The following is a 144,179-nucleotide window of genomic DNA, read 5'->3' as shown; positions in this document are numbered from 1 at the left end:
ATATTCCATAGTATAAGCGACTAGTGATAAATGTGTCCCAGTTACTGGTCACAATACAGGTCACACGAAATGAAAAACAATAGCAACATTCCAAACGAGAAACGTATTGCCCCCGGGTGTAAAGTGCATTGTTAGTGTTATCTTCTTAACATAGAAGCGACATTTAAAGAAACCCCTTGCGTATATATGCACTGGGCAAAGGTCAGATCACAGATCATGATACCTCAACTTTTCAATACTTCACAGGTTCATTGCGGTTTTTAGCAAGAAAAAGACAGCTAGCACGTGCTATGACGCTACTTATGACTTATGGGGTAGCGTCATCATTTTATGTAATATAGCTATTTCGCAAAATGATAACGTCATCAATTTCGACGCACGCTCCACAGGATATCGATGACGACACGTTGACTTTGTTTCACAACAACTTACAACTTGTGACTGTATGGTATATAAATTAATAAACAGAGGTCTGTTCCATAAGATTCTATTTTGTTCGTATATGTGACAAGGAAATCCAACGCACTACCATTTCCTGGTTTTTTTTCTTTCTTTTATTCTGAACCGGTAAACCCACGCTTTTCACCAGTGTGAGATATCATCGTACATCTTAAGGTTGAGACGGGGAATTCCCTTTAGTCTAGACAATGCTATGACGTCAATGTATAAATCATTGACGTCACATAAACAATTCAATCGCGCCAACGATTCGAAACATCGGGACAACAAAGCACAAACGAGGACTTAATAAAGACAGCTGGGTAAGAGAAAATTAATCTTTTATTAGTGAGATTAATAGGATGTTTCCCTAGCTGGACGGTAGGACAGAGAAATCTCTACCTGAGGAGGAGATTCATGACTGTCTAACCTGAGGATTTACCTAGAGTTAGACTGCCAGGAATCTCATCCGAGGGTAGAGAATTTTTTTTATATTCTGCATGTATTCTTCTTTCAAGAGTAGATAAGAAAATATATTATAAAACATGCGTGTGTATATGTTCAGCCAAGTTTTCATTTACTCATGAAGCAATGGTAACACTGTACTGAAGGTTGTTAAAAATAGTTATCGCGACACATTTCAAGGATGGACAATGCACGCATGCATCGGTAAATCGTCACACCTCTACTGGTTACGGTGACGATCGTGGTATATTGCCAAATATTTGAACAAATTCTGATAAGTTTGAGTTCAAATTTGATTTTTTTTTTACCTCCTATTAACATTATCAATACAATTCAACAAGCAAACGACAAATCCCCGTCCCCGTTTTTAACAAAAAGTGCATGTTCAAGATAAAGGAGGCATCACCGTTCTGCCATCTTGGATCCAAGTTCTTTAGCAAGCAAACCACCCTAACCAGTTCAGTTCGCCTGGTATGGCGCGCTCCATTACGAGTACGGCAGATTCGTACCGGAACGTACGGTAAGTGTTGAGACGGGAGATTCTCGTGTCACGACAGTGATATGACGTCACAGTAACAATTCAATGATGCCACATGAACAAATAAATCACGACAACGATGTGAAGTATTAGGACAACAAAAACACATGCAATTACTTAATAAAACCATCAGGGTAAGAGAATCATAATCATTCATTTCCTTGTTAGTGAGATAGGGTGATCTCAACCCTCAGGAAAAGATTATTGAGTTACAAACACTCGGCTAGCCTCGCGTTTGTCAACTTAACCATTTTTCCTTTTGGGTTGAGATCCACCTATCTCACCGCCAATTCACAATCATGACGACGTCATATTCATTTACTTTATAAGGAATAACTGCAAAGGGAGGTAATATTATAGAATCAAATGATTTGTAAATGAAACTATTAGAGAAAGATTTATGATATTTTGACAAGAGAAAAAGAATATAATACCCGTATATATGGGAGATCAATTCATCTCAATCTCAGGCCGATATCAACCTTGCGGCTTCGCTTCAAATAAGGTTTTGTAACAAAATGTCTGCCGATGACTGAGATTAATTGATATCTTGAACACATACAGGTAACATATTCTATTTATCACATGTTCTCACACAAACATAATTCATCTTATCTCCGTGTGCGCGTCGCACATGGCGGCGAAGGGATTTTTAACTGGATTTTCAAAAGAGATATTTTTCAGTTTATGATAAAAGCAAATAAGAGAGTTTGCATCCGGGTGTTCGTGCCGAACAATCTGTTGGAGATTAATGATTTCGTACGGGGACCAAAATTTTGTAATCACCACAGAGTCCTTCACAAATTTCATATCAACACTATAACAATCTGTAATAACTATTCCAGTGAAATTGGTATGTGTCTCAAAATATCATTGACACTGAGCAGACTGTACACTAAACTTAACCCATAAACCGTACAACAACCTTAACAATCCATAAACCGTACATTAACAATCCATAAACCGTACAACAACCTTAACAATCCATAAACCGTACATTAACAATCCATAAACCGTACATTAACAATCCATAAACCGTACATTAACAATCCATAAACCGTACAACAACCTTAACAATCCATAAACCGTACATTAACAATCCATAAACCGTACAACAACCTTAACAATCCATAAACCGTACATTAACAATCCATAAACCGTACAACAACCTTAACAATCCATAAACCGTACATTAACAATCCATAAACCGTACAACAACCTTAACAATCCATAAACCGTACATTAACAATCCATAAACCGTACAACAACCTTAACAATCCATAAACCGTACATTAACAATCCATAAACCGTACAACAACCTTAACAATCCATAAACCGTACATTAACAATCCATAAACCGTACAACAACCTTAACAATCCATAAACCGTACATTAACAATCCATAAACCGTACAACAACCTTAACAATCCATAAACCGTACATTAACAATCCATAAACCGTACAACAACCTTAACAATCCATAAACCGTACATTAACAATCCATAAACCGTACAACAACCTTAACAATCTATAAACCGTACATTAACAATCCATAAACCGTACAACAACCTTAACAATCCATAAACCGTACATTAACAATCCATAAACCGTACAACAACCTTAACAATCTATAAACTGTACAACCTTAACAATCATCAAACTCTACCATAGCCTTGGTAAAATGTAAAGTAACCTTGAACATTCATGAATTATACAAAGACACGTATAGGTGTGTCTGATACATCCAGACCATAGAGACAAGTATAGATGTGTCTGAAACACCTAGACACTACAGACACGTAAAAATGTGTCTGATACATCCAGACCCTTAAGTCATGTATAGATGTGATTCACATAACTAAACACTAAAGACATGTACACACGTGTCTAACAGAAATAGACACTACACATTAGCTCACTCGTCACCTATATAGACACTATATTTATCTATACTTTTGTCTCATGGCTGACACACTTAGAAATGTCGCTAGGCAAACAGGTACACATGTGTCTTACACAGCAAGACATGTTAAGATGTGTCTGACGGACGGAACAAGAGGACGAGGAAATACGTCATTATGCATCATATTAATTGGTGTTAAAAGTAAACAATCTAATAAGGATTTGTTAACAACAACGACACTGCTCTTCAATAGCAATTTCCGTTTTTAACGCCCGACATTAGCGACACGTATATATGTGTTTTACACACATAGGCACCACAGATTAGTATACTTATAAATCACACACTTAGACACATGAGACATCTATACATATATCTTGTCACTGACACACGTAGACGTAATAATTGTCGCTAGGTGAACTTGTGTTTAACAGGGCTAGACACATGAGACATCTATACCTTTGTCTTATCACTGACACACGTAGACGCAAGAATTGTCGCTAGGGGAACTTGTGTTTAACAAGGCTTGACACTAAAGACAGGTTAAGATGTAATGACACACATAGACACTAGGGACATGTATAGATGTGTCTCACACACGTAGACACTAGAGACATGTATAGATGTGTCTCACACATAGACTCTAGAGACATACATAGATGTGTCCCACTCATAGACACTAGAGACATGTATAGATGTGTCTCACTCATAGACACTAGAGACATGTATAGATGTGTCTCACCTAGACACTAGATACACGTATAGATGTGTCTCACACATAGACACTAGAGACTAGTATACCAATAGATATATATATATATGACTCACAAATATATACCTTCATATCTCTTCACACAGGCACACATACCTCATTAACCCAGACACGTTAGAGGCATGTACACCAGTGTCCTAAACACTATGCATGCCCAGAAATAATTACAGTTCATTCGTGCAGGAATTCCACTGCTAAGGACGACTGGTCAAGAGGCCAACTCTCCGGCCATTGTTGTCACCTCCAGTACAAGAGTGGTCAATCGAGGTAACACGCTGTCGTACCACGTGAGCCGTGTGGTATTTATAGCTCAACTGACCACTGACCACAGCTCGGGGTCAATAATGCAAACAAAAAAAGGTGAAAGAAAAGCAAGTCAATCAAGAAAAGAAGTAGCGAGACAACCGGACACTGACCGATACTACAACCATTGGGTCATTATCTACATTGGAGATAGTAGTGTTGTACAGACAAAGTATTTCGCGTATTTCAAACGGGATGGGTAGATATATAGGCATTTTAGAAACTGTAAAATATATTTACTTGTAATTTTCTCATAAACTCGAGAAATGTCGAGAACCACGTATGTTAGAATCAAAATATGAACTTACTAGATAGACAATAACGAGATGAGGTAAAGACGAAGACAGGGCGATGTGACGTTGTAAAGAGGAAACTTAGAAGGAACGGACGGAGCAAGAGGACAAGGAAATGGGGACCAAAATACGTCATTATGCATCATATCATCAATAGCAACTTCCGTTTTTAACTCCCGAAATCCGGGGTAATTTCCGGACCCAGACGGGATCAAATTGGATACGGTTATAGACAGATGTGGGCTCCTGTGTGAGAGTTAAAACATATTTCAAGTATATTGAAATTACAGATTAATACTGAAGTGTGTATATCATTGTCAGGTTAATTTGTATGGTCAAATAAGGCGTATAGATATATTCTTATTTCGTGAATATGGACAGCGAGGAATTGCTGTTTGTCCTAATTATGATAAGCGCTGTAAGAGAGGTCCTTGCTGTAAATCCTTCATAGACGATCTATCACTCATTGGATATTGATTTTACAGGTCGATCAAGTACATCGGGCTTTTGTTAGTGGAAACATAGCGATTCGATAATTCTCGTCTTTGAAGTTATAACTCTGGTGTCCAGATAGTGTTACATTTCGATGAATAATGTAGTTGAACGATAGATGTGATTTGGCGATTTATTTTTTTTATAAGCGTAATGTCAAATCATGTCCTGTATTCACAATATTGATTAATTGATCATCACCTTAAGCCTTTACAAGAATATCACTGAGCTGATGTCATCGAAATGTTTTACACGATGGACCGGAATATACAGAGCTTCGTGAAACACAGAGGTCAGTACGTTCAGCATCAAAGCAGATTCCTGTATCCAGGTGGCATAATCAGAGTTATTGCATGATGACGTCATATAAAACCGGAAGTGCTCTTCGAATGAGAATTTAGAAAATACGACGCCACATGGGGTTTTTTTTTTCATTCATCTTACTTACGGACGGCCAGTGTGTCTGCTAAGTATGCAGGCACAGAGAGCTGGAGCCGAACATGAAACAGTGAACAATACATACTACATCTGATGATAATATGCAACACAGAATACATTAAGTTAATTGATATACAATACAGTACAATTTCTATACGTTTATTAGCGTCAGATCACTGGTGCGTCAATAAACTTAACCTGTGATGTTCGACATTCATTTTTAATACAACGATTCGACTGACTGGCTCTCCCAGTATGTTGTTGGTGTTACACGGTGCATCAGAATAGTATTTCCCTATGGACTAACTAAAAAGGAACGTTACATTGGCTGATTATCTAAATCGACACAAAGCGACACAATAAGACCAGATTTGATTGCACATTTTTAATGGAACTGCCGCTACTACATTAAGTACGATAAACATCTCGGCTAGTCAGGACTGGAACAAGCCGTCTGTTAGAACCGCACGACAGATTCCTATAAAACTCGTTTGAAATAATTAAGGAATGGTACATGTCAATGCTTGAAGCACAGCTGGCATTTTCTAAAAATCCATTATCAATGCCTTCGAAGGCACGACAGGGAATTTGGAAAATCTCCATAGCAACATGTCATCTGCCATGAATTTCAACAACAAATAGTTACCTCGAGAATACTCTATCTAACATTCGATTTCGCTTGCAAGTTTAATTTTTGCCAGTTAAAAATGCAGTATTCGTAAATCCGATGTGTCGTGAGATGTACTTTTTTCTATCAACAATCTGCAATTTTACAAAGCTGTTGTAAGAATTTAATTGGGCAGACGGGATAATTGCGATTTGTCTTTATTTGTGAGATGCGTCCACGACATGCAGAATATGCAGTGCCCGATCGATAGTATGTTTTAATGAGTTACAGAATATCGGATAGTGTTTTATTGATTCTCGTCACACAATGTAGTCGTCTCCTTAAAATCACACCGCCATCATACCTGACGCATCTGGCTCACTGACACGCATAGTTTTTACCCTTGTTAACCTCATCCGTGAAAATCACTCAAGTGATCTCGCACCTATTTCACAAACAAATCTCATAAATGCAATGGAAATGATCACGTGCTCTCGTTTGTTACCATCTTGATTTGATTATATCGTAATTACCAAGTACCAAATCCACGCCTTGAGCTTTCCTATGGGTCTTAAATCCAACTCCTTATCCAATTTTAAAGTCGGTCTGTCTCTCCAACGGTTGATGTAAGATTTATGACGTCTTGTCTGGATCTGCTAAGTTGGTTAAGTCCGTCTAAATCTCGTCTACGTCCTGGCTTTGAACCGAAAACATAGAAATTGCAATAGGCGGAAAGTTGTATAAGGAACTATGATGGCAATGACACAGAATAGATCTGTTGGATGCCACAATGCGTTTCAAATCGAGAAAAACGACGTTTTTCTAATTTTCTGAAAGTAACATTATGCAAGTCATAACAACAGGAAATTTCGTATAGGATAAAAATAAGTAAAGGGAATATGGCAGGTCCTGATCAAAGAAGATGATATTCGGTACGTCTTCAATGCGCCTCAATTTCTGTTCAATTTTGAAAGGAGATTTGATATGAACAACGTATGTTATACTATGAACACTCAAGTACGACAATACCTAGTCAACTGTTTACACGGAGCAAATGACTTCATTGAATCTTGTCTCTGCATCAGAGAGACTGTAACGGAGGGACACACCCAACAACACAGTGTCGCTACTGTAGTGGTACAAAACGTTATTGAATCTTGCAACTATAATAGAGAAATGTATATATCAAAACACTGAGAATGACTGATCTTTCGGAAAGATGTCTATCACCCAGCTGTAACAAATGTGTAAATGACGCCATCAAATGTCGCAACTATAATGGAGAGACACCTGGTGTCGCGGCTGCAAGAAAGATGCTCCGAGTGGCGGTTTGTAATGGCAAGACACCGAGTGTCGCTACTGTAATGAAGAGACACCTGGTGTCGCGGCTGCAAGAGAGATGCTCCGAATGGCGGTTTGTAATGGCAAACCACCGAGTGTCGCTACTGTAATGGAGTGACACCTGATGTCGCGGCTGCAAGAGAGATGCTCCGAGTGGCGGTTTGTAATGGCAAGACATCGAGTGTCGCTACTGTAATGGAGAGAAACCTGGTGCGGCAGCAGTAATGGAGATAAACCATGAGTCGCAGCTGTAATGGTCTCAACTATACTGGAGAAACACGGAGTGACACGGCTGTAACGAAGATGATACACCGAATGTGAAGGTCTCCCGGAGAGACAGCGAGTGTCGCGACTGTAACGAAGAGACAGAGAGTGTTACGACTGTAACGGAGAGACAGGGAGTGTCGCGACTACTACGAAGAGACAGGGAGTGTCGCAACTGTAACGGAGAGACAGGGAGTGTCGCGAATACTACGAAGAGACAGGGAGTGTCGCAACTGTAACGGAGAGACAGGGAGTGTCGCGACTACTACGAAGAGACAGGGAGTGTCGCAACTGTAACGGAGAGACAGGGAGTGTCGCGACTACTACGAAGAGACAGGGAGTGTCGCGACTACTACGAAGAGACAGGGAGTGTCGCAACAGTAACGGAGAGACAGGGAGTGTCGCGACTACTACGAAGAGACAGGGAGTGTCGCGACTACTACAAAGAGACAGGGAGTGTCGCGACTGTAACGGAGAGACAGGGAGTGTCGCGACTACTACGAAGAGACAGGGAGTGTCGCGACTGTAACGGAGAGACAGCGAGTGTCGCGACTGTAACGGAAAACAGTTAGTGTCGCGACTGTAACGGAGAGACAGGGAGTGTTACAACCGTAACGAAAAGACAGCGAGTGTCGCAACTGTAACGGAGAGACAGGGAGTGTCGCGACTACTACGAAGAGACAGCGAGTGTCGCGACTGTAACGGAGAGACAGGGAGTGTTACAACCGTAACGAAAAGACAGCGAGTGTCGCAACTGTAACGGAGAGACAGGGAGTGTCGCGACTACTACGAAGAGACAGGGAGTGTCGCGACTACTACGAAGAGACAGCGAGTGTCGCGACTGTAACGGAGAGACAGGGGGTGTTACAACCGTAACGAAAAGACAGCGAGTGTCGCAACTGTAACGGAGAGACAGGGAGTGTCGCGACTACTACGAAGAGACAGCGAGTGTCGCGACTGTAACGGAGAGACAGCGAGTGTCACGTCAGTAACAGAGAGACAGCGATTGTCGCGACTGTAACGGAGAGACAGCGAGTGTCGCGACTGTAACGGAGAGACAGCGAGTGTCGCAACTGTAACGGAGAGACAGGGAGTGTCGCGACTACTACGAAGAGACAGCGAGTGTCGCGACTGTAACGGAGAGACAGGGGGTGTTACAACCGTAACGAAAAGACAGCGAGTGTCGCAACTGTAACGGAGAGACAGGGAGTGTCGCGACTACTACGAAGAGACAGCGAGTGTCGCGACTGTAACGGAGAGACAGCGAGTGTCACGTCAGTAACAGAGAGACAGCGATTGTCGCGACTGTAACGGAGAGACAGCGAGTGTCGCGACTGTAACGGAGAGACAGCGAGTGTCGCAACTGTAACGGAGAGACAGGGAGTGTCGCGACTACTACGAAGAGACAGCGAGTGTCGCGACTGTAACGGAGAGACAGCGAGTGTCACGTCAGTAACAGAGAGACAGCGATTGTCGCGACTGTAACGGAGAGACAGAGAGTGTCGCGACTGTAACGGAGAGACAGCGAGTGTCGCGACTGTAACGGAGAAACAACGAGTGCTGCGGCTGTAACGGAAAAACAGTTAGTGTCGCGACTGTAACGGAGAGACAGCGAGTGTCGCGACTGTAACGAAGAGACAGCGAGTGTCGCGACTGTAACGGAGAGACAGAGAGTGTCGCGACTGTAACGGAGAGACAGCGAGTGTCACGTCAGTAACAGAGAGACAGCGATTGTCGCGACTGTAACGGAGAGACAGCGAGTGTCGCGACTGTAACGAAGAGACAACGAGTGTCGCAACTGTAACAGACAGACAACGAGTGTCGCGACTGTAACGGAAAGACAGCGAGTGTCGCGATTGTAACGAAGAGACAACTAGTGTCGCGAGTGTAACGAAAAGTCAGAGAGTGTCACGACTGTAACGGAGAGACAGCGAGTGCTGCGGCTGTAACGGAAAACAGTTAGTGTCGCGACTGTAACGGAGAGACAGCGAGTGTCGCGACTGTAACGGAGAGACAGCGAGTGTCGCGACTGTAACGGAGAGACAGCGAGTGTCGCGACTGTAACGGAGAAACAACGAGTGCTGCGGCTGTAACGGAAAAACAGTTAGTGTCGCGACTGTAACGGAGAGACAGCGAGTGTCGCGACTGTAACGGAGAAACAACGAGTGCTGCGGCTGTAACGGAAAAACAGTTAGTGTCGCGACTGTAACGGAGAGACAGCGAGTGTCGCGACTGTAACGAAGAGACAGCGAGTGTCGCGACTGTAACGGAGAGACAGAGAGTGTCGCGACTGTAACGGAAAACAGTTAGTGTCGCGACTGTAACGGAGAGACAGCGAGTGTCGCGACTGTAACGGAGAAACAACGAGTGCTGCGGCTGTAACGGAAAAACAGTTAGTGTCGCGACTGTAACGGAGAGACAGCGAGTGTCGCGACTGTAACGAAGAGACAGCGAGTGTCGCGACTGTAACGGAGAGACAGAGAGTGTCGCGACTGTAACGAAGAGACAGCGAGTGTCGCGACTGTAACGGAGAGACAGAGAGTGTCGCGACTGTGGTAAATGTATTATATTAAGGGAAGGAAACTTCGTAACGGCATACCGCAATGCTGTCACAGGGGAGACATTTTCAAGTATTCAGGTTGAAGTAAGAAAAAACGTTTCAGTGCAATAAACACATTATTGATGATGTTAAAGCCAGATGCTCGCAGGATGATGAAGCAGCTACGTGTGACGTTAGACCTCCAGGAATACTCTTCGCCGGAAAATCGCTCTGTTATTTAACAAAATCTCAAAATGTGTCTGAAGTATGTTTGAATTATCTGTAAGGTGTATGAAAATAGTGGGTAATAAAACGATACAAACCCTACTGCCGTCGATTCTAAACCACAATCATATTTACCTCACTATAACTAAGTCGTAGTTTATTTTAAGAAGGAGAAGTAAAATTTGAAGTGGAATTTTTGATACCAAAGAAACGAAATTTAACAGCTTTAGACGTGTCACCTATCGTTTAACTTATGGGAATGGCTACAGTGAAGTGTTTAGACAAACCCGTAATTAATATACACCCGTGTAAAGTTATTATGCTGACCAGATCAGTCCTACCGTTACCAGACGCGTGTGCACGCTATAGGCGCTAAACCGAAGGTAATTTTATTACATAATAATATTAATAGAATAAATCCATCGTTTGATTTTTGATATGCATATGATTGTTTGCATTTTAAAAGATAAACATATCACTTACATCGCAAAAAATACATCGCGTGACCGAGCATACGTGCCTGGAAGATAATATTTTTTTTATCTGATAAAATGGTTAAAAACCAACGCTGAAAACGCGCCTGACAACGCCGGACGACACACAGCAATAACAAAGGCACTGTTTCCTTAATTACCATAGAGCATATAACTGGTTGTTTGGTGGAGTTTTACTGGGGACTAGACTTAACGTTAATAAGAGAAGGACATCATATTACTCACTTCAGGACACAGAACTAAATGTTACTTTTAGGAGGACACGAATATATGTTAATTAGGGAAGGACGGGGCTTCATGTTACTTAGAGGGGCACTGAATTTAATGTTTAGAGGAGGACAGGAATACATGTCAATTAGGGAAGGACGGGGCTTCATGTTACTTAGAGGGGCACGGAACTAAATGTATAGAGGAGGACATGAATACATGTTAATTAGGGAAGGACAGGGCTTAATGTTACTTAGAGAGGACGGAACTTAATGTATAGAGGAGGACAGGAATACATGTTAATTAGGGAAGGAAAGGGCTTAATGTTACTTAGAGGGGCACGGAACTTAATGTATAGAGGAGGACAGGAATACATGTTAATTAGGGAAGGAAAGGGCTTAATGTTACTTAGAGGGGCACGGAACTTAATGTATAGAGGAGGACATGAATACATGTTAATTAGGGAGGGACGGGGCTTAATGTTACTTAGAGGGGCACGGAACTTAATGTATAGAGGAGGACAGGAATACATGTTAATTACATGTTAATTAATGTATAGGGAGGACAGGAATACATGTTAATTAGGCTTAATGTTACTTAGAGGGGCACGGAACTTAATGTATAGAGGAGGACAGGAATACATGTTAATTAGGGAAGGAAAGGGCTTAATGTTACTTAGAGGGGCACGGAACTTAATGTATAGAGGAGGACATGAATACATGTTAATTAGGGAGGGACGGGGCTTAATGTTACTTAGAGGGGCACGGAACTTAATGTATAGAGGAGGACAGGAATACATGTTAATTAGGGAAGGACAGGGCTTAATGTTACTTAGAGGGGCACGGAACTTAATGTATAGAGGAGGACATGAATACATGTCAATTAGGGAGGGACGGGGCTTAATGCTACTTAGAGGGGCACGGAACTTAATGTATAGAGGAGGACATGAATACATGTTAATTGGGGAAGGACGGGGCTTAATGTTACGTAGAGGGGCACGGAACTTAATGTATAGAGAAGGACAGGAATACATGTTAATTAGGGAGGGACGGGGCTTAATGTTACTTAGAGGGGCACGGAACTTAATGTATAGAGGAGGACAGGAATACATGTTAATTAGGGAAGGAAAGGGCTTAATGTTACTTAGAGGGGCACGGAACTTAATGTATAGAGGAGGACATGAATACATGTTAATTAGGGAAGGACAGGGCTTAATGTTACTTAGAGGGACAGAACTTAATCTATAGAGGAGGACAGGAATACATGTTAATTAGGGAGGGACGGGGCTTAATGTTACTTAGAGGGGCACGGAACTTAATGTATAGAGGAGGGCATGAATACATGTTAATTAGGGAAGGACAGAACTTAATGTACAGAGGTGACATCTAGAGTTGTTGAGACTACAGCTGACTTCATAATATATATCCTCTCTGGAATTTGTGTCCTTGAAATGTTTATTGTGAATGAATGATGCCCTCGGTATGAAAATAGGACATGAGGTTGTACCCTCCCGTGAATAGTATCAAATAGATCGCGATGTTGTTCCCTCTCGTGAAAAGTATCAAATAGAACGCGAGGTTGTACCCTCCCGTGAATAATATAAAATATAACGCCAGATTGTACCCTCCCGTGAATAGTATCAAACAGAACGCGAGGTTGTATCCTCCCGTGAATAGTATCAAATATAATGCGAGGCTGTATCCTCTCGTGAAAAGTATCAAACAGAACGCCAGATTGTACCCTCCCGTGAATAGTATCGAATAGAACGCGAGGTTGTATCCTCTCGTGAATAGTATCGGCAGTAACTGATATATGTTCATGTTGTGGATTCATGGAACCCATACAGAATGAGACACCAGGAGTCCTATCAGACAAGAGGATCACGATCCTGGACACCATTAGTGGTTGGGGAGGGGTTCATTGAACCATGGTCAGACACAGGACACGCATGATTAACTAACCTAACACGTAACGTGGTATTTTTATTTCTACTCAATAGTGTATAAGGAAACAACAGCCCCATTTACTGTCATCATTTACTTTTTAATATTGTTCAGTGACAAGAAATGAGACAAATTTAGGCTTAGAGCGGTCATGACTTAAAATGTTACATACAAATGTCCGTTTATACAATATTTTCTTAAAATACACCCATTTGACAAAAAGATTTTCATTCGTTTTCATTTGCTATGTGGTTTATGATTTTGTTTGCAATAGGCTAAATAAACGATTATTAGACTTAACATAAATTCACATATCAAATGGAAATTCATTAAGATTCTATAACAATGCAACAAAATTTCTCTCTCTTTTTTTTTTTTTTTTTTTGAAAACTTGTTCTTGGATTAATTATTGAGGCCAAGAAGAAAAATGAATCTCAATAAATTTGTATAGTTTATGGCTTGGTTACTGAATTATAAAACTGACCATGCGCAGGGGACGGGAATGTCCATGTGCCAGCAGGTGTCGCTTCGAGACAAAGATAACAGTGTTAAGCATTGATTGCAGGAAGTTACAGGCGTCCATTACACCACTTCAATTGATTTCGCTGAAATCAATAAAATAATGGTCTTAATTATAAGATTATTATTATCTTAGTCGCCAAATGCCGGCTACATCAAACGGGTAATAGGATGGTCCCTGGTCAAATATTGTATATAATAATGATTTAAATGTCGATCTCGTGCCATCTCTCGAATCAAACCAGAAAGTTCACAACAGCGAGAACATTCAGGATGATCACTGTTGATTAATTGACCGTATGCGAGGGCATCTTGAGAAGGTAATACTACAACAATAACATTTACGAAAACGAATTCAAAAGTATAATTTCTTTATAGCTTTAATGACGAAACAGATGAACGTAGTATACTTATAGAGCAAAAAACATAATGATGATAAAAATAACCTCACACTGACGGCCTCTATCCTGACAACAGCGTAAAGTCATGTTTAACCCTAACGGTCACTACCCTGACAACAGCGTCAAGTAATGTTTAACCCTAACGGTCACTACCCTGGCAACAGCGTCAAGTCATGTTTAACCCTAACGGTCACTACCCTGACAACAGCGTCAAGTCATGTTTAACCCTAACGGTCACTACCCTGACAACAGCATCAAGTCATGTTTAACCTTAACGGTTACTACCCTGACAACAGCATCAAGTCAGGTTTAACCCTAACGGTCACTACCCTGACAACAGCATCAAGACATGTTTAACCCTAACGGTCACTACCCTGACAACAGCGTCAAGTCATGTTTAACCCTAACGGTCACTACACTGGGAACCACGTCATGTCATGTTTAACCCTAACGGCTTATACCCAGGGAACAGTAACATGTCATGTTTAACCCTAATGGCCACTACCTCTGGAACAGCGTCATGTCGTTTTAAACCCTAACGGGCACTACCCCGGAAACAGCATCATGTCATGTTTAACCCTAATGGCCTCTACCATGGGAACAGCGTCATGTCATGTTAATCGCTAACGACCACTACCTAGGGAACAGCGTCAAGTCATGTTTATTCCTAACAGCCACTACCTTGGGAACAGTGACATGTCATGTTTAACTCTAACGATCACTACCCCGGGAACAGCGTCATGTCATGTTTAACCTTAACGGCCACTACCCTGGGAACAGCGTCAAGTCAGCATCCCTAAGTCATGTTTAACCCTAGCCACTACCCTAGGCCACTACCCCCTGGAACAGCAACAGCGTCATGTCATGTTTTACCTTTGTCTGATGCATGGTTAAATGAACAAACAAGGTGGACTGGTCCACTTAAAACTTTCACAGGCGCAGATAATATATATTAAAGTATAAGTAATTAAACATGATTTCGACGTATAGACATTTACTGATCAATGTTAGAAAGAAATTCAAACTACAGATCAGACCTGACCAAAATTGGGGATCAGACAACGGGGCCGACCAAGGTATGCTACATTGACTTAACTAGACCAGACCATAATCTATCGTATGGTGCCTGTAAGTAGGAAGTTGTTTCTGGTAATTCCTGTGTAAGAAAGTTGAAGATATGGAACGCTAAATTGAGAACAATTCCAGGAACAATTCACTGAAATAAGGAAGTAAAATCAAGCCTCCGCGAAGTTTCTAGACTGCAGTGTTGCCATTTCTTTGTGTACGTCTTAGACCGGTACAAATAAATAGAATATTGGAGATGGGTGGAAACAACATACACAGAGCTTAACTATTTACAGGTAAGAATTGGCAATGGAAACCACAAAACGAGATCCAGGCCGTGAGAGGGTTATCAGTGTCAGCATGTACTGACACGCAGATTTATTCTACAGTAAACCCACGAAATGTTAGCATGTAGCTATGGTTAAAATTGTGTGGTTACTTCAAACAAAACGTGCAGTTTGAAGTATGAATAAGGTATACATATTGTAAACAGGTTAACTTATGTACAAGGAGAGAAGCACATGTGTATTTTATGTTATCAAAGACGTCCAATGTTATGTAACAATTTTCTACAAGTTAGAACTAGTAACACAAGTATTATTTTACAAACACTGAACTCCTCTAAACCTTTATACTGACGGTAGTGCTGTAAATATGAAGACATGTCGGCTAATACTTAATAAGCTGATGTATTTTCGAGACATGGAAATGAGGTATTAAAACGCCCCCTCACTTCTCAAGAAACGCTACAAATTTTCCACGTATTGTGCAGGAACTTGATGACACACTTTCCTGAATGATATATTCTTGAGGAAGCGATCCGCTCGCTTAACACATACCATTAAGTTTGCCGTGTGTTTTCGGTAAATGTTGTGACTTCTCTATGAAAATCCAACACAGAATTCCAACCTTTCTCTAATGTCCATGTTATTTTCAAGAAGACAACTCATATTCGGCCAGTGAATAATAAACAGGATTATTTTCAATATGCGCGTGTATGATAAAAATGGAGAAGCTGTTGTCATGACGATAAAAATACAAATCCTAAACCTTGGATACATTTTACATTGCAACTGTTATGTTTATCTTTGCGACGTCGCAGTAAAGCAGCGGTAGAAAAACAACACCCACACAATCTTTCTAACACAGTAAACAACAACATATTTACTTTCAGAAGCGGAGAAGACGACCTTCAACTTTCATGATGACGTCACTTTGATATTTCGAATTTGAAACTAATTTTATTGACATTTGAGTGCACAAACAACAACACTGAAACACAGCTACACAAGACGGGAGTTGACAATATGAATCAACCATGAAAATACGTTCCCTTTTTAAATGAGTTTGATTTGCTGAAAGGTAAAAAAACAATAACCTGTTACAGAGAGTATATATATTTCTGGTAGGTATGCGCCATTGCGATACGAGACCTTTATGGGCAGATATGACTATATACAGATATATCCATATATGGACGTAGCGTACAACCGTCCGGTTAATTCATTAACAGTTTCTTTGGGCCGTTCGGCCGTCGACCAATAAAATACCTCCTATTTCCCTCAGCCACCTGCCAACACGCCTACTAGTCCACCTACACTGTACACGTGTATATACAACTATATTACACATAAACTCACCGCCGACTTAACCTGTTCCCTTATGTAACCTTCGTGAATAGCGTTGAACCATTATTATGTATATCAGTAATTCAATGTCGCAACAGAGTACAAGAACCTGTGTTGTTGACACTGTGTGTAGCACAGTTCGGGGCGAGTGTTTATGGCCTAGTTTAGGGGAGCTGGGAATGTGTATCGATTGCGGCTGCACCGCAGTTCATCCCCAGCACGCGTTACGTCTAGACTAGGTGGTGTTGCGTCACCAGGCAGCGAGCACGCTCCAGCCGCAGGTCAACTCCACCAGCAACTTCTTCGCATTGATCTAACCAACAACGCAATGAAATCTGAATCCTTATTTTAAAAATCATGCTGCATGATAGTAATGACCCCATTGAAGCAGGATAAATGATGGAACTAATTCATTTCATAGCAAGTAATTAATCTGAGAAGACCTTGAACTCAACTCCATTAAACTTACGCTTACTGAACAAGGCAATGCATATATCAACTAATTTCAGCATTGAACGTTAATGTAATATACGTTATTCTTCTCCCTCTCCCTCAAATAGAATGATACACTGTAAGGCCTTGGTACCTTGTCTTACCGCTACTTTCAACGTCTCCATCACAACACAGGATTCCAGCACGTCCTGGAAGTATTTACGGAAGCAAGACCAATACTTCTTCAACATACCTCAATAATTTCAACACCAACGCTTAAAATCGTTACAGACATTACTTAAAAGACGGGTTGCCATAGTTACCATACAGAAAATTCCGAAATACAGTGGTTCTTTACTGTTGGTAACACTGCTGTTGGATGAAGGCCGTTGCTTCTGTAAATGGATAAAGAAGAGCTAAGAAAACGACAATTTAGTGTTACGTAAACACCGCAATGTATGGTTAAACCTTATAATAAGGTGAGCTTTGTGTTACTGAATACATACACAGCCCCTATTTCTATAAACAAGAATCCATTAGGACCAAAACCCTGAATTTAACACACGTACGCATTTATATAGACTTAACACTCTCAGGTTCATTTTCTCAATTGTGCTATCTATTGTGTCTTACATATCTGTTTGGTATTGCTTATTACGAATTTATCACTATGGAAACCAAGCAATTATCATTTTAAGTGTGACTTGACCTTGGTGAACGACCTATGTCTAGTCATCTCGTTACAACACCAACACCCCCCACCCCCACTCCCTTTAACACAGAAGGCCATGTCACACGCGGAGAACCATGAAAAAAGTACAAATAAGCGTTACAAAGGCGTTAGCATCCTCTGCTTCATGGACGACACTCACCATGTAAATTTTGGTCAGTATAATTAAGCACTGTCACGTTCTCAAATAAAAACACCAAACATATAGCACAATAAAAAGTGATTTCCCAGGTGATGTTCTTGTATCTACTTACTTCTCTATAAACCATGTGTTCCGGCTTTGAGTTCACGACTCTAATTTAGGTTAGAACGAAGTGTCAATGAAAACATGAACGTACAGCCGAACGAAATTAGCGTAACCTCGAGGTCAACCCCAAAATAACAGCCGGGGGGGGGGGGGGGCTGAGCGAGTCTCTAAAATGCATTTTACTATCACAGGAGTCTTAAGTATACACTAAGGATATCTACGGACGTGCATCTAAGTACTGACGTAAAAGACAGTTATCTAAACGGACAGATGTGTATCGTCAATTTCTTACGTCACACATAATGAGTATGTGGTTTATGTGACTGGTGAAGCGACATCTAGTGGCAAAGCTCGGTAACCTACCAAGGACACGCGGTCACGGAAATGGAGGCCACAAGTCTGGCAGGCAGATGGCCATGTCTTACATCACACAATATAAATATACATGTATCAGTGGTTTATCACACCTGATATTTATTTATGGGCAAACACCTAATATTGTAGACTATGGAAGTAATGACTTAACATTCAACGTTACTAGAAATGATAAAGCATGTTTACCGTCATACGAACAGCAGCGAATCAATATGATATATCACCGTGGGGAACCTGTACAGGTACGTCACTGTATGTACTGTCATTCAAGCTAAAACAGGCCCATGAATTCCACGATACGATGAGCTTTGATATCGTTTTCCCTCCGGTAGTTGGTTCGATTGTAGATTGAAAAAGATCGGACGACCCAATGTCTCAATTCACAGTAAGAATTAAAGTCGGTATCTTCCCGTATTTTAATCTAGATAAAACACATAGAATGCGGCTCAGAAGAGCATTGTGGAGGTTTTCTCACACGATGTAGACGGAACCAATCTAGCACTCTACTGTTAACAGATATCCCAATATTCTTCTGTTTTGTGATGATATCAGTCCCTTACCTTGCTCACAGTAGGAACCATATTTCCAGTAGCAGACAATTACCTTTCTGGAATTTATTGTTTTTACATAGTTTCATTGATTTTGAGTTAGAATTAGGGTTGGAGTCCTTGGTGTTCTCATGACCTTGTCTTATGACACGTGACTATACAGTTTCAAGATACAAGAAATATACATACCAATTGTACAACAGTAGGAAGTTGAACACGTTAGTGTGAATTTGATATTTTCAAATATTGAGCCCTTTGTGTGAACTTATGTCAGACAGTGCCAGTGTCAAGGCTCACTCAACCCCAGGATCATGTTGGAACAACATAAAGCTACCAGTAGGTCAAATGTTGTAATATATTTAATTAAATACTGAGACTACGGTCTGAACATTGCACATCAAATGAAATCGATAATGTGTCTCGTGTTCCAGTAGAACAGCAAATACAACGTCTGTTTCAGAATATTACTGATCACCGTCAAACATACAACAAACCAAGTAATTACCACTTTAATAAACTCCTTTGTCATTAATTTATAACTCTGCACATAAAATACAGAAATTAATTTCCTGATTCAGACTGGAGGCCGTGTGTAATATTGTTTTAACTCCTTGATGGCATGCAAGGTGCTTAATATGCTTGTTCTTTAATATGCTTGTGCCGTTCGATGCTCTTTAACATTATTGTTACACATTGTTTATGCACTGGTCATGAGTTAGTTAACTATATTCTGTATCTGTACATCGGTAGAGTACAAGGTTATTAGAATCGTTCAAGATTCCCCAACAAGCATAGGAAATGTATTGATCATTGTCAGGACCACACTTCAGACATGACACGATTAAGTATCAAACAAGTGTTTCCTGGGGTATTGTCTGGCCAAAAGGTAGGAAGACAAGCTTTGAAATGAGAAAAAAACACTTGCTGGTAAGCAACAACACGGGCAGATGCATCACTTTACACAGCAAGGACGGCTTGTATGGAAGAAACACCTTGTAAAGATATATTATAAAGGAAGCATGAAATATCGCAGAGAAACATCGCTTTGTAGGGATGTATCACTTCGCAGGGAAGTACCGCTTTGGAGGGAAGTATCACTTTGCAGGGAAGTACCGCTTTGTAGGAAGCATCATATTGTAGGGAAGCATCACTTTGTAGGGAAGCACCACTTTGTAGGAAGCATCATATTGTAGGGAAGTATCACTTTGTAAGGAAGCATCACTTTGTAGGGAAGCACCACTTTGTAGGAAGCACAATTTTGTAGGAAGTATCACTTTGTAGGGAAGCACCACTTTGTAGGAAGCATGACTTTGTAGGAAGCACAATTTTGTAGGAAGTATCACTTTGTAGGAAGCACCATTTTGCAGGAGGCACCACTTTGTAGGGAAGCTCCGTGTTGTAGGGAAGTATCACTTTGTAGGAAGCATCACTTTGTAGGAAGTATCACTTTGTAGGAAGCACCATTTTGCAGGAGGCACCACTTTGTAGGGAAACTGTGTTGTAGGGAAGTATCACTTTGTATGAAGCACCACTTTGTAGGAAGCAACTTTTTATGAAGCATCACTTTGTAGGATGCACCACTTTGTAGGAAGCATCACTTTGTGGGAAGCGCCACTTTGTAGGAAGCATCACCTTGCTGTGATATATCATGTTATAAGGAAACATCACGTTGTACAAAATGTAGCAATATAGGGAACATCTTGTATGGTAGCGTTAAGATAGAAGATAAAGAAGCATCACATTAGAAGGAGTGGAAGCAAAAATTTGTAGGGGAACATCAAATTGTAGGGAAGTGTCAACTTGAGAAAATGCCATGTAGGGCGGCATCACCCTGTGGGGAGACAACGTCTTGTAGGGCGGCATCACCCTGTGGGAAGACGAAGCATTGTAGGGGCGGCATCACCCTATGGGGAGACAACGCCTTGTAGGGCGGCATCACCATGTAGGGCGGCATCACCCTGTGGGGAGACAACGCCCTGTAGGGCGGCATCACCCTGTGGGGAGACAACGCCTTGTAGGGCGGCATCACCCTGTGGGGAGACGACGCATTGTAGGGCGGCATCAATCTATGGGGAGACAACGCCTTGTAGGGCGGCATCGCCTTGTGAGGAGACAACGCCTTGTAGGGCGGCATCACCCTGTGGAGCGACAACGCCATGTAGGGCAGCGTCATCTTGTTGGGAAACAACATCCTGTAGGAAAGCATCACCTTGTTGGCAGACAACACTTCATAGGGCGGCATCACTTTGTGAGGAGACAACACTTTATAGGGCGTCACCGCCTTGTGAGGACTTTAACACTTTGAGGGAAACAACGCCTTGTAGGGCGGCATTACCCTTTGGGGAGACAACGCTTTGTAGGGAGGCGTCATCCTGTGGGGCGACAAAGCCTTGTAGTGCGGCATCATCTTGTTGGGAAACAACATTCTGTAGGAAAGCATCACATTGTGTGCAGACAACACTTTATAGGGCGGCATCACCTTGTGAGGAGATAGCAATTTGTAGGACTGTATCATCTTGAGAGAAACAACACCTTGTAGGAAAGCATCACATTTTAGAGAAAACTATTGCATTCCAAGGCTGGAATGTACAATCTGTGAGACAGAATGGGCTATCTCTTGAAAATCTCGATAAACACATGCAAACTATATGTGGACTGGCGAGATTAGCAAATCATTAAAAATTGGTTAGCACATGTATATTTCCCTGCAAGATACAAACTTTGATTGACTAACGTACTCCTAGGTCCTATCAAATATAGACTGAGTTTTTAATGTGAGAAATCCATTGTAATAGCTCAACGTGATAAGAAATAACAACACCTAGAAAAGCGATGCAGATGAATGCAGTTCTTGCGCTTATTTTATTTCCAGAAACTGAAAAAAGGTACATTTATTTTTACATATAATTTATATATATTCCGTCATTCATCATTTTTGAAACAGAACAAAACAGATGAATTTAACGCTAACGTTATAAAACATCGTATGTGAATAGATTCTGCAGATATTCAGCCCAATTATACAGTCTCAGAAAACTAAGAAACGGAATAAGGAATAATATAGACCACGAATGCCCACGTTCAGACGAATGTGTTATGACGTAACGATTGCGCTAGTTCCAGACATTCTATAGAGGCTGCAAGGCCAAACCCAATCTTGTCTCAGTCGCGTCATTCCGAGATGTCGGGAGACGCAAGCCTGGAAATCGATTTCCCGGAATTCCAATGCTGAGTTCTTTTCGAGTGTCGGCTCGTCTCCCGGCGTCTTCGCTACACGTGTAACGTAACGCGAGTCCCGAGTGCATTACAACACTCAGTAACTTTGTCGTCTATAAATAGACAGAGCTCGAGCATATGTACGTGTGTAGGCACAGCAGGTGGCATTTAGAATGTAGCAACCTAGAGAAAATTGCAAAAAGCAATTATAGTCTTGACACAAAACATTTATGCGTAAAAAACGGAATTTTATTCGCGTGTATTTTCATTAACATGGTAGCTAATAACCATTCAACCATTTCATTAAAGTGCTACATGACAGCTGGAATATTGCTCGTGCATGTTTTTGATAACTGTATTTAATGACCATGAATGATACATGTATTAATATGTACTTTTTTAGATATTCCGTTACTAATTTTAATAACATTCTTATCCTCCGGATTCAAATGCAAGTTATGTGCACAGTTATTTACATAATATATGCGAACTCAGCACAAGGTGTCATCTTGGAATGACAGTGCCACAATACACAGACAGATCCCCGTGTGCTCGCACACCTCCGAATTCTCGTTTAAAACACATTGTCGTTAATTGTAATAAAGCATTATTTATCATTGTTGCTATCATTTCATGTATATTACACAATTTCATATCACCAAACAATTTTGCTTGTTGACAATGTGCTCGAACATTCACTTTCCAGAGACGGAAGCAAGGTCTTGCAAGTGATTGTGACGCTACTCTGACGTCACAGTGTGACGTATTACTCACGTGTCTAGGAGTCTAGTGGTCGTCGCAGGTCACCAGTCTTACTAGTGACAATAACCTAATGACAAAATAGCAAAGCGCATACTGATATGTTAAATATGCATCTCGTTTTACCGTCTTCGTTGTACAATTTAAATGTAGGGGTCGAATCTATTGCAGAAGATTACTGATAGGTTAAAATTACCACAACAATTCTAATGGAGTACATCTGTATATCAGCTTAATATGTTCGAATATAAAATTCGAAGTTGGTCGGGACACTTCTCGTACTGCTCGGTCATATCAGTCGTTTGCACGTGGAAACGGTACATGCACCAGTCCCAGATTCACACTGGCTTATAGTGAGCTTTAAAATACAATTATCGTAATGTATTGCACGTCTCGAATAACATATTCCAACACTACAAGTCTGAGTAGACATATGCCCAACATTAGCTATCTCATATCTCCATTCATATTTAATCACAGTGAGAAACCAGCCGAAGTCTACCAGGATACTAGCATAAAGTAACTACACAAATTACGTCAAAATGATACACCAGACAGCATTAACACCGTATCCAACATAACTATCGAGATCAAATGTCGCCTAGCACGGTCCAAACATTATGTCCAGGGAAACTGTACTTTGCAGACGACCTTGATCGTACGATGTCGGAATGTCTATGTTCGTCCAGTCTCTATGGAGCAGCGCGTGATGTAGGTTCAATATTGAGATGAATTAAGTATGGCACGTTGCCTTGTTGCTGACCAAGACTTTCAACAGTATGCTGATTGACAAGAAACTGACTCAGATTGTCCGCTGTTACAAACGATAACGGGAATATTTATCAACGAAATCAAAAAGGAAAAAAAACAAAAAACATGATAGATAGAAACTGAACATATAACATTAGTGTTGGAGACACTAGTTGTAAAAAACATTAAACGACCGGTAATATTCCGAGAATGGTTTCGACACTATTGTTAGTAAAACGTGAGACTGACAATAGTGTACAGCGAAATATTTCGACACTGCGGTTGGTAAAGCGTGTGACTGACAATCGTGTTCCGAAAAATGTTTCGACACTACGTTTTTGCTTAAGCGTGTGACTGACAATAATGTTCCAAGAAATATTTCGACACCATGTTTTTGGTTAAGCTTGTAATTGAGGATAATGCTTTGTAAAGCAAGTGTGACTAGAATTTAATTCGCAGAGATGTGCTTTAGGGAATGCTCGGTAAGAATGACCGGTCAGATCGGAGAAACATTTGAAGATTATGCTTGGTAAAGCGTAACTAGAATCAGATTCGGAGAAATGTTTGGAGACTATGTTTGATTAAGCGTGTAACTGACGATAATGTTCCGAGAAATGTTTGGTATTGACCCTGCAATGTTATTGTTAACAAACAAATGAAAAGACACTCTATGGAACCTCGTTTCTGCTGTAACTTTATAGATAAAACATGCCAAAATAAAATCATTCGCTATAGATCACGTGTGCTTTGATGAACGTCAGTTCTATATGAAAACGTCGGGCAGTTAAGATTTTGCTGAATCAGATTTATTAATATCTGCTTCCGTGACAACACACGGTTAAGATACCGTTGAAGACCATTTGCACGTCTAGAGTTCATGATAATTTTTAAACCGTCTTCCAGAAATGCTCACAGTGGAAATTAGCCCACATAGTTACCCAGACAGTATCGATTCATGTAGTAGAGAATACAATTATCGAGAAACAATGAACAGCAGTATAACTCTATCTGCCTCTATGTCCCTGGAATAGTTAAAAAGGAATTGGTCGAGTGTGGATTGACGGGGTAAAAAGTTTTTGAGAGGAATCGGTAGTCCACAGTCCGTAACAATGAGATCGACCAACGCCTCTTTCAAACTAAGATTATTTTTTCCTGTTCCCTGTTCACATCTTCAACCTTTTCTTAAGGAAATATACGAGCCTTTCTGCAATGCATCTGTTGTTACCACATGTGGATGTAGAAAGCGATTAATGTTTGGGTTACTTGTGGAATGGTGGGTTGGATTCATGTCCTCCGCTTGGAAACATAGCAGTCAAATCTGCTGGATCTATTGTGGAATTAGGGATTTCGATTTTCAACTTCCCTTTCCTGGCGCCTCACTCTCAGTACCTCGATTTTCGCCATAATGTTAACGTCCGCCTTATTTAGGGTACGTTCCCCGAGTGTTACAAACCGATATCTACAGAATTGGTATTTCCGTCCCTCTTTCTGACGTTCAGATGTAAATGGGTTGGCAGTAAGCTCTAGTTTAATCATTGTCAATATGATAATACCGGGAAGAGTGATTTACTACCGTGTGAAGGAAAGTGCTTTTCAGTGTGATTACACTCTAAAATGTCTCTGAATGGCCTCTCATCCAAAACAAACGAATCACGCAAATTTTAACAATATCTGTCTGTGCGTGGTTGTCACGTATAAAGTCCCACATCCCAGTACATCTTAGTATATATATTAAACTTACAAAGTCCTACATCCCAGTATATACATTAAACGTACAAAGAACCACATCCCAGTATATATATTAAACTTACAAAGCCCTACATCCAAGTAAATATGGACAACCTATAAAGTCAGACATCCTGGTGGTTATTCATCAGTCTATCCAGTCCTACTTCGCAGTTGATAAAAATGAATCTATAAAGTCCTACATATCATTGGTAAAATCCTATGTCCCAGTCGATATCCGTCAACCTATGAATTCCTATATCCCGGTAGATATCAATCAACCTATGAAGTCCTATATCCATGGAGATATCCGTCAACCTATGAAGTCCTATACCCCAGTAGATATCCGTCAACCTATTAAGTCCTTTATCCCGGTAGATATCCATCAACTTATTAAGTCCTATATCCCAGTCGATATCCGTCAACCAATGAAGTCCTATATCCCAGTAGATATCCGTCAACCTATGAAGTCATATATCCTGGTGGATATCAATCAACCTATGAAGTCCTATATCCCAGTCGATATCCGTCAACCAATGAAGTCCTATATCCCAGTAGATATCCGTCAACCTATGAAGTCATATATCCCGGTGGATATCCGTCAACCAATGAAGTCCTATATCCCAGTAGATATCCGTCAACCTATGAAGTCCTATATCCCAGTAGATATCAATCAACCTATGAAGTCCTATACCAGGGGCGGATACAGGAATTTAAGTTAGGGGGGCCTTATGTCGTTATGTGATCAACTATAATAAAGTTACTGTATACTATTATTAAGTCATCTATAGCTGTTTAGAACAGTGATAGTCATAACATACGACCAAGACCATCCAGTATACTTCGTAACTCACCCTTATCTGCCAATTTTAGTCCTATATACCCCAGTAGATATCCGTCAACCTATGAAGTCCTATATCCCGGCAGATATCCGTCAACCTATGAAGTCCTATATCCTGGCAGTTATCAGTCAACTTCTGCCAACCTACAAAGTCCTACGCTCCGGTAGACATATCTATGTATAGATATATTATCTATGATTGCCTGCGCTTTCATCCCACTTTTTTCTCACCTTGTTAAATTGACTGTGGAATTAAACTCTAACGACCTCTATAACTTCATCCATGCAAACTTTGATCAATACACGCTACTGCAGACGACAAGTGAAAGCATTTCCTGTCGACTTGCACAAAACAGCGTCACAAACAAGTTCGTCACCTTCCTGACTCCTGACACGTCTCAAGGTCATATGGGTGGGCAGAGTCGTGATGACGCTTGTATTCCGTGTGTCTTTACTATAGATCGACATACACGTTTTATAACTAAGTAGAAAATTTCTATAGACATATAAGTATCCTTCCTGTATCTACCTAGTCACTGATCGAAAGTCGGTATGACGTTCTGCACGTTCTGTGTCATTATGACTTGATTGCGTGCGCAGGTGACGTTCAGGCGGGAATTCGAAAAACCGAAGTCAAATTGTTGTCTGGAACAAGTACATACAGCTTTATTCTTATATTTTATCTGGTAGGTTATTAGTCCGAAATCCGTTGGACAACAGAATTACACGTTACAATTGTTACTATAGGGACAATCTTATCACAAGGATCTTTCATAAAAACACAAAACTCGTTATGATTAATTCAGGTAAATTCACAACTTTACTTAATTACGTTTTAGCACTCACGGCCGAATAGGCATGCAATCCATTGACCACAAGTGGTCCCGTCGTAAAATTAACTTGTCACAAACCACACCAAACTGTTACAAACTAAAATATATAATATACAAACTTACTGCCTCGTACAAAAAATATCGTGATTTCGATATACGATGTTGTACTCTCGCGAGATGAGACTCGGTGCGTGATCGGAGCAGCAGAGTGCGCGCTCCCGCCTCGCGCGTACAACTAGAGTGCATGTGCATATTGATCAGAACATCAATTATTATGGGAAGGTTGTGATGTTCAAAGGTATCGTTGTTACTTACGTGATGTGGATGGCGTGTGTAGTCTGTATGACGATGTAATGCGGAGACGATTGTCTGGTTGGTCCAAACGGAAACTAATGCCAGTTATTGCCCTCTTTGATGCCCGTCCATATTTGCTCTATATGGGTTGCACGCGTGGCCACGCCCACTGGTCAAGGTTAATTCTCAACACTTTCATTCAGTATCCATATATAACGGTATAAAGCAGTCTCTACATCAGTAAAATCAAGACCTAAGACGTAAAACCAGCGGTAATTGAGTAAAAACTCCGGTACGTTCGAGTGCAGACTTGATACAATTGCCTGATTCATTGTTTAAGTTCTTTCGTACAACCATTAAAAAAACTATTGTTCATCAGTAATTTGATTTAGACATCTTTTATTGTAACAAATACAATGGAATTTGGCTTATGTTAAGAACTTTCCCCATAAAGTTTGATGAAATATATACTGACAAGACAACAAAAGGTTTAAATGCAAAATTACCAGAGAGAGAGAGAGAGAGAGAGAGAGAGAGAGAGAGAGAGAGAGAGAGAGAGAGAGAGAGAGAGAGAGAGGGTGTGTGTGTGTGTGTGACTTTTAGACGAAAATACTAAAATATATCAAGGCATTCGTAAACATCCGCATATATTTTGGCGAACAAAACAGACATTAAGCAATACATGTACGACGGGCGGAAGGCAAAGATAAACCGTGTAATCCATTCGTAATGGATCGTTGTGAGGTTCAGCACGCTGCACAACTCCCGGAATCTGGTGATGAGCGATATCACTCTAACAATATTTACAACAATGTTGACGACGGAGGATGAAGGCGTCAAAGTTTTTAAGTATGTGTATTGTTTGTTTGGTTCAAACACCTTCGATCAAAAGTACACGGAAACTCGTTTTTATATATACCACACACACACACACATATTACGATGGTCGCGAATGACTGATCTAGTAGAACTCTAGGTGTATATTGACGGGCAGGTATAGATACACAGGGAGTAAACAACGAGGACCAAATAACCTTATCTTATATCTTCATTTCCATTTGTAAACAGAATGGTGAATGAGTTATTTTAAATTACGTTGCCGTAGGGCTGCCTCCCCCCACCTCTCCCCGTCCCTGTGCCTGTCTTAATTCTGGGCAATTGAGCGTCATCACGTAATATATCGACGTTAGACATGGTCATCAATCACACTATTTATAATCGAATGGTAGGCTGTATCAACATAGGGCACTTCGTGACCCCATTACAGACCGACGTAAATCGCTTCCGGGACAGGAAGAATAGAACAGGAAAGGGAAATGAGCCATTGATACAGTGTAGGTATGAATATTCAATAGGAAACCATTCTAGTCGACATTTTTATTGTCCATATCGGTCATTATAGCAAAATACGTATCCCTAATCACTAATTCGTGGAGTCGTTCCGGAAATAGGACGAAGAAATGTAAACTACGAATGAAACGTCTTTGTTTAATTTTCATAAATGACACCTCAGTCGTTAATATCGTATATTTACTGTGAGTCTTTTACGAATACTAAGTTTATAAACAATTGTGCTTTTGTTCTTATTTAAGGAAAGGGATTCCAACCAATCGGATACCAGATCTATGTCATATGGTTACACCATAATTTCAAACCCGGATGTGATGCACACCGTTTCAGGTTAGATCTAATTGTGTGTATTTAATCCAATTCCGTAGTATCATATTCAAAATAATGACAGTAGTAACTTGAATTCTTGATACAACGCAATAAACATAATGCAGTAATTTTTTTTTTGTTTTTCTTTGTTATTGTTGTTGTGAAAACAGTCTCAGATGATCACATGATGCCAGTTTTTACACTTATTACTAACCTTCAATATAGACACGAAGTGAGATAAACTAGCACGATTAAATACCGCCACTGTTTACACGACGACACGCCACCATGATAACACCTATCTCCTCCCACTCATTCCGACCCAACTCGCGCCAACTGGTTTCCACCCACTCACGTACCACTCCCCACAACTCGTTGATGACTTGGGTACGTAAATATGTCGAGCCCCCACGCTGCCGAATTATATCACATGTCTGGGTAAAACCGTCACACACTTGAGTTTTCGTTACACTATGGTACCCACATAAATGGTGTTATATTTCAACCCCAGCCACTTCGGTTAGAATAATGCAAACCTTTTCCACTCTAGGCATACTGAATAGTCTATTACTCAACTGAAAGTTGGTACCGCACATCTCTGTATCTTTGTCTATACCACATCTCTGTATCTCTGTCTATACCACATCTCTGTATCTCTGTCTATACCACATCTCTGTATCTCTGTCTATACTTCCTCCTGTATCTTTGTCTATAACACATCTCTGTATCTCTGTCTATACCACATCTCTGTATCTCTGTCTATACTTCCTCCTGTATCTTTGTCTATACCACATATCTGTATCTTTGTCTATACCACATCTCTGTATCTTTGTCTATACCACATCTCTGTATCTTTGTCTATACCACATCTCTGTATCTCTGTCTATACCACATCTCTGTATCTCTGTCTATACCACATCTCTGTATCTTTGTCTATAACACATCTCTGTATCTCTGTCTATACCACATCTCTGTATCTTTGTCTGTATCTTTGTCTATACCACATCTCTGTATCTCTGTCTATACCACATCTCTGTATCTTTGTCTATACCACATCTCTGTATCTCTGTCTATACCACATCTCTGTATCTCTGTCTATACCACATCTCTGTATCTCTGTCTATACCACATCTCTGTATCTCTGTCTATACCACATCTCTGTATCTCTGTCTATACCACATCTCTGTATCTCTGTCTATACCACATCTCTGTATCTCTGTCTATACCACATCTCTGTATCTCTGTCTATACCACATCTCTGTATCTCTGTCTATACCACATCTCTGTATCTCTGTCTATACCACATCTCTGTATCTTTGTCTATACCACATCTCTGTATCTCTGTCTATACTTCCTCCTGTATCTTTGTCTATACCACATCTCTGTATCTCTGTCTATACTTCCTCCTGTATCTTTGTCTATACCACATCTCTGTATCTCTGTCTATACCACATCTCTGTATCTCTGTCTATACCACATCTCTGTATCTTTGTCTATACCACATCTCTGTATCTCTGTCTATACTTCCTCCTGTATCTTTGTCTATACCACATCTCTGTATCTTTGTCTATACTTCATCCTGTATCTTTGTCTATGCCCCCCCCCCTGTGTCTTTGTCTATACTTTCCCGTGTATCTTTGCCTATACTTTTCCCTGTATCTCTGTCTATGCTTTCCCCTATATCTCTGTCTATACTTTCCCCTGTATCTCTGTCTATGTTACCATTGTATCTTTGTCTATGCTTTCTCCATGTATTTTTGTCTATGCTTTCTCCCTGTATCTTTGTCTATGTTTCCCCCATGTATCTCTGCCTATGCTTTCTCCATGTATCTCTGTCTATGCTTTACCCCGTATCTCTGTCTATGCTTTCCCCCGTATTATTATACACAAAATATCTTGTTTATTCCCATTGATGTATAGATACTACCCGACATAAACAGATGGGATTGAGGCACAAATGTAGATATATAAAAGTCTGTGAAGGTGGTAAGGTCCTCCTTTTCAAGAGAGTTCCGTATAACGAGTCATTTTGTCGAAGAAATATGTTTAGAAGAGCACAGCATGCTTGTTTTAATATCATACTTGCAATTCTCAGCCATCGGATGTTTATAAGTGTATATAAGGGAAGTAACTGGTAAGGAAAGGTTATGTGGCATACATCCTTAATGCTTTGTTTCTAACCTCAGTGCATACCACTGAAACAATTACAGGTGTTACTAGATTAAAATCAGAATACAGCGATGACAATGTCAACAAAGTTTGGTATTATAATTAAAACAAAATTAATACAAAACGATGGAATATCATTTATATCCAATATCTTCCATGTGACAAATGTTTTCCCAATCGGGTAAACTTACAATTGAAATCCCATTGTAGAACTCTATAAATTCACCGTATTCTTTCCGATCTGTTTGTTTTTGTTAGACAAAACTTTCATGTATTTCAGGCTACACATACGGGTCACGGACTTTCACCCGACTCTCTGACAGTCAATGGTTTACTATAGAGATATATATACACATAGTTTTCGTAAGAGTACATTCAGCAGGTCAGCTTCAGTATACCAATGTCAATTCCGTGTGTCATTTAAAACAGTCTGCTCTGGACCTCAGATCACAAGTCATGGATCTTTTGGTCAATAAAACAAGGTTTGATGGTAACCGATGAGTTCATTGAACCGAGGGTAATAATGAGGTCGATGCCTTTAGTTTCAGCTCGGGTTAATGCTCCCAGGTTTATGAACCCTGCGTGCCCAATACACAGTCTAAGGCTAATGTGCCACTGGGCACAGTTTTACTGCACCACGCACTGGAAAAATCTGTGGGACGCACTTGATACTACTGAATGTGGCCGAAAACGACTTAGGAACTCAGAGGCGACACGATGGCACAGACAGATATGCCCTCTTATTCGTGTAAGGTAACATATGGAGCACGTGACTTCGATTTTGACACGTGACCGATTCCCGGTCGGGGTAACCGTGACCGAGGGGACTACACCCTCTGCTAAGACATTAAGACATGGATGATAAAATCACCGATTATCCTTTCCCAAACGTCCTTTATCTGGATCACTTAGCAACATCGTGTTTTGTAGCGAAGGTAGAAATCTAGCAAGTAATCTTTATTACGTAAGATGAACACAAATGCTAGCTTCCTTTCAACAACGTTATAAATGGTACATTGAACGAAAGCTTCAAATAACATATAATGTGCTCTTCACGAGTATCGAAAAACCTTCCAAGTTAAAGAAAGCGGTAACTCGGTGTTTATTGGAGACTTTGTACACTTCATTCGTAGAAATAAAATTCAGAAGTTGTTTCTTGGAAGGGATCGAAAAACAGGTCAATCGCTAACTACTAACATGTTTTTTTCGTTATTGTATTACCGGGTGATCACTGAAGAATTGACCGTGGTCAGTTCCGAGCCTGCAAAGTGTTGAAATTTAAATGTAAAGCGAAAAATTAATAAACAGTGGTCGCCAGGATCATATTGCTTGTTTATAGAAATATGATCTGAACTCTTTCAGGAAACACGAACAAACACGATTTATTCGTATTTTTTCTACAAACACAATTAATGTGTAACTTCGTGAATATATGGTATCGAACGGTGTGTCAACATGACAGCATATTCTATTGTGAATACATCTCTATTATGATATGATTGATTGGTCTTTCCAGTGCTTCCTACTCCGAGTTAATGACCTGTACGTCACGAGACTGTCATCCACTAGGGGTAATGCAATGTCATATCAGAAATTAATTGGAGAATATCACAATTATAACAAAAAAAACATTGTTTTTACGAAACACTTCATTTGGACGAAACGGAAATTTGCAAACGTTATTTTCAAAAAATATTACACGCGACTTTTTCCCTATTTCCGATATTAAAGTATAACAGACGCTGTGTCTGTCTCTGTTGTAATTCACCCGCGACACTTGGAGAACTGACATCCCGAGAACATGAGATATATATCTCATTCACGTGCAAAAGACTTTCAGCATAAGCACTAATGATCTGGAATCTTCATTGCTTTACCCTCAGAAAAAACCCTACAGCGATCAGTCAGAAAAGGAAGGTCTTAGTACCGTAGTACAATATAAAATTCAGACATTTTACATCGATTTGTCTGACGTTTTTGTATTTTTGACGTATAACATATATGTTTGTTCCGACTTGGCGTATTTGTATTAAGATAATAGTATAGTACACGCTATATCACTGCTGTAAGGCTAGCAGAACACGTCTCGTAGACATAGGGCTTAAACGTCAGCGATATCACCCACACCTTCTAGGAGTCGAACCTAAATCCAACAAAGGATAGACGAGTTCCATACCAAAAAATGAAACCGATTTGTTTCTGAAAATAAAAAAAAAGATGACTCTAATTGATCATGTTTTAAAACCTGCATCTTCAATAGTGTACATCTGTGTGATGTTGATAAAAAGGTGATGAAGCGTTTACATGTTATCATTGGGGTGACAAGAAACATTTATAAAAAGATGTTCATAATCACTTGTCAAGGTGACTTTGCCCTGTCCTGGTTTGAAATGTGGTACACATGTTCAGGTAGTAAAACATCGAAAGTCTACACGTATATTTACCGGAGCTAATTATTTTGTTGACGGGATTATCGTCTGCCATGTACTTCCGGTACAGCGAATTTCCGGCTATTTATCTCCTGTGGTCAGACCCCCTCGAGGTTTAGTCCGCATCCTCCATCTGTTGGTCATCCCTTGCACATCTGCTGATGACAACTCCCTCCCATGTGGTCAGCCCCAAACTATTATTTATTTATGATCCGGCACCGCGTCGGCACGTGTCCGCTAACGTTTCTCGTACATGATGCCGGGAGATATGGAAATCCACTTCCTCCCCATTAGCATTAGCGTAGTCCGGCGTTAGATCCCATCAGCATATAACAGTTTAATTACCCTACTTGTAAATGGTAGCGGTATTCCTGATAAACAGTCACAACTGATTAGATATCACTGGCCATGCGGGAGGCCAATCTGGACAAGCTCTTAATGACAAAGAAGCGAAATGATTCAAGACATCTACCGTCATGTCAACCATTTCAAAATCGCGGGAGATCTTACATACTGTTACACTGATGGCTGGAATGTAATAGAAAACAATGAAAATGTACATTGACTATTTGGCATTACATAAATAATTTAAAGAAATGTGTAAAAAGTTGTTCCGAAAGAATTTGTATAGTGTTAAACGTCCGCGCAGCTACCGGGGTGTATGAGGAATGTGCCAAGTGGAACACCAAAAATCAGGGTGAATGAGGAATGTGCCAAGTGGAACACCAACAATCAGGGTGTACGAGGAAGATGCCAAGTGGAACACCAACAACCAGGGTGTACGAGGAAGGTGCCAAGTGGAACACCATCAACCAGGGTGTATGAGGGAAGTGCCAAGTGGAACACCAACAACCAGGGTGTATGAGGGAGGTGCCAAGTGGAACACCAACAACCTGGGTGTATGAGGGAGGTGCCAAGTGGAACACCAACAATCAGGGTGTGTGAGGAAGGTGCCAAGGAGAACACCAACAACCTGGGTGTATGAGGAAGGTGCCAAGTGGAACACCAACAATCAGGGTGTGTGAGGAAGGTGCCAAGGGGTACACCAACAGCCAGGGTGTATGAGGAATGTGCCAAAGGGAACACCAACAACCAGGGTGTGTGAGGAATGTGCCAAGGGGTACACCAACACACAGGGACTATGAAGAAGTTGTCACGGAGAACACCAACAGCCAGAGACTATGAAGAAGTTGTCATGGAGAACACTAACAGTTACAATCAGGGTCTAAGAAGAAGTTGTCATGGAGAACACCAACAGCCAGGGTCTATGAAGAAGTTGTCACGGAGAACACCAACAGACAGGTTGTATGAAGAAGCTGTCATGGGGAACATCAACAGCCAGGATATATGAAGAAGTTGTCATGGAGAACACCAACAGCCAAGATCTATGAAGAAGTTGTCATGGAGAACACCAACAGCCAGAGACTATGAAGAAGTTGTCATGGAGAACACCAACAGCCAGAGACTATGAAGAAGTTGTCACGGAGAACATCAACTCGCCGTGAGGTACAGCACGATGATTGTTAACATTAAATGAAAACAGAATCGGCGTATATCAAATATAACACAAACATCAATAAAGGTTTATCGAAAATATCGGCCCAAACACCACAGTTTCCAGTGGTGTGTTATCAGTATATCATTACCCTTCGTCCGCACTAGTGTCCCTCGGGGAAGTGCGCCGCTTCTGTTCTCTACAACTTCCAATATGGCCTTAGGCTAAACACACATCAAACACTTCCATTTGCACTTTTGATAATGATTCTGGTCAGTTGGTCTACAGTGGCCTAATTAAAGGAAAACACCGTCCACGTGTCGTTTCGCGGTGGTGGTGCAACCACACGGTACGGCGCGAAAATAAAGTAACAAGATTTCAACTTGTCAATGACTTGTCCTGACATTCGAAGGAGACATCCGTCTACTTATACGTTTACGTCGTCATTGACAACCAATTATCTCTAACCACAGGGGTGTAAGAATCACTTTCAACATATCCTTAAGTGTAAGGAGCTAATATGTGTGATCGTTAATCTTAATCTGCATAAAGTCGTGTAATTCGCTCGTAACATCAAGGCAGGTCCATATACAACGCTATAGATGTAGTTCTCAAGGTCCCCGTGACCGCGGCCGGCTACCCTACCTAGATTTTGCTGCAGTGTTTTGGAGGTGGACTGTGAAGAGATAATCGACGAAATCCCTGCTTTAGTCAGGGTAGTATCAAATGTCTCTGTCGGCGATTATAGCATTACCAGACCCTATTTAACCTTTCTTTCAATGAAGCATAGAAGACAACGGCCTCGAAGTATACCGACCGCATTATAATGAATCTTATGAGAAGAACCTGCCCACCATTTCTCCAACACATCACTTATTGGCAATATGCTGATCTACGTTCTGCCATCAAAAGGGAAAGTAGACACCAAATCATCAAGGCTTTAATTAATCATTAAAGAGGTTCTCTAAAGGATCTCGTCACATACTTTTCCCGGTTGATATGGCTCCTGTTTTGTGTACCACAGGTGTTATTTTGTGTTTTTTTTTTTCATTTGCAAACTGAAGATAGATATTCGGATCTAAGTTATTCATATTTTAGACCCTGGAGTTCGTTTGAATTTTTGAAAAAAAAATCTTACTCCCCTTGAGAACCTCGTGTAGAAATGAAGACTCAACAAAATGAGATACAGTACGATGTCTTTATATTATTAACTACATAGACTTTACAGAGTTTCTCAATGAATCTCGCACATAACCACACGACCTCTACAGTCTACTCTAAACATATTAACAAATTAACAAGGGTGTTTTGTGTGTACTCGTCCACGAAATCAGAGTCCTGTGAATAAATATTTTTCAAATGTACAAATAATAAATAGACATCCTATGAACGATTTGAGTATTTAAAACAAGTCGGACCACAATGAGAAACAAAATACATTAATAATATTACTGGTAATAATTACAATAATAATAAAGAATGTTTTCGAGAAAGTATGGTACGAAATGAACGAAAATGATAACATTCAGACTGTTCATATCGCTACACAGAAGATTCTTATGTGGATTGACTGGAAAGATGTCATGGTTTGTTCGTTAAGCATTTTTTAACATGGAGGTATAATTTTTACGAACTAACCTACTTTTCTGGATAAATTCAAATCAACAGGCAATTTTCACACAAGAACCTTCACAAAAATCATAGATGCCATGCATACTGTTTATGAATTGAAATGTTACTGGCCTTTCAACAATACCCCTCTACATTAAAGAGATATGTTAGTAAAGCAGGTTTTTGTTTTTCTTTCTTCCAAAATATTTCACTGGCAATGCCAACATTTACTCATGATACTGAAAAGGCCTGGCAGTGACAAGCACAGTGCTAGCCTATGGAGAAGGCCAGCACCATGCCCAGAGTCTGCCTGCACTGATGAGTATAGTTCATGGGGAATTGCATATCAAGATAGCTCCTACTCTTAGTATATTTTCATTAAAAAAAAACAAAGACAAAAAAGAGAGAGTAAAAATATATATAAGGTTATATAAATTTGTTTTTCGATTGTTATGGTTTACAGCATAGTAATGCATATTGATGAGTAAAATGGGTGGACACACCTATCATGCACAATGCGTACCAGACAATGTAGTAATTATGAAAAGTGTGTAAACACCTTCCAGTGACTGGTATTGCCCTGAGATCTTTAACTCCATCTGATAATATAATTTTAAGTTGGCCGGCATATATATATATAATATATAGTACGAGATCACCATTACTGTCATGTACTCAAGGATGATGGGTATAAAAACAACACTGGGCACAGAGGGATCAATGAGAAATTCTACTTTGATGAAATACATTATAAAAATCTGAAATGTTTGATGTGAAGGGTAGTGAACAAACAAACAATAATAAAAAAACAATAATAAATAAATAATTACAACTTATCTAATCCCTGTGTTATGTTTAAGAAATATTCTTATTTCATTGTTGGTTTATTAATCAAGTCTCATATTTGAATGAGAAGATGATCAGTACACAATTTACTGACAGGAATGAAGATTTGTAATTAAACATAACACAGAAAGTGGATAAGTCGGTGATACAAACATTGAGTTGTTATGGTGTAGCATTTGGCTGTCCTAAAGATTGTACAAATCTGGACCCTGCGATAACACCCCTACAATTAAACTTGCTATCAGACATGTACTTTAATCAAAACAAGAAAAAATCATGCACAATAAACACCCACTCAATTAATGAAGAAAAAACTAGAATAATATTTACATGATGGATGCTGTGGAGAACTTTGGTCAAATGAGAAAGCATATTTTGCATTTCAATATCAAATCTAAATTTTCAAATCTCATATTTCAATATGTGCATTAAGTAAAAATGGTCACCAATACCAGGGTATTTTGAGACAACAAAATTTGGATGATTTTAGAAAATGTAATTGTTGACATTTAGAAATAGCAGTCTCAGAGTCAGTTTCATGTTGAAGGCAAATGGGTCAAAATAGTTATGCCAACTACCACATATTACCAAACAGTAAAACAACAGTCACATTTTAGTTAATCTATCCCAGTAAAAAACATAATTCTATGGAATGAACTTTCACACACTTTAAACAATGTTCACTTAATGAGGTACACAGTACGAACATCACAGTAGCAATATGGGGACATGTTTATTTGTACAAGGATGGGACAACACTTGAGTCTGGCACAACTGACCTTCCTTAAAATTGACATTTGTGACCTTCACCTTCTGTAAGATATAATTATTGGACTTCTGATATCAACTTGGTGGATAGTGAAAACTCATAACAATAAAATTGCTTAATCCTAATTCTACAAAAACAAATTTTTCTAAGAAGATAAAACCACTTGAGCTTCTGTTTTGATGAAATCTAAATGAAGTAAAGCTCAACTTTGACATTCCTGTGCATAAATCTCAGCTTAACATCAAGTGAAGGTCAGTATTTGAAAGTTAAAGGAGGTTTTTACACCAAGTATATGTCCAGCCTCACCAGAACAACAAGGACCAGTAGTACGATACTACATCAGGTTATGTACTACATAAAGAGGTAATAATGACACTCGAAAGACTACACGCAAGAGCTCTCTCACATATAACATCGAAATATATATAATGATATTCATAATGATAATAGTTTAATGATAATATATTATATAACCAAGAACACAATCTGCATTCAACAGTGTGTACAGCCACCAAATTTAATGGTGAACAACTTTTGCTGTGGATCCCTTTCTAATAACCAGTGTTATGATAAAATCACCCCATAAATTCCTATAAAAATCTGCTTTTTTCAATCAAGATTTTGATTCATTCACACCGATGTTTTCATGAACTCAAATAGAGATCTAGGTTATACTCTCGACCCATAAGAAAAAACTGTTCACAATCAAGTTTGGCTCATTCTACATTTTAAGTAACATTAACAAAATTCTTCACATAATTTCTACCCACTAAGACAGCACATACATATAAAGTTATCATTCTTTCTATAGAAACACTCATTCATTACATTCTCATACTGGTGTGAGACTTAAAATAAATTATCTAACGTAGTTTAAACTTACAAATAGCAACTTTTTGTTTTCATAATAAGTGTCCATACAATATACTCCATATAAAAGCTTCTGACTTCTCCAATTTCTCAGAAAAAAAGAAATAGACATAATAGACATTGATGAACAACACTGTAATATAAATTAGTTTCCACCGGGACCATTTTCCATTACATTTCAAACAACAGAAAATTTGGCAAGATCTTAATAACATCCACAAGACAAAGTATTGTCACTTTTTCATTTCAAGGAGACAATGCCGTCAAAACAACAGAAACATGGAATAAACTTACCAATATGACACATCTTTTTTTCCTTATTTTCAATTTTTGTTTTACAAATTAACAATAATCCTACAGAACACAAATTTTCACAGATTTATTATCCATTATTATTATGTAAAATTATGCGTTTTTATTTGTTTTCAGTCAGTGTTGGTAACAGAAAGAGTATCTATCATACAATTCATATTTAAGTGTCAATATTGATCAAGGCTTGTTTCCTTGTGCACCTTTTGTAATATAAGCACACAGATCAGTGGTGCTTGTATTACATCAATATCATGTACCAGTAATTCCCGATGTCAACCCTATTATCTAAAACAAGTTATTAATTACAGGATTATTTCCTCTTTGATCTTTTATGATAATTAAGGTCATGACCCCTCTGCCAGTTCATGCAAACATGCAATATATGCTTGGAAATACATAATATGTATCATGACTAAAGGCAATACACCTGAATAGGTATAACCACACAAATAGGTTATGCATGTGTTTTTGCATGAATTGAAACAGACACCTGATGTGTACATCTATACTATTCAGCCTGTACGCTCTAAAGTAAGGTCAACTATATCTTCTGTCCATATACAACTGCTCAAATAACATGTCAAGGGTATATATGCCAAATTACTTCAATTTCATTATTTTCCAGGGAAATACCTGAAATTCTTATATATATATTTATATATATAAAATCTGTTAAAATAATGTATTACTGTACAAGTTATTCATCTTTCAAATGTAAAACCAAATTAATTTCTGTACAATATTATTTACACATTAAATAACAGGTGACCTGCCATACCGGTGTTGGTCACGTCAATGAGAAGCAGAAGAGAAACTACAGAGAAATACAAAGAAGTATATACAGGTAGCTATTACAGTTGATTCTTTTTTGTCAATGACCTAGCGAAGACATAGGGATGTTTTTCATATCAATCACTGGCATCATATTGATAGCATTATACTCTCTTATTTTGAAGTCGATAGCAAGTCAAAATACATCACTCATCTACAACACGAAACCAATGAAAACTCTCTTATTGTAGCTTTTATGGAAACAAAACTCTTACAAGACATGTGAAGCACACCATCACAAAAGTATTTTGTAAAGTTTGATTTACAAGGTTCACTTTCATTTTTGCAGACACGTTTTTTCAGAGGCTGATGATAATGAATGACAATATTTGAACATTAAGATTAGGATGCACATGCATTTGCACTCAGATCCACAACATCTGAACAAATGTTAAAAACTTCCAACCTTCACAACAGCTATAAGTTGCACACATCTAAATCTACTTGGTTTCTTCGCATGTACATATTTTCCCTAAAAATCCATATAAAAAGAATATTTGGGTTATACCCATTACAATCACCTGAACATCTGTGCAATTTGTTGTTATGATGAAGTAAAAAGCACACAGGTGTTTCACACACTGGTAACAGGACAACATAGAACACAGCAGTGTTTTATATTCAGTACCATTAGCTTAATATTGTAGAAAAGTAATTAAAAAGCAATTTTTAAACACAATATTAAGCCTAACAATACGCTGAACATCGAGCACCACATTGCTGCAACCATTGCGTGTAACTTTTGCCAACGATGTGAAATGATATGCCTATTACAGGTGTCACAAGTGGAAATTGGGCGACTAGTAAATGGCAAATGCTTAAAAACCTGATGTGAAATCAAGGCTATTGCTATCATAATATAAAATACTATTAATGGTTTGGCCTGTGTAGCATGCAACATTTTCCTTTCTCATGATTAGGTATATTCACTCCTAATCACTAATCCATCGATATAAAAGTACAAAAACACTCAATAATCACTTGCATTGTATAAAAAAAATTAAAAATTTATCATGCATCTTTCAATACTTTTATAATCAAATAAAAATGATGAGCATTTTGGCAGTAACTGCATGAAAAATACCCTACTACTATGGTTAAATTCAATACAAGGTGAATGGTTTACAACCAAGTTTGTGATTTAGGGAATATCTGGACTTAAAAAAGAATAGCTAAATAAGTATACTGCTTCATAAAGCAAAGATGATTTTGAAATTGACAGTACATGTACAATGTCAGGTAATGATAAACTACTACTAGTGTTGTAAGACATACTAGAACCATTTTTAGAGTGTGAACCTTGCAAAAGGTATGAACTGATCATGTATCAAACACAATTTAGTATAACATACAATTAATTGCTACAGAATTCACACTGGCCATATTATAAAATAAAATGTTATTGGTAAAAAAAATGTTGAAGTCGCAGTTGATGCAGGGAATGATATAAAGCATTAAGGTACACACAAGTTCAAAAGCTTGCATTACAATTGTAAACACCCTAAACTTGACTATACCATGTTTCTTGCATAACCATAATAAGCACCCTAATTTTACCATCTGTACAGAAAACCAGATACATCAAGACAATTCCCATACAGCAATCAGTAAGAAAGGATTCCTATTATGCTAATCTTGGGACACATATGTTAAGAAACTTCTGTTGCAGCAAACATGAAAATAATAAATTAAATTGCAAGCTTCAATCTTAAGCTACCAGTTCTGGACAAGCATTCAGACTTAAGTTTTCAAGTCAGGATTAATGCACAGTATTCCGTGCTAAGGAACATATGGAGGGCTTTAAGTTGTGTCTAGGGGCTAGGAATGTGCAGTGGGAGTGGGGAAGACATTGTCAGTGCTAGTAGGGAGCAGTATTGTGATGGTCACAGACCATCAGAGACATTCAGCTCCAACTATTGTGATAAAAGCCCAGTAATAGGGCAAAACTAGGTCAGGACTATAATACACAGGTTGTTCTGGTATCCCACCCTCACCATAACCACCACATTTAAATCTATTATAACCATGGTGCGTTTTTGATCTGTCCTTTTTTGTTATATTACAAAATTCTATGTAAATATCATTGAACACAGCTTTAATCCAATTTCTCAACCCAGCTACTTTGGAATTCCAGGTAGGTTTATTTCTTCAAAACCTTCATTGATATTAACCAAGCTTCAAATTATTCAGGATAATTCAGAAATTAGGATAAGTAAAGTCATGTCTGAAATGATACAAGCATTAATTTCAACTAGCTTCACAGAAAGTAACTGCCTCATCTTATGGAGCTTAGTGAAATATGATAAGGTTCAGAAAATCTGCAGATCTGATCCCTATCAAAACCTGGCCCAAAAACTAGGTCACACCAGAGCCAAGAACCAGTAAATCTTTAACATGTATAGGTTTCCTCACTCCCCGTTCTCCACCATGTAAGGATCACAGGGTAGAGAGCAAGTCTTGTTATCAGACATAAACCTTCCCTTTGTCTACAGCAGCAGGTTCACATTTCAAGTTTTTTTTTCAAAGTATCATCCAGCTTTCATTTAAGAGAGAACAAAGTTCATCAAATTTGTACAAATTCATGTTACGGCACTGAACAAAACCCCTTCTGTAAGAATTTCTAGTGAAGAATACTCTGCAACAGGTGCAAGTCTATCCCTAATCTATTTGGCAACCTCTCCTCCAAATGACAGAAAAATGGCATGATATGGCTTCTGTAAGATAAAGAGCAATGATCCAATCTGTTATGGAATATTAACACTGAAATGTATGAACTTCAAGTCTTTGGTTGACGCATGCAGAGTATATTGCACATGTCTGAGGTAGCAATCTATATCAATCAAGCAGAATTGTTCCAAGCACAAATATTCAAATGTTTACTTTTAACTTCAAAGCTATCATTACAACAAAACCTATTCCTCTATAAGTCGCCCATGATATAGTATTTAACATCACTAGAGCATTGTAGAGGTGAAAAGTGTGTCACATCAAAATATATTAAGACTTTTTGTGGGGATATGAACATGTGTACTAACGAATGAAAACGGCTCACAAACATCCTATAATTTCTTTAACAAACCAACAACTTTGATATAACTGCTATAAATAAATTCTTCCCTGATTTAAAACAGATCTGAAGAACGGATAAAAAACAAAGATTTTTGTTTGTTCTTAATTTCAGATATTAACAAATGGAATAACTTTCCTCAAATTGAATGAGCAATCAGAGCGGATGTAATTCCGGAAGTATATTTTGTTTGCAAGGTGACCATAACATAGTGTTCTTTAAGAATAAAAGATATGTATGTAAATAAATAAAATGTCTTGCATTGTGTTCATGTCAATGGCATTTAGGTGGTTGCAATCAGGAAATGTTTTTGATAATATAATGGAGTATTAGAAATGCTTTGGAAGACTCGGTAACAGATGATTCTATACTGTTACATGTACTGGATACTAGCAAGTCCAACACATAGGCATGTGTTCAACCTGCAAAACAAATAAACTCAACAGAGAACTTTGCCTTAGATTAATTTTGTGTGTATGTGATTACTGATAGCTTCTAGTCTCTAAACAGAAATAGTTTTAGAATGACACAACCCTGACGTATAAATTTAGAGATAGGCCGAGTCCCCTGCATTACAAAACTACACACAGAAAATCATGAAAGGCCAACAAGTTATCTCCCCCCCCCCCCCAACACCAAAATCCTTCAGGCATTTCATCTGATGGTAAAAGCATGGGGGGGGGGGGGGGCTTCTTGGGGCTCAAGCTCTGATGCTAAGAAGTGTTGAGGTTCTGTGTTGTTGAAGAGTCCTGCACTCCACACACAGCAAAGAAAGTATGCAGCAGCCATTTCACTCAATGGTGTACAGGACACATGTGATAACACTAACCATCACCATGGGATGAGCTTAATAGAGCCACCAGTCTTATCTGTAGCTGGAGTGTTGTCCTCAGCTGCTGCTACGGTAGCAGCAGTATATATATTTTTTTAACCTCTCTCTCTCTCTCTCTCTTGCATGCCAGTTAAGTGTTTCTAGCTCGCTTCAGCAGGTGTGCTTCTTACTGCCTTCAATTGCTCCTCATAAATAATTTCCTAAAACACAAATTTAAATTAACCTTGGCCTCCTAAAACACAAAATTTGAGATTAACTTTTCAGAGATCAATTGAATATTTTTTCTCTTCTTTTTTTCCCCTCCTGTTACATGTTTTATATAAATAACAGAGAAGAAAAAAAGACATTGTTCGAGAGAAAAAAAACATACAAAAACTTGTATTTTTGGACTTGGCTTCACACGAGACAGTGGAGTCTCTCACTACCAAGCCCTGACTAGACTTTACAGCTGGAGTGTAATACAGTCCTACACCTGTGTTAATGCAGATCTGCTATTTATAGCACTTGAATCTTACCTTGGCAAGAATATATATAGTTACACTTTGTACATGTAGGCCCACTCACAAGCTACATCAGAAGTACACATTCTTTGTTGGTAATGTCACTTGTATGAAACATGTATATATTCCTGGACAAACGGTTTTAGGTATTGCAAGTATGACTGCTCACAACACATTGATTCAAATAAATTAAGGAATTGTGGGGACAATGTTTCTTTTTTGATGGGAATTGATTTTGTGAACATTGAGATGATTTTTTCCAACTAGCACTCCATGGCTAGAGGTGGTGGCGTGGGAAATGCACTGAGAGCTGTGTCTGTACATGGAAATGAGGATAGAGGTATTGTAGTACCGGTCCCACTGTCAGGTAAACTGTCTGTATCAACACAGTTTGTGTCCAAGAACTCAGAGTCTCCATCTCCGTAACCACTGTTACTACTCGAGTTACTCTCTGTCTCATCAGTTGACTGAGAGCGATGGATCTTTGAGCTGTGAGTTTGGTTGTCTTTGCGGCAACTTAGACAGGGCTGTAACAACTGGGGGTCAACCAACACTTCCCCATTCAGTCCTTTGAATATAGTTCCACAACACACCTGAGTTCTGAAAACAAAAACATTTATAAATAACATGCAAAAATTTATGTATCTAAACTGTTCATAAACCTCAGTAAATCCTCTAAAAAAGATTAACTAGGAATCAAGGTGTATTATTAAATGTCTGAATTCTAACCAATTAACATTGGCTTATGGAGTAGATTATATTCCACAGGATAATCAGATTTGCTGGCTCTGGTCTTAGCAATGAAAATCTTTCAGTCAAAAGTTAAATACTTGAAGATAACTTACTTTTTCCAGTAGCTGAGATCTAGGAATGAACTGATTCTAGGATCACTTTGTTTGCGCTTGTGCTTTGATGGTCTGTCAATGGGGCCAGTACTTTCATCTATGTCTGAATCGTCACTATCACTAGCCCCAAACACATCTTTGTCGCAACTATCCTCGTTCACTTCATATGGGTAAATAATTAAACATAAAATCAGTAAACTGAAATATATATTTTTCAAATAATTTACATTTCAAGGATTAATTGGTACAAGTTATAAATCAACCTTTTTAGTGATTTAGTAATGTCTAGGCCATAAAATTCCTTAGATGATTCATCATGCAAAATTCTAGATGGTTATTTCCTGGTTAAAGACAGATGCCTTTATACATGACCCACACATGTTTACTGTACCAGTACATGAATCTGGATGCCTGCTGTAAAAACTACCTCTAACCCATTTCTAACTATTTATAAACTGATATGCAGCAAGGGTCAAGGGGAGAGGTATACAGTGTAAGAAAGATATTCATAATTAAATCTAAATCCTGAAGCAATTTATGTATCCATCTGAAATAAAGTAGTCATGGCAGCAGAACCTTGTTACCATGACAATATTTAAAACTTATTATTACATTCTTAACGGCACGTCAACACATAAAAGGTCATTAGGACCATTAAACGGTAATTTAAAACTAAACATAACAATTAATAAATGTACTAATAACCGGACATCAACTATTAAAAAAGTTTCATAAATCAAAGCTGTTAATTCAAATGTAACTTCTCTCCTTTTTCTTTAAACTGCATGTTTTTAATTACTGTTGAACAAAGAACATAAAATAACTGACCAAGCAGGATTGTATTATTAGCTGCATTTCTAGGTCTGACCTGTATTATTACATGGCTGTGATTTATCTGTCTGGGGGATAATATATTACGACAGAGCAATGTTGTATATCATTGGGCTATAGTGACTGTGTCATACCCTGCTGGGTTATAGTTTATCATGACATAGCTGTGGCTATATTACATGATCTAGCTGGGATTTATTATAGGTGACATGATAGCATTTTTATAACATTAAGTTCTTCACCTTTCCAACTAATACAGATACACAATTATTATCAAATGACAGTCGACAGAGATGGTTCACTAAAAGAATTTAAGGTGCACAATATCACTAGAGACATGCAATATGTAATCTGCAAAAGACAATTTATTTCTGCATATACGGGTACACATAAGCACTTTTATATGTGAAAACTGAGAGGATAGTAATTGAAGTCTGGTGAACTAATGACCTTTATTGTCAATGCTCTGGAGGAGAAATCTAAATGACTATACAATCACAATGTGAGGGTCTATTGGAAAGCTGGAGAACTTTACGACCATAATAAAGACCTACATACCAGACAATTATTGATCAATAATAACAATATGTTACCAAGTTAATACAATCACTAGAGCAGCATCTTTCAATTTAAGTTAATACTTAAGACTGAAGAATAAACGATACAAAACAATCAAAAATTGACACTACATAACATATATAAAGTCAGGTCAGTAAGAAGAGGCATGGATATGCTAATTCTGCATGCCCCTACACCACCCATTGTTGACCTGTGATGACCCATCAGTGGTCATGCCAAGTTTAGAGTGATATGACCTAGGGACAATCTGGTGTTAGCCTGCCAGTTAGGTCCTGGCTAATAGACCTGATAAAACTATATCCCCTTAGATATGGGGCAGGCAGGCACCCCTCTGACACACAGCTGTGGCAATAAACTGAACTTATGATGAATGTGTATGCATTGGTGAAAGATGATATTTGGAGAGATTTTCATCTCTGGAGTTGATTCAATCTACCAACACTATATATGGTATATACCAATTAACATGCAAGAGGTGTATTGAGTGGGAGCAGAGCAACAAGAAATGTGGAGCAGATGTGGTATACAGCATGTTATCAAACCCCAATGGTTTACAATTACATTCCATGGAAGATATGGGGAGTTAGGTACCTCCATACCTATGGCTAAGGCTCATGGGATAGGGTAAGGTATTGGGTTACTCTCCAATGACCTATCTTCTGACTGCTCTTAATTAACATTACTAATCACTAAAATCCTGCACAGCTTGCACTACCACTGCCAACGAACAATTTCAACATGGCCTCGGCAAGAATTAAGTGAAGCTTTAGTATACAACTCTTCTGCATCTGATCTAAACTACATCAAAAAATATTGTTTTCATTAGGGATCTAAATAGATAAAGGGAAGCAGAACGTTACATTAAAGCAGGATGCCATTCAACAGATAAATGGCAAGAATTTCATTGGCAGCATATGGAACATTTATGTCAAACATTACCTGATAAATCATCAAAATAGCCCCGGGAGTTTGGAATGGCATAGGACTTTTTGGTTTTCAGTGGAGACTTGTATTTGTTGTTTGTTGGACTTTTGCTTTTTATCTTGAGCGTTGATTTGATTCCTGGTCCAGCTCTAGCATCAACAACCTAAAGTAATAATAACAGAAGTGAATGATGACATCAGGTGATCAATTTACTATATAACATTGACAGAAAATTGTCATTACAAGAAATAGCATAAACAATAACTCATTGACATATATATCAACCTATAATAACTAATAAAAGGTTATAATAACTTTTTTTTTTATTTTATGAGCATTCAGATTTAGAAATTCCATTTAAAATCTGTTTAGAAAATGTAGTTATAAAAAAGCCTGTACATGGATCGGTGATATCAGCACTATTTATGAGACCCCAAAAATAGATTACAACATGTTTACATATGTCAAGATAACAAATATAAGTAAATATTATAATTCAACTTATCAATGCAGCTCACAGAACATATCAGGCAGGACTGTTTTTTTGAAAACAGATAAATGAAATTTCTTGGAAAGCTGTCACACACCTCAATGTACACAACATTTAAACTTTGAACTAAGGATGTGTTGTAGGCATGCAATGCCCTTGGTAGGAGTGAAACGCTTCGCTACACATTACAGCAGAGCCTAGACACCCACTGACCCAGATTCTGCTTGCTTCCAGCATACAGTTTATTTCGTGTATCATTTTGTAATTGAGCAAACGAGGGTCTGATGTAACAAGTGGGGTTCAGTTCAAGTGAATTGTTAGTCTATGGCATCCAATTAGCACAATACTTTCAGCTAAAAAAGCACCCTCCTACATGTGATAATATAGTTGAGTGCATTTATTCACAGAGATTTTTGTTTTCGTAGTGAGAAATACAGGCCAACAATAATCTGACTGTGCATTTGGGTGTGGTACAATGTATGACTAACTCCTTTGAAAAAGGGAGTCTTTACTCCATATTTTAAATAAGATACATTACATATACATGTATGTACTTGAACAAATAATTGAATCAAGGGGATATTTGGTCCCTTTTACCACAAAATCAGATATTGTAAAAAGTGATATTTCCTCAATAGATATCCATTTGGAGTCAATGCAACCTACAAACAATTTCCAATTTTGACTTGAAAAACACAAAAAGCTGTCAATACATTTTTCCTGACTGGAAATTTAATTCTAATTGATGTGGTGTTGTTGGTTCATACCAGGAAATTGTGTCTGTTTTAATCTAGTTGTGAAAAAGTGGTTTCTTTGAATGTGAATAAAATTCATCATCATATATTTGAAGACGAGATTTCTTTGAACTTTCTGCACTTCCTTTGAAAATTATGGGGATAGGACAGAAAAATTCTATGGTCACTTGAAAAATAGGAAATACAACTATTGTATTTTTTGCAGTGATTCACAGGCTCAGCAAGTGGTTTTTATACCTGGTTGTTTAAATATATATATATATCCAGCATGTGATGTGGCAATTACATGAGTTAGTACTGTCAGTTGTACCCTACAGCATTCATGATGGCTTTTCCATCACTGAGGTGTGCTGCAGCTTTACATTTCAAATTGGCTGTGAGTATGAAAACATTTGCAAGTTGGTGAGCAAATTGTACAATGTGTGTAACAGTGGTGTGTACAATAGGCAATCAATGACTGTACATGTACAGCCAGCCTCAACTCATCCACCAGTACCAGCATAACATTGTAAAGAAATCAATTCTCTCTAATAGCCTGCAGAGAAATTTAATAATGATCCCTACAATTTTTTTTCTGCTTCTGTGTAAAACTGATTATCAATTGTATCTTGTAAGAAGCTCTAAACATTCCTAGTCTTGTTTGTAGTCTAGATATAAAAGTTAATACAAAACTTTAAAAAAAACCCAAAAAACAATGCGTTTATCTTATTTATTCATTTAACTTCCTTTTCAAACAACAAACATTATGCCAACAAGGTTGATGATAATTAACAGAAGGAAAATGTTTCATTAATGTACTGTGTTTCATTGTAAGAAGATACATTTTTACCATGAATTTAAATAATTTTAATTGTTTGATTCAGTTGACTAATTACCTATGGAATGAAAATATTTTCATCTTTAATGTGAGCACTTCTAAATTCCTTTCAAAGTACTTTCTAGTCTCTGGCTGACAGTGTATTTTAAACCTGTAGCCCACAGGTCAAGTGTTATTGATTTCAAAAGAAAGGTCAGGGAGAGGGTCAACATTACAACCTGTATAAGCCCCTGTGAGAGAAAAGCCTAAAGCAAACCTATTACTCAACATATTATTGTCAAAGGGTCAGTATAAGTCTTTGTGGGCCCTACCCAGTTTTACATGTGCCCCATGGCGATGGTTTGAGCAACTATTCAAGGCCACAAAACGGTTTCAGAACAGATCAAAGTGTAAGGAATACTATAACTAAACCATTGTCTTACCCTTATTTCTGAAATATTACAAAATCAAAACAGGTGACAAGGATCTTCTGAATGTGGCAATAAAAAAATGAAAACAGAAAATAGCCCAAGGTGACCGAGTCCCAGGTAGCAGGTATCATTGACAATATGACAGGTTCATTGTCAGATTTCCATTTGATCAATTTGTGACAAAGTTATTGAACTTGATTGATGGATCATGACTTGAAGGGATCATATTATGTAGGCCATTACTCCCAGGCACTTATTATAATATGTGATGTCCACGGTTTACAAGAAAACAATGAAATGGTGTGGGTGTCACCTCATTGTTGTATAATAAACAATATCAGTTGCTATTTAGGTTTTTTGTGTTGGGCAGGATACTTTAATTATCATCCATCTTGCATATATGTCACCTGTCACTTTCGAGAGTGGTGACCACTTACCCCACAGGGAAAACACCAACAAGTGAAGATAACCAACAACAGAGAAACTATGAACAAATACATACTCAGCATCATGGTGCTTAGAGAACAATCTTCAACCCATGCTTTGTAACTGAAACTTTAAAGCTTGTTGAGGTCTGACTTTCATTGAAAGTGCTTGCAACAGAACATTCTTGATTACTGTACTTGGCTAGGTCATACTGATAGTGTGTATTGTATTATGACATGAACATGCCATGTGTTCTGTGTATTGGATACATGTCCCATGTATAAGGAATTTGTGGAATTTGGGGTGGAAATATTATCTAGACAGCTAAGCTAACTTGTATACTATGACCACAGCTCAATGACAACAAAAACTAGCATGATTTATTATCAGAAGTCTATTTTTTAGGAAAAGGACAATGAAATAGAAAGTTTGGAATTCCTCGATGGTAAAATTCGTACAATATATCACGATAAGCTAGTCAATGATTAAACAAATATACCCAGTCATAGTGTTTGTATATCTATTAGTCATACATATTTATATCCTCCCACCCCACATATGACTGTACAAGAGTCACTTAATTTAGAATCCTTGACTATTATTATACATGTTACTTTTATAGTATTTTATGTCATCACTTTACTTCCTGACTCACTTTTGTTTCTGAGTGCCTCAATGTTTTCTGTGTCATGCACCCTGATATTTCCATCAAATTTTCATAATGGCACTGGTAACAAAGGCTATATGTGCAAGCAACCGAGACTCAACGTTTACCTTGTGCTACATAACAGCTAGGGTGACCTCATCTAGTACAGATCAATAATAAGCCCAGGTACACTCATTAAGTTTTGTTTAACTAAGTAATCAATAGATTCATGTCAATCACTGAAACTGTCTTTGTTCAGGATAGGAAACAGATGGTTTATGGGTCCCTTTCTGACCATGACCTAGTGTGGACACAGGAGATCCACTGGATCTTTGTTAAATAATCCAACATGGGGGAAATATATTGATTCAGATAATCTGGAATAAATCATCTCATTTAGCCAAATGGTCAGCTTAACCTCATTTTCCCAACAGATGGTAGGAGTTGTATGGAAAAGAGTTACGACCATGGGGCACCAGGGGCAACTAGTGGGAATATGTGGACACAAAACAGTGTTTATCACATATGTTATTTAATTGTTAATAACATCATATGTTACAACTGATTATATAATGAGATTTTAAACCCAATAAAAGTGTCTTTTTTTTCCCTTCTGTACAGTATATCTGTTCGATCAACCAAAACAAATAGGCAAAAGAAGGATATAAAAAGATATGATGTTCAGTAATGTCTTCCTGTTTCAGTATACTGACAACATTGTTTAACCTGCCTTTCTAATTAAGTTTTTTTCTTCTTTTCATTTGTAGATGTAGATCTAAGCATAGATCAAGTAAAGGAAATATATACTATTGTCATGAAAGATTTCCTAACCATAAAAATATGTAAGCTGACAAATCATCAACATGTTTTGTGTATATATTTTTCTTTAGAAATATGAAAATAAACATTTGCCATTAGTTCTGTCTAACCTTGTATTGTTGTCTGGAATCAAATATATATCATTGATTTTTTACTGGTATAAATCTTGTCTGAGCCATATTCAGGTTGTGTAGCTAAAATGCGATACCACAACATACGAGTATACATTATTATGTAAACATTGTTGGAATTATGTGTACTATCAGAATTTGTGTTCCTAACTTTAGGACCACACATTATTACTATCAAGAAAAATTTGAAATATCGTAAAAAATCAATTTCCAGCCATCACCATTTGGGAGATAAAATACAGAATGAAGTATGTCAGATAATTTCCATCAGGTAAGCAACTATTCAACCAAGAAATAGTTTGAATGACTCCATGGGTGTGAGACTTCCATCAGGAATGTTGAATGGGGTCAGGTAGTATGAGTATAAGCCTACGCGCCTGTCTGTTGAAAGCCCTCTGCTGACCTACTTTGTGTAGGCGAAAGTGGGAAAACAAGCATGAACTTGGTCAAATCTTTTTAAAATGACTGTACATTTTCAATGTGTCTGAAGAATGGGGGGCTTTTTTATGTTCAGTTCCATAAATTAATTACAATAACATAATAATGTTACATTATCCCTTTAGCTGAATATATCCTGATGATGTGCAAACATATTTTCTAAGTAAAATGTATGAAATATTGTGACTAAAAGGAATTTTCACTAAAATACTTGCATAAAAAAAGTGAATAATTCCATTATTTTACATGTCAATGAATTCTGCATATGCAAAATGAAATAAAAAAAAAAACTTACATGATGCCAATGACGACTGGTTCCAGCTGGTAGTTTTTTCCATCGTTTAACCAACAAAACACAGGCATTGCAAATTTCTCCAGCCCTTTTTTCATTTATCCTGAAGCACTTTTCAAATTCACATTCATACCTCTTACTGTCAGTGAACCGCGAGCTAGAGGACTTTGCCCTACATATACAACATCCATTGATGCTCCTGTAGATTTTAGGTTTGTGAAAACTGAACATTTTGCATCAACTGCAAAATTCTGAAATAGAATGGAAGAGAAATCATGAGCTTCATTTTATGAATGATGATAACAGTATCTGAAGTATGCATAAATTATTAACATAAGCAAGAGAGTGGTAACTTAAAAGGGCGTAACTCACTATAAGTAACAAGAAAGATGAGTGCAGCAACAAAATGCAATCAGTGAATCATGCTTACACACAGATCTATCAGGCCAAAACTTCAGTACACATACACAAGTGCCTGTGTGTACAATTATGACAAGTGTCAATATGCAGATGTTGCTGCAAACAGCTTGTTACATACCCTATTTCAATGTATTCCAAAAGTGTCGAACTATCACAGCCTAAAATGATCTGTTGCACATATTGCCCTAAACTGAGGAATTATGCACGGGGTAAAACCCCATATATCTTCCGTGACCTCGGATAAAAATAACTTCCTCAGCAGACGCCGGGCCGAAATTGTAATGAAAATAGGACTGCTGTAGTAATGCAGTGAAATCTAAACCATTGATTTTTGTTTCGTTTCCAATCGCAGGTCAAAACCACGCATGTGTGCACGCTTGACACTCCGTGTTCAATAGAGAAATCGATAAAATGGGGGATTTTCCCGGTAAATATGTCACTGACCGACGGGTTACGGCTCACAGCGTTTTCCTATTTTGGAACAAAGGAATTTCTTTGTAGGCCAAGCGCAGACTCAGTCCCGATTCGTGCACATACATGTGTCTGGCAACCCGATAGATTTGCCGCTAATGTACAAATGTTATATCGAATTAAAAACGATGAAACTAAAATAAATTGTTTGAAAACACGGTATCAGAACAAATAAAGTGTACTCTTTCTTTTACATGGACTGTCAATGACTAAAAAATCATTTTACGACCACTGTCCCCGAGGATCTGTTGCGAACCTCTTCTTCGCACCGAACACCCATTCCCAACGTCGCTAGGTCAAACGAAATCGAAGTCAAATTATAGCTATATCAGGAAATAACAACTCATGAACTTGATTGGAAAAGTTGAATGTATTCTTCAGTAATATACTACTTATAAAATATTCTTACCGATCTCGTCCTTTTCGTTGTTTCCAGAGAAAATATTCAACCGCACGTAATGATATCCTCAGTTGAACTGATATCAGATGATCAATGAACACGCATGTGCGCGGCCTTTTGTTATGCAAATCATGAACTCTGTGAAAAATCCTACCGTTTTAATATGAAACACTAATAACGTTCTAAATACACAACATAACTTAAATCTGTATGTTTTACACGAAAATTGATCATAAATATCGAAAAAATTAAATCTTTATTAAATCTCGCGAGACCCAGATTGGCAAGTTATTATGGGATAGGAGAAAGATCGTTGATCCGCCATATTGAATGAAACTGCAGAGGAATTCCCGCCTGAGATGTTGATTTTCTCGTAGATTGGTCAAATAGTAGAGTGCATCGTTGCCTTTTATTCCTGGTTGATGACAATATGACATTCAATGTTCTGGTGAATGCTTTTTGAACCCAATTGTTGAGTGACACCCGCTTTCAGATTGTCAAATGTGACGGAAGACGAGAGCTTCAAGCAGTTTATTTTCGTTTCTTGTTTTCACATAGGTGAGCTTTCAAGCGATCACGCCTCTCTTCCCTTAGATTACATTGTGTTGAGACTATCAGAAGTGTGTTATTAGCAAAATTTATGTTATGTCGATGTCTTGTTAATTGTCCATGTACATGTAGTGATGCAGACATGAAATATATCCAAAATGACCCTGTATCTTGTTTGTAATCAATGGGCACTTCCTATCGATATTTTTCACTCTGAAATACCCTTCATTATAACAGCAATCAGGTATCTTAATGTCGATTTATTATATATCTGATACTAATATTTGCCAATACAGAATTATCGAAACTTAATTATGTTACAGGACGAACGTAAACAAACCCAAGCATCGGTCTTACTTGGTGACCCATGTTATATTGAATATTGATCATGTTTAAAATTGATTGTGCCAACCAAACATTAAATGTCAATCGATGATCATACATCAGACTGAAATGCAGTGAAAATATGCAGAATTGAGAAAGTGGAGGGTAGATACCGTTTTGAGGAAATATATAACCTTCAGTTTTCTTAAGCAATTAAACTATAGTGGTTACCATTATAAACAATATTGCCATTTTACTTCTGGAAAAAGGTTTGCAATATCGGCATTTTCAGTTGATGTATCATGCAATCAATGCAGAAATTAGACATGCCAAATAAAGCAATGTTTGACTTGTTACAAAATTTCATTATTTTTTATGCCAGCACACAACAAACCAGAACATAAATCAAACTAGATAGTTTCTAGACACTGTATTAGGAGCAGGAAAATGGAAGGCCAGACCAGGGTTCAAACCAGAAACCCTCAAACTGTAGGCAGATGCTCTACAAATATAGTTAACAGGTTGCCAACAACTGACCTAGTCAGAGTCTGGTATATTACTGCCTCCATCTTCTAGTCTTCTTCCTTGAAGACAAATGTTTTGAACCCAGGTTTTGATTTCCCCTTTGGAAGCATTTACCTACTTTAGCAAGGATGGGACACAAGCACTGGATTTATTCGCAGCAAGAAAATGCATATCCAGACCAGGGTTTGAACACAAAGCCTCCAAACTCAAGATAGATGCTCTATCAATTGAGCTTCTTGGTCACTGATGTTCCAACCATTTCACTTCTGCAACATAACAATAAAAAAGAATACTTGGCTAAACACAAAAACTTGTGTGATGAAGATTACTCATCAGTTTGTTTGTTTAAATCTGAATTTTGAAGTAAAACCTGCAGTTGAGCCACATTATCCTTGTTTATCTTTTGTTACATTATCACACAGCATCTAAGTCCATCAAAAGTGAATGTTTCTACATTTTTTCCTCATCTTTCCATTCTGTTACTTGACTGTCTTGTCACTGTTGTCCTGAAGTCAGAGTTTCATTTGCAAATGTCGTTATCCTGTCAAAGTATTGTGTGACGTTACATTGTTTACAATATCTCCTTGACCCATATTTAATCTGACAATGGTTTAATGTTAGCATCTCAACACACGCTCACATCTTACATGTTACTTGCTACTTTGCTGTAATCATGCAGTTGTAACAAAATTAAATGAATGTTGTTGGACCTGTTTGAATAATATGTATATATGCTTGTGGAAATAAACATGTTTAAGATTTTTCAGTCAATCATAATAACAGATTCCTGATATGGTATTGGGAATATTGACATTTGAAAGTTTTCTTCCATTAATTACATACCAATAAACCATTATTTTATCTTTTCAGTTGCCAAGATGTTTTGGAAGTTTAATTTATTAACATCCTCTCATATTGACACCTTACTAGAAAAAGAGGTAAGTATACTAGAGTATACTAAACCTGGTGAATAATGCAGACAAATTGACATTTGCATCATGACCGTCCTCAACTATGTTACTGCTCTTTCTGAAGAAGCTGTTGCCCTATCTTAAAGGCAATCTTTTTCTTTTAAGTTTATTTTTGCAACAACTGTGAAAAAAAGATTTTTCAACTTATATTAATCACTGTTGTTTATATAATGAAATTAGACCATCTCATCATCCAGAGTTACAATAATGCTATCTAATCTACAAGGGTCAAAAACATCACCAAATACTGAATACTGAGATAGTGGATTTTTTCCTGCTAGATTATACATTTGGAGAGTGAATGTTTTTAGATTGACATTGTGGGGTTTTTGTTTTCAGGATGTAACCTTACATGAACTGATGGATGAAGATGATATCTTGCAAGAATGTAAAGCACAGAACAGAAAGCTAATTGACTTGTAAGTTTGATGTTGATTCAATATCACTGTCAGATGATGAAACATTTGTGAAAGTTGGCAGGGTTTTTTTTTTCATTTATATTTGCATTATTTTGTTGAAGATGAATTAAAAAAATGATTTATTTACTTTCAGCATCATCCGTCCAGAACACATGGAGGAGATGGTTAATATGATAACAGTAGAACCCTCAGAAGATGTTGAAGAAAAAGTGAAATATAAGTAAGTTTTTATCAAAGATATCATAAGAATATGATACATATGAACACATTCTCTTTGTAAGATGCTTTGAATTGTGTTGTGATATCTGTTTGTTATTTACCAAACTAATGCGATAGTTTGTAAGTACAAATCCTAATGGTTTGTTTCTGGAGGTCAACTTGTTTCCCCAAGCATTGCATGCAAAATAGAGTGGTCAATAAATTAAGATACTTTTGTTTTCATTGTTTTATAGATTGTTTAAGGACATAATGCCTGAAGTTTTGAGCATGTTGCTAGATGCAGTATGGTCAGGCCTATCCTGAAGTTAAAATAATGAGTAATCATTGTTTTGTAGATACCCAAACACTTCATGTGAGTTGTTGACATCAGATGTGTCCCAGATCAATGATGCTCTGGCTGGCAGTGAGGCACTTATACATAAACTGTATGCCTTCCTTGAGACCAATGAGACCCTCAACCCACTCTTGGCCAGCTTCTTCAGCAAAGTCATGGGCCTGCTTATTACACGTAAAAGTGAAATGGTAAGAGATCAGCTAGATCACACTCAAAGCCAGTGTGTTATCATTACATTACAATTATGCACCAATACTGTGTCTAACATGAATTGCTTGAAAGAAGCCTAGAATGATCTGAATGGATGCACAGTGGTATATCTAAACTGCAGATTTGAAATTTTTTAGTACTATTGTATACCTTACACCTTAATTCCAAGTTCATCGGTTCACTTCCAAATTATTCTATTTTAGAAATAGAACTACTATGGTATATTGTGTTGTTACTAAAGGCCATGCTATTGTCATGTCCCATCCTGACTTGTCCCAAGTTGATATTATCTGTCTAGCTACTTCCTTTATTTTCAAATTTTGATTAAAGTTTATTGAAGTTAAGCTACAATAATATAAGCTCACAATATTCAGGAAGGAATGTGTTTCATGGGTCATTTGAGATTGACTTGAATGAGCTTTATCTGTGTACTTAGGTCAAGGTCACCATTTCTGTCACAGGAAATATCAACTAGTTTAGTGTCTTCATTTCTGAAACAATTTTTTGTTGATCAATGCAAAAAGATCACACATGAGCATACCGTGGATGAGTTTGTGTGTCAGGTCACTGTTACTACTTGCACAAATTCAGAATCTTATTAAGAATTGGGTCTTTCATTTTAATCCTATTTGAGAATTTCATTACACGAGGATCTGATAGAGCTATGTTAGAATCACTGTGCAAATGATCTAGAGTCAAACATTAAACAGTATAAAATTGAATTACTGAAATGCAGTATTCAGTTATACATATGTAAAAAAAATCATATCATTAGCATTTACATTGATCTGCCAGTTTTGCAAAGAAAAATTAACATTTATATTGATTTCTGGTTTTGCTTAGGAAATCTGTTACCTGGCTCTCAAATGTGAATACCATTTTGCCAATTGAAAAAAGTCAGACGATCACATGACATTCAAATGAGGCATAAGTTGTGCTACCTAAACAGGATTTTACAAATGAAATTGCATAATACTCCAACTATGCCTCTTTATTGCTCTGTCTTCTTAGTGATGATGTCAAAAGTATTTGTAAATTTCCTAATTACAAAGTTTAGCAATGAAGCATCATCAGGCACTCTTTCAATATTACAAATTGTTCATAAATAGATGGCCTTTATGAATTAGAAAAGGTCATAGAAATGGCAATTTCTAACAAGGCTTTGTTAGATCCACATGTAATAAAGAAGGAAAAACAAGGTAAAATACAGATCCAATCTGAACTATACCAATTCAGTGATATTGCTTTAGTGCCTTTTTGTGGGAGATATTGATCAAATTATGTACAAAGTGTATATTTGAGTGTACCTTAAAAAAGTGTCTGGATTTTAAGGTTTAGTCGCAAAGTTAAACTGAATTTGGAACATATTTTTATATGTACCAATAGTATGTGTTCCATATAACTAATGTGAATTCATGCTAAAATAAGTATTTAATACAGTAAGTTTAACCTTTTGGCTTTCTTGGTTGTAGTGAACAAAGAAATCATTCTTCTTTAAAATTATATGTATAGTTTATCATTTTACATCATCTATGTTGTTTTTAAAAAAAAAGCCAACAAAGAAAGCCAATATTTCAGTTTTTACTTTTACATATACGATCATGTAAATAGCCCATTATCCAGTGAATTTGTTCATGTAATATGTCACTATTGAAATATACCCAGGAGCTTATTGGCTGTGGAAGTCAGAAATCCATATGATGTTCGTTTTATTATGGATAATAATGTTTTGAAGTGAAATGAAAATAGTGCAAAAATGGTGTCACCGTTTGATTTTGTTTACTTTTTTACTTTCAACCTGTCACAATATAAGTTTCCTGAGGTATGTTGTGAAAATTAACCTCAAGATGGCTTTCATTTCCTATGAGATGGAGGAAAGTTGCATCCATGTCCTGATTTTTGTTTGCTAAGGCAGGTAGCAATAAAAACATCCCAAGACTTTTCTTAAAAATCTCATATGGCGTGACAACTGATTTAAGATCCTATGTATATATACAGTATATAATTAGTGGTAATTGCATACATTAAATTATAGAAAATATGTAGATGACATTTTATAGCATAAAGGTATAGTATGTATGGGTGAGCAACACCAATGTCATTATTAAAGTGCTTGCAAAATTGAATTTAATTTTCTTAATAGGAGTTAATTTAAGAATATGTACCATGCAAATTTATGCAGCATGGTATGGTTAATGATATACAGAGCATATTTGTATGTTCTTTGTAATAATTTATCTCCGAATTTTTTTCCATTTCTATAGCAAGACAGAATGCTACCATGTTAGTGTGCTCCCTGCAGTTCTCTTTGTGTATGTTAAGTCTGAATAACACAAAATTTGCCACTTTGAAATGAAATTTTTAATGCCAGACTTATGAAAGATTTCCTCCCTGTTAATACATATCAGTTTTCTTTTTCAGATATTTGAATTTTTAAAGTCCAGAGAGGATTTTATCGGGACACTTTTAAAACACATAGGCACCTCAGCAATAATGGACCTGCTCCTCAGACTACTTACATGTGTTGAATCTCCTGAAATCAGGAGAGCTGTGATAGAGGTAAGAACATACTAATGGTGATGGTAGAGAAAGGGTGACTGCTTAAGTGGCATCTGAATGAGTTTGAAACCCTTTACATGAGAGACAAATAATATTGAGGTATCCTGACCCCATATTTATTTCTGAAGTTTACGATGAAATCCTGTGATTGAGCACTAAGGTGCATTCTGCCATTGATTTATATTGATAAGGTAAAAGCTTGAAGTTTGTAGTGAAAAACCAACACAATAACAAAATGTATGAACATGTATGCTTTGATTTCCAAAGCTTGACTATTGTTTTGTTGTTTCAGTGGTTAAATGAAAATCAGATTGTTGAAAAATTAGTTGGATGCTTTAAGACATCAACTGATGAAGATGTAAGTAGTAAATACATGTATAGATTGTTTTCTGTTTATCTTAACCTGGATGTTTGATCAGTATTGTTATTAAAGTTCAGCTGATATCTTGTCAAGCATTAGTGGTTAATGAAAAGCAGCATATTTTCCTGCAATTAACTTTGGTCAAGTTAGAATACTTGTTTATACTTGCATGAATGTTAAACAGTTAAGCCCTCTGAGGCTCTGACTTAACTAGCCCTCAGTAGTGCTAGAGTTGTAGAAATGTTGACAACTTTATTTACTTTATTTATGGTAGCTACTTTTTAGTTAAATTATATGCTGTAGCTGATGAAATGAAATGTTTTTGATTTACTCTGGAATATTGAAGTTTTTTTTTTGAGTGTCTTTTACTTGTATGGTTATAGGTTCACTGTAATGCAGCCCAGTCCCTGTGTGATATTGTACGGCTTGGGAGGGAACAGCTCTCACAACTACAAGATAAGCCAGAGCCTGATCCTCTTCTCAACACAGTAGAAATGTATATATTCGTCATTTCATAGCCGCAATCCATAACTTGATTCTGTGATACATTGGGAACAAGTATGACAACAGCACAATAAAAAAATTATGATATGCATTTAATTACAGCAGTTGAAGATAAATCCTCAGGTAGTAGCATATTTGGTGTTCAAATAATTTTACTTTCTACCTTGAGTACCTTCTACAAGTTTTGCTGTATTGGGCCACTGTGGTTGTCAAGCTCTATTAGGAGTCCATCTACATTAGTCCTTGATTTTTGTGATCATTGTGTAAACCTGTATTTTTTTATGTTGTCTCATTACAGGGAGGAAACAGTGTCAGACTTGCTCAGCAACATGTTGGACACTGAATGCAATGAGTCTGTTATAGTCAATGGTTTATCTGTGATACAAACTCTCTTAGAATTTAGGAAACAGGGGTGAGTAGTAGAAATTATACACATTTTGTACATTTCCCAGTCGCAAATATTGTGGAACTTTGTTTATTTTGCTCACATGTAGGATATACTTTTCTGCAGTATCTGCCTATCATCTACATTTCAAATGCTACGTAACCTGAATGCCTTCATCAAAGGCATCCTCAGGGAATTAGAATAAAAGTTCTTACTGCACAACCAGTTGAAGATTTGAGGGTGATGTTTCGATGACAACACCTTCACCTTCATCAGACAAAATGATCAGACTGAGGCTTACTAATACTGATATATGTAGTATACAAGATGGTACTGAATTATGTCTTTTTCAACAGTATTTTAATTCCATGTACACTAAGATAATTGTGTTATCACCACAGGTATTCTATTGAAATTACCACCTGAAGAATGTTAAAAATCTGTAGGGAAGAGTCATCATACTTCATGTGTCTTCTGAAATGGATATAAACAGTGCAATCATTGGTTATTCTCTTTCTGTATTTCAGTCCTGAAGGATCAACAGAACATATTTCTACACTAGACACAGAACGTTTAGCCCAAGGTGTTAGTAATGTTTTATTAGCAATAACACCCAGACTACGGGATTTCCATCATTTACTCACGAATCCACCCAAGGTATGTGTATATTTTCAACCTGACAGAAGGAATTTGTGATAGCAGCTGGAAGGCAATGCCAACTGTGGTTCTTTTTCTGTATTTTTACACAACCTAACAGCTCTAGAATTAAGGGTTGGTATGAAAATTACAGACTGTTGGTGTATGTTATTCATGGTTTCCTGTAGTAGCTTAAATTCGTGTTCATTGTAATGAATCATTTTTCTCTTTTATTAGGTTACTGAAGGTAGATTTTAAAAATGTAATACACATGTACTCTTTTGATTCAAAATGTCTTGATATTTATTTACTTTTTTGTCTTTGCAGCAAAAATTTTGTACAATGCCTACATCAATAGGAACTCTTGAACCACCACTTGGAAACACCAGACTGCAGATAGCACGTCTTGTATCGGCACTCACTTTAACCAATTCACATTCTGTTACTGTAGAATTAGCCAATTTGGGGACCATGGGGGTTTTAATAGTAAGTATTTAAGCAGTTCTATTTTTTTAAATTTGGTTTTGATAAACTATGGACTATAATGCATTTTTATGTAACATTATGTGGTAACCAAGGTGACAACAGTATAAAAACTGCGCTTGAGTTTGATTGGTTATTGAATTGTTATAATTAATTACTAAGTCTACTTTGAACTTTTTTTTCCCACAGGATTTATATTTCAAGTACTGTTGGAACAATTTTCTTCATACGCATGTTTCACAATGCATCAACACTGTGTTATATAATTCTCCTATTGAAACTGATGGAAAGAAAGAACACCTACTTTTAGTCCAGGTAAATTTTAGATGATACTGCTATTTCATCTCTATTAATGGTCATCACTTATGTGATATAAATATCTCGTCTCTATTTATTGTTATAACTTATGTGATATAAATATCCCATCTCTATTTATTGTCATCACTTCAGGGACATTTTGCTCTGTAGTGGTTGCTTAGCACAGAAGGGAATTTTTTGTATTTCATACAAATGCATTATAATGATAAAGCTTAATACCATGAGTGTAAAGACAAATATGAAGTTAAACTTGAAAGTTGTATTCAGCTTTCTGACTGGTTCCTGTTGATTCATAATACTTATTAAACTAACCAATTTCATGGAACCTATATCATTTTCACCCTGATTACCAGCTCCATCCGATGATTTCTATCAAGAGATTATTCTAAAATTCTATTGTAACTGGATGTAATGATAGGTCCTTTCCTTAGAGGTCAAAACTTTCTATGTAATAGTTATCGCTGTTTAATTGGTAGGTTTATCAAAAGTTTTTACATTCAAAATAAACTACTAGACAAGGTAAATATATTGAAAACTTTTCCAAAAAATACTTTCTAAATTTGCTTTGTCTTTTTCAGTTATTTTCGGAATTCCATCTCATTCAACGAATAATGGATGTGTGGGAAGAGAATGATCAGCAACAGTAAGTTCTGTTCTCAGTAGAAGTTTAGATTTTGCTTTGAACAATGTTTCTGGAAATATAGAAAATTATTGTAAGTTTGAATAGAGGTATGTCACACTATGTTTACTATATTATTTTTGTAGAAGTCGAGAAAAGGGTAGAAGGCGAGGCTACATGGGTCACTTAACCAAGATAGCCAATGACGTGGTAGCTGTTCTAGAAAAGGGGGAAAACACAGACTTACTAAAGGAGCAGATTAGTGGTTTGTATTGTAACAAAAGTTATGCAGGAAAAATGCATGAAATGATGTTTGAATTGTATTACAACACCAGGATTGAAACCTTTTATATGTGTCAAAGTGTCTTCACTTGATTCATGAAAATGTGATATTGGATCTCATACACATGTCTAACTGACCTGTACAGTTTTGGAATATCTCCAACATACACAATTGTCAATTATCTTCTTGCTATTTGCTTAATGTGGAAATTATGATTATGGACCCATATTTAAATTCTGCCATTTCAGAAATGGACGAAGAACACAGAGAAAAATGGGACACTTTCATCTCTGGTAGTTTAACAGAATTAAACAAGAAAAATACGATAGAATTGGTAAGTCTGAACTATGCCTGGTATCATCTGATGTTATAATAAGTGTATCAAGTGTAACTTAAGGTTGTAATTACATTCAAACTATTTGCAAAGGTTGAAATTGTAATCATTAAATGAATGATAATTCATGTTCAAGAAAACCAAAAAAATACTAAATCTACATGTTTTATGGACCGTTTGCTTATATCAACACTGGGAAAAATAGGATTTTGAGTTTAAATAGTATTCAATTAAAGAACTGACATTTTTTGTACAGGTGCGGGGTCATCCGATTGCATCGAGTAGCGATGATGAGGACCATGACTTTAGAGACATTCCTTTCCCCCAGGACGAGGCTATACAGCAGGTATGGTTTTATTTTAACCTGCCCGTTTAGTTATTCAACAGGCAAACTTGAATTAATACTGAAATGATTAAGATAAGCATTTACAATTTGGTTTAGAATTTTATCAATTTATATGCTTTTGCTTTCTGTATTATTGTTTTTAGAAGCTTGTACATGCATGACACGGAAAATTTTGAAGTATCATTTGCATGTAACATGACATGTCGGCAGAAATACTTTTGATGTATGAGAGTTATTAAGGAGAGAAAAATAGCTTCACATGGTTATTTGGTTAGATGTGGTAACAAATAGAGTTCCATTTGTAAGTTCAAGTGTTTTTGTTGAGACATATATAGATACAAGTTGAGAATATCTCTCAAACTTGTAAATGTTTTGTCCCATTTAAGCTCTGTTTTTCCTTAGTTGTACTGAATAGTTGGCAGTGAAGTTGTTATTTGTGATCATCTAAGGTAACTGAAATACTCTGCAAACATTTGATATCAAAACAAGAGAATCTATGCTATTTGTTTGTTTACATGTACAAAGTTTAACCTCTGTGAACTAGCCTACGCTGGGACAACTTCAAAAATCAACAAATATGCTATAAATGACATTTTAATTCACTGTCTATTTTGCCTCATACATGTTTTAAAAGTTGATATTTCAATTTCAAATTTGGAAGTCTGTCATCACTATCTTTAAAATTTAAAAAAATTCATATGTCCTACTGCATTACTGTTGCCTGTGCTTTTTGTATATATTGGTATTATCATTTTCTTGCACGAGTACATTTTTGATAGAAAATTCTGTATAGTCACCAATGGCCATCTTGAATTTCGCACCCAAAAGGGTTTCTGTGACATGGGAGGGTGATGGCTAGCTTACTGTAGAACAGATAGGTGTGTCCACTCCTGGCATGGGTGGGTGGGTACACAGTTGTTCGTGGCTGCTGATGTGCCGCCTGATTTATTATTCATCAGGCCTTCTCTGATTACCAGCTGCAACAGATGACCAGCAATTTCATCGACCAATTCGGCTTCAATGAGGAAGAGTTTACTGAACAGGAAGGGAAACTTGAGTGAGTGAAGGATTTGTTTTCCTTTTTGTTGATATATACTTAATCCTGTTTAGTTTTGAAATCTTTTATTCCCATTATAGACTTCATGTTAAATGTTTAAAGATTGTATTGTGAGTAGATATATTTCTGAAGACAAGTGATTTGTACCTGGTAATATTTCGATAGATTTGCTGGCAATTCTAGTATTTTAAAGTGTTCTTCAGTACCATTTACTGTAAATCACAGATTTCAAGAATACTTTATTTTGCAAAGTTACCTGTTTAGACATATTTACATATATACATGATTTCGTGATTGCTGATCTAGAAATGACTGAAAAACTTGTGAATGATAAGCTATTAGAGACCAAGATTCTTTAAGATTCCAATATCAGTAACAAATCATCATGAATGCCATTCAGTTATTTTTTGTCAAATAATCCCAAAGGATTTGAATTCTCCTATTGATGCGAATCCCATGCAAAACATGTATAAGTGATTTACTTTGAGTCTTGTTGATTGTTTATTTTGTTTAATGTTCTTGTTTCATGTCCGCTGTTCGCAGATGAATTTTTTGGAATCTAGCAGGACCATTAGTTTTTAATGAATTAAGGTTGTCAGGGCCTTGCATATCATTTGAAAAGTTTGTCTGATTGTCCTGTCAGACTACACTTGTCAACATAAGAGTATAATAATAATAAAAAAAACACACTGCATAGACAGTAGATGAAATGTAATGTCCTCCTCATTTCAGAATCTCTAAAATCATGTTCTCAATGCTTAAAGGCTCATAATCATTAATTTGATGGATTGAATATGAAAACATTGTTTATTTTCAGCTCACTTTTCACAGAAAGGATATCCAGTATAGACTTCAACATTCAAGCAAATGAGGATCATGTAAGCATGTATTGATTTTCATAAGGGCTGGCAAAATCATCGCAGAAAGATTTTAAGAGTACTTGTGAAGTTTTGAGTCTTATTCTGTTGTCACAAGTAAGCCCCATCTCCCATTCACAAATGATTTACCAATAGTGTAGAGGTTACTGATTTGAAATAACCCCTTTCATTCAGAAAAGGGAGGAGAGCTTATTAGTAGACAAGGAATTTGTTGGAAATTCTTTGGAACAGCCATAGAAATTTGTATGTGTATCACTAGGCATGGGCTTACTGACAAACTAACATAATGAAACAGCTAGTACATGATATATACATTCAACACATTCATCATTTGCTTTAACAGGCAGCGAGCTCTTCAATGTTTGACCAAGCTTGCAATGAGAAAATACAGCAGTTCGATGATAATGAGGATAGTGATGAAGACATCTGGGAAGAAAAGGAGATCACCTACTCACCAAGCTCACAGGCTAAAAGGCCAGGGTATGCATCGTTTGATAAAGTATTAAGTATATAATACACTATAATGTATTGTGTGTGTAATTCAGATACATTTTAGCAAGATTTTATATCGCCCTGGTAGCTTGAAAGAAGACTTTCAAAGAAAAAATTGATATGTTTGATACAAATTTACAAACTGCAAACTATGAAAATAAACATTTTGTGAGGAGCATATCAAAACATTCATTGGTTTATGGTTGTTTGGGTAGGATAAGTTAATAGTGTCATAAGTTATCAAATAAAACCTGGAAACTGGCTGTATCTTGTTTACAGACGTCTGACAGAAACCTCTGGTGATGACAGCGATACCAGTACAGATAGTGAGGAGGAACTTGCCTCACCAAAAAGAATTCTACAGCAACCAAGTGAGAACATGGATGTTGACTCAAGTCAGGACGGTAAGGGATACAGCATTAACATTAAAGTGTAGTTGATAGAATTTTTGTATGGTTGTGTAATGATGGCTTTACTTGAGAACAGTTGTTAATTGATCAACATTGAACTCTGTTGCTGGTCAGTTTTGGAGTTGATTTATATAGTAACATGTTTTTCATTTCCTTAATTTACTTACCTCTAGTAATTTATCAAGTAAACAGATTCCTGTGACAGGTGAAAACTTTGTATTGATATATGTTTGATTTTTTTTTTTCGCTTCATTATAATCCAATCTAAGGTGACACTTCAGACTCGAGACTATGTTCTGCCTGTGGTTAATTCTTATCAAAGGTTATTTTCCATACATAAATCAATTTGTGGTTAATACATCACTAAAATTTGAAGAGAAAAGGAAATTTTTGATTATAAACAAATGGTCAGTGCCAGAATCTCTGTTATTGAGGTAAATTGTCTCATTTACAGCTTGGCAGGCCAACTTTGATGATCAATCGACACCAGTTGCAATGGACACTTCACCGTGGACCACCTCTCAGCAACAACACCAAGAACAACCAAATCAAACGGATGGGGAGAACTGGGCGCAGTTCACTAACAAAATACCTGTATCCCAAAATGAGGACAACTGGGCAGACTTCAGTAATATAAACGATTTAAGCAGGTAAATGATTTATTGAAGATGTGCTCTGTTGTAAGCAAATAATTTCTGTGTAGGAAGTATTGAAATTATGTAAATTTTAAGTGTCACAGACTCTTATTAGAGAATGGGGTATCACCATTTAGAAAAGTGATCAGTATGACAGACTCTTATTAGAGAATGCCATTTAGAAAAGTGATCAGTTTGACAGACACTTATTAGAGAATGGGGTATCACCATTTAGAAAAGTGATCAGTATGGTGACTGTAAGACACTTATTAGAGAATGGTATCACCATTTAGAAAAGTGATCAGTATGGTGACTGTAAAGGCCCTTGGGTCTCTTGTTGCCACTTGAAAAAAAAAAACATTCAATGGTCCAAGATTTCCAAGGCATTGTGGCATTATAAAAATCTGACATTGATCTTTCTGACATAGTAACTATCTGATAATGACAAAGTCGTCCAATTAAATACCTGACATTGACTGGGCTGACATACTGAATATCTAATGAAGCCCAGTCAGACTTACTAAATATCTTACATTGACTGGGCTAACATAAATATCTGATGTAGCCCTGTCTGACATACTTCTTGGCCATATCAATTTCAGTAATAATATTGAAAAAGTGAAAGAGTGATAGATGAAATTTACAATGTTGGCTAATCTAATGTTGATTTGGGTTTAAGTTCTGCACCTGGGCCAAGGAGCAGTTCCCCAGTGGAGATGGATACAACTGACATCAACTCACGACCTGCGGCATACTGTGAGTATACCACATGTCCATTCTGCTGGTTTATTCATTACATATGCAGGGATTTCCATAATTTTGTTAGTAGTAGGCTGTGTAGTGAAAGTAGGAGGCTGGCCTGCCGTGTACGTGTAGTCGTGTACAGAACATTATTACGGAACTGTATTGGTGTAGGCGGCCAAATGATCAAAGTGGCTGGTCAAATTGGCCGGCGACCGGCTCATATGGAAAACCCTGCATATGATTAAGTCTTTTAAGGTGCTTTCTCATATATCCATTGGTTAGGCTGTAAACTGTGAAGTAGACTTGCATCCATCTTCACATCTATAAATTCACATGTATCTGTTACTAAGATATGTTATATACTGTGAAGTAGACTTGCATCTACCCACTCATCTGTAAATTCTCAAATATCTGTTTGCTATGCTGTATACAGTGACCAGTAGCCTTGCATCTACCCACTCACCTGTAGATTCTCAAATATCTGTTTGCTATGATGTATACTGTAGCTGATAAACTTACAACTGTCCAATCACCTGTAAATTCTCGAGTGTCTGTATACTATGACTGGTAGACTTCTCGAGTATCTGTTTGATGTGCTGTATACTGTGACTGGTAGATTTATCGAGTATCTGTTAGATGTGCTGTATACTGTGACTGGTAGATTTCTCAAGTATCTGTTTGATTTGCTGTATACTGTGACTGGTAGATTTCTCGATTATCTGTTAGATGTGCTGTATACTGTGACTGGTAGATTTCTCGAGTATCTGTTTGATGTGCTGTATACTGTGACTGGTAGATTTCTCGAGTATCTGTTAGATGTGCTGTATACTGTGACTGGTAGATTTCTCGAGTATCTGTTTGATGTGCTGTATACTGTGACTGGTAGATTTCTCGAGTATCTGTTTGATGTACTGTATACTGTGACTGGAAGATTTCTCGATCGTCTGTTTGATGTGCTGTATACTGTGACTGGTAGATTTCTCGAGTATCTGTTTGATGTGCTGTATACTGTGACTGGTAGATTTCTCGAGTATCTGTTTGATGTGCTGTATACTGTGACTGGTAGACTTCTCGAGTATCTGTTTGATGTACTGTATACTGTGACTGGTAGATTTCTCGAGTGTCTGTTTGATGTGCTGTATACTGTGACTGGAAGACTGGAGTGTCTGTTTGATGTGCTGTATACTGTGACTGGTAGATTTCTCGAGTATCTGTTTGATGTGCTGTATACTGTGACTGGTAGATTTGCTGGAGTGTGTTGTTTGATGTGCTGTATACTGTGACTGGTAGACTTTATTAATCCACTCGCCTGTAAATTCTCAAATAACGGTTTGATATGATGTCAACTGTGATTGTTAGACTTACATATATCCACTCACCTGTATATTATCGAGTATCTTTTTGATATTTTTATAATGGTGGTGACTCTCAATGTTAATCACTAATAGTCTTAGGATGAACAAGTTTTTTTGCTCCCCTACTTTTATATCATGGTTTTTATTCAGTGGCCAGAAGTGCTCCAGGAGACCTTGGATCATCTTTACAACAGGTGAGAAATGACATCAAAACTGATGATCTGGAGGTGGAGTCATCAGAAGAACATGTACAAGGCAGCGAAGTAACGTCTACATCTGATATTGTCACTTCACCAAGATCTCCAACTACTCCACGTTCTCCACTATCCTCATCAAGTGATGCAACCCCTCAGCCCTCCAGTCAGAAAACAGCAGTTGTCAGGTAAGACTTCTATACATTGTAAGATTTCATTCATTTCAAGATGTATTCTGTTTTCAGTTTTGAGAAGGCTTGATTTGGAAAAGTTGCATTGTACTTTGCAATAATTTAAGACCACCAGGAAGAATGGTCAAATGTAGTCTTGATAACATGGTGGTTCTGCAAGTGAGAATAACCATTTCAAGCTGGCGTTCAATTAAGATAAGGACTTATGTTATCAATCTGGAGTGGAGTGTGTAGCTCACATCGTCAGAGGGTTGGCTGTTTAAATCGCCCACCTCCGTAAACAATTCTCAGTATCACTATTTCTAGAGAAGTAATGGATTGATCTTTCTCCAATTTTATAGGTAGATTGCGCTTGGTTCCTAGATGTGCCTGTTTAATTTTTGAACTATTCAGACAAACAAAATGGCTTAAAGATAGGTGGCCATGGTTGATTTTGACAATGAACGTTTGGATAGATTTTTTTCAAATTTTGTATGTATGCTCCCTTTGGTCCTAATTTTGCTCTTCTAGTTTTAAAACTGATCAGAAAAATAAAATGGCTGAAAAGAATCCATATTTGATTTGACATGTTATAATTATTATTACTGGTGATATATTGCCTGTAGCCTGCTGGAATGACAGGTTGTCAATTTTTTTTAAAATGAATTACCTTGACCCAATTTTAAAGTCACTGGGTTCAGATGTCTTGAAATCTTCAAAATTCTTCCTCTCAATAAACAAAAGGCCCAAAGTATTTATATTAGGCATGTAGATGCTTGAATGATGAGTGTGTAAGTCTTTAAATGCATTGCAGAGAAATTCTTGTTGGCTGGGATGTGCAGCAAAAATTGAAACTGTTGAATTATCTCATTTGAAAGCAAGGGTCAGTGCAGTGATGCCTAGTGTTGCTTGTGTAAGGATGTATAGAAGATTATTTACAAATTGTCTTTCATTCACTTCAGTGAGGAGCCCTCATCGTCTACAACTGACGTAGCAAGTGACAGTGGAGAGGTCAAGGTTGATGTGACTTTGACAGTGAAAGAAACTAATGGGAGTGATGGCAATAACGTAGAGGAGACCCCATCATCGTCAACAGAGGAGGCTGTAGGAGCTGACAGTCCAAGGTAGGCCAACGTCTATTTCAACACAAGGAATAAAGTATGTGTTCATTTAGAGGATTTCAGAGGATTTCTTTTTTTGTTGTGTTCTTCCCAAGATGTTACAGTTCTTAATTATTTAAAAAAAAGAAGAAGAAGAAAATTCTTTATTACCGTTTTCTTGTGATGTTAAAGTATTTGATAAAGGGTTTGTTGATGTACCAAACTCTTTTATTGGTCTCCTGATAATGACCCATTTTCTGACTTGTTATGGAACTGATGTTTCAGTCTGTCAAAGGACTTGTCTCAGAAGACTATGGAGACCACTGATCATATAGGAACGAATGGCCCAGTAGACGTACCCCAGTTAATAGAGGAAAATGCTAGTCTGTCTCAGGAACAAGAGGGAAATAGGTGTGTTACCAGTTCAAAAATATGACCAAAAAACTGAGCTTCTCTAGGTATTCTGATTAGTACCACCTATGCAAACGAGTTGTTTTTATGAATTTCCTTAAATGTGAGTACGTAATTTGAGGTATAAACTGAATGATGTGTGGTCAAATACTGACTTTTAAGTACACGGACCAGGTATTAATTATGCATTCACTGAGATCAGCCTTGGTTATGATCTACATCAGCCTACTGAATTAGTCGATGACTTGTAAAACCATTATGAAAGTATATTTAAGTCCTAAAGCTACTGAAATTTCACTTACCTGTACACCAGAGGTAACTACTGCAAATGATAATGTGCGGGTATCTCCTTCATCCTCCTCATTTCTAATGTCAACATTTTCTGTCACTTTTTTCTGTTTTTGAAACTAGTGCGGAATAACTTTTATTAATTGCTGAAGTTATTTTATAAGATATTCCTTTTTGTTTTACAGTAATCAGGCCAAAGATTGCATAGAAAAGAAGGATAGTGCATCGGTCAGTGCCTCTCCAGCTACCAACGTTGTTCAGAATGGACCAGTTTGACTCCAAGTGTGAATCAAACTGCGTGTGAACCAGTGATCGGTTGGCAGCAAATTGTCACAATTAAAGCCTTAGAAATTCATGAAAAACAGTAAAATCTGTTGATGTTGGCCAAGGTCCAGTGAACTGCTCAGCAGTAATGTGACTCACTGAACGGTTCTTCTCAATGGATAATAGGGAAAATAAAACAAAAAAACTTGGGCTTTTTCATGCCCAGTGTTCAGTGATTAAACCAATACTTAAATCTACCAAACAAAGAATCAGACAGAAATCAGTATTGATATCTATTTATGGATTGCCATTGGAGAGAGTGGAATGTGTGACACTGAATGTGGATTGAGATACTGGTGGTCTGAGGAAGGCTGGTGTTGAGAAGCTCACAACCTGAGAGAGGTCAGTGTTGAGAAAAATTCTCCCCACCCTATGGTCAGCCACAGTCTGCTGTTGTGTGTTGGTGCTGTGTACATATACCACCTTAGAACAAGTTTGTGCTGACAATGAGTAGTGGAAACTTGCCAAAAAATATTTTTTATTCTAAAATGATAATACTTAAAACTATGAAAATAGAAGATAGAGAAAGTGATGTATATTTGATGCATGTTTTAACTAGTTATTGTCAGAGAGATTAGACCTTGGTTAAGATGGAGAGTCATCATGCCAAGTATATGTGTTGTATGTAACGTGAATTGAATCACTGTAGCTAGCTGTGATCACTGTGTACACTTTTCGCCAGACTTAGACTGGCCTTGGTATACACTTAGGGCTGCTTCTGCTCACTACTGGCAGGGCATTGGTCATTACTCATCTCATCATCAACCTCCTCATTTCTCATTGTACTCTCAATGTTACCTAACCAAGGACAGCGCTGTATTGTTACATCACTGACTTGGTGCTGGTGAGAACAAATGCTATTTATTGAAGTCAGAGTTGCATGTGTGATTGCCAAATTATCATTAATTCAACAGTACAAGTGCTGTTGATATTTGTTCCTGATTACATGTGTGTAAGGTTGAGGATGTGAGAGGATGGAATGCAAGTCAGATTCGACATGTGTTGACAGTTGGAGAAAGGAGTACTGTTTTAAATTACACAACTCAAATATCTGAAGAAATATTTTTGTCTGTCTGTGCTTGAATTACGACATTGCAAAATGTTTCAAAATTTTATTTCATTTTTCTTTTTTGATGAAGGAAGTCAAACCTTAATCTGAGGTGTATCTTAAGATCAATGTGATGTAAAACATGATTAAACTACAGGAGTGTTGTGTGTGAAGGTGAGGAATGGTTTCTGTGTCAGAAGATGGTTTACAAGATGTTCAACAAATCATAATTACTGTTCAAGTGTTGAGTAGAAGGTCCATTATTAACAAGGTTGTGATATGTTACTTGTTATTAGAGTCAAGATAGTCACATTTTGTACTGAACAAGTCTCTATTCCATAGCCACTCCCTCCGTTACAAAAACCTTCATTTAGGGTAAAACACTGCAAGAACCCAGGCCTCTGTGGTATCACCTGCCAGAGCCCTACCAAGACGGTTCATCACCTGTCAGAGCACTGACAAATATAAAATATATCCACATCTTATAACTATAAATAACTATTTCACCAATTAAAATCTTGTATCTTCATCAAAATTACCTTATCATTCATGGTATTGAATATTGCCTGGACTAGTCTTAAGGGTCAGAACATTTTTCTAATTATGTGCACAAATGAGTTTGATGATAATGCTGTTGAGCCGGGATCCCGGTGATGTCATTCTGGCTACTGTTTAACTAGCAGTGTTCATTTTCATGTGTTATCATTCTAGATTAATGAGATTACCTTTAACAATAAAACATAAAAAAAAATAATGATAATGTGTGTGCATATATGTTACTATTAATATTGGTGAATAGTGATATACTTTTCACTGTTCCATGCCTTGACCTTTTCACTTAAATACACTCATCCTAACAGTGAAACCTTGAGGTAACTGGGTTTAATATAACATTGCAGTCTTGTGTTGTTCATAATTGTCACTTGTCTGTTTTAACTAACATGAGCTGTGCTGGTCACTGTCATTCATGTTTTAAATAACAAGAGGCTCATTCTCACAACTCGTCCAAATAACGAGGGTCAACATTTTCTATCGTTTGGATATCAGTGGGACTAAACGGTCCCAGCAGGAACTACATGTATTTCTTACTGGGCTCTTACTTAATCTGCTTTACACACGGCTGTCAGGAAATACTGTGAACAATTCTCACTGCATATTTATACCTCAGGGACTGAAAATGTGCAAGGATATCAACGATTCATTTTCATATTGCTCTTTTCCTTGCTGTTTGTAAATACAAACAGTAAAACATTTAGAAGATAATCTAGAATTCTAGGTATATAGTTTGGAATATTGCTAGCAAAATGGTGTTAATGGTGTAAGTCTAACAGTGACAAACATGTAAACCCCAAAGGAGCATTGACCAGTCTTACCATTTAACAAGTAAATGCTTTAAGCAAAAGCCTAGTAACTGTGTAAGCCAAGGTGTAGCCAGTAGTGTGAACTGTTATATACTTTCTGATGATAATACTGTTCTGATTATTAGGTGCTGCAGTGTTTTGTACATATATTAACAAGTTTATTGCTCTGACACATTTGTGGCCAAGATGTTTTTTTTTTTTAACTCAAAAAGATTTTTAAACAATGTTTTTTGAGATTTGTCAAAATTTATACCTGTAGTCCTAGCATTCCTTTCCTTCATTAAGATAATGTGCTGAAATGCTGAATGTTTGATATAAATGCATTCCTGTGTTGATGCACGGGTGGGATGGTGATGATACAAATATGAAATAAGTGGTATGGAATTGAAAACGGTGTCGTGGAATACCAAGTGTTGATTACAGAATTTTGTAAAATGAATGTACTGGTGACTTAATTGACAACTAACTAAGAATATGCCTGTTTTCTCATTTTGGAAGTAATTAGCTCTCTCCATTAATACTCGTTATTCCACAGAGGATAGGAAATGGTACATTGTGTTATATTACGGTTCTATGTAATGAGAGTGGTACTATGAAGCTGGAAACCAAAGTTACAGAGAAGGACCCTGCTCTTCCATCATTTATTTACTTTGTTATGAGTGTTATTGCTTTACTCTTGTTTACTTCACACTTTTCCATCATTTTGTTTTTACTAAAATAATGTTGCTTTCACACTATCAGTTGTCATGTTTGGACCTTGATTTTGAAAAAAAGCAACAAGTAAGGATCAGGATTAAGGCTGGCCAGTGGAATGTTGGGCATATTTAGGTTTGAGTGGGCCAACCTAAGCTATCTAAAAGTAAATGGCTGAATATTATCTGTTTTCTGAATTTTTGGATAAAACAGTGATAAAACAGTTATTATGCACATTCAGTATGGGTTGAAATGGAACTTGTTGTGTATTTGATGGGAAATTCTGTAATTGTTAATTTTGAACATTGTAACTTTTCCCAAATTACGTACAGGTATTTATAGTGGCATAATTTTGTAATTTTGTACTACCTGGAATGTTACAATTCAGTTATGTGGAAGAGGCCTACAACTATCTGAGGTTAAATGATATTTATTACTTAACTAATGTTACTTTCTTAACTAAAAGTATCTTTGTCTAAGCACTTGATTTAATAATTATTTTGTTTTTCTAAAATAAATTAGTATTTATTACTGGACTTTCATTAACTTAAGATTTAACCATCATTGTGATTTACTAAAATTAAGGTATCTTTAGTTAAGTAATATTTATTACTGGACTTTCCTTACCTTTAGATATAACCATCATTGTGTTTTACTAAAATTAAGGTATCTTTAGTTAAGTAATATTTATTACTGGACTTTCGTTACCTTTAGATATAACCATCATTGTGTTTTACTAAACTTAAGGTATCTTTAGTTAAGTAATATTTATTGATTTACTATGCAACAGTGATGGTATAATGGTTAGAAGTATACCTTCTGTATAACTGGTTTAAATGACAGCAACACTCTTATATCTGGTTCCTAGGTTACTGTGTACTGAACCAGGAAAGGTTTGTTATCTGAACCAGAATGTTTTATACTGGTAGAATTTGAAGTGGTAAAACATGACATTATATGTACTTTATAGTGTTATTGGTTTTGTTGTACCGTTGTATCTGATATTTTATTAGTTTGTGTAGGTTGTCGGAGCAAACCTCTACATTACTAAGTTACACATTAACGTATATTAAAGTTAATGAAACATATCTATAACGAATGGCAATGCATATTGACATGATCTTTATTTAATTGAAGCACTAATTTGTTACTCATGCTGAAATGTAGAAAATACTCCAGTTAAGGTTAATTCATAAACTGACAGTTAAAATGATATCAATCAAAAACGCTTTGATGGCAAAAGTTGCCTAGAAGTAGTCCCACTATTACAAAAAGCAAAACAGGACAAATCTCACCATTAACTATGTTTGTAAACATATTTTTTGTGATATTAGTTTGTTCAATATTTTAGTCATATTTCCCCATCATTTCCCATGTTCCTTGTTGATAAGAGTTCTAGCATCATTTTATACTAATGAAAAACATTCCTGGAAATGCAATGATGTAGCTGTGCCATGCATGTGGAAGCAGAAGTCTTAATTTGATCTGTTGATCAAATTTGTTATGGTTTATTCCCATTTTCCTACCTTTATCTGACCAACACTACTTTGAGAGTTATTTTGAGTTTTTATTCAGACTAGTTTTATTATGGCCAGCCTCTGAATGTTTTTCTTTCCTTTTGTTTTCTACCTGTCTCTTCATTATATAACTAGCGCAACAATTTGCCTGTGATTTTACAATGAGTATAGTATTATCTATTCTTTGGACATACAGCTTTAGAAGCTCGTGTCTTGAGACATTGTTTATGTGGACAAGTTTTAATACTTTTTTTTATAATATCCCGTCTTTCTATGTACAGAACAGGGAACAGGGGTAGATAACTGGTCAGCATGTTACATGTATATAATTATATATTATGCAATTCCAGGGAAAGACATTTTAAAACTGCAGACATTGTAGATATATTGAATCACACATTTTGTTGATAATGAGAAAGTTACAAAAAAGTGTGACAAATGATGAAGCGTTGTAAATTTTTCAACAAAAAGTGTTTATTTTGTCTGATCATAGATATCCATTCAGATGTACATGTATGATAAATACAAGACTATATTAAACTGATGAAATATTTTATCTGCATTGTTTTGTTTTGTTAGCTGGCTTGAATGATAATTAATTAAATTGTCATGATGGGGGCATAAAGCCTTCACTATGTCTGTGGTTACCTTAAGTTACCTTAACCATTTTAAATGGTGCATCTTAACCTTATTGAATTCCCCAATCTTTGCTTCTGAAAGTTGCCTTAACCATATTCAATGTCCTATCTGTGATTCACCATATGAAAGGATAGGGCCATGTGAACAGATTAACCAAATTCTGCTGTATACATGACATACCAGGATAGATGTCCAAGAGCTTTGTCAGGTGCTTATGAATACACTGAACAAACAAGACTAGGGCGGTTTTGTTGAACACTTGCAACAGAGATATGCTGTCTCGAAGCTTAGCTGAACTATGCTGAGCATAGCCAAGCCAACTCATATATACTAAACAGAAAAAGAAAGGTAACACTACTTTATTCTGTGATTAATTAACCCCTTCATAAATCCTTACCAATCATGTACGACTCAAGTAATTGATCAATTCTGATAAAACTGCAGTCATGGTTCATTATAAAACTGTGCGTTAAGTTGATCTTATTCGACTGTAAAGGACGTTGGGGTCAATTTCAAAGGTAACACTATTAGTAACGGGTATGGCCACCGTTTGCGAAGTAAACAGCATTGCAGCGTCGTCGCATGGAACTCGTAAACCGGCGGATAATTCGAGGAGAGATGTTCCATTCAGCGATCAAGGCTTGGGCCAGCTCCTGGAAGTTTGACGGCTGATTTTGACGTACTCAAGAACGTCCCAGACATGCTCAATCGGTGACAAATCAGGTGATTTAGATGGCCAATCTAACACCTGTACGTTATTCTGCTGCAAGAAAGTTCTGCTGACGCGACTGGTGTGGGCTGGTGCGTTATCCTGTTGAAATATGGCGCCAACGCCATGGCGTCTTAAGAATGGCAGAACCACTGGTCTTAAAATTTCGTCCCGATATCGAATGCCGGTCAAATTGCCATTTAACACAACAAGCCTGGTACGAGTCCCCCCACAAATACCACCCCAAACCATTACACTTCCGCCGCCAAAGCGGTCCCGTTCTGCGACGCAGCAGTTCGCAAAACGCTCCCCTCGTCGCCTCCACACTCTGCGCCTTCCGTCACCGTGTTGCAGACAAAACCTGGACTCATCTGAAAACAGAACCTTGTTCCATTGTCGTAAGGCCCAACGACGGTGAACACGGGTCCAGTTACGCCGATTATTACGGTGACGTCGCAACAAATTGGGTCCAGTGTAGGGACGCCGCGCTTTCAATTGGTAGGCTCTCAACCTGTTGTGGACTATTTGGGGAGACACACGACGCCCAAACAATGTCCTTGTAGTCTCTACTGCGGTTACGAATCGATTGCGCAAGTGTATCAATCGTATACGACGGTCATCCCTGGCGGTCGTTTTACGGGGTCGGCCGCTTCGGGGACGATCGGATGTTGACCCAGTTTGGTTTAAACGACTTACCAACTGGCAAATTGTCTTAACACTGCAACCAAAATGCCTTGAATGATTTTGGTAACCCCCTTGGATTTTGCAATGTAAAACATTACCATTTTCTAATATTGCACAAACGTCATTTTGTTTTCACTCATTTACAGGTATTCGCCAAGGAAACATGTTAACCTTTCTTTTTTTGTTGAATATAGTGCCTACTTACAGGTTTGTCATATTTGCATCCTTTAGTATCAACAAAGCATGTTATTATTAGTCCTCCGCTGGTGAAACCGGAAGGAACTACAGTGTCATCTGTCTGTTTTGGTTTCCAGAAGAAAACTTGAGGAAGGTATGCCCGATTAGGTTGAAACTTGATACAATTTTAGTTTAGTTCGAGGCCTATGTGGTATTGTGTTTGGGGTCAAAAAGTCAACTACAAAGGTCAGTTGCTAAATTTAGCTTTTTGGTTTCCAGATGATAACAAGAGTTAGGGATGACTAAAATGTACCAAAGTTGGCCCCAGACTTCAGTCCCGTTGTGTGAAGGTACAATGTACCAAAGTTGGTCCCAGACTTCAGTCCCGGTTTGTGAAGGTACAATGTACCAACGTTTGCCCCAGACTTCAGTCCCGTTGTGTGAAGATACAATGTACCAAAGTTGACCCCAGATTTCAGTCCCGTTGTGTGAAGGTACAATGTACCAACGTTGGTCCCAGACTTCAGTCCCGTTGTGTGAAGGTACAATGTACCAACGTTTGCCCCAGACTTCAGTCCCGGTGTGTGAAGGTACAATGTACCAACGTTTGCTTCAGTCCCGTTGTGTGAAGGGACTTCAGTCCCGGTGTGTGAAGGTACAATGTACCAACATTTGCCCCAGACTTCAGTCCCGGTGTGTGAAGGTACAATGTACCAACGTTTGCCCCAGACTTCAGTCCCGTTGTGTGAAGGTACAATGTACCAACGTTTGCCCCAGACTTCAGTCCCGGTGTGTGAAGGTACAATGTACCAACATTTGCCCCAGTATTCAGTACCGTTGTGTGAAGGTAAAATGTACCAAAGTTGACCCAAGTCTTCAGTCCCGTTTTAGAGGAATGTGTTGAACCAAGACTGGCCCCAGATTTAGCCCTGTTTTAGGGGAGTGCAATGTACAAAAATCACTTGTGTACCCGTTAAGGAATGGTCTATTCAAGATGGCGAACGTAGACGGCCACAAAATGTAGGTGTTCATTCTAAACTAAAAAAATCACTTGTTTTATTCATATACAATACGGCCGAGACAAGTACCACGCGAAACTCAGAAATACTCGAAATGAAAAACACTAGTTGTATGGTGTTGTTATGGTCATAAATAATTGTGAGCTCTTCGCAAAGTCGAGAGAATTGTTGAATTCGGCATCGAGTGGGGACTTGCTGTGAAATTTGCTCATGTCGAAATATTTAAACAGTGTAAGGTTTATTTGCATTATCAGGGAGATACTCTAATTAGATCCCATTTTAAGCGAAATATAATTGATGCTCATCGCCCTGTAATATTCACAAAAACGAAGGAAAACAACCTTGTTAGCGTTACGGACTGGTCCTCAGAAATAAAGAGCAACTTCAACAGAAAAAGTTACGGGTGTGTTCCGAAGACAGACCCGTTTCGGTTATGGATTGGTCCAATAAATGACTTATATCTTCAGTACATTCATATTTTGGTTTCAAATCGTAAAACTATGACAACGTGATAGTCAAGATTTGCTATGCGAGTTAGTATTTTGGTTAATTTTAGGGAACAAAAATATGGTTATTAACAGAAACCAGTCGATTTTGATTAAAGGCAAACTAAAGTATACTAAATTATGCAATTGATTCAAACGTCATGTGATGTTGTCAACTAACATACATATACATATATATGTAATAACATTACATGATATAGGTAAATGTATAGACCTTCTTTCAACAAAAACGCCAATATCGCGTTGGGTTGTCCACTTGGTCGAAAAATGTTACGAACAGACAAGAGCAGAGCACGTCATCAATAAATCGGACTGAAACACAAAAGTCATCTAAATACCTGCAAGACATTAGCCAGAGTACCAGCTCACGGTTAGTTCACCACATCGTGGAATGCGAATCGCTTTTATTTTTTTTTAACCCTTTTTGACTGTGTAGATAAGGTACAATGTTGAACCATTTACAGATAATAGACGAGTTTCACAATGTCACTTTAGTACCTTGCGACAAGAGAATTCTTCGACAATTAGGCACAGGGAGTCAAAACTTCCCTTATGTAATGACTTGCGATGTAGAAGTGTGTGATATTGTCTTGTAGAGTGTAGTTTACGGAAATTAAGTGTTGTTGCATTAACGTGTTACTAGAGTACAGTGTCTGATAAAAAAATGGAACTGGTTGTTATGTACGTTCCGTTTCTTTGATGAACCGGGGCCAAACTTTCAGATACGATTTGGCATTCTATTATTACATCTATCGAAATTAATTGTCTTGTTTGTCGGTGCACGTTTCGCAGAGACATGAGACCATGCGAAGCGAGACCGGTTTATAACTGGCCCTAGGATTTGCGGACGTTATGCGATTACGAATGTAACTTTCTTTGATTCACATCTGATTTATTATCTGTCAAAGATTTTTCTTTTCTTTCTTTAATACGAAAATAAATAAGATATACACAATTCAAAAGACATAATATGACTCTTCTCCTAGTGATATGGAACATTCACGTAAAACATCAGATGAAATTGTTTTGTGAAATAGGTCTGTTAACGTAGACGATGTCTGATTCCTGATATGATTCTGTTTTAATGTTACGTTACTCCGAGAAATTTTATTTTCACACGTTGAAGCCATAGCGAGGCTTTATTTCTTTCTGATGACTGTACCAACATGAAAGGAGGCACCAGCAGCTGACGTAACGTTTTGTTTAATTAAAAAGTGGAAAATTCGGAACTTCAGGAAAAGCAGTACATTTGTAATTTTCGAATGTGAATTTCACTGCCGCGACTGATATCTAAATTCAGAATAATCGATGTTTTTGTTTATTTATCTATTTTTTTGTACAGTTTTTTTCCATTTATGGATCGGACCAGAAAATTTCGGGAGCATTCTAGTTAAATGTCTTACACATATTATGCAGATACGTAGGTACAGGCCTAAAACTGGTTCTTCGAGCTCCGGTTAATTTCGTTTATTTTATTACCGTTTTATATTGACAGAAAACTCCGGAAGTTCCCACGAATATTGCATTTGCTTTTAACGACCCCGTCCGTGTTAAGCCTTCATTGACAAGGACTGCAAGCGTTAAATGACTCTGACTAAAAGTGGAAAATGGCGGACGACGATGGCGATAAGTATGTACAGTAGATATTTTAAATAATTTATACACAATTTACACGCTTTGGATAGAAAATTATCATGAAATTTCAGAAATAAACTTCAGGAAGTAAGGTAGTTCAGAAATAGCTGTTGTAGATGTGTGATATTCCGTTCGTTACTCATGTTATTGCACAATGAGAGCCATGCTTTATCTATATTTAGAATCAAGGCACTTCTTCGTGATACTGGGATAAAAGTGAAAAAAATCTGAGCTGAGCGTTAAAATTTATATAGATTTTATATATTGCACAGCTGTAAGTCTATAATCTGGTTTGTAAATGGCATTAAGCTTAACTATATGAAAAATGTAATATAAATTTGCATTACAGTTTTGATGAGGATTTAGATGAAGTAGAAGATGAAGAGCCATTGGATGAACCCATCAGTCAGGTATTACCAGAAATTTGCATATGAAATCACAATATACGTATTTTTCAAATGTAACATTAAAAAAAAAAGTTTTATTCATGTAATGCTTAGTATTAGAGTAAATTAATCCTTTTAATTACAGTGGATTCATATGAAAATTCTTTGTGAATGAAATAAGACAAATCTTTTCTGTGTTTGCTTAACAAAGGCAGAAAAAAGTGAAATGTCCAATTAATTCAGTCAGTTGTTTCTAATTTGTAAATTATTTCCTACTTGAATATAAACAGCCACAAGACCAGGTTGAAGTACTGTCCTCAGATGCTGGTCTTGCAGTTCCACCAGAGAAGAGAATCACTACACCATACTTAACTAAATATGAAAGAGCAAGAGTGCTTGGCACAAGAGCACTGCAAATAGCGTATGTATTATTGAAAGTGCAAGTTCAGATTAGTGTTTCCTGTAGGTTGACTTGCAATATAAAAAAAAACTGTGCATGTATATTGAATAAGTAGATTATGTTAAGCATTTCATATCAACAATGACTGACAGGTGGTCATCGTCAGTTTCGAGAATCATAGGTTGTTGATGCTTTTTCTGTAGAAACGTTGGAAGGATTATTTTCAAATTTCATATGTAGGTTTGCCTTGGACCCTAGTTGTACATAGTTTATTTGGGACTGATAGAAAAGCAAGATGGCAAATAGGTAGCAATCTTGGTTTTGACAGTCATGGTTTATCACTATTTCTGGAGAAGAACTGAATAGATCATTCTTGATATATATAGGTTCCTGTTGCCCCTTCATGCATAGCCCTATTTGGGGCTAATTTGAGAAACAAAATGGCCAACAAGGGACTATCTGAGATTTTTTACAGTCATAGTTTGTTATGGCTATTTTTTGAGAAACATATGATGGATTTTTTCAAATTTCTTTTGTAGGTTCCCCTTGGTCCATAGTTGAAGTGCCATGATTTTGGGACTGATCAGAAAAACCAAATGGCTGAAAAGCATCCATCTTTTATTTTGACAATGAAAAACTGTTATCACTATTTCATTTGAAAAAGAGGATAGATCTCTTTAATATTTCATATGTAGGTTTCTTTTGGTCTCTAGTTGTGTCCTTTTGATTGAAGAAACTATTGGTTAAAGGTGTTGGCCTTTGTAACCTCAGGTATAGATCAGAGGTGGATGGTGGTTTGTTTTTTAATGAAGCTGTGCTGATATGGTTATGTGCTTGGGCTAGACACTTTCTCCAAATTGCTTTGGTTGGTATGTGAAGGTCCTCCTGTATGTTGTTTAGTGAGGTAGCCACCAGCTACAAGGAGAGTTGATGTTGTATATAATTATAGAATGCGTTCCTTTAATATGATGTTTATATTTACATAATGTGTGCTTTTAATATGATGTTTACATTTACAGAATGTGTGCCCCTGTGATGGTAGAATTGGAAGGAGAAACAGATCCTCTGCTCATTGCCATGAAGGAGTTGAAGTAAGTTTAAAGAGGTCAAATTTGTGTATTAATTTAGCAATTTTTATGTGCCGGGCACTGCCCATCAAAAACATTTTAAAGCCTGTAATGTCTGTCCATCCCTAGTAAACTTTTATTTGTCCACAGATCTCCTTCAAGTTTTCAACTGATCTCTTTCAAACTTGGTTAGCTTAATCACCATGACATGAAGTTGTATTTTCCTGAATGACAGTTTGATTTGACTTATAAGGAAGAGTTACATCCCCTCGTTGCTTTCATCATATTAATTTTGTCCAGAGGTCTCCCACAGATTTGAACTGAGCTTTTTCAAACTTGGGTGGCGTAATCACCATGACATGAAATTGTGCTTTTCATGTTTTCCTGAATGGCAGATTGCTTCTTCTGTATTCGGAAGAGTTACCACTCTTTGTTTTCATGATATTTATCTTGTCCGAGATCTCCCACACTTGCCGACTAATTTGGAACTTGGTAGGCTTAATTACAATGAAATTAAAAAATTGTGAATAGCAGTTTGATACAACAGTATTTGGAAGAGTTACTACCCCATGTTGTTTTCATAATATTAATTATTAGATTAAGACCTCCTCCTCTCTTAGGATGGTGATCTTTCACCTCCATTAATGCTTTATCACAATGCTGCCTTGAATGTCAAGAGCTCAATTTACCAATAAGAAGATAAAGATAATATTTGCATCGTGACTACTAAAATAATTATGGAGTAGTTTTTATTTATGATTGTAATTTACTAGTCTTAATGATAGAAGTAATGTCTTGTTCGGTTTCCTTAGACGATACAATGAAAGTCATGCATTAAATTTGAATTGCAGAATAATGATCTTCAATTTTTTCAGAGCGAGAAAGGTTCCACTCATCATTCGACGCTATCTTCCTGATGGAAGTTTTGAGGATTGGGCAGTGGATGAACTTTTAATGACAGAATGAGAGATTCACTTTAAAGCAATTTTCATTTCCATAAGTGTGTAAGGCATAGAGTTGGCAGTAAAAGAAAAAGATGAATGTTGTTTGGATCAGAGAGTGGTTGGAAGAAAGTCCATTTCAGAAAGTTGATTTCATTTTAATTGTAAATTTGTGTTTCTCTAAGATATTAAACAAATTTTATAATGTGTTTTGAGTTATTGTTGTCTTTACACAATATACTGGTATTTGATTTTTTCCACACCTTTGTCTCGTAACCTGCTCCTCCATTTACCTATGATGATTTCATTCAAACTTTTATAACTGAAATGAAACATGTTATCAGCTTAAATAAGTTACCAATTTTAGACCAATTAAATGAGCAAAATTGACTTGGATGTAAAAAGCAACATAAGTACACAGGATAAAGAAAACCCAAGGAATCCAAAGCCTTGTCGTTGTCTTTGCTTTATAGTGTAGTCTTCCAATTAACTTGTTGGGAGGATGTAAAGACATCATGCCCTAACTTTTGTCGCCAGACCTTGCAATAAGACCAAAAATTGTAAAATATCTATATTTCCTGTTACCTGACCATCCCCATTTTTATACGTCCGTCACAATCGATGTATGGTTGGTAAGTTCAACATATTGCACTTTTTTCCTTTTAAACATGTAGACTCGATACTAATATTTCCCTTCTCTTGCTTAATGCATGGATAACTTTCAGCCGAATTTGGTCTCCAACATCATTTGGGGTGGGAAACTATTTCCTGCTTTCAGAAAATTGATTCGACTCCTAGGGACATTTGGTTCAGGGCCCCAAAGGGAAAGTTAGACAATATTTTGCTCAGAAATGCTACTCTTCCTTAAGTTTAATGCTTGAATGGACTAAATTAAAATTTTGTCTGAACCATAATTAGGGGTGGGAAATTGATGATGAAATTCAAAGAGATGATTTGACCCTTCGGGATGTAGGAGTGGGGCATCATAAGGGGAAGTTGAGCAATATCTGACATCAAAGAATGTTACTCTTTTTTATTGTCTGGATAGATTTCAATCAAATTTGTTCTGAAAACATCATTATAATTGGGAAATTATTTCTTGGGGACTTTGACAATATTGTCGTAATCATCGTTAGGGGTGTACTATCCATTCTTAAACTCAGAAAGTTGATCTGACCCCTATGAACTAAAGAGCAAGGTCCTAAAATGGGAAGTTCAACAATATTTTGCTTCAAAACATAACTTCCGTAAATTATGTCCAAATCATCATTAGGAATGGGCAATTAATTCTTGAATTCGGAGTGTTTCATCAAAGTGTCACAGCCAAAGTGACCTTATTTACTGTACAGCACACTGATATCAGAAGATGCATCCATGGCACAACTATTCATTGTACTTACAAATGATGGAAGAAATATGACATGATCAACAGTGAAGGCAAAGTTAAGGTACCATCTTAATATGTTATTTACCACCATCCAACGGTTAAGTCAATCAATGTGTGACATATACCAAATATGTTAAATAGTAAAGGAACTATGCCCAAACATTTCAATTATCAAGACCAAAAGGTCAATGTCACAATTACATCAACATAATCTCACTTTGTAACACTTGCAGCCATAGCTCCATCCATGGTACAAAAGTTAAAATGTATGGTCAAATGGTATAGGAAATATGGCCTCAGCAGGGTCTTGTATAGACCAAAAGACAGGATGCAAACCTACCATCTCCCCTGGTTCCCTGGGGTTGGGGAGACTCTTCACTGTCAAATATATACATGATGATAAGGAAAAACACACAAAGCAAAGATTCAGTTTTCAAGAATTTTATTTCAGAAATGGAAGAGTTGAAAATGTGGAGATGAGTCCACCAGAATGATGAAACCTTCCTAGTTACCTAACTATTATATCCTCCCGTTAGAGCTGAACAGATTTATAGCAAAAATACCCAGAGATATATTAGTTTGTCTTAGAAAATAAACAAATAATGATAACCCATATAAGGAACTGAAATATCAGTGTTTTAGTAAAGAGATGTAAATAACCTATTATTTCAGAAATTTGTTAATTAAATGCAGTTGTTCATAAAAATTGAGATGTCCACAGCTAAGTACAGCAAGAATAGCAGTAACATTTTATCTATATCAGGTGGTACAATATATAGGACTTTCTTTTAAAGAGCAATATCACCCTATATCTGTGGTTATCAATTAGTATTGGGGGAAAAAAGAAGGACAATCCCTGTCCATCCTATAGCACTATATCTGGTTTGTCACTTAAAAATGATGAAAATTTGGGATTCATCGAACTTTCTATACCATTGATTGTAATGTTTAACAATAACCATGGAAGTCTGACGGAAGAAAAAGCAAAACTATGTTAAGTGCCAATAATTACATGTACATAAAGATTAATGGCTGTGTGCATTGACTTAGTATCCATTTAAACATACTGTAACATTTTTACACCCTATTTTAATAAAAAAAAAAACTGGCCTTGAAAGCCTTGTACATTGGTTAAAGATTGAATGTATTTGTAAATAACCTGTTACAGCTAGTATTGTGTTTCTGATATCTAACCTTATATATCTATAATAGTCCTTCATATAGTGTGGGACTCTTGTATAATAAATAAACACTCTCTCTACCACACACACTGATAACACTCTCAACCACCTGTGGCAAGATTCACCAGCTCGCCACCATTTATAGTAATTGTCGAAAATTTATTAATGATATATAAAGCATCTTTGCTACTGGAGGATAACAGTATTCTTTCCTCCAGGGAATCAACTGAAACCCTAGGTGAAGACACATGTCAGAATATTCTTTTAAGCATATTTATTATCACCTATCCAGACTGACAATAAAGATGTACCGAGACCATCTCACATCCTAACAAAACCTAGTTTTACAAGTTCATCCATCTTTAATACTGCAGCAGTGTTTTAAAAAGTTTTGAATGATGCAAGAAAGCTATACAGCTATAGAGTCATACAGATTTATATTAACGACTTTATTAATAAATTGTAAGAACATCATCAATTCTATGTTTCACCTGTACTAAAAGTATCAAAGAATACAGAATGAGATATGGTATTCACTGTTTGGTCTTCAGTACTTTTCAGTATCACTGTCAGTGTTAGGTCATCAGTACTTTACAGTACCCCTGTCGGTGTTAGGTCATCAGTACTTTACAGTATCCCTGTCCGTGTTAGGTCATCAGTACTTTACAGTACCCCTGTCAGTGTAAGTACTTTACAGTACCCCTGTCAGTGTTAGGTCATCAGCACTTTACAGTACCCCTGTCGGTGTTAGGTCATCAGCACTTTACAGTATCCCTGTCGGTGTTAGGTCATCAGTACTTTACAGTACCCCTGTCGGTGTTAGGTCATCAGTACTTTACAGTATCCCTGTCGGTGTTAGGTCATCAGTACTTTACAGTATCCCTGTCGGTGTTATGTCATCAGTACATTACAGTACCCCTATCGGTGTTAGGTCATCAGTACTTTACAGTATCCCTGTCAGTGTTAGGTCATCAGTTTGACTGGTTGGATGAGGATAAGGATACACCTACTAGTTCTTTGTTTTGTCAAGAGCCTTACCTAAAACTTCCAAGGCCAGTGTGAACATGTGCTTGTCTTTCACAATATATGCCTAAAAATTCACATTTAACATAGAGATGAAATGGTTTATCCATGTCAACAATCAAGTCCCTGTATTCATAGTGGGTACCTCTTAGATATATTCATATGTCTGTCTACTTAAAAAATCCTGGTCATATGTGTTTAAATTCAAAGCAGACCAGTCCCTACAAAACTATGCTCAAGTGTCAACAAGACTTTACCTAGGAAATATATATACAGCCAGAAATAAAGTCGCACTCTAACTGGAGAATGTCTGAAGGGAGAGTGTGTTATTGGTTAAGAAGCACCCATTGTTACAATATCTTCACCACTTTGTAGTGGTCTCCACATCCATATTAAACACCTATTGAACTTTCTCACAGATTTATAACATCTATCCACATATGTATTTAATAATACATCTCATTAATGTAAAAACTCTAACACTAACACTCCTAGAGGTCTATAAAATATAATCATGGTAGAAAAAGATTACTGACAGCTAGGCTGTCATGAAAAATTTTAACAAATGCCAGCATAAAGCAATTAAAAATAGACATAATCATACCATAGTGTGGTATGTTTGCCATTAATTAATCTATTTATGAAGCACTGTACAATATTATAACATCTGAACCAGTGGCAGTATGCATGATTTATGTATTAACAAAATTCACACCTAGTGTTACATTAAAATAAAAACTATTTACATAATGTTAATATATCAAGAACAGTTAAACACACTCAGGACCTTTGTAAACAATACCTGGTTATTCTTACTTTTGACATTGATCACTTTTTCAAAACATATACCAGTAAATGTACCAGTACTGGTTGATAATTCAGGTTTCTATCTTAGATTCATACTTATATCATTTCAGTAATATCTCCAGTAACAATACCTTTAATATTAGAAAAATACAGTGACTATCATGTCATTGGGAGGTCTCTGTATCACAAAAATCCAACATATTCTTACAATGTAAGAAATTTGTGGGACAAATTTAACAAAAAATGTTGATCCATCAGTGCATCACAAAATTTTAAACAGTTGCCTCGGTATAAAGGAAGAACTTTTAGGTGAATAAGATATTGTATGAGGTATTAATCAAGGTCCAAAGTGTGTTTAATTGAAGATTTCTTGCTTCCAAAAGTCAGTGAAAGCCCATGGATTGTATCTTACATTTTTTGTTACCTCATTTGTAAATACATTTAAAGTAAGATTTATGTTGATTATACATTTTTTCTGTTACATGTATTTTCATCTTTTAGGGAAATCAAACTGTTTTTTAAGATGTTAATGAAATAAAAAAATGATTTGAAGGAGATCATTGGGAATTGAATGAACATCTCAAAAGTTTCAATTGTACAGGATGTTTGCTATGGTATTGGTGCTGAACAGAGTAATCACTGAATGATTATCACTTTCCTCATTTCAATATTGTTATTTATCAAAATAACACTTTGTTTGCCATACATCCCTATTTATCAGTACATGTATTTTAAGACAAGAAAACGTCCCTGATTGCAGCTTACTTCAACAAAATAAGCTCTAAACTGAAGTCAAATAATGCATTGCATAATTCAAAATTCAGTTTAGTTATTTGTTAAGCAGTATCCCTTATTCTCTGATACCCTTATGTTGCTATGGTAAAACATTTCAACTAATTCACTGTATTAGGTATAGCAAAGAGGTTGCTAAACAGTCTTTTTGTTTTGGTTAAAAATCCCTTTTTTCCCTTACATCCTTGCCATCATCTAGATTTGCCATTATCATGAAGATTAATGTTTTACCTGAGGGCAATTAACTTCAGAGTTAGAGACACAATCCTGCTTATTTGTGATGCAGAGGTGGTAGGGTAGCAGATAGTAAGTAAAGGTCTGATTCACACAACAAAGAAGATATAGATGAACATATGTTGATCCTCCCAATATGTCTCTAGAAAATACAATATTCAAAACAGTTCAAACATGAATTCATCCAATAAAATATCTACCCAACCCCAGCACTCCAAAATATATCACTTCCTATTCATGTCTGGGTTTATTGTAAATCAAATGGAAATTATTTACAACACTTGAAACTCCATGAAAAAGAAATTTTCCACTTTCTCCATTTATTTTTGTGTTGGAAAAATAACTTGAGTATTAATGCTTTCTTACAGAAAATCTAGACAATATTCTTAGGATATTGAAGTTAAGTAAGAAGTCCTCTGGCTGGATATTTTACAAGAGTAGCTCTTTAGTAAGGAGTCCTCTGGCTGGATATTTTACAAGAGTAGCTCTTTAGTAAGGAGTCCTGTGGTTGGATGTTTTACACGGATAGCCCTTTACACAACTTTAGTAAGGATTCCTGTGGTTGGATGTTTTACACGGATAGCCCTTTACACAACTTTAGTAAGGATTCCTGTGGTTGGATGTTTTACAGGGATAGCCCTTTACACAACTTTAGTAAGGATTCCTGTGGTTGGATGTTTTACAGGGATAGCCCTTTACACAAATTAAGCAAGGAGTCCTCTGGTTTGATGTTTTCAGGGATAGCCCTTTACATAACTTGTAAAAATACAGATACAAAATAATTCAAATTGAAGTTTTTATATTTCAATGTTTTTTTCTCATGTTAACCATGCTACAGTTTTTTATTTAGTAGAGAGTCAACCCATAGATTCTGAATATTCCTGATACAAAACTACAACACAAATAAACATTTACTGGTAAGCCCAATAAGTCTGTAGGAAAATGTTCTTAGTTTGGTTTTCAATATTTATTTCTATATTGATGATTTTGTGTTGAACCCGTAATCATGTATACACACAATTCATTTGTTCTCTTGACTTATTCAGTATAATTCTATACAAGACTTGAAATATTGCAGACAATGAAATGCTTTCAAGTTGATATTTGTAAAGTTATAGCGATGCAGACATTACAGTGAGGGTTATAATCTATCAATACTTGCCAAACTGATATAGGTCGCTGTGACTTATCTAAACTGATTACAAAGAGTAAGTGTCATAACTCTGTGAAATAACTATAAATGTGATACAATAAGTCCCAAGGTTAAAAAGGCTCTAGCCTCTGGAAGTCGGAGTAGAACCAAGTTCTTGGAGATGGGTATGTGGCACCACAACCGTAAGTACCAGGAGTAGAGCCATGTTCTGTATCTGGGTAAGAGAGGTGTACCTGGGTTGTGGGAGGAAAAGGCCATCTCTTTCTTCCTGCAGTAAGTAGTTTTCTACTTGATCCTGTCAGGATGACCATCTGGTACAAAGTCTGAGGTGGCACGTTTTCATGAGATGGAAGGAGCTTGGGACAGCTATCCAACACTTGTTTTGTAGGAAGGGCACATAATCCCCAGCGCCACAGCTAATGAGACGTGATTCCAGCAGTTCCGTACTTCATTTGAATGTCAGCCAGTCGGTTATCAACAGTCAACACCAAAGTCCTAAACATTCCTGTAACGAAACTCAGCTGTCGACTAAAAGCACACATGGCCACCTTCAGCTGCCACAATGCCAGACTTTGACAAGCCCCAGTCTGTTGGTTAACACGGATTGCCATACTTTTTCACAGTATAATTGAACCATATGTTTATATTCAGGGCTGCTGTTTAAGTCATGGCTTTGGCGTAGAAAGAGCGAAATTTCATGTGACAGAGCTACACGGACAATCTATGCCATGTAGATGAACATGTTTATATTGTCTTCGTCCCGGCGCATATATTTGTGTTCTATTAACCACTCTATTTGCTCCTTGATGAGTTTTTTTGAGGGTAGAAACATGTTCCGTAGAATCTCTACCAGTTCTGTCTGTAAGGCAGCATTTGTAATGTGCTTCCTCATCTTCATGATCTTCACAATGGCTTCCTATTAACATGAAAAGTTTGACTGTAAATATATACTAAAAACTACTATACTTTCATTTAAACTCTATACCAATGGATGGACAGAATATCTAACATAACTTTTCTCATTTACAAGATGTTAAGAGGGACTATCCTATTCTTCTGTTACAAAATGGATGGAGAAAATGTCATACTTATCACCTGTAACCAAGTTTGGACAGAGAACATCAAACATAACCTGTACTCAGAGGATTGTCAGAGAGGACAGAGAACATCAAACATAACCTGTACTCAGAGGATTGTCAGAGAGGACAGAGAACATCAAACATAACCTGTACTCAGAGGATTGTCAGAGAGGACAGAGAACATCAAACATAACCTGTACTCAGAGGATTGTCAGAGAGGACAGAGAACATCAAACATAACCTGTACTCAGAGGATTGTCAGAGAGGACAGAGAACATCAAACATAACCTGTACTCAGAGGATTGTCAGAGAGGACAGAGAACATCAAACATAACCTGTACTCAGAGGATTGTCAGAGAGGACAGAGAACATCAAACATAACCTGTACTCAGAGGATTGTCAGAGAGGACAGAGAACATCAAACATAACCTGTACTCAGAGGATTGTCAGAGAGGACAGAGAACATCAAACATAACCTGTACTCAGAGGATTGTCAGAGAGGACAGAGAACATCAAACATAACCTGTACTCAGAGGATTGTCAGAGAGGACAGAGAACATCAAACATAACCTGTACTCAGAGGATTGTCAGAGAGGACAGAGAACATCAAACATAACCTGTACTCAGAGGATTGTCAGAGAGGACAGAGAACATCAAACATAACCTGTACTCAGAGGATTGTCAGAGAAGACAGAGAACATCAAACATAACCTGTACTCAGAGGATTGTCAGAGAGGACAGAGAACATCAAACATAACCTGTACTCAGAGGATTGTCAGAGAGGACAGAGAACATCAAACATAACCTGTACTCAGAGGATTGTCAGAGAGGACAGAGAACATCAAACATAACCTGTACTCAGAGGATTGTCAGAGAGGACAGAGAACATCAAACATAACCTGTACTCAGAGGATTGTCAGAGAGGACAGAGAACATCAAACATAACCTGTACTCAGAGGATTGTCAGAGAGGACAGAGAACATCAAACATAACCTGTACTCAGAGGATTGTCAGAGAGGACAGAGAACATCAAACATAACCTGTACTCAGAGGATTGTCAGAGAGGACAGAGAACATCAAACATAACCTGTACTCAGAGGATTGTCAGAGAGGACAGAGAACATCAAACATAACCTGTACTCAGAGGATTGTCAGAGAGGACAGAGAACATCAAACATAACCTGTACTCAGAGGATTGTCAGAGAGGACAGAGAACATCAAACATAACCTGTACTCAGAGGATTGTCAGAGAGGACAGAGAACATCAAACATAACCTGTACTCAGAGGATTGTCAGAGAGGACAGAGAACATCAAACATAACCTGTACTCAGAGGATTGTCAGAGAGGACAGAGAACATGTCAGAGAGTCAGAGAGGACAGAGAACATCAAACATAACCTGTACTCAGAGGATTGTCAGAGAGGACAGAGAACATCAAACATAACCTGTACTCAGAGGATTGTCAGAGAGGACAGAGAATATCAAACATAACCTGTACTCAGAGGATTGTCAGAGAGGACAGAACATCAAACATAACCTGTACTCAGAGGATTGTCAGAGATATATAATGATTATTGTGGACCACCAGTATCATCAGATTTCAACTGACACGGAAAATTGTCAGTCGACAAAAAAGCTTGTAAAATCTCACCTGTACTCTGAGGAATGTCAGTGGACCATAATGACTGTAAAATCTCACCTGTACTCGGAGTATTTTCAGTGGACTATAATGACTGTAAAATCTCACCTGTACTCTCAGCATTGTCAGTGGACCATAATGACTATAAAATCTCACCTGTATTCGGAGGATTGTCAGTGGACTATAATTACTATAAAATCTCACCTTTACTCGGAGGATTGTCAGTGGACCATAATGACTATAAAATCTCACCTGTACTCTCAGCATTGTCAGTGGACTATAATGACTATAAAATCTCACCTGTACTCGGAGGATTGTCAGTGGACCATAATGACTATAAAATCTCACCTGTACTCGGAGGATTGTCAGTGGACTATAATTACTATAAAATCTCACCTTTACTCGGAGGATTGTCAGTGGACCAAAGTGACTGTAAAATCTCACCTGTACTCTCAGCATTGTCAGTGGACTATAATGACCATAAAATCTCACCTGTACTCGGAGGATTGTCAGTGGACCATAATGACTGTAAAATCTCACCTGTACTCGGAGGATTGTCAGTAGACTAAAATGACTATAAAATCTCACCTGTACTCTCAGCATTGTCAGTGGACCATAATGACTATAAAATCTCACCTGTACTCGGAGGATTGTCAGTGGACCATAATGACTGTAAAATCTCACCTGTACTCGGAGGATTGTCAGTAGACTAAAATGACTATAAAATCTCACCTGTACTCTCAGCATTGTCAGTGGACCATAATGACTATAAAATCTCACCTGTACTCTCAGCATTGTCAGTGGACCATAATGACTATAAAATCTCACCTGTACTCTCAGCATTGTCAGTGGACCATAATGACTATAAAATCTCACCTGTACTCGGAGGATTGTCAGTGGACCATAATGACTGTAATATCTCACCTCTACTCGGAGGATTGACAGTGGACTATAATGACTATAAAATCTCACCTGTACTCGGAGGATTGTCAGTGGACTATAATGACTGTAAAATCTCACCTGCACTCGGAGGATTGTCAGTGGACTATAATGACTATAAAATCTCACCTGTACTCGGAGGATTGTCAGTGGACCATAATGACTGTAAAATCTCACCTCTACTCGGAGGATTGTCAGTGAACTATAATGACTATAAAATCTCACCTGTACTCGGAGGATTGTCAGTGGACTATAATGACTATAAAATCTCACCTGTACTCGGAGGATTGTCAGTGGACCATAATGACTGTAAAATCTCACCTCTACTCGGAGGATTGTCAGTGGACTATAATGACTATAAAATCTCACCTCTACTCGGAGGATTGTCAGTGGACTATAATGACTATAAAATCTCACCTGTACTCTCAGCATTGTCAGTGGACCATAATGACTGTAATATCTCACCTCTACTCGGAGGATTGTCAGTGGACTATAATGACTATAAAATCTCACCTGTACTCTCAGCATTGTCAGTGGACCATAATGACTATAAAATCTCACCTGTACTCTCAGCATTGTCAGTGGACCATAATGACTATAAAATCTCACCTGTACTCTCAGCATTGTCAGTGGACCATAATGACTATAAAATCTCACCTGTACTCGGAGGATTGTCAGTGGACCATAATGACTGTAATATCTCACCTCTACTCGGAGGATTGTCAGTGGACTATAATGACTATAAAATCTCACCTGTACTCGGAGGATTGTCAGTGGACTATAATGACTATAAAATCTCACCTCTACTCGGAGGATTGTCAGTGGACTATAATGACTATAAAATCTCACCTGTACTCGGAGGATTGTCAGTGGACCATAATGACTGTAATATCTCACCTCTACTCGGAGGATTGTCAGTGGACTATAATAACTATAAAATCTCACCTGTACTCGGAGGATTGTCAGTGGACTATAATGACTATAAAATCTCACCTCTACTCGGAGGATTGTCAGTGGACCATAATGACTGTAAAATCTCACCTCTACTCGGAGGATTGTCAGTGGACTATAATGACTATAAAATCTCACCTGTACTCGGAGGATTGTCAGTGGACTATAATGACTGTAAAATCTCACCTGCACTCGGAGGATTGTCAGTGGACTATAATGACTATAAAATCTCACCTGTACTCGGAGGATTGTCAGTGGACTATAATGACTGTAAAATCTCACTTGCACTCGGAGGATTGTCAGTGGACTATAATGACTATAAAATCTCACCTGTACTCGGAGGATTCTGAGCTGCATTATTCCCTCATTATCTTCCTCTTTTGTCTTCTCTGTAGAAAGTTGCAGTCTACCAATCAAGTTGATCTTCCCTCGTTTTTGCACCTTGCCGTTTTTGCTGTCAACAAATAAAACACATCAAACAAAATCCAGATTGATGAGAATAATACCATTGAAAAGTACAACTAATACATTAACTTGATTCCAAGAAAGTTGCTGAAAATCTTTTTTCAGAACTTTGTGCAAATAAAAGTTTAAAAACGAAAACAAATTAGAAATGTAAATCGAAATCTTTGTGTAAAATCACAACCAATTAAGAAATTACCATTTTTGACTGGACCTCTTTCCCTCAAAAACAATGGACTTTGTCAACAGTATAATATGAATTACTTTGGTTACACCCCTTGGTTAGGCTATGGATTGTATTTACATACATAAGAGAGAATTCCTGGTTTATCCAGAACTGTGTACTGTCATCAAAGTCTTTGGCAGATTTAGCTTCTGGTGAACACATCAGGAGCTGTCTCTTGATCTTTGGGAAGGCAGCCAGTGACTACAACACAAAATCATGTCAATCTTTCCAGTTGGGATATAAAATGTTTCAAACCCATTTGTTGTTAATATTGATAAAAAAAACCCAAAATCATAAAATAGAAGGTGAAAGGAGCACATAACAAGGAGATCTTACTGATATCAATGAAATATAGATATGTCAAGAGTGATGAGGCTTTGTAAACAAAACCTCCTCCTCAACTCATTATCAGGGATTTTCTTTACTACTCATCACTAATACTTTCTCTTGAGTTCATTATATGGGAGTTTTCTGTTCTCACCCATAAGGTTCTCCTGAGTTCAGTGTCTGGGAGCTCTGTGGCAAGTCGCAAGCTTTCATATGTTACTTTGTCTCTTGGTCTCTGGTTCCACACAAATAACACAGCCATTTGAAAAGTTGTGACTTCTATATCAAACCGTCCTATATCATTGGCAAATGTTATCTGTAACAGATCAAACCGTTCTATATCATTGGCAAATGTTATCTGTAACAGATCAAACTGTTCTATACCACTGGCAAATGTTATCTGTAACAATCCATATTGTCCTAAATCATTTGCAAATTTTACAGTATATAGACATATTCAGCTGTATAGATACTGTGCTAATGCATAATGGTGCTAACTGCTGTTTCTGTAAGTAGTCAATATATCAATTATTGTGAATGCGAGAACTCATTATTGTGTTAACTTGTTCAGTATTAATCATTGCATTGAAATTTAATTGCACCAAGATAAATACATTTACAGTATCTGTAACAGATATTATCATCCGTGGCAAACAATTACCCTACAACTAAGTTAAGGATCTACTCACGATGCCGTTAGACATAAGATGATGCCACTGGAGTTTCCGACCACTGTGTTTCTGTCTGTAGAACTCCTCCACCTGAGGTATGTAATCCTCCAGTTCCATTGGAAGTGACACTGTTACTCGGTCACTCGTCCGTGCCCATGCTCCAGCATTCAGAATCTTGATGTTTATAGAGTCTAGACAGGGTTGAAGAAACATATGCTTATTCCATTAAAATGTCATCTGACAAAACATACTTTAGAAAATGGTTTCTCATTTTCTTTAACATTTCTGCTGATTAGTTTGAATAAAATGGATTACATATTACACAAAGGAATGTTTGATAATAATATATGTTATAAATGAACAAGAAATCCTAGAGCAATCTTGGTGCTAACCATTAACTGATCTTTATTTTTTCAAAGTAGGATTTTTCCCTTCTTTTCTCTATTTTCCTTTAATCATATGCAATTGGAAATTCATATGAAGAAAGAGATGATAATCTTTAACTGTCATATCTAAGATGGTGGCCAGTCACTTTTTTATCATTCTGATCAGTTGCAGAATCAAAAGGGCATAACTAGGGATCAAGGGAAACATTCATATGAAATTTGAAAACAATCCATCTAGTATTTCTCTAGTTGATGCTCCACAGACCGTGAATATAGCAATTTAAACAACCCACCATCTGATGAAACTGTAAGTGGTAAGTAAGACTGAAGCAAGAAAGTGTAAGTGGTATGTAAGACTGAAGTAAGAAACTGTAAGTGGTATGTTGAAGTAAGAAAGTGTAAGTTGTATGTAAGACTGAAGTAAGAAACTGTAAGTTGTATGTTGAAGTAAGAAAGTGTAAGTGGTATGTAAGACTGAAGTAAGAAACTGTAAGTGGTATGTAAGACTGAAGTAAGAAACTGTAAGTGGTATGTAAGACTGAAGTAAGAAAGTGTAAGTGGTATGTAAGACTGAAGTAAGAAAGTGTAAGTGGTATGTAAGACAGAAGTAAGAAACTGTAATTGGTATGTAAGACAGAAGTAAGAAAGTGTAAGTGGTATGTAAGACAGAAGTAAGAACGTGTAAGTTGTATGTAAGACAGAAGTAAGAAAGTGTAAGTTGTATGTAAGAATGAAGTAAGAAACTGTAAGTGGTATGTAAGACTGAAGTAAGAAACTGTAAGTGGTAAGTAAGACTGAAGTAAGAAAGTGTAAGTGGTATGTTGAAGTAAGAAAGTGTAAGTGGTATGTAAGACTGAAGTAAGAAACTGTAAGTTGTATGTAAGACTGTAGTTAGAAACTGTAAGTTGTATGTAAGACTGTAGTTAGAAACTGTAAGTTGTATGTAAGACTGTAGTTAGAAACTGTAAGTGGTATGTAAGACTGTAGTTAGAAACTGTAAGTTGTATGTAAGACTGAAGTAAGAAAGTGTAAGTGGTATGTAAGACTGAAGTAAGAAACTGTAAGTGGTATGTTGAAGTAAGAAAGTGTAAGTTGTATGTAAGACTGAAGTAAGAAAGTGTAAGTGGTATGTAAGACTGAAGTAAGAAAGTGTAAGTTGTAAGTGAAGTAAGAAAGTGTAAGTTGTATGTAAGACTGAAGTAAGAAAGTGTAAGTGGTATGTAAGACTGAAGTAAGAAAGTGTAAGTTGTATGTAAGACTGAAGTAAGAAACTGTAAGTGGTATGTAAGACTGAAGTAAGAAAGTGTAAGTGGTATGTAAGACTGAAGTAAGAAACTGTAAGTGGTATGTAAGACTGAAGTAAGAAAGTGTAAGTGGTATGTTGAAATAAGAAAGTGTAAGTGTTATGTAAGACTGAAGTAAGAAAGTGTAAGTGGTATGTAAGACTGAAGTAAGAAAGTGTAAGTGTTATGTAAGACTGAAGTAAGAAACTGTAAGTTGTATGTAAGACTGAAGTAAGAAACTGTAAGTGGTATGTAAGACTGAAGTAAGAAACTGTAAGTGGTATGTAAGACTGAAGTAAGAAACTGTAAGTGGTATGTTGAAGTAAGAAACTGTAAGTGGTATGTTGAAGTAAGAAAGTATAAGTGGTATGTAAGACTGAAGTAAGAAACTGTAAGTGGTATGTAAGACTGAAGTAAGAAAGTGGTATGTAAGACTGAAGTAAGAAACTGTAAGTGGTATGTAAGACTGAAGTAAGAAAGTGTAAGTGGTATGTAAGACTGATGTAAGAAACTGTAAGTGTTATGTAAGACTGAAGTAAGAAACTGTAAGTTGTATGTAAGACTGAAGTAAGAAAGTGTAAGTGGTATGTAAGACTGAAGTAAGAAACTGTAAGTGGTATGTAAGACTGAAGTAAGACTGAAGTATGTAAGACTGAAGTAAGAAACTGTAAGTGTTATGTAAGACTGAAGTAAGAAAGTGTAAGTGGTATGTAAGACTGAAGTAAGAAAGTGTAAGTGGTATGTAAGACTGAAGTAAGAAAGTGTAAGTGGTATGTAAGACTGAAGTAAGAAACTGTAAGTGGTATGTAAGACTGAAGTAAGAAAGTGTAAGTGGTATGTAAGACTGAAGTAAGAAAGTGTAAGTGGTATGTAAGACTGAAGTAAGAAACTGTAAGTGGTATGTTGAAGTAAGAAAGTGTAAGTTGTATGTAAGACTGAAGTAAGAAAGTGTAAGTGGTATGTAAGACTGAAGTAAGAAAGTGTAAGTGGTATGTTGAAGTAAGAAACTGTAAGTTGTATGTAAGACAGAAGTAAGAAAGTGTAAGTGGTATGTTGAAGTAAGAAACTGTAAGTTGTATGTAAGACTGAAGTAAGAAAGTGTAAGTGGTATGTAAGACTGAAGTAAGAAAGTGTAAGTGGTATGTAAGACTGAAGTAAGAAACTGTAAGTGGTATGTAAGACTGAAGTAAGAAAGTGTAAGTTGTATGTAAGACTGAAGTAAGAAAGTGTAAGTGTTATGTTGAAGTAAGAAACTGTAAGTGGTATGTTGAAGTAAGAAACTGTAAGTGGTATGTTGAAGTAAGAAACTGTAAGTGGTATGTAAGACTGAAGTAAGAAACTGTAAGTGGTATGTAAGACTGAAGTAAGAAACTGTAAGTGGTATGTAAGACTGAAGTAAGAAACTGTAAGTTGTATGTAAGACTGAAGTAAGAAACTGTAAGTGGTATGTAAGACTGAAGTAAGAAAGTGTAAGTGGTATGTAAGACTGAAGTAAGAAAGTGTAAGTGGTATGTTGAAGTAAGAAAGTGTAAGTGTTATGTAAGACTGAAGTAAGAAAGTGTAAGTTGTATGTAAGACTGAAGTAAGAAACTGTAAGTGGTATGTAAGACTGAAGTAAGAAAGTGTAAGTGGTATGTAAGACTGAAGTAAGAAAGTGTAAGTGGTATGTAAGACTGAAGTAAGAAAGTGTAAGTGGTATGTAAGACTGAAGTAAGAAAGTGTAAGTGGTATGTAAGACTGAAGTAAGAAACTGTAAGTGGTATGTTGAAGTAAGAAAGTGTAAGTGGTATGTAAGACTGAAGTAAGAAAGTGTAAGTGGTATGTAAGACTGAAGTAAGAAAGTGTAAGTGGTATGTCAGACTAAATTTACATTCTGTAAGTGGTATGTAAGACTAAAGATAAAATCTGAAACAGACATGTACCTGCTATGCCCTCATTGTTGTTTCGGTGAGCGTCCTTGAACTCTTGGTTGAGATCATCACTGACTTTGATGTCTTGGAACATCCTTGCCAACTTATTGACATAATCAGCAGGCATGCCTACCTCCTGTGAATATTAGATATTAAATGTATTTGTGTGCTGAAGGTTGGAAATCAGTGTCGTACACAGAACCTGAAGAACTATGTCCTGGAATGAATTTGATGAAGAAGTTAAAATACTCACTGGAAATTGCTTTCAATTCATATGTAATTCTTAAAACATGAATGATATCATAACATTTTTAACATGGTGACATCAAAAATAAATCATATATTTGAATTCTTATGAAACTTTAGAACTCATTTGTGTTTCTGTGATAAACCCTAACATGAAAAGTAGAATTCTCAGACCTTAAACATATATTCATTATAGATACCCTTAGCCATTCCACCATGTTCTCTTCCTTCTCATTGTCAGCAGACGTGTCAAGAATGAGTCGTCGTGTAAGGTGTGCCTTGTGATATCTCATGAACACATCTTTGTTCTGAACATACTTAAGTACCAGCAACTGTAAGAGGAAGAGGCAATACAAGTATAAAATGGTGTGGTTTTAGAAATACTCGGAAACATCTAATACATTTGACAAACAAACAAACAAAAATTGTTTTCTAGTACTTTCCTCCTTAGTTTAAGAAACACTGTGAGACTTATTAATATCTTTAATCTTAAATTAATTCATCCCAAAATTATAATTCAAATAACATTTTAACAAGGGAAATGAAGTGTTGTGTACCCACCACATCTTTGAGCTTTTTCTCCACTTCTTCTGAGGTGAGTTTTTTGCTGAGAGGAGTTTTTCTAAGTAACATATCACAGTAGTTTGCAAGGAGTTCAGGACATTTGGACTCTGGCTGAGTCTTGGCACCAATACTGTAAGCAACACAGTTTATTTCATTTTACAATAACCAAGTGCTTTTGCTACAAGTATACACTTCATATTCTATGTACATTTGTATTATGAATATATATATATATTTATATATATATATACTGTATGATGTAGTCAACTGTGTGGAACTATTTCTACCACATTAGGTAGGTGTTATTCAACTCCCAAAGCATCAATGTATCATTTCAACTTGTATAAATATGTATGTTATACGAAATGTGGTGGTATAACAATTTAGAATGTTTGGATTGGCTAACAGGGTGAACTTGTACCGAAAAGGCACTTCATGCACTCATGTAAGGAAAAGATTGGATTTGTAATATAAAAATGTAATTTTATTTGTATCAGGATTTCTATCCTGTTTTTGCTTTGAAGATAACAAATCTATTTATTTCTAGTTATGCTTTGTAATGAATTATGACATTGCCATGTATTTCTAAAATCCAAGAATGCTTCATACCAAATTTGGGCATATCCAAGCATTCCTACAAAAAGATTGAATTTTAAATAATTTGCTCTTTTTCCTCCTATTGGACAGCTTCCATTTAACACCTGGGGGCTGCCACTGTTTACAAGAAGGAATTCACCTTCATCAACTAATGCTTCTGACCAAATTGGGTAAAATCCAATTATTCCTTCAGGAAGAGGATTTTAAAGATCTTGCATAGTTTCCCCTTTTGGGCACTGCACATTAGGCCCCTGGGGCTGAGAAACATAATTTTTACATTAAATTTGACCCCTTTTCCACCAGATGCTTGTGACTAAATTTGTTATAAATTTAATCAGTTGTTCATGAAAAAGTTGATGGATAGATAATTGAAAGTCGACTGACACTGCAGTATGGCATAAGCTCATCCACCTTCAGACCAGGTGAGCTAACAATTACTCATTGTGTAACCTCAATATACATGCTCTACTACTGATTTTATAATTCACTGATACAAACTTCTTTAATGTGGAGAAAGCAAACATATGTTCAGGGATATAATGTTTATTAAATGTATTATGTTTGATTACTTTAAAATATCCCAGGTGAGAATTGTTGACTTACCCTTTGTTTTTCATTGGGATTTCTAGACGGAATACGGATGTGTCATTCACAACATTTTTGTATGCCTGTAATGAAATGCAAAACCAAGCACATTTACATACATGTAGTTTCACAAGCACCTGCTTGATATTAAGTTTTCAAAATTTAAATCTGAAAATACACAGTTATTAAAAAAATTGTATCATATGATTATCATCAAATCTATTCAAAATATTGAAATACTGAAAAACCAGTTTTTTTCATGACTCTCATCACATTTACCATTGCCACCAAACGTACAAAGGAAAACAGCATGTGTTACATTTGCCATATTTACAAAATGTGATACTGACCGGTTGACAAATTAATATGTAATAACAAACGGCACTAAGTTCTATGACAATATGCCAGCTTACCTTATCTCTTGAGGTGAGGAACCTGGGGTCATCACTGAAGGCCTCCCTTACTAGAGCACTAAATCTGTTGAACAGTTCTAGGAGTTGTTCTACATATTTCTCTGAGTCCTTAAGTATAAATTAAGATAAAATTTATCATTATAATTAATTAAACCATGGTAGTTTTATACTTTTTAGTCCTTTATACATAACTAAGGATAAAATTTATCAAAAAAATTAATTAAACCCAGATAGTCTTATACTTCTCTGAATCCTTTATATATAAATAATGATAAAATTTATCATACAGATTAATTAAACCCAGATAGTCTTATACTTCTCTGAGTCCTTTACAGCTACACAATGATACAACTGATCAAAAACCAAGAAACAATGAGGTTTAATATGAGGCTCAAAACAATTTCGCAACATTTTTCAAAGTTTGTCAAGATCTTATTGTTGTCATGGTTTTAATAATCTTGTTACAAACATTGTAACAGAAAAATTTGGACATAAACTCCAAACTCTAGCAAAAGGCTGAAGGATTGACAAAATTCCAGCTATTTTTACAATAGAAAGAAGAACAAGCAGGTAGTTAATATTCTGTGTTACACAGGAGCATTTACTACAAGACAGTTGTCTTTGATGAGATTTAAATCTTTAGTTTAAGATTTGTTTTTTTTTAAGTTTCAAATTCATAGTTACTAATGCAAATATGTGATAGTGAAATAATTGGAGTAAATTAAGCTTCAAACATTTTAAAATTAAAAATGAAATATAGTGCTACATACAGTTGTGATTGTTTCTGCTGCTGCCATCATGTCAGCGAGGCCCTGACTGACAATGTAGGCCTCCAAGGCATGTAACATAGGTGTGATTCCATCAGGCACTCTGTCCATCAGGCTGAACATCAGTCGCAGCTCTAAAGTGTAAAACAACTCTCAATATCCTGTCATACAAACTGGTCTATAATGTATCATAAAAACTCATAAATTAGTCAATGTCATACATTTCTAAGTGTGATTACGACTTTGAGACATCAGAATCTAAGACTTGTCATGGACTCTCTGACATCAAACTCAAGGATTTTTCAAAGAATTAAACATGCTTTCTGGTATCAAAACCATTATACTTTCGTGGTTTTAGATTGCTGTCATAATGAATACAAATACAAGCATATTTCACAAAATTGTAACAACACTATAGATTTGATTTTGTAAATGTTTTAGGTAAGAGTATTTTGTTTTGCATTTTATTTCAACATCCAAGACACAAATTTTAGAACTTTTCAAGAGATTAATATGTATAAAGAATCAAGGACTTTTCAAGGAATTAATATTAAACATGAATTCAAGGACTTTTCGGGAAATCACTACCAAACACAAATTCTATGACTTTTCAATGCATTAATCCCCAATTCAGACACAGACTTATACAGGCAAGGGCTCAAATAAATTCAAGGAATATTGTGAGATTTTTCACAAAGTAACATGAAAACAGAAGAGTATTTTAAGATCAAATACAAGGTGAAATGAAAAATACAATATAGAGTGGACCTTCAATAATCTAGACACCTTCAGTCCCAACCAAAATTGTCTGGAATTTCCTGGCTACCATGTTTAGTCAAGCAGCCAATATAAACACAGTTATCACCCTTAACTACATGATGACAAAGTGGTCGGAATGATCCTGTTGGTTGTTTTCAGAATGTCTACATACATGTCTGTGGATACAAGTATTTACAATTGTTTTTCATCGCCTAAATAAGTTTGATATGACATCAGTCGATATGACTACAGAGAGGCTAGCGGTATGCTTTATACCTTTGACACGGGTGACTGCACACAACAATTTTTTTATGTTGTATGTGTTAATAAAAAATGTCTAGAAATGCAGGAATGCGACTATGAAAAGTCTATTCCATTCATTAATTAATATCCACAAATGGACTAGTGAGTACAATCAGTTACAGAAATCCATTCCCAAAATTAATATCCACAAATGGACTAGTGAATACAATCAGTTACAGAAATCCATTCCCAAAATTAATATCCACAAATGGACTAGTGAGTACAATCATTTAACTAGTGAGTACAATCATTTACAGAAATCCATTCCCAAAATTAATATCCACAAATGGACTAGTGAGTACAATCAGTTACAGAAATCCATTCCCAAACATTTCCATTCAGATTGTGATATTTGCAGACTATCAGTGTCTAGATTATCACAGGTCCACTGTATATACTACAGCTCTCTTTGTAAACTTGATTGTCTGCACAAGTTGTATTTTCTTTATGAAACATTAAAATGTAGATGTTTATCATACCAATATACATGTTGAAGATATCCAATTTATGTACAATATCTCCATCTATTCTCATGAACACTTACTCTCAGTCTCATTGTTCTTTATCATTGAAGCACATTCTTTGAGAATTGTCTCCTTAAAAGCTGTGACCAGGACATTCACACAACATTCTGTCAACTGTAAACATAAAATGAAATGGATATAGAAATTTCTGTCTGACTGGAAGGAATTAATGCATACTTTTGTGTGGATTATATTTAAACTTTCATCTTTTTTTCATGTCAGAAAACTGTATTGTATAAATTTTGAAAAAAAGGCAACCGTTGCTTTGATATATATTTTTAATTTATCAGGGATTGAATATCTTTTAAACAAAGCATGGTTTTTTGCAAGTTCTTTTAAGAAAGGGACCCTGAACTAAAATTGGGAAAATATCATTGCCATTTTTCACAAACTAGGAAAACACCAAAGGCATTTCATCAATTTTGAGAAAGTCCTATGTATCTGTGTTTTTTCTAGAAAATTGGGAAAATATGAATGTAACAAGAAAAGGGACTGTTTTAATGTTTTTATTTGTTCACTGCATTAGGACCAGTTAACAAAGAAATCCAATAAAAGGAAAGAGTACTGTATATAAAACTAGAATATCTGTACAAAAAGAATTAAGGAAAAAATAAACATGAAGACCTACAAGCAAATTATTTAACTTTAGAAAATAATTTCAATAGTTAAAACAATTATTTTTCAATGCTTGTAAACAATCAGTCTTATTTCTCAAATTATTATTTTGTAAATTCGGAATCCATCCCAATTATCTTAAGATATATGGTAAAATATTCCACAGAAGAGTAAAACAGAAACATAACAAAAAAGTGGCGTATTTTATGTTGATTGTTTTAGAGACTATAGTTATATTGTAGAAGATTCTTTAATCCTCCATGGAAAACATATTGTAAATACTAATAAGGTTTAGACTGGAAACACAATGTTTTAACCAGTACTCCCCTCTCCATGAGAAATAAAGTTTTAAGTTGGGAACCTTGTATTGGATTTTATAAATGCCTAGTGAAACTCCTGCAGAAAGCCACTTCTACTGACACGTTCGGTATCTTTTGATTCTATACAATTAATAGATTTAATTTAATATCAGAATTGTTTAAATGATATTTTCTTTTTTCATTCTGAATGATTATAAATACTCGTGAAATTGTGCTGAAGTAAATTTCTGGAAAATACTGCAGAGTTATTTCCCTTGTAGAGTTAATTCCTCAGAGGAGATACATTTCTAATTTAGATATGTTTGAACACGATAAATTACCATCACTTTTTTCTTTATTTGAGCTTCAAATGTTATCTGATTTTGATATACATTTTGAGAAACTTTGGTAAGTATGAATTTGCTAATCATAAAATTTATGTCTTTAGTATACATTACACTCTTAGTGAAAACATTTAAAAAAAAAAATACAAGCTGATGATACATACTGTAGAGACTGAACTACATCCCCATCCGGTCTCAAGGTAGCGGCGAGCTCTCGTCTCCTCCTCCTTCAGCTTGGCGTCAGCATACCTCATATAGTTCTGTACACCATTGGCCTCTAGGTATTGGGGTGCTTTCAGTTTGTAGAACTTCTCTGTGGCATCGAGATAGGCTTTCTCAAAGTTCTCTCGATAAATCTTCAGTTTGTCTTCTACATCTGAACTAAGGTTTACTAGTAAAATGAAAGTGAAGATCAAAGTTATAATCAGTCTTATCTTTATCAATTTCACTTTAGGCAAATCTGAACACATAATCTTAAAAATTTCAGAAATGCTTTTAACAGAAAAATCATCTGATGGTTTTTTTTTACTAGAAGACACTGTATGAAAGATTTTACCATATGATTCGCGTACACCTATGACTAGCTGTGAATCGAAAGCCTCCCCATTCCTTTCTGCATGTAGTAATTTCATGGCACTGTCCTGCAGTCTCTGTTTTATATTGGAGAAAATGCTCTGGTTCCAACTGTCCAGCATCAACTAAAATGAAAAAATAGGTTTACTAGCTAAAAGTGAGTTAACAGCTATGGTTTTGGTATTTCATCAATATGTTTTACAAAATGGAAAGTTCTTAAAACATAAAATTGGAGACGGGGGTATTAACTGAAAGATGAGGACTGTAAAATTGGCCACTAGGAAGTACTAGATAGTTCTTTGTTAGTCCTTTTTTTCCATTTCTTTTATCACTACACTTTGATATGAAGTCATCTGACATTCAAAATTTTTAAATGGAGACAAAAACAAGCATCTATATTTTTTAAAAAATCTATCATTAAAATGTGACACTAAGAAAATGGTAAAAATACAGGGTAAAGACAATTATTTCAAAAAATGAAAATGGAACTACATGGCCAATAATATAAAAAAGAAAGATAAAACTAAAGGGCCAAGACCATCACAATAAATAAAGCATAATAAACTACTGAGGCAAGACAAAATTACAGAACCAAGAACAAGTTCAGATACTCATCACATATATTGTGTAGTTTACCTAAAGCAACATCAAGGTAGACAGTAGGACTAAATAATATGACAAGTGTCTGTGATCCCCCGGTTAAATCATTAAACAAACCTACGATAATTATCATATTCCAATAAATACCCATAATAGTTTTTGACTACACTTTCCTTAATTTTTTTATTTCTATTTGGCCATGACTCACAACTTTTCTGACTAGACTCTCCTTGATTCTGTATGTTTCTATGGCTATCATTCCTACCTGTCTGACTAGAATCTCCTTGATTCTGTATGTTTCTATGGCTATCATTCCTACCTGTCTGACTAGACTCTCCTTGATTCTGTATGTTTCTATGGCTATCATTCCTACCTGTCTGACTAGACTCTCCTTGATTCCTACTAGACTCTCCTTGATTCTGTATGTTTCTGACTAGACTCTCCATTCCTACCTGATTCTCCTATGTTTCTATGTCTATCACTCCTACCTGTCTGACTAGACTCTCCTTGATTCTGTATGTTTCTATGGCTATCATTCCTACCTGTCTGACTAGACTCTCCTTGATTCTGTATGTTTCTATGGCTATCATTCCTACCTGTCTGACTGACTAGACTCTCCTAGATTCTATATGTTTCTATGGCTATCACTCCTACCTTTCTGACTAGACTCTCCTTGATTCTGTATGTTTCTATGGCTATCATTCCTACCTGTCTGACTAGACTCTCCTTGATTCTGTATGTTTCTATGGCTATCATTCCTACCTGTCTGACTAGACTCTCCTTGATTCTGTATGTTTCTATGGCTATCATTCCTACCTGTCTGACTAGACTATTCTGACTCTCCTGTCTGACTAGACTCTCCTTGATTCTGTATGTTTCTATGGCTATCATTCCTACCTGTCTGACTAGACTCTCCTTGATTCTGTATGTTTCTATGGCTATCTATGGCTATCATTCCTACCTGTCTGACTAGACTCTCCTTGATTCTGTATGTTTCTATGGCTATCATTCCTACCTGTCTGACTAGACTCTCCTTGATTCTGTATGTTTCTATGGCTATCATTCCTACCTGTCTGACTGACTAGACTCTCCTTGATTCTGTATGTTTCTATGGCTATCATTCCTACCTGTCTGACTAGACTCTCCTTGATTCTGTATGTTTCTATGGCTATCATTCCTACCTGTCTGACTGACTAGACTCTCCTTGATTCTGTATGTTTCTATGGCTATCACTCCTACCTGTCTGACTAGACTCTCCTTGATTCTGTATGTTTCTATGGCTATCACTCCTACCTGTCTGACTAGACTCTCCTTGATTCTGTATGTTTCTATGGCTATCATTCCTACCTGTCTGACTAGACTCTCCTTGATTCTGTATGTTTCTATGGCTATCATTCCTACCTGTCTGACTAGACTCTCCTTGATTCTGTATGTTTCTATGGCTATCTCCTACCTGTCTGACTAGACTCTCCTTGATTATGTTTCTATGGCTATCATTACCTTTCTACCTCCTTGATTCTATGTTTCTACTATCATTCCTACCTGACTCTCTCTTGATTCTGTATGTTTCTATGGCTATCATTCCTACCTGTCTGACTAGACTCTCCTTGATTCTGTATGTTTCTATGGCTATCATTCCTACCTGTCTCCTTGATTCTATATATGTTTCTATGGCTATGGCTATCATTCCTACCTGTCTGACTAGACTCTCCTTGATTCTGTATGTTTCTATGGCTATCATTCCTACCTGTCTGACTAGACTCTCCTTGATTCTGTATGTTTCTATGGCTATCATTCCTACCTGTCTGACTAGACTCTCCTTGATTCTGTATGTTTCTATAGCTATCATTCCTACCTTTCTGACTAGACTCTCCTTGATTCTGTATGTTTCTATGGCTATCATTCCTACCTGTCTGACTGACTAGACTCTCCTTGATGCTGTATGTTTCTATGGCTATCACTCCTACCTGTCTGACTAGACTCTCCTTGATTCTGTATGTTTCTATGGCTATCATTCCTACCTTTCTGACTAGACTCTCCTTGATTCTGTATGTTTCTATGGCTATCATTCCTACCTGTCTGACTAGACTCTCCTTGATTCTGTATGTTTCTATGGCTATCATTCCTACCTGTCTGACTAGACTCTCCTTGATTCTGTATGTTTCTATGGCTATCATTCCTACCTGTCTGACTAGACTCTCCTTGATTCTGTATGTTTCTATGGGTATCATTCCTACCTGTCTGACTAGACTCTCCTTGATTCTGTATGTTTCTATGGCTATCATTCCTACCTCTCCTCTGTATGTTTCTATGATCTCCTACCTGACTCTCCTTGATTCTGTATGTTTCTATGGCTATCATTCCTACCTGTCTACCTCTCCTTGTTCTGACTATGGCTATCATTCCTACCTGACTATCTCTGTATGTTTCTATGGCTATCATTCCTACCTGTCTGACTAGACTCTCCTTGATTCTGTATGTTTCTATGGCTATCATTCCTACCTGTCTGACTAGACTCTCCTTGATTCTGTATGTTTCTATGGCTATCACTCCTACCTTTCTGACTAGACTCTCCTTGATTCTATATGTTTCTATGGCTATCACTCCTACCCGTCTGACTAGAATCTCCTTGATTCTGTATGTTTCTATGACTATCATTCCTACCTTTCTGACTAGACTCTCCTCTCCTTGAGTCTTTTTCTGCATACTGCCGTGTGGTTTACCAGCAAGGGAAGTGACTAACTGCATAAATGGCTTGGGGAGGTAGTCACACTGGGTGAAGAATTTGCCCCACTCAGCAATGTAAGCTTTAAGTAAGGCGGAATCCTCATGATGCTGTAATACCCTCTGTAACAAAGTTTAATCATTTGATCCATTCTACTTGCTTTCCTATATTTTATCATCTGATGAAAGACTGATGGAACTGATACATTGGATGATCTCATATACCACTAAACAGAGCTTCTATTTCTCCCATGTTTTATATATACTGGTACTTAATTTGCAGAAATAAAATGTTTAAATGGAACTTATTTTGAGATGATGTTTAAACAGAACATGAAAATGGAACAAATAGATAGCAAGTTAAAGACTTAAAATGCAATCATGTACAATGGCACAAAACTATATTTTGATCTTAGCGGTAAACTTCCTGAAATTCATGTAACAAATACAAGTATTAGCTCTATGTTTGTCTTTTTCTCTCTAAATAAAGATGATCACATTAATACAATGAAAATAAAATAATACTAACAGACTGTGCATGTCTAATGAAGTCAAGAATGTCCTCTTGTAGAGCGCCATACATCTTGCTTGGGCCTTTGTCATCCCACAGGCACACTGAATGCACAGCACTGCAAAAGCATTTAACTTATATGACAATGGAAACTCATGCTACTTTCAGAAAAGTATTTTAATATGAAAATTTACATTTAGAAGTCTACTACATTCCTAAAATTTGGGAAGTCAAATTGTAATGAAATGAGACCTAATGACATGGAGTGATTTGTTAATGTATGATATATATCTAAAAATTCAGAAGATGAAGTAAGGCACTGAATATCATGCAGACTCATCCACTTTTACACTAGTGAGTCTTTAAGGACACTTCAATATGTATAGTTTCAACTATTTCATACAAAATCATTTCTAGCCTTCATATAACATACAAGTATATGTCTGCCCTGAGTAACACATGTTCAGTGTTTACACAAGACAAGGGTTCACTCTTAAACAATTATATCTGAATATCTCACCTGTGGTTGAAGTTACACCTTGACAGCTTTCCTAATCTTGCTTACCCCATGTCAAAGTGTTCTGTACATACTTGTATTTCAGAACTTAAATTTAATATTTAACAAATTTCTTGGTGTATCTTCTAGAGAAACTTTTATCTTACTCACCAGAAAAGATCCTGCCATTCTATTTTGGTGACAGGCTCCTGACGAAGCAACTTCAAGGCTGTGGGACGCATTAACGGCCATCGTTCTTCAAACTGGGACTGTCCTTGTTGCTGAGAAGTATGAAATACAGTCAAAAATAAAAATACATGAAGCACTTGGTCTATTATTGAAACTATCAGTAATTTAAAATTCATGTCAAAGTTTGTTTGACAATTTTTACTAGATTATAATGCAATGGTATTATGAAGCCTTCACTACAAAGTGGTGACATAGTGTGAGACCACATCCAATATCCGTACTGAATGTATGTAACATAACAAGGTAAAATCAATCTGTTTAGGGAAGTTTTGCCTAGTTTTACACATGATGATTTTCACCACATGAAACTCATTTCTCCTTTGACCTTATAATTATCAAATATATATCTTTAAAGTGATTTAAACATTTCTGAATCTTGCACTATCAAACATTTGTATAAAAGTTCATATCTCCATAATGATAATAATAATAACAATAATAATAGACTTTATTTAAAGCTTATAATTATATTTCAAAATACCGGTAGTGACCTATCTAATGGTGCCACAACTAGTGAATACTGATTAATTACTGATTCAGTCAAAGACTGATACTTTCTCTATGATCAGTACAGCATCTGTAGCCATGACCAATATTTTGTAGCCCTAGGATCAATTTCTAGCAAACGAAATTACAGAAAAGATCAATAATCCAATTTTTCATTACAGTTTGTGAAATACCATTTTTTTGGATATTTTTAGTTCTGCCTACCAGCTACATTTAACACATCTGATTATGCAAATTTGAAGGAACTGTAGGCTAGCAATCCTTCAAAATTCAAAAAGTGTTCTTGAATTTTTTGTCACTGTTGTCCTAACGTTAAGCACATTCTTTAATAAACTCCACATTCTCTTACAGATATACATGTTTTATCATTGCTTACACATATTCCTCTTTATATAGTAAGTTGGTTACTGCCTTACTTTTTCCAGACAAAAATCAAAAGAATAAATAAATACAAAACTTTTGACACTGCAGGTCAACATAGTCATTAACACAGATTTTGTTAATTTCTAACAAAATTGCTGACTTCCTACAATAATGATATTTTGTGATAATTGTTATTTCTATTCCTTCTTTCAAATGAAAACTTCATTAAACAAATACTTTTGTCGCAATCTCTACCTATGTAGATGTCAGAAAATTGTTAATCTGTTCATGAACAGATTTTGACTCTGTTGTAAATATAAATGTTCATAACATATATAAATACACTGAAGAAAAATGTCGCAGAAACTGCTTACATACTTCCTTGAATCTTGAATATTTTAAAAGTGTTTGATAATTATGGTTTTGTATCATCTCTCTGTGCTAATTAAAAAAGGATGTAATTCACAAGGCAGTTCAAGAGACCAGACAAAATTTTTCAACATTCAGATTACCCTGTAAGTCTCTTAGTATCTGTAATGAAAATTAAACAAAGATTAAAGCTCCCTTTCATATTAGGCATTTCTGGAGCAGACTTCATGATTAGTTTCTACAGTGATTTTTTTTCTTTAATAGTCATACCTACATATGAATTTTACCAAGCATACCTTAAACCCATAAATACTATCTAATTCTTTAATATCTTTAAAACAATTTTAGTTGATTTGATATTGCTATGATGAAGGAATTCTTTCGCATTTCAGACATATCACATAAAGTTGATGAAGGAACCATATATTCAGTAAGTTAAATGGTAAAAGATCAATGACCTTGTATTTCTTGTGAATTTGGAAAAGATGCTTGGCTAGCATGTGTCTAACATGAGATAACATTTCACTGTTAAGGTAATTATAACCTAATTCCATCAACATTTTGTTTTAAAAATCAAAGGCGAATGCTATTGCTAAGACCAATAAGTGTTTTTATGACTGATCAAAGAATTAATGCAGAAAAATACAGGATTGCTGTAAAGAAAGCCTAAAGACATTACATATCGTGACAGCACTGTCAATGTGATAAAATGATTTCCCAAAGTGATAACGACACAATTCCACTGAATGTCAAAAATATATGTCAATTTCTCCTTTCATTAATGAGAAGTAATAGTTGATTTTTTTCTTTGTTTACCTACAACTGCCCTGCTATTTTTTTTCTACGAATACAATTCACACTCCAAATCGGACCTTCCTACTACTACAAGCATAGATCGAATATATGTATTACTTAATCGGAACATTCTGGCTGTTAAGACAAGTGCCAGAGTGAACCTCGCCACGAAATCGATGTCTTGTTCTGATCAGTGACAGAACAAACATTTTTACCCAAAACTAAGGACTGTCAACAGCGATCAATTTATTATTCACAAGCGATTTGTTACCATATTAAAATCATCCTGAAACAAAAAAAGGATAGTAGAACGAATGAATTGAGTAAATGAGTATTCAAATGGATTATAAAACCAGAATTCACAATATTATCAACGATATGTGAAGTAGATCCTCACCTTCAACATTGCCATCTTTATATTCCATCGGAACCTCTCTGCGTTCGCCTAACATAACAGAAGGCTGATGATCGGCTTATCGAATGTTGATTTTTGCGAGATTTGGCGAGAGTCATTTCTAAACATGGCGACCACCGAAAGCATGCCCGAACAAACGAAACACGCTGGCATTCCTTTGGCAGAATTTGTGGTGAGAAAAGCGACATGCACTTTAATTTTTTTTCACTGAAAATGACAGTATATTTGATGGAACATGTGAATGTTTTAGCACCATCAGGAAAATAGACGTATCGTTTTGTTTATGGTACGGTATCGATGACGGATGTCCATAAATAATCAGGCACGTGAGGTTCTCACTGTGTCTAATGTGAGAGTACCAAAAATGAAATTCTATACTGAAATACATTTTATTTCACTATATAGCATTTCTTACTTATTACAGTGTATAACTAGTTACTTGAGAATATTTACTATCTTGAATCAAAATTGACAGACATAGGGTTTGTTCATTATAAATGTGGACAAACCGGTTCGTCGGCAATGTAACATTTCGGACTTAAATCAAGATGGACCTGCAAATATTCATACATACCTTCAAAAGTTCAGTGGGTGATACGACGCCTATAAATAGGACGAGTCTAGAAGACGAAAAACATGTAACCAACCAACCAGTCATAGCTTGTCTGAAAGCAAAATCAGATCAGTAGGTCTCCCTTAATATGAAATAGGCACTGCCTAAAAGCGAGCGCAAGTTGGCCAACAAGATGCACAATTTGAACAGCCTGATCCATGTCTTCACTGAAGCGTGTTTTTTAAAAATCTTGTATATTTCGCAATATTTTAACAAACATTGGCACATACAAAACTAAATAATAAACAATGATTACATATAAAGGAGAGTGCTTGAAAACTTGGGCTACAGGTCTTGAATTTCACTAAATTTTGGGGGTTAGTAACCTTATTCAGGGGTATTGGGCAACACTGATCATCAATTTTCCTGGTAAAATATTATTATTGTAATGTATTTCTTACTATTTCTTAATCCATTTTCCCACTGTCAACTTAAATATCCTCAAAAATAAGACAAAGTACATATATAAACCCAACCTCAAATGTCAGTGTTTTTGTTGTAATTGTGTTGAAATTAAGTGAATAAAACACAACTAAGTCATGTTGCCATGCAAATTTTTGTTAATAAAATTGAAGCTGAAGCATGCAAACCTTATTTTGGAATATAGCTGTTCTGAATTAATTTTAATGACTCGTATCTGTCGCAGAATTAAAATAAGACTCCTGCACAAAATAGGATAGTTTAAGAAACAAATAACAATCAACAACTCCCACAGTTAATATTGGTGATATCACATGATACTTCTACAAATAAGAATCAACCACTCATGTCCACAGTTAATACTAGTGATATCACATGATACTTCTACAAATAAGAATCAACCACTCACTTCCACCGTTAATATTAGTGATATCAGATAGTACTTCTACAAATAAGATTTAACCACCCACTTCCACAGTTAATATTAGTGATATCAGATGGTACTTCTACAAATAAGATTTAACCACTCACTTCCACAGTTAATATTAGTGATCTCACATGATACTTCTACAAACAAGATTCAATCACACACTTCCACCGTTAATATTAGTGATATCAGATGGTACTTCTACAAATAAGATTTAACCACCCACTTCCTCAGTTAATATTAGTGATCTCACATGATACTTCTACAAATAAGAATCAACCACTCACTTCCACCGTTAATATTAGTGATATCAGATGGTACTTCTACAAATAAGGTTCAATCACTCACTTCCAACGTTAATATTAGTGATCTCACATGATACTTCTACAAATAAGATTTAACCACCCACTTCCACAGTTAATGTCTGTAAAATCACTTATGCTTCCACATTTCTGTATATGACTACTGTATGTATGTGGATTGATAGATGCCCCAGTGTAGCTTGTTGGTGAAATAAAGATAGATGGGGATTATTAATGTATTACTGTGTTTATTTTTGTGCAGGAAGATGTTGATAGTTATATGCAGAGAGCTAGTAATGAATCAGCTGAAGTAGTTCTCAAAAGGCTAGATGAGCAACACAACAAATACAAATTCATGGAATACAACCTCAACACTAAAAAGGCCAGGTAAACATTGTCAGATTATTTCATATTCTTTCTTATAACATCTCAGTTTAACTACTGTTATATCTTCCTTCAACATTTAAAGTCTATAAACCTGTGTTTAGACTGATAATTATTTTCCTGTATAAAAAGGGATGTGATGTCAAGATAGTAACTTGTTTAAACAATGTTCTTTTTTCAGGTTAAAGTCCCAAATCCCTGACATAAAGACCTCTTTAGATATAGTAAAACATCTACAGTCAAGAAAGGTGAGTGTTATCCTCTGAGTTATTTATTAAAGTTTATTCAGCTAGGTAAGATGATGAATAGTTGGAAACTGACCATTTTATAATAATACACATATTTCAGTACAAGCACTATCTATGAAATGTCTACCAGGTATTTGATATGGTTTCTGTATTGTTGAAATGAAATGATTTTCACCAGTTTGTTTGCTCTGAAGAATGTAATTTTTTGGGGGGTTTTAGTTTTTTTTGTTTTTGTGAGCCTCTTTTTATGGTATTGTATAGCCCAAAATAACTGTGCAGTACAAACATATCACAAGCAAGTATTCAAGATAAAGGGAGATAACACCTATATAATCATATTCTCACAAAGATTGAAAAATGGTGCTTGATTCACTCCCTGAATACAAAGTAGGTTCCATATTCATTAATATTTATGAGTAATATTTACCAGCAACTGACTTTCAATAAAAACACTGTATACTGCTGTTGATTTTCAGGATTCCACTGACCCAGTAGAGACAAGGTTTTTACTATCAGATCAGGTGTATGCTAAAGCAAAGATTCCACCTACAGAGAAAGTGTGTTTATGGTTAGGGGTAAGTACATCATCATTTCACTGCCAAATGTACATGTTTCTCGCTCATTGAAGATAGGTATTTTGACATCTTTTGAAGTCTGTTAATATGTTATTGTGGAGTTAATTAAGAAATGATAATATTTACATGTTGGATCCTAGGGGAAAAATCTGCTCAGTTATTTATCAATTGAATAGCCCTCAATTATGAAAGTATGCTAGGGAAAGTTAGATATAATGGTTTGATAAGAATATGTAATTCAAAATGTAATAGGATTTCTTACATACCTCACAGGGTGATCCTGTGGTTGCTATATCACACAAGGAAGGGAGATATCTATCATGTTACATTACATAACAAAAGCATAGCACTATCATTTTCTGTAGCGTAGTCATGTGGGAAATTGATAAGATCAACAATTTTGACACAAATTTCTTGAGACATTGATGATAGCACAATGAATAGTGATCTCAACAACTCACATTTTCATCAGAAGGTTGGCTGTTTAAATTGCCGTACATCTGTGGTTTTTCTTGAGGAGTTAAGGATTCATCTTTCTCATTTTTATTTAACTGATCAGAAAAAGGCGACCATCTTATGGGTTTTGAATATGAAAATTTGTTATCTCTATTTCTTTAGTACTACAGAATGGATCTTTCTCAAATTTCATAGATAGATTCTCATTGGTCCAACAAGGAGAAGTGCAGTGCACAAGAACTATCACTTATTTTTGCATAATTCAGTAGTAATTGCCCTTTGTTATTTTTTTATAGTTAAATTTTGTCTGGAGCAAGAGGTATTAACATGAAGCTTTCAAGGTAGATAAGTCTCAATGAGAAGGGGGGCAGTGCACAAGAATCATTACTCTTTTATTGCCCTTTGTTATTTTTCATAATTAAATTTTGTCACAATCTAGGAACATCACCCATCTCTGATGGCCCTTGTTTCTATTATGATCAAACATGGGTCTCAACCTGGTGTAAAAGTTTGGCAAACTATGACTTGACAGCTAAACTCTTACACTGGTTGAGATATCCTGTCCTTGGAACAGACCCATGCAAGATTCAATTAACATCAAGCTTAGGTTGAAAGGTTTTCTGAGATGCTTGTTATAATGACTTTAATGGCTTTACACATGTGCTTAATCTATTTTGCTTTTTAAGTCATGAGTGAGTTACCAGGCTCTTTTTCTTTTCAGGCTAATGTAATGCTGGAGTACACAATTGATGATGCCACAAGTTTGTTAGAAAAGAACTTAGATGCAGCTACCAAAAACCTAACACAAGTTGATGATGATTTAAGTTATATTAGAGACCAAACAACAACATTAGAAGTCAGTATCCTTTTTAAATAAGTTTTGCCTGTTAACAGAAACTTGACCAAATGATCTTGCGACCCTTTCGTGAGATTTGGGGGGAAAACACAGCATTTTAATTTGTATGTTCTAATAGCCTAGCTGTAAGGATGGAAGCACCTTTTGTGAGACAAATGGTCTTGTATTATTGTACATTTATGTCATTGTTGCTACCCTGACTCATAAGTTCTTATATAAAGGTTTGGTGGTTTTGTCAAACTTTTAATTGAAATAGGCTAGCTTTACTGCAGTAAAGGAGGAAATTAGGAGCACTGTCATATTTTGTGTTTTACAGTTTTGTGGTTAACAGTCGTTTACTTGGTCCATATTGTATACTCAAAGATAAATCTAGTCAGTCACATGTAAAAGGAGCCAAGCAGATCAGTGTGGCTCGCACATAATTTTAATACACTATATTATTCAGCTAGCTTGTTTCTTTGGCTCAGTCAGTAAAGTCAGATATTATCACACTGAAGGCCTGGGTTTGAATCTTCGTGGGATACTTGCCAGGGATGTGTCTTTCCCTTCCTTTCACACATCAGATTGATTGCATTTACTAAGCTATAACCAATGAGAAAATCATGATTATGTGCATTACTTCATGAAACATGTTCTCAAATAAAGATTAAATGCATTAATTTAAAATTGGAAAGATTTTTCCAAAGTTTGGCTTAAGCAAAACTTCTTTAGAGTAATGCCTCTTTTTCAAGAATATTATAAGGACTATAGGGACTCAACACATAGTGTTGCATGCATACATTATGGAACCATTTTAATTTGAGAGCTCTTTGAGCAATATTACATAAATCATGACAAGATTTCCTGCACAAAATAGATTTCTCTTGTAGAGTTTCCTTAACTGAATTCAAAGACATGGCACGAGTTTACAACTGGGATGTGAAGAGACGCCAGGCAGCCCAGGGATCAAAGTCTTAGTCTATATCCTACTCCATGTCCAAGTTTTCTAACCTTAATGAAAAATCTGACACTTGTTTATGACAAACTTTTCAAATATCAAACTAATTTGAAATTTCCTGCCATTCTTTGCAGTGAAGTTTCCTGACATTGGAAACAGTTTAAGCTTCTTTGCAGTTTTTCTGATATTAAATGCAGGTTTGTTTCTTTATATTGAAATTTCCTGACATTAAAAACAGCTTTAGTTTCTTACAGCTAAGGTCTGCAATGTACTTTTGTGATGAATATTATGATTGATAAGGTGAGGACATTGCCTGTTTAGACAAGAGAAGGTATAAGTGATTTGTATCGCAAACAAGTAATCCTCTGCTGCGCACAATGTAATGATGATGGTTTTTATCTTATTTTAAGCAAAATTTTACTAAAGAAAATATAGAAAATGAAAAACATCTGATATTATTGAAGATATACCAAAATCTGGACATTAAGACTTTAAAGTTCGAACATGGTGAAAACACAGCAGCATGTGATGGTTACAGTGACCTAATTGAACATATTTGTGAACAAAATACTAGTATGTCTTTTTATATTTCATAAACTTGGAAATAAATCCTCTGTATGATATACTCTTATTTCTTGTGATGTTCAATCAATTAAATATATGTACAGCAAAATCATCACTTATTATTTTGCATAATTAATCACAAATGTAAATAAAGCATGATGTCGTGGCCAAAGAGTACTTGTTTTGGAGTGAAGTTGTGAAAATGAGTTTTTTATATCAGAATTTGTGGTGGCTTCAGGATCTTGGGAAATGGCCTAAAAACATTGTCATCGACTATTTGATAAGAAAAATGCTGAACCAAAAGAGAACAATTAAAAAAATAGGAGGAACTTAGAATGGTTAGGCATTTCAATTGAGGGGAGTGTCCTGTTAGCTTGTACACTAAAAACCACACTGCCCCATAAGCTTGTGCAAGTGATCCTATTGATGAAAATCCTGATTCCAAAGGGTCATAATTACTTTACAGTAAGCCAATGCCTGGTAATGAGCCCATCCTTACGTCTTGCAGCTCAGTTAAAATGCTAAATATCCTGCCATAAGCCCAATGCCTTCACTTAATCCAAATTTTGTTTGGTGACCCCTGTGCTTATCACAGATTACTGTATTTATCCTCAAACAAGATCCCTCCCCAGTGTAAATAATTAGTTAGAGTTTGGAAATCTTACTTGTAAACTACTTTCAGCATACTGTTTTCAAATTGATTGTTCTACAAAAGTGGAGAAGGGGCTTATCTCTTGGCACAGAATTATTTGTGGAAAAATATTGTTTTTACAGTAGAATAATTATTGTTGTGACTTGTATATTTTCAATTTTTGGGTGATCGGGTGCTGCAGTGGTAACCCACTCGCCTTTCTCCTAGCCGACCGGGGTTCGATTCCCGGAACGGACATAAAAAGGTAAGGGTTCACCTGCCTGACCACATGGGTTTTCCCCGGGTTTCCCCGGTTTCCTCCTACAATAAGACCCCTCATATGCTTACATCCGGGCCAACAAGAGTGATTATTATAAGCTGACATAACTTGTTTCACAATTGTGAAATAAATAAAGTTTATATTATATATACATTTTCAATAACTTAGTTGTGGAAACATTTTGCATCCCATTTCTGTGATTGTGATAAATGACACAAATTTCTAGTTAAATTAATTTTCATAACAACTATTTGATAAAATATTTAGGATTCAGAATTTCTGTTAGGATAAAAAAAAATCATAAGGAGAAATCAGTAAAAAGACATTTCAATAAAAAGTGGTATTGATCAATGTAAAATGCATAACCAAATATTGTGGACTAATAAGGCCTCAATATTCAACTGTTTAATGGAAATAGATATTTTATGCTTGTGAACAATGATGATCAGGAAAACATTCTCTTTGTGTGACGAAAGCCGCATAATATCCTGTAAACATTGCCTACAGTACAGGATTTCCTGTGAACATACATTGATCCATTGATGCTATACACCCTCTTTGTACAATTGACAGTTGGTCAGAGGGCAGGGTACACATCTTTCTGGAGCAGATTGATTTCATACTAGCATTTAATGGTTGATCCTGTTGTAGATTATATGACGTCAGAACACTGACATTTGTCAGTGAGATAATACCCGGCAGTAGGAGTCACCGAGATGGAAAACCTGTCATTTAGTCAAGCAATTCAGAGTATACAGTTGACTCTAGTGGAGTACTGCAGCTTTTTGTTAACTTCAACACCTCTGTCGATTACAATCCAAGTTAATTAAAATATAACAGAATAAATGATCAGGAAGCCCATACCAAAAATAGATACAAAAAATATACATCTCTTTAGGTGCTAAAGATTTACAACTTGTAATGCTATATTAGCACCATTTCTGACCAAGATTCCGGTCTAGTACTAAAATATTCGTGAAAAGGTATAGCAAATCAAATAAAACAAGTCACTCGATTAAAAAACTTACAAAAAGTTAAAACTTTGTTTAGATACAAATAGTTACAATATCAGAAGTTAAAAAAAAACTAAATAAATACATATATTATGTAAACATACGAAAAAAGTTCAAAGTTAAAAAAAGTAAAACTTTTCTGCTGATTCTTAAAATCAGTAATAATACATAAAATGAAAGTATACTGTACTGAGTGAAAAGTTACAGAAAGGTACAGGTAAGCTGGACGATCTCCCCCATCTGTAGTGATATTCCAATATACTCGTATTTCATTTATTATGAAATATCTTAAGTTGACCTTATTGACATTATATTCATATATCTTATCTAAGTTGTTGAAGAAGAGAAACAGAACAAAGCAGAATAATCATCTCTTTTATCATGATATTAACTTGTTTTAATGATAGATAGTACTAGTTTTAACACAATACATTTTGAATGCCTTTGCATTCATATCTAATTCTTTCTGTCCGAAGCATATAATGCTTTGAGATGAATTTTGATATTTTCAGCTAGAATTTTAGCAATAGTATGATGAAGCAAATAAAATATTTGAATATCATTGAACTACAATGTCAAATGTTATCATCAGCAAACTTCCTTACAACAATTTTGGCTCAACGCAGCGAAACACATGATCAGTTGTATTAAGTAATTATCATACCGGTATACATAAACTTCTAATAATGATTAGTTGATGATGTCCACATTTCTTGAGGTTTAGATTATTCCGCTCATGTTGTTTTCATGAAAATAAAAACATACTGAGATAATCTCTCAAACAACAGGAGATCCCTGAGAAATCTTGATGCCCACAATATTTACAATCTTTATTTAGTCTCTTAAAAAGATTGATATTTTCTCAGCTTTGCACTTTAAGATGTGAAATTTGAAAATTCCTCATAAGAAATGGTAATCTCAGTTTTAATAGCTACATCAATTATGGTTGCCTGTGCACCTATAAGAACAACAACAAGGCACAAAGTAGAAATTGTGTGATAGCTAGCAAGAAGGTTTACTCCCCAAGAAACAGTGATAACAATCTTTCATAGTCAAAATCCAACATGTTCTGATCTGTCCCAAACTCAAAGGACCAAAGCAACCAATCTCACAAAAAATGAAAAAAATGTCAGGTGCTTCTCAAGAAATATCAATTTCATTGCCAAATCCAAGATGGTCACCTGTCAACCATCTTTTTTTCTATCGGTCTCGAAATCAAAAAGGGCACACCTAATGACCTTGGGAAACCTTAATAGGAATATTTTAAAAAGATCTGTGTAGGTTTACTCACCATGCAATAATTTTTCATAGTACACAAGATGACCACCTGTTGGACGTTTTCGTTTTTCTGATAATTCCCAAATTCTACAGGTAATGTACACAACTGACGAACAGATAAAAAAATGAATGAAATGTAATGTTATTTTTACAGCACTGAGAAATAACAATACATTCTTATCGTCAAACCCCAATATAAAATGGCCATCTTCAACCAATATTTTGTCAGTCCCAAATTGAAAAGGGCGTAACGAGGGACTAAAGTGAACATGTATGAAGTCTCGGAAGGATCCAACCAGGGACCGAAGGAAACATGCATGAAGTCTGGGAAGGATCCAACCAGGGACCGAAGGGAACATGCATAAAGTCTGGGAAGGATCCAACCAGGGACCGAAGGAAACATGCATGAAGTCTGGGAAGGATCCAACCAGGGACCGATGGAAACATGCATGAAGTCTGGGAAGGATCCAACCAGGGATCGAAGGGAACATGCATGAAGTCTGGGAAGGATCCATCAACAGTATCTATCCTGGAATAACGATAAAAATGGTACTGTCAAAAACCGTGTTGTTTTTCAGTAAGTCGTAAAATAGACCATGCACAAGACGAAACTACATCTGAAATTTGAAAATTATCCATCGAACACTTCTCCAGAAATAGCTATAACGATGTACATACTACTATCAAATTCCGAGATGACTGCCTGTAAGCCATAGTACTTTTCAGACCGATTCAATAATTACACAATGTGCATTTAAGGACTAATAGGAAAAATTGTAGTCAACTATTGTTACGTTGTTTCTAGAGAAGTACATGATGGATCATTTTCATAATTCATGTGTAAGTACCACTTGGTCCATGGTTTTGCATTGTCCCTTTTTTCCCATTGATTATCGACACAACATGCCTGACTTCACAATAATAACTTGAAGGGTTATCTCATTGTTGTGTAACCTTTCTAACCAGTGGCGTAGCAAAACATTTTTAGGAGTGTTTGCTTTCAAGAGAGGATCCAAGGGCGAAGCCCCGGTTAAGGGGGTCTAGGGGTGCAGTAAGGTTAAAAAAAGTAGGGCAAATATATCTCAATGGAATTCGAGTGTATGTTTAAGCATACAAGCATACATTATTGCTACGCCTCTGCTAACCCCCATTTACATCCAATTTTAAGACAATCTTTCTTCCAAGGTTCAGAAGAGTAATAATGCTGATAAAGAATGACACGTCTGTAGATTTATGCTGTCTTAGTAAAATTGTTTTAAAATGTTTACTTTTGGCACAATTGCTTACAAAGTTATAGAGTATTCGGTATTTCCCTAAATTTTCATGTGCTATTTATAGATATTTGTCACCCCCCCTTATCATGTGACGTGTACATGTAGTTGATGTGCTCAACGGATCATACTTATAATAAGTATGAGGTGTCACGGCAAATAACCTCTTTGTTTGGAATGAACCATCTCATCAGATGGTTATGTAACAATAGGGAGAATCGCGATGACGTCACGAAATCCACCGAATCTACATGTTTAGTATACACTGTACTGTAGTTACAGGGAAAATGGTTTTACGTACCACGCTTATGCCTACCAATGGCAAAATCGGTAAATAAGATATGTATTAATGTTTTTTTACTATTGAATTTCAAACATCTTTCAATGATTACGTGTCATTAATTAATAGTACGCAATGTCCCTATCAGTACCCCTTGCTCTGGGGAAACCCCAAAGCTACGTATGTAGTCACTTCCATTTTACATATCCGTTACATTGTATTACCGTGGCAAGGCGAAAGATGACGTCTGCGGAAGTGGAATATTACTCGTAATGATGGACACATCGAGATCATGAAGTCTGATTTTTATTGGCACAGAGCGAGAAAAGTGTCGGTATGTGGCTGCTTTTGTTGTATACTTAAAAGATATGATTGAGTTTATAGCTCCAAACTTTACATAATCCTTCCGTGGCAAAGTTGAATCCAAACTGTAAATTATATGATCCCTGTCCCTCAGGTGAATTTCATAACCCCAGGATCTCATATTTACCCTTGGGGTCTGGAGGTACCGTTAACTATACTGTAAACTCGTTCATCTTTGTGGATATCCTGTTAATCCGTGAATTTATATTTCGATGAATTGGTGAATAAATGTGAGGAGGGGTTGAGTAGTGCCCTCAATTCTCTCGCTAGGAAATAGTGATGGTAATAAATGCATTGCTTCTCCAGTCCACTGCAGTCCCATTTCAGGATCAAGTATGACATGACCTAAAAAGGGGCTGTGTACAGAAGGGCCTATGGTAATAAAGTGATGCCTCTGTAATAGAAGGGGAGATAATAAGTAATGAGAAATGTAAATCTACATTATGGAACATTTTGACACAGTGAAGTTGGCAGTATTTCCATAAAAAATTTCCCTTACCATGTGAGACAATAAGTATTTCTGTGGAAATTTCCAATCCCAAATAGCTGTTTCCTTGTTATCAAACAACACATTTAATTGTATAATTCCAGACACACAGACTGAAAACAGGCACTCCTTAAGACATACACACAGGGAATATGTGTCACTCAGCTATAGAGTGTGTGTAACTCACAGTCCATGGTAAGAATAAACACCATGTTCTGAGACCGCTAGGATCTGAATATTCCTTGTACGATTTTAAAATAATTTATCAAACACCAGTTAATAAATTAATAGCATGCCAAAATATTTTAAGATAATATTGATAACAGGGAAGTCTTTTACTATTATTGAGAAATTTAGATTTTATGAGTTGTCTTCCTTTAAGTGTTATTTCCTATAGAGGTCCATCACCCTACATGGGGTAAGGTAAATTGGGTTTTCATGCTTAAAAAGGTGTTGAAGATATCTCAAGTATTATCCTCACTTGATGCTTTTTCCCTTTTTTCTTCTTTTTTATTCAAAGTGATGTTTTCTCTTTGAATGTTTTTTTCCCAAGATTCTCACAATACGAGAGATGGATGAAACATTGTGTCTTGTTTTGGGTTAAAATGTATAGAATTTAAGTGGATAGGGGGGTAACCAAGGATTACAACTGAGCAGCATGACATAATCATTTGATGCAACTAGAGATTCTATCTTGTAATGCCAAAGATGTTAACTCTGGATTTTATTTCTAATACAAGTGCATGTATATAATAGTTGTATATTTTCAAAAAAGTAGTTTTAAGAAATAGAATGAAGTTTTATCATCGCTATCTTGCTTTTAGGTGGATCAGCATTTCTAAATACCATTATCTATGTCTTTGACAATGGCTGAAGGTGGTAACTGGATAGAGCCATTGAATTCTGATGGCTTTGTAGGGAGGCAGGATGCTTTGGAATGGCTGAAGGAAAAGTACACGACAACACAAGGGAAAAGAGGTTTGCAGCACCATCAGTACAGAATTTATGGTATATACGGTAAAAAAGGAGTTGGAAAGTCATGCTTGATGCAGAAATTTTTACAACAAATTCAACAGGATGATTCAAGGAATCAAAAAGTACATGTTGTATCTTTCAATTTTGACAAATATAGGAATTTTGAAAGTTTTTTAAACAGTCTTTGTAGTTTTTATGGAGTTGAAAATCATAAATGGAAAAAAGATTTGAACTGTAGAGATGATGAGGAGGAGGAAGACGACTTTATGGACTGTATGACTCAGATTAAGAAAAGGATGAATGATGAGCCTAACAACACATTTATTTTATTCCTTGACAACATGGAACATGCTTGTGGTAAGGCTAATAGTAGTGGGGTCGCACCCGATTCTTCCAAGACTTTTCTGCGGGACAAGATTTATAGGGAGATCATCCACAATCTTCTACCTGAGTGTTACAACTTCCTTGTATTCATCACATCATCACAAACAACAAGGTTTGCAGAGTTTCAACAGTTTGTTTGTAGTAAAGACTTAAAGGAGATGAACGATGATGAAGCAATATGTTTGCTACGAAGCCAAGTTTTAGAGGTTCATGCTAATGGAGAAAGCTTGTCAGCAATTGTAGAATTATGTGATGGTTTGCCACCAACTATCATAAAAGCAGGTATGTTTACATTTAATCTAAGGAGATAAGTATACTTATATAGGGAATTAACTAATAGGTCTGATCCCCTCAAAATAAATTGGCGAGGTGAGAAAGAGATATGGTCATATGTATGAGCCTGAGGATGTATGTAAGTACTTGTTTGTAACCCAGTGATGTCCTTGCTCTACCAACTTCAGTAATTTTCAGATTGTCTTGAATCTTCATACACTTCCTCACATGCATCCTTTCTTGGGTCTCAACTTCATGTGGTCAACATTGGAGTCACTGATACTATAAAAAGATTTTTTACGTCCTCATGCTACCAGCTTCAATTATCTGCTTGTCATAAACTTTATATACTTACTCACAGCTATCATCTCTTGTGTGAGTTCACATCTCATCTTCCTGAGGTCAAAAATGAGGTTACTGTTACCATAAATAGATATGTGATGGCCTCGCTCCTCCAGCTTCATACACTTACTTACTAGGATCATATCTTCTTTGAGATTGCACCTCAACCTTCTGGGGGTGAGATAAAGGTCACATTTTAGTGTTGCTATAAAAAAAAATTATGGGCTCAGCATTAATATTAATCCTTGGTTTACTGACTTAATTAAAACATTTCTGATTGTCCTGAAACTCTACAAAATTAGGCTATATGTATTTTATTTTTTTAGATGTATAATATGAATTTAAGTTTTTTTTTAGTTAGAAACAAATTTTTTATTTCCAGGTGCGATGCTTCGTGAGGGGGATTACAAACTAGAAGAGGTAGTTGAACTTTTAAAAGAATTTGAAAGCAAAAGGAATATACACAATGATGAATTGTGTGCCAAGGACGATCGCTATGGTATGTTTTTGATGGTCCATTAACATTAATTTATAAACATTTATGGCTTGTTGAAATATACAGGTATATCAAAAGGGTTCCCTTGGCAAGGATCTGATCATGTCCTTGTATTGTCTTACGATGAAACTTAGATCAAATCCAATTCTGATCTATTGTAACAGGAAAGAATAATGAAAAATATTCAGCCTGCTGGGGCTGGAATATAGAACCTTTTGCTCTAAAGATGAGCTCTTTACAGTTTTGTTAAGGGAAAATACAAGTTGAGGCCAGAAAGGTGAACTATAATAGTGAAAGCATTATTAATTCTCTGTCTCACTCTGAAGTCAGAACCAGCCGTTTGTCTGTCTTTGTTTACATGTAGATGAGCAGCTTAGGAAATGTATAGACCGCTTGTCCAATGAAAGCAAGAAGAACCTCAGGTATCTAGCGAAGATGATCAGCGAGAAGGAAGGAGGTATCAGCATCACTAAGGCTGCTTCAGAACTAAGTATGTAGGTTTTGTTCCATTGTTCATAAAAATAAAGATCTACCTACACCACCTAGTCATGATGACCTTCATAGAAAGCAAAAGTTTAAAATCGGTTAAGTTTAAAATATCTATGACCATCTCACAGGTGTACAGTATAGCTTGGTGCTGGTCATTTAGATTTTAATTTCTTTGTTAAAATTGAAACAACGTGCATGCTTTATTTGGTTTCATTTTCTGTCAAAATGTGGTTTGGATATCAGAGTACACTTACAGAAAATACACTTCCATATCCAGATAGCTTATAACAAGTGATTACACAAATGGTAATGTTCATAACACAGTTGTGTTGTGGACTTGACAGAAACATGGCTGTGTTTTGGTACTATGTATAGTTGTGTTGTGGGCTTGACAGAAACATGGCTGTGTTTTGATACTGTGTATAGTTGTGTTGTGAGCTTGACAGAAACATGGCTGTGTTTTGATACTGTGTATAGTTGTGTTGTGAGCTTGACAGAAACATGGCTGTGTTTTGATACTGTGTATAGTTGTGAGCTTGACAGAAACATGGCTGTGTTTTGATACTGTGTATAGTTGTGAGCTTGACAGAAACATGGCTGTGTTTTGACTCAGTGTATAGTTGTGAGCTTGACAGAAACATGGCTGTGTTTGATACTGTGTATAGTTGTGAGCTTGACAGAAACATGGCTGTGTTTTGATACTGTGTATAGTTGTGAGCTTGACAGAAACATGGCTGTGTTTGATACTGTGTATAGTTGTGAGCCTGACAGAAACATGGCTGTGTTTTGATGCTGTGTATAGTTATGTTGTGAGCTTGACAGAAACATGGCTGTGTTTTGATACTGTGTATAGTTGTGAGCTTGACAGAAACATGGCTGTGTTTTGATACTGTGTATAGTTGTGAGCTTGACAGAAACATGGCTGTGCTTTGATACTGTGTATAGTTGTGAGCTTGACAGAAACATGGCTGTGTTTTGATACTGTGTATAGTTGTGAGCTTGACAGAAACATGGCTGTGTTTTGATACTGTGTATAGTTGTGAGCTTGACAGAAACATGGCTGTGTTTTGACTCAGTGTATAGTTGTGAGCTTGACAGAAACATGGCTGTGTTTTGACTCAGTGTGTAGTTGTGAGCTTGACAGAAACATGGCTGTGTTTTGACTCAGTGTATAGTTGTGAGCTTGACAGAAACATGGCTGTGTTTTGACTCAGTGTATAGTTGTGAGCTTGACAGAAACATGGCTGTGTTTTGACTCAGTGTATAGTTGTGAGCTTGACAGAAACATGACTGTGATTTGACTCCGTGTATAGCTGTGAGCTTGACAGAAACATGGCTGTGTTTTGATTCTATGTGTAACAGAGATATATTTAACACCATTGATTTAGTGTATGGTCATGTTGTAGAGTTTGACTGAGGTGTTTAAGTGCATAATTAGCATTATAATCTTATTCACTTCATTCAAACGAACACAAAACATTAACATATAAACTCGACACCAATAAAGGGGTGTGGCCTTCCATGGTCCACCTGCTCTTTATCAATGGAAACAATACAAATTGTTATGGCTAGTGTAATAACTTGAGGAAAAGGCACAACTTCTCTTCTTGTGGTCTTTTCGGAATTGGAGTCTGTAACCAGCAATTACAATGAATTTTTTTTGTTTTTTTGTTTTTTGTTTGCTCTAAATATTGAAATATGAAAAATTTTGTGTAATCTTTTGCTATAAACTCACCTTTCCATTTCAACTCTTGACACGAAAATTATATATGAGTACATGAAGTCATGTTCTCTCCACTCTTAATCAATTTACCTGTATTACCTTACATACCAGACACACATGGCACTATTTACAAACATCGGTGACATGTGACTATGATAAATTCATCAGTGTATGGTTATACTGTCAAGCTTTCACTGCTGTGTTTAAGGACACAATTGATACTGGGTATTGTTTTATTGTAGACTTTGACAGAAACACAGCTTTATTTAAGCTAAGATTCCTTCTTCCACTGAGATTTAGAGGGATGGTTGAAGTAGTAAATGAAAAGATCAGCATGAATCCATTTTTTCAGCAGTTTGTCATCGAATATATCAAAGGTAAGTAATAATTTGCTGAATACTTCGTACATATATTGATAGAAGGAAATGGTGTATGTTGAAGACAATGGCCTTGAAGATAAATGTTTTGTGTTACAATGTTCTTTGTTAGGTAATTATGCATTTGCAAGTAAACTTTGTCAAAGTGAAGGAAATATGTTTTTCTTCTAAATCCCACTACGAGGGATTATATAAATTTCAGTAAATCATATGAGTATTTTAATCAATCTGATTGAGCACATCCATTATTATTGAAATTAATAAAACTAAACTAAAAACAAAGAAACGTTAAATAATTGGATATCGTTTTTTTGTGCCAATAAATATTTCAGGTTGTTAACTTACAAATCAACTCTTACCTTTTAACAAGGACTTCTCAACAGATGTATTTAAAATTTTAGACCACCTGGTCTGGGTCAAGTTAGCTCATGTAGTAGCACTTTATCCATTATTCATTTGATTTTGTTTAATCTTTACTACCCATCTGACCTTCTTTCAAGGTCACATGGGTAATATATAAAACCTTCACACAACATCTGATATCTTCTCAATAATGAAAAGACCTAAGGTCACGATATTAGTCCAATAGCATGCGTAGATGAAGCACAACAAGTTTGATAGAATAGATAACCTTGACCTACTTTCAAGGTCACAGGGGTCAAATTTGTTAGAATCTTTTAACAGCTTCTCAATAGCCAAGACACCAATTGTTACACTATGAAGCATGGCTTGCTGGGATGGAGGGAATTCACATTTGTTTAAATGAATGACCTTGATTATAGATTGTCCACTTCCCAAATTCCTGTGGGTCAGTTTTAACATTAGTGACCAATCAATAACCTTAGATTGATATTTGTAATCAATTTAATGCTCTTATAATTGGCTGAGAGTTCTTCGTGATCAAAAGTTACTTGTAGTGCTCTGTTGTATTAGACTTGTATTTGTGAGTGATAATTACTTGTAGTGTTCTCTAATTGGCTGAGACTTGCAATCAATTTTCCTGTAGTATTTGATTGGTTGAGATTTGTTTGTAATCAATGATTACCTGTCGTGATCTGTGATTGGCTGATATTTTTTAACACATTTTAAATCTTACATCAGCCTATAGCTTCCAAAAGCATAGAGACTACTCTGTTATGAGATTATTTAAGAAAACCAATTCACACGGCAGTCACAACATTTACAATATCAAATAGATCATGAAAGTCCTTATTTGGCCATGCCTTGGAGTTTCCTGTCTAGAAACCTGTTGTTTGTTTATGGATATCCAGGCATTTTTCCCATTAGGCAATGTTACAAAATAATGTTTGCGTAGTCCAATCATTTCCAAACACTGTTGTTACTTGATTTCAATTGTAGCAATAGTGCAGCTGAAAAATGCTGTTATTTACAGGAGAAAAAAACGCCAGGGTTGGATTAGAAAGAGCCTCTGAACATTCCTCACGACATGGACAAGAAAAAGCTTCTAGATATTCACCTCCACGTGGTGCACAGATAGGACCAAATATTACTAGTTCAGGTTAGTCATAAACGTACTTGTCTATTTAAATGTGAGCATAAGTTTTATACACATAGTAATTTTTAGGTCGCCTGAGCAGAAGGCTCACAGTGACCTAATGCCATCATGATTTGTCTGTCGTTGTGCATCGTTAACTTTTCACATATTCGACTTCTTTTCAAGAACCACTGAATGGATTTTGACCAAACTTGGCACAAAGCATCCCCACTAGGGGGCACTCAAAAGTGTCAAAAATTCAGCTTTGACCGATTTCAACAAAATTTGGTAGAAAGCATCCCTTAGTGAAGGACATATGAAATTATGTTGAAAAAAGTAATTATGTCCCCTTTGGGGCCCATAAGGGGTGTAAAAGGGGCCATATGTAAAAACCTTCTTTAAATGACTTCTTCTCAAGAACCTGTGGATGGATTTTGACCAAACTTGGCACAAAGCGTCCCAATGGGAAGCGGCTTCAAGTTTGCGAAGAAAAAGGGTGTGGCAATAGGGGCCACAGGATGGGGGAAAAGGGGGTAAAATTAGGTAAAACTTTAAAAATCTTCTTCTCATGAACCAACAGTCAGATTAAATTCATATTTAATATCTAGGGTCCTTATGTCAAGATCTACAAAGTTTGCAAATGAAAAAAAATCGGGTCAAAAACGGCCCCACTAGGGGGCACTCAAAAGGGTAAAAAATTCAACTTTGACCAATTTCAACCAAATTTGGTAGACAGCATCACTTAGTGAAGGGCAAATGAAATTAAGTTGAAAAAAGTGATAATGTCCCCTTTGGGGCCCATAAGGGGTGTAAAAGGGGCCATATGTAAAAACCTTCTTTAAATGACTTCTTCTCAAGAACCAGTGGATGGATTTTCTTCGCAAGAACCACTGAGTTGATCATGTCCAAACTGATACAGATGTTCAACACAATGTCCTGCATAAGTGTTGTTACTTTTTGGTTCGATTCAAAATCCAAGATGGCCACCATGGCCTCTGTTTGGCTAGGACATTTTGGACTTCCTCTCAAGAACCGCTGGGTGGATCTTGTTAAAACTTGGTACAGATGTTTTACACTTGGTCCTGCACAAGTGTTGTTACATTTTTGCAACATTTTAAAAAACCCAGATTATTGACACATATTCCTCAGGTGACTGTTAAGGCCCCTTGGGCCTCTTGTTAATATTAGAGACATAAGGTTTATAGACATAGTAATTTTTAATATTACAGATGTAAGGTTTACATACATAGTAATTTTTAATAATTATAGATGTAAGGATTTAATACAGTATAATTTGTAATTTTTTAATATCATATATTAAAGATTTATATAACACCAAACAGATTCTGTATGAATTTAGAGGTTTTTGCTTTTTCAGTGTCTTATTTATACTGAATACAATACCTATATATAATGAGTACTGTGAATTGATATTCTGAGTAAAATTATGATTTCAGAGGATGATGATGATGATTATGATGCTGGAAGCCCATCTGCAAACCATTTGATTGTTCCAAGTGCTAATTCTCCAGACAAGTCCTGTCGTCTGTTAGAGGAAGTCCATGGTATGGTCACTAATTTTCTTAGTTAAATGAGTTTATATCCTGCTTGAATAGTTGCTGAGAAATATCAGAGAGAAATCAGTGTTACAGAAATAGCAGTGATAATACAAGGCATACAAAATTTTGTAGTAGGAAACTGCACAATCAGCTGTTTGGTCCTTATAATTTCTTCATTTATATTGTCAGTAGATCCTAGTTTAATCATTTATACTGTCAGTAGGTCCTAGTTTAATCGTTTATACTGTCAGTAGGTCCTAGTTTAATGGTTTATACTGTCAGTAGGTCCTAGTTTAATCGTTTATACTGTCTGTCAGTAGGTCCTAGTTTAATCGTTTATACTGTCAGTAGGTCCTAGTTTAATCGTTTATACTGTCAGTAGGTCCTAGTTTAAATGTTTATACTGTCAGTAGGTCCTAGTTTAATCGTTTATACTGTCAGTAGGTCCTAGTTTAATCGTTTATACTGTCAGTAGGTCCTAGTTTAAATGTTTATACTGTCAGTAGGTCCTAGTTTAAATACTGTCAGTTTAGTTTAATCGTTTATACTGTCAGTAGATCCTAGTTTTATCGTTTATACTGTCAGTAGGTCCTAGTTTAATCGTTTATACTGTCAGTAGGTCCTAGTTTAATCGTTTATACTGTCAGTAGGTCCTAGTTTAATCGTTTATACTGTCAGTAGGTCCTAGTTTAATCGTTTATACTGTCAGTAGGTCCTAGTTTAATCATTTATACTGTCAGTAGGTCCTAGTTTAATCGTTTATACTGTCAGTAGATCCTAGTTTAATCGTTTATACTGTCAGTAGGTCCTAGTTTAATCGTTTATACTGTCAGTAGGTCCTAGTTTAATCGTTTATACTGTCAGTAGGTCCTAGTTTAATCGTTTATACTGTCAGTAGGTCCTAGTTTAATCGTTTATACTGTCAGTAGGTCCTAGTTTGATCTGTCTAGTTTTATCGTTTATACTGTCAGAAGATCCTAGTTTTATCGTTTATACTGTCAGTAGGTCCTAGTTTAATTGTTTATACTGTCAGTAGGTCCTAGTTTTTTAATCGTTGATACTGTCAGTTAGGTCCTAGTTTAATCGTTTATACTGTCAGTAGGTCCTAGTTTAAATGTTTATACTGTCAGTAGGTCCTAGTTTAATCATTTATATTGTCAGTAGGTCCTAGTTTAATCGTTTATACTGTTTATGTTTAGTAGGTCCTAGTTTAATCGTTTATACTGTCAGTAGGTCCTAGTTTAATCGTTTATACTGTCAGTAGGTCCTAGTTTAATTGTTTATACTGTCAGTAGGTCCTAGTTTAATCGTTTATACTGTTTAGTTTACGTTTAAATCGTTTATACTGTCAGTAGTTTAATCGTTTATACTGTCAGTAGGTTTAAATGTTTATACTGTCAGTAGGTCCTAGTTTAATCGTTTATACTGTCAGTAGGTCCTAGTTTAATCGTTTATACTGTCAGTAGGTCCTAGTTTAATCGTTTATACTGTCAGTAGGTCCTAGTTTAATTGTTTATACTGTCAGTAGGTCCTAGTTTAATCGTTTATACTGTCAGTAGGTCCTAGTTTAATCCTGTCAGTAGGTCCTAGTTTAATGTTTATACTGTCAGTAGGTCCTAGTTTAATTGTTTATGTTCAGTAGGTCCTAGTTTAATCATTTATACTGTCAGTAGGTCCTAGTTTAAATGTTTAGTCAGTAGGTCCTATTTAAATGTTTATACTGTCAGTTAATCGTTTATACTGTCAGTAGGTCCTAGTTTAAATGTTTATACTGTCAGTAGGTCCTAGTTTAAATGTTTATACTGTCAGTAGGTCCTAGTTTAATCGTTTATACTGTCAGTAGGTCCTAGTTTAAATGTTTATACTGTCAGTAGGTCCTAGTTTAATCGTTTATACTGTCAGTAGGTCCTAGTTTGATTGTTTATGTTAGTAGGGCCTAGTTTAATCATTTATACTGTCAGTAGGTCCTAGTAAAATCAGTTATTTCATTTTAAACTGTAAACAATTTTCTGTTAAAATCCGGAACCGCATGTATTAGTAGTTATTTCAAATGATGGTATTTATCTGACTGCATTTAACCCTTCCATTAGTTTGAAAACATTGATTTACAGATGATGATGTCTATCCTCACAAAGGTGAAGGTCATAGGACTGTACCAAGTGATATACACCAGGATAGGACTAGTCCCCTATTGGGCAACGAGTCTGAATTCGAAAAACCGGAACCAAATGTAGCCAAGATGGAGGGTCAATATATAGGAAATAGGGAGGATAAACTTCAGTATGACCTTACTCTGACCAACCAGGACTCTGTAGGGACTGTAAACAGACTGACGGAAAACAATGATCTATCATCGCACAAAGTCAGCAATAGAGAGAGTCCAATGAATATACCGAACACAGAACATAATCTGACTAGTGAATTCTGTACAGCAGAGGGTAAAGGTGATGAGGGGTGTAATCTAGATAAAACAAGGCTAACTGGAAATAACAATGTAAAAATGGTAAAAAGTCATGAAAAATGTGGGGAAGAACATTTCTCAGAGAAATCAGATTTTCGAAAGAAACGATCTGATACACTCGAGGAAAATACAGTGACAACATGTAAAAATCAAACACATAAAAGTATAGATTGGTGCATGTCCATTGAAAACAACAGCTTTCAGCCACTCAAAGGTTATACCAGTTCTTCAGAACGTATTCCAGAGAAGAAACTAAATCGAAGTATTGATGAAATTGATGATTCCAGAAAAGAAAAGACAACAGAACTTCCAATTGGCAAGGAAAACTCATCTGATCACATTTTAAGTGCTACTTCTGAAGTTTTACAACAGAGTGCATCTGATGATAGTGATGTGACAGAAGATGTTGATCATAGTGAGACATATGAGAAACAAATATGCGATATTGACAGCAGATCTGGTGATGTAACAGCATTGCCTCCATGTTACCAGTTAGATGAAAAAGATGTTTTATCCTCTCAGTACAACGGCATGCCATACTTTGGTACTACAGATTCTCATAACACAAACTCTGAGGACCCTTCAACAGAACAATCACTCAATTGTTCTTTTTCTAGTGTGGACCTGTTCGCAAGTGGAAGATTGAATAAATCAGATTTTTGTGGTGATGGTGAGGACCAAAGACCAGATGTACAATCCTTTCACAAGTATTCTGTACAAAGTATGACAGAAGGAGCGACAGGTTCAGAGAGACAAACCTTAATGAAGCCACCAAGAACTGTAAACGAATCATTAAATGATACAGCTCTGAACACAAGGCAGCCAACTGGACAGGAAGGGGATACATATCGTCATACACATCAAATGTACTCATCCCAAACAGCAAGAGTACAAGGACTTTCATCAGAGGATGAAGAGGTTGCCACGCCTTCCTGTGATGAACATGTGACCAATCCTTCAATACAAAATGCCATGGCAATTGGTATTGAAGAAAATCTAGCAGGACCTGTAAATGAGCAGAAAGAAAATAGGATTTTGGCTGGTCTTTCCAAATTTTTCACCAACACCATTGAGGTTTTTAAAGGAATTGAGGGCTAATGTATATTTATATTGTTTATGGTACTTGGTAGAGCGACAGGTGGATGACTTACAAGGTACATGTTTGTGAGGAACGCTAGTCATTGGTTCTTCTAAAATCATAACTTCTTTATTGCTAGTCCTGACTTTTGTTGGGTTAGAATGAGGTAAGCAAAATTGTCTTTAGGAAATTGGATGACCAGACTTCTTATATATATTTATCCGTCCTAAATGCTATTCTACAACCTGTTTTCAAAAACTCCTAGACACATTAATATTGAGATTGAACCATTCATCAAGATCAAGTTAGTGGTATGTATTCATCTGTCTGGAGAACAACTAAACTTACAACACAATGGAAGTGATTCAATCTATTTGTCCAGTATTAAACAAAGCAACTTATTTACAAATTTTGCACTGTAGTTCATGACATTGCCTCGTGTCCTGTGACTGTACTGAAAGCGATATATTTTACACATTGGTTGTATGTTTGTGGTTTTATCAATATAATGCTCGCTTGTATGGCTTTCTGATTCCATGTATTAAAGATGTGTCAGCTGAACAACCCACCAAATAAGACTTATATATACCATCAGGCCATTATATAATAATTGTGTGTTGGTTTTTATATATCCTGGTTTAGGAATTCTATATACCATCAGGCCATTATATAATAATTGTGTGTTGGTTTTTATATATCCTGGTTTAGGAATTCTGTATACCATCAGGCCATTGTATAATAATTGTGTGTTGGTTTTTATATATCCTGGTTTAAGAATTCTATATACCATCAGGCCATTGTATAATAATTATGTGTTGGTTTTTATGCATCCTGGTTTAGGAATTCTGTATACCATCAGGCCATTGTATAATAATTGTGTGTTGGTTTTTATATATCCTGGTTTAGGAATTCTATATACCATCAGGCCATTGTGTAATAGTTATGTGTTGGTTTTTATGTATTCTGATAATAACATGTGAAATTATTGTCCACCATGTGCCATAACTGCATGATGAAATGCCATGGATGATGTGTTTTTGATTGGTTCACAAATTAGATAGTACTCACTAATCAGCATAATAGGTTTATGGTTTTTATTAATTATAACTTGCTTTCAATGTCCCACTGAAATTGATTACATTTATTTGTTGATCTAATACATTTTGTAGTTAGGACCACAGACTTAGACACCATTACAGGAAACGACTTACATTACACATTAGAAAAATAACTTCATCTAACTTATAGCTATACATTTTTACCCCACAGCCCAAAAGGGTGTGGGGTATTGCGTTCACACATGGCGTCCGTCTGTCCACCATTGCATACCGCTTATTATCTCAAAAACTACATCACAGGTCATCATCATTTTTGCTGGGCATGTTGGGTCTATGGACCTACACAACCCTATTGTTTTTTGTTGCCGCCCGGTATCCAATATGGCGGTTACGGCCGCCATCTTGAATTTGAAAATTCCGTAGGTCTAAGGCCCAACATCATATCATGAAGATGGAGATTCGCAGTGATGTCGTGACATAATGAGCGGAATGCAAATGCCAACATAAATCTACAGGCTTATTTACGTCCATAGAGCCAAAATGCTCGGTGAAAATGGCGATCTCCGGTGATCTCATTCTTGAGATAAATTTCCACTCACCCCAACCACACATTTCTAACTTTATAATAAGGCTGTGGGGTATTGCCCACGTTTGTGGAGCTATTTTTTTAGTATTGCAGTATAAAAGAGATAGCTGTGAATCTTTGACTTTTAAACTACACAAAGAACAAGTCAATGATCAGTTGGTCTTCTTGTTCTTGACAGTCAGTTTGTGGAGCTATTTTTTTAGTATTGCAGTATAAAAGAGATAGCTGTGAATCTTTGACTTTTAAACTACACAAAGAACAAGTCAATGATCAGTTGGTCTTGTTCTTGACAGTCAGTTTGTGGAGCTATTTTTTTAGTATTGCAGTATAAAAGAGATAGCTGTGAATCTTTGACTTTTAAACTACACAAAGAACAAGTCAATGATCAGTTGGTCTTCTTGTTCTTGACAGTCAGTTTGTGGAGCTATTTTTTTAGTATTGCAGTATAAAAGAGATAGCTGTGAATCTTTGACTTTTAAACTACACAAAGAACAAGTCAATGATCAGTTGGTCTTCTTGTTCTTGACAGTCAGTTTGTGGAGCTATTTTTTTAGTATTGCAGTATAAAAGAGATAGCTGTGAATCTTTGACTTTTAAACTACACAAAGAACAAGTCAATGATCAGTTGGTCTTCTTGTTCTTGACAGTCAGTTTGTGGAGCTATTTTTTTAGTATTGCAGTATAAAAGAGATAGCTGTGAATCTTTGACTTTTAAACTACACAAAGAACAAGTCAATGATCAGTTGGTCTTCTTGTTCTTGACAGTCAGTACATTTTTGTTGCTGTTTCACAGAACAAAGTAGATTATACTATACTCAGATTCCAGCTTGTGCATGTTTCACTACCATCACCTCGTTTCATCTGTTTTTGTATTAACTATTAGAAATCAGTAAATAATTTACAATATTTGGAGCAAATTCAGTTGGAAAAAAAGTATACCATTTGGTTCAGTTGTTGTATACCTTGTTGTCATCTGAGAAGGTGACATTACTTCTACAAACTGACCAAGGTTTACATGGCGGGGGTCGAGATGAAGCAGTGGACGATTACTCTTCAGAACACCAGGTCTTATTCTCCTTGGAATTTATTTCTGGAGTCTCTGTGCAGATCTATCTTTTATTCATATTTTAACATATTTTTATTGAATTTGAGATTGGATTACGATGATATTGACATGTTGACTTTATCTTCTTTTTCACTATGTCCCTTTCTGTTCTGTTTTTCCCATAAATAATAAATGACACATGTCCATGGGTGGATTATATATATATATTTTGAATACAAAATGCATTTTTTCAATACATTCCAAAATAAACTCATTCTATTTATTCTATATAAAGAAGTTGTGTTGTAAAGCTATGAATGTAATAAATCATCACATGACTACATCATGCAACATAGCTTTAATGGCACGTTCAAGTGATCAGCAATAGTGACGTCATGTGATCAGTAATAGTGACATCATGTGATCGGTAATAGTGACATCATGTTATCAGCAATAGTGACGTCATGTGATCAGCAATAGTGATGTCATGTGATTGGTAATGGTGACATCATGTGATCGGTAATGGTGACGTCATGTTATCAGCAATAGAGTTGTCATGTTATCAGCAATAGTGACGTCATGTGATAGGTAATGGTGACATCATGTTATCAGCAATAGTGACGTAATGTGATCAGTAGTAGTGGCGTCATGTGATCAGCAATAGTAATGTCATGCGATCAGCAGTATTGACGTCATGTGATTGGTAATGGTGACATCATGTGATCGGTAATGGTGACATCATGTGATCAGTAATAGTGACGTCATGTGATAGGTAATGGTGACATCAAATCAAAACATTGATAAAAGAGGTTGATTTCAAGCATTAAATTGTCAATGAATTCGTTGTTCATTTGTTCACTGGCTTGCTGTGTGATTGGAAAGTTGTTTTGTTTTTTACATTTCTTAAGATTTAAAACATTTTAAACTGGTTTTTTTCAGTATAACACATTGGATTGTGTTTGATGAGGATTTTCACCATGGCTAGCCATTTTATCAGTAGTTGGTCAAGCATTTTCACGTTTTACTATAACATTGAAAGGTATCTAATGTTCATGATACGTTCAAATTGGTCAACATTAACATTATAGACTAATTAATTTGGGTCTTACTTCTTCTCAATTACAAGTTGAATCCATGGCAGAAAAATATGAGATATATAATCATAAAGACTTGTCACTCAATGTAATAGGCCTGGTAATTTTATAGAATTTCTAAGGAGTATATAAAATCTGTAATTTTTAATGTCAATCTAAGAACAATGACAACTTGGATGCTATATCAAATATACCTCATAATGCTTTAATCTTTAACATGACTGTCAATTCAACGAAATCGAGACTATTATTACCATACTTAAACTGTTCCATTGATTTTTAATTCTTATCTTCATGTACCTTAATATTTGAAGTTTTACTTAAGTTTGGTGAAATATATTGTTATGTAACTTTAACAATCACTTGAACATAAGTTTGTTACTGAAGATTGGAGTCATTGAGTATCAAACGATGCTATATCTGTTGGACATTCAAACTGATAATGTGAATATTGGTGTTGGTTTTTCTGTCTGTGAAGTATTAGCCACATTTTACTGTGAAAGTACGATATCAATGATGCTAAACTCGACTGCAACATCACAATCTAGTGGTACATTTGAAATTAATATGAAGTTCACACAACCAGATCATGGGTTTTTTGTTTGGTATATATACATTCTTATGACAGATATATATAGTTCATGAGTAAATGTATACTGCCCTATTAACAAACTTGTTGTGTCGTAACCAGACCAGCATCCCGAGATGTACATATATCTTTTGACAAACTTGTTGTGTCGTAACCAGACCAGCATCCCGAGATGTACATATCTTTTGACAAACTTGTGTGGTAACCAGACCAGCATCCCGAGATGCACATATCTTTTGACAAACTTTTGTGGTAACCAGACCAGCATCCGGAGATGTATATATCTTTTGACAAACTTTTGTGGTAATCAGACCAGCATCCCGAGATGTACATATCTTTTGACAAACTTGTTGTGTGGTAACCAGACCAGCATCCTGAGATGTACATATCTTTTGACAAACTTGTTGTGGTAACCAGACCAGCATCCCGAGATGTACATATCTTTTGATAAATTTGTGTGGTAACCAGACCAGCATCCCGAGATGTACATATCTTTTGACAAACTTGTTGTGTGGTAATCAGACCAGCATCCCGAGATGTATATATCTTTTGACAAACTTTTGTGGTAATCAGACCAGCATCCCGAGATGTACATATGTTTTGACAAACTTGTTGTGGTAACCAGACCAGCATTCCGAGATGTGTATATCTTTTGACAAACTTTTGTGGTAATCAGACCAGCATCCCGAGATGTACATATCTTTTGACAAACTTTTGTGGTAATCAGACCAGCATCCCGAGATGTACATATGTTTTGACAAACTTGTTGTGGTA

General features: G+C 36.4%; 6 protein-coding genes across 8 annotated transcripts; 4 read left to right on the top strand and 2 right to left on the bottom strand.

The window, feature by feature from the left end:
• Positions 1–45,040: 45,040 nt before the first annotated feature.
• On the bottom strand, positions 45,041–54,736 carry LOC132565184 (SIN3-HDAC complex-associated factor-like). The gene is made up of 5 exons (XM_060229815.1): positions 54,719–54,736; positions 53,422–53,669; positions 48,210–48,357; positions 45,861–46,020; positions 45,041–45,615 (listed from the first exon to the last, which is right to left on the bottom strand). The coding sequence occupies exons 2-5, from the start codon at positions 53,647–53,649 to the stop codon at positions 45,279–45,281; spliced, it is 873 nt and encodes a 290-aa protein (XP_060085798.1). The 5' UTR covers positions 53,650–53,669; positions 54,719–54,736; the 3' UTR covers positions 45,041–45,278.
• A 306-nt stretch (positions 54,737–55,042) lies between these two features.
• LOC132565181 (serine/threonine-protein phosphatase 6 regulatory subunit 3-like) lies at positions 55,043–78,319 on the top strand. Of its 2 annotated transcripts, none has more exons than XM_060229811.1 (26): positions 55,043–55,267; positions 56,978–57,045; positions 57,418–57,497; positions 57,631–57,717; positions 58,052–58,238; positions 60,682–60,819; positions 61,112–61,177; positions 61,564–61,676; positions 61,983–62,096; positions 62,597–62,726; positions 63,033–63,191; positions 63,378–63,503; positions 64,085–64,149; positions 64,272–64,390; positions 64,657–64,742; positions 64,999–65,088; positions 66,066–66,145; positions 66,963–67,023; positions 67,367–67,503; positions 67,795–67,919; positions 68,380–68,575; positions 69,240–69,316; positions 70,810–71,041; positions 71,986–72,147; positions 72,409–72,534; positions 73,008–78,319. In XM_060229811.1, exons 2-26 carry the CDS (start codon positions 56,986–56,988, stop codon positions 73,096–73,098), a joined length of 2,907 nt encoding a protein of 968 aa, XP_060085794.1. In that variant the 5' UTR covers positions 55,043–55,267; positions 56,978–56,985; the 3' UTR covers positions 73,099–78,319. The 2 variants fall into 2 exon arrangements, with proteins under 2 accessions (XP_060085794.1, XP_060085793.1); XM_060229810.1 differs by having other exon boundaries at positions 66,048–66,145.
• A 4,748-nt stretch (positions 78,320–83,067) lies between these two features.
• LOC132565179 (DNA-directed RNA polymerases I, II, and III subunit RPABC2-like) lies at positions 83,068–86,137 on the top strand. Its single transcript, XM_060229808.1, has 5 exons — positions 83,068–83,129; positions 83,484–83,544; positions 83,811–83,941; positions 84,940–85,011; positions 85,863–86,137. The coding sequence occupies exons 1-5, from the start codon at positions 83,107–83,109 to the stop codon at positions 85,951–85,953; spliced, it is 378 nt and encodes a 125-aa protein (XP_060085791.1). The 5' UTR covers positions 83,068–83,106; the 3' UTR covers positions 85,954–86,137.
• Positions 86,138–87,740: 1,603 nt separating this feature from the next.
• On the bottom strand, positions 87,741–113,573 carry LOC132565198 (cullin-5-like). Its single transcript, XM_060229828.1, has 17 exons — positions 113,470–113,573; positions 112,821–112,920; positions 112,232–112,414; positions 108,951–109,092; positions 108,559–108,785; positions 107,157–107,250; positions 105,554–105,684; positions 104,784–104,891; positions 104,389–104,453; positions 103,186–103,318; positions 102,825–102,956; positions 102,391–102,514; positions 98,818–98,990; positions 98,283–98,444; positions 97,884–98,002; positions 97,444–97,567; positions 87,741–93,421 (listed from the first exon to the last, which is right to left on the bottom strand). The coding sequence occupies exons 1-17, from the start codon at positions 113,538–113,540 to the stop codon at positions 93,227–93,229; spliced, it is 2,283 nt and encodes a 760-aa protein (XP_060085811.1). The 5' UTR covers positions 113,541–113,573; the 3' UTR covers positions 87,741–93,226.
• Positions 113,574–116,077: 2,504 nt separating this feature from the next.
• On the top strand, positions 116,078–121,845 carry LOC132565173 (prefoldin subunit 3-like). Its single transcript, XM_060229800.1, has 6 exons — positions 116,078–116,168; positions 118,021–118,145; positions 118,324–118,390; positions 118,867–118,965; positions 120,143–120,281; positions 121,170–121,845. The coding sequence occupies exons 1-6, from the start codon at positions 116,103–116,105 to the stop codon at positions 121,232–121,234; spliced, it is 561 nt and encodes a 186-aa protein (XP_060085783.1). The 5' UTR covers positions 116,078–116,102; the 3' UTR covers positions 121,235–121,845.
• Positions 121,846–126,787: 4,942 nt separating this feature from the next.
• LOC132565169 (uncharacterized) lies at positions 126,788–140,924 on the top strand. 2 transcript variants are annotated; one of them, XM_060229790.1, is made up of 9 exons: positions 126,788–126,865; positions 127,486–127,576; positions 128,206–129,022; positions 129,738–129,854; positions 130,216–130,341; positions 132,306–132,440; positions 133,834–133,959; positions 135,393–135,500; positions 137,606–140,924. In XM_060229790.1, the coding sequence occupies exons 3-9, from the start codon at positions 128,236–128,238 to the stop codon at positions 139,051–139,053; spliced, it is 2,847 nt and encodes a 948-aa protein (XP_060085773.1). In that variant the 5' UTR covers positions 126,788–126,865; positions 127,486–127,576; positions 128,206–128,235; the 3' UTR covers positions 139,054–140,924. The 2 variants fall into 2 exon arrangements, with proteins under 2 accessions (XP_060085773.1, XP_060085774.1); XM_060229791.1 differs by lacking the exon at positions 127,486–127,576.
• The last annotated feature ends 3,255 nt before the right edge of the window (positions 140,925–144,179 follow it).

The sequence above is a fragment of the Ylistrum balloti genome, unplaced genomic scaffold (genome assembly GCF_031769215.1).
Source record: "Ylistrum balloti isolate Yb309-2 unplaced genomic scaffold, AGI_CSIRO_Ybal_v1 Utg369700, whole genome shotgun sequence".
Lineage (NCBI taxonomy): Eukaryota > Metazoa > Mollusca > Bivalvia > Pectinida > Pectinidae > Ylistrum > Ylistrum balloti.
This window is presented reverse-complemented; position numbering and strand designations above follow the sequence as displayed.

Bases quoted from the DNA above. Each gene is read 5' to 3' on its own strand.
- LOC132565169 (XM_060229791.1), top strand. From the start codon at position 128,236: ATGTCTTTGACAATGGCTGAAGGTGGTAACTGGATAGAGCCATTGAAT. The intron at 129,023-129,737 runs GTATGTTTACAT...TTTTATTTCCAG, and splicing joins ACCAACTATCATAAAAGCAG to GTGCGATGCTTCGTGAGGGG. The intron at 133,960-135,392 runs GTTAGTCATAAA...TTATGATTTCAG, and splicing joins ACCAAATATTACTAGTTCAG to AGGATGATGATGATGATTAT.
- LOC132565184 (XM_060229815.1), bottom strand. From the start codon at position 53,649: ATGTTCAGTTTTCACAAACCTAAAATCTACAGGAGCATCAATGGATGT. The intron at 48,358-53,421 runs GTAAGTTTTTTT...TTATTACTTTAG, and splicing joins CCAGTCGTCATTGGCATCAT to GTTGTTGATGCTAGAGCTGG. The intron at 45,616-45,860 runs GTAAGTTATCTT...TTTTGTTTTCAG, and splicing joins GATCTCAGCTACTGGAAAAA to AACTCAGGTGTGTTGTGGAA.
- LOC132565173 (XM_060229800.1), top strand. From the start codon at position 116,103: ATGGCGACCACCGAAAGCATGCCCGAACAAACGAAACACGCTGGCATT. The intron at 118,146-118,323 runs GTAAACATTGTC...TTCTTTTTTCAG, and splicing joins CTCAACACTAAAAAGGCCAG to GTTAAAGTCCCAAATCCCTG. The intron at 118,966-120,142 runs GTAAGTACATCA...TTTTCTTTTCAG, and splicing joins AAGTGTGTTTATGGTTAGGG to GCTAATGTAATGCTGGAGTA.
- LOC132565181 (XM_060229810.1), top strand. From the start codon at position 56,986: ATGTTTTGGAAGTTTAATTTATTAACATCCTCTCATATTGACACCTTA. The intron at 57,718-58,051 runs GTAAGTTTTTAT...ATTGTTTTGTAG, and splicing joins GAAGAAAAAGTGAAATATAA to ATACCCAAACACTTCATGTG. The intron at 61,677-61,982 runs GTATATATTCGT...GTCTCATTACAG, and splicing joins CTTCTCAACACAGTAGAAAT to GGAGGAAACAGTGTCAGACT.
- LOC132565198 (XM_060229828.1), bottom strand. From the start codon at position 113,540: ATGCGTCCCACAGCCTTGAAGTTGCTTCGTCAGGAGCCTGTCACCAAA. The intron at 112,415-112,820 runs GTTAGTATTATT...ACTTTGTTACAG, and splicing joins TCATTAGACATGCACAGTCT to AGGGTATTACAGCATCATGA. The intron at 105,685-107,156 runs GTAAGTGTTCAT...TTTACACTTTAG, and splicing joins AAAGAACAATGAGACTGAGA to AGCTGCGACTGATGTTCAGC.
- LOC132565179 (XM_060229808.1), top strand. From the start codon at position 83,107: ATGGCGGACGACGATGGCGATAA. The intron at 83,130-83,483 runs GTATGTACAGTA...TTTGCATTACAG, and splicing joins GCGGACGACGATGGCGATAA to TTTTGATGAGGATTTAGATG. The intron at 83,545-83,810 runs GTATTACCAGAA...GAATATAAACAG, and splicing joins TGGATGAACCCATCAGTCAG to CCACAAGACCAGGTTGAAGT.